At 48.0% G+C, this 108,458-nt stretch overlaps 33 protein-coding genes across 33 annotated transcripts; 14 read left to right on the forward strand and 19 right to left on the reverse strand.

The window, feature by feature from the left end:
- The first annotated feature begins 397 nt into the window (after window positions 1-397).
- On the forward strand, window positions 398-1,094 carry EV420DRAFT_642045 (uncharacterized protein). The gene is made up of 4 exons (XM_060482891.1): window positions 398-620; window positions 681-760; window positions 818-942; window positions 1,006-1,094. Exons 1-4 carry the CDS (start codon window positions 576-578, stop codon window positions 1,038-1,040), a joined length of 285 nt encoding a protein of 94 aa, XP_060337296.1. The 5' UTR covers window positions 398-575; the 3' UTR covers window positions 1,041-1,094.
- A 9,870-nt stretch (window positions 1,095-10,964) lies between these two features.
- Window positions 10,965-14,070, forward strand: EV420DRAFT_1635750 (P-loop containing nucleoside triphosphate hydrolase protein; the record flags this gene model as incomplete). The annotated part of the gene is made up of 20 exons (XM_060476487.1): window positions 10,965-11,030; window positions 11,094-11,169; window positions 11,226-11,274; window positions 11,332-11,353; window positions 11,427-11,595; window positions 11,656-11,696; window positions 11,753-11,808; window positions 11,875-11,979; window positions 12,040-12,165; window positions 12,224-12,237; window positions 12,293-12,338; window positions 12,390-12,467; window positions 12,540-12,587; window positions 12,654-12,851; window positions 12,920-13,241; window positions 13,293-13,418; window positions 13,484-13,531; window positions 13,595-13,618; window positions 13,675-13,698; window positions 13,759-14,070. 20 exons carry the CDS (start codon window positions 10,965-10,967, stop codon window positions 14,068-14,070), a joined length of 1,950 nt encoding a protein of 649 aa, XP_060337297.1.
- Window positions 14,071-14,408: 338 nt separating this feature from the next.
- Window positions 14,409-17,459, reverse strand: EV420DRAFT_642525 (Dynamin central region-domain-containing protein). The gene is made up of 11 exons (XM_060482892.1): window positions 17,331-17,459; window positions 17,249-17,280; window positions 17,155-17,195; window positions 16,795-17,104; window positions 16,665-16,744; window positions 16,272-16,614; window positions 16,096-16,221; window positions 15,677-16,039; window positions 15,412-15,624; window positions 14,848-15,354; window positions 14,409-14,794 (listed from the first exon to the last, which is right to left on the reverse strand). Exons 1-11 carry the CDS (start codon window positions 17,386-17,388, stop codon window positions 14,471-14,473), a joined length of 2,397 nt encoding a protein of 798 aa, XP_060337298.1. The 5' UTR covers window positions 17,389-17,459; the 3' UTR covers window positions 14,409-14,470.
- Window positions 17,460-18,242: 783 nt separating this feature from the next.
- On the reverse strand, window positions 18,243-19,523 carry EV420DRAFT_1758649 (uncharacterized protein). The gene is made up of 3 exons (XM_060480554.1): window positions 19,321-19,523; window positions 18,545-19,261; window positions 18,243-18,487 (listed from the first exon to the last, which is right to left on the reverse strand). Exons 2-3 carry the CDS (start codon window positions 19,251-19,253, stop codon window positions 18,294-18,296), a joined length of 903 nt encoding a protein of 300 aa, XP_060337299.1. The 5' UTR covers window positions 19,254-19,261; window positions 19,321-19,523; the 3' UTR covers window positions 18,243-18,293.
- Window positions 19,524-21,159: 1,636 nt separating this feature from the next.
- On the forward strand, window positions 21,160-21,686 carry EV420DRAFT_642706 (uncharacterized protein). Its single transcript, XM_060482893.1, has one exon. It carries the CDS (start codon window positions 21,253-21,255, stop codon window positions 21,619-21,621), a length of 369 nt encoding a protein of 122 aa, XP_060337300.1. The 5' UTR covers window positions 21,160-21,252; the 3' UTR covers window positions 21,622-21,686.
- A 2,064-nt stretch (window positions 21,687-23,750) lies between these two features.
- EV420DRAFT_642752 (uncharacterized protein) lies at window positions 23,751-25,169 on the reverse strand. Its single transcript, XM_060482894.1, has 10 exons — window positions 24,991-25,169; window positions 24,916-24,934; window positions 24,751-24,853; window positions 24,652-24,703; window positions 24,522-24,598; window positions 24,377-24,469; window positions 24,226-24,326; window positions 24,054-24,176; window positions 23,918-23,946; window positions 23,751-23,867 (listed from the first exon to the last, which is right to left on the reverse strand). The coding sequence occupies exons 1-10, from the start codon at window positions 25,126-25,128 to the stop codon at window positions 23,790-23,792; spliced, it is 813 nt and encodes a 270-aa protein (XP_060337301.1). The 5' UTR covers window positions 25,129-25,169; the 3' UTR covers window positions 23,751-23,789.
- A 1,108-nt stretch (window positions 25,170-26,277) lies between these two features.
- EV420DRAFT_1758651 (uncharacterized protein) lies at window positions 26,278-29,900 on the forward strand. The gene is made up of 15 exons (XM_060480555.1): window positions 26,278-26,571; window positions 26,629-26,761; window positions 26,814-26,953; window positions 27,005-27,146; window positions 27,200-27,442; window positions 27,498-27,683; window positions 27,737-27,774; window positions 27,830-27,897; window positions 27,951-28,027; window positions 28,086-28,100; window positions 28,151-28,222; window positions 28,278-28,720; window positions 28,776-28,981; window positions 29,032-29,445; window positions 29,499-29,900. The coding sequence occupies exons 2-15, from the start codon at window positions 26,630-26,632 to the stop codon at window positions 29,696-29,698; spliced, it is 2,376 nt and encodes a 791-aa protein (XP_060337302.1). The 5' UTR covers window positions 26,278-26,571; window position 26,629; the 3' UTR covers window positions 29,699-29,900.
- Window positions 29,901-30,120: 220 nt separating this feature from the next.
- Window positions 30,121-30,880, forward strand: EV420DRAFT_642986 (uncharacterized protein). Its single transcript, XM_060482895.1, has 4 exons — window positions 30,121-30,243; window positions 30,305-30,420; window positions 30,472-30,601; window positions 30,661-30,880. Exons 1-4 carry the CDS (start codon window positions 30,180-30,182, stop codon window positions 30,717-30,719), a joined length of 369 nt encoding a protein of 122 aa, XP_060337303.1. The 5' UTR covers window positions 30,121-30,179; the 3' UTR covers window positions 30,720-30,880.
- Window positions 30,881-30,924: 44 nt separating this feature from the next.
- On the reverse strand, window positions 30,925-32,684 carry EV420DRAFT_1617071 (aryl-alcohol dehydrogenase; the record flags this gene model as incomplete). Its single annotated transcript, XM_060475192.1, has 14 exons — window positions 30,925-31,010; window positions 31,068-31,124; window positions 31,179-31,252; window positions 31,303-31,353; window positions 31,407-31,507; window positions 31,554-31,654; window positions 31,768-31,843; window positions 31,899-31,936; window positions 31,984-32,050; window positions 32,107-32,205; window positions 32,259-32,348; window positions 32,394-32,430; window positions 32,476-32,599; window positions 32,651-32,684. The coding sequence occupies 14 exons, from the start codon at window positions 32,682-32,684 to the stop codon at window positions 30,925-30,927; spliced, it is 1,035 nt and encodes a 344-aa protein (XP_060337304.1).
- A 2,212-nt stretch (window positions 32,685-34,896) lies between these two features.
- EV420DRAFT_1698272 (uncharacterized protein) lies at window positions 34,897-36,972 on the reverse strand (the record flags this gene model as incomplete). The annotated part of the gene is made up of 13 exons (XM_060479450.1): window positions 36,420-36,972; window positions 36,321-36,371; window positions 36,172-36,270; window positions 36,096-36,118; window positions 35,996-36,058; window positions 35,923-35,945; window positions 35,728-35,870; window positions 35,636-35,681; window positions 35,557-35,583; window positions 35,439-35,508; window positions 35,323-35,388; window positions 35,030-35,276; window positions 34,897-34,980 (listed from the first exon to the last, which is right to left on the reverse strand). Exons 1-13 carry the CDS (start codon window positions 36,483-36,485, stop codon window positions 34,897-34,899), a joined length of 1,008 nt encoding a protein of 335 aa, XP_060337305.1. The 5' UTR covers window positions 36,486-36,972.
- Window positions 36,973-37,259: 287 nt separating this feature from the next.
- Window positions 37,260-39,653, reverse strand: EV420DRAFT_1504854 (endopolygalacturonase 2 precursor). The gene is made up of 16 exons (XM_060471266.1): window positions 39,045-39,653; window positions 38,974-38,990; window positions 38,854-38,911; window positions 38,723-38,790; window positions 38,603-38,673; window positions 38,516-38,549; window positions 38,392-38,460; window positions 38,294-38,341; window positions 38,149-38,243; window positions 37,967-38,089; window positions 37,854-37,910; window positions 37,707-37,799; window positions 37,614-37,649; window positions 37,512-37,562; window positions 37,382-37,451; window positions 37,260-37,328 (listed from the first exon to the last, which is right to left on the reverse strand). Exons 1-16 carry the CDS (start codon window positions 39,223-39,225, stop codon window positions 37,308-37,310), a joined length of 1,092 nt encoding a protein of 363 aa, XP_060337306.1. The 5' UTR covers window positions 39,226-39,653; the 3' UTR covers window positions 37,260-37,307.
- Window positions 39,654-42,170: 2,517 nt separating this feature from the next.
- On the forward strand, window positions 42,171-42,793 carry EV420DRAFT_643136 (uncharacterized protein). The gene has a single exon (XM_060482896.1). The coding sequence runs from the start codon at window positions 42,408-42,410 to the stop codon at window positions 42,642-42,644; it is 237 nt and encodes a 78-aa protein (XP_060337307.1). The 5' UTR covers window positions 42,171-42,407; the 3' UTR covers window positions 42,645-42,793.
- A 498-nt stretch (window positions 42,794-43,291) lies between these two features.
- Window positions 43,292-44,827, reverse strand: EV420DRAFT_1758656 (membrane bound O-acyl transferase family-domain-containing protein; the record flags this gene model as incomplete). The annotated part of the gene is made up of 5 exons (XM_060480556.1): window positions 43,292-43,930; window positions 43,984-44,011; window positions 44,065-44,399; window positions 44,458-44,714; window positions 44,761-44,827. 5 exons carry the CDS (start codon window positions 44,825-44,827, stop codon window positions 43,520-43,522), a joined length of 1,098 nt encoding a protein of 365 aa, XP_060337308.1. The 3' UTR covers window positions 43,292-43,519.
- Window positions 44,828-46,006: 1,179 nt separating this feature from the next.
- EV420DRAFT_1698298 (glycoside hydrolase family 28 protein) lies at window positions 46,007-48,388 on the reverse strand (the record flags this gene model as incomplete). Its single annotated transcript, XM_060479451.1, has 16 exons — window positions 46,007-46,512; window positions 46,566-46,635; window positions 46,692-46,742; window positions 46,797-46,832; window positions 46,884-46,976; window positions 47,029-47,085; window positions 47,142-47,264; window positions 47,321-47,415; window positions 47,472-47,519; window positions 47,570-47,638; window positions 47,691-47,724; window positions 47,775-47,845; window positions 47,929-47,963; window positions 48,019-48,076; window positions 48,132-48,148; window positions 48,208-48,388. The coding sequence occupies 16 exons, from the start codon at window positions 48,386-48,388 to the stop codon at window positions 46,492-46,494; spliced, it is 1,059 nt and encodes a 352-aa protein (XP_060337309.1). The 3' UTR covers window positions 46,007-46,491.
- A 2,700-nt stretch (window positions 48,389-51,088) lies between these two features.
- EV420DRAFT_1698300 (uncharacterized protein) lies at window positions 51,089-53,225 on the forward strand (the record flags this gene model as incomplete). Its single annotated transcript, XM_060479452.1, has 8 exons — window positions 51,089-51,387; window positions 51,440-51,654; window positions 51,699-52,015; window positions 52,069-52,272; window positions 52,364-52,414; window positions 52,473-52,532; window positions 52,582-52,642; window positions 52,700-53,225. The coding sequence occupies 8 exons, from the start codon at window positions 51,089-51,091 to the stop codon at window positions 52,723-52,725; spliced, it is 1,233 nt and encodes a 410-aa protein (XP_060337310.1). The 3' UTR covers window positions 52,726-53,225.
- Window positions 53,226-53,439: 214 nt separating this feature from the next.
- On the forward strand, window positions 53,440-55,631 carry EV420DRAFT_1260875 (uncharacterized protein; the record flags this gene model as incomplete). Its single annotated transcript, XM_060467032.1, has 10 exons — window positions 53,440-53,621; window positions 53,677-53,837; window positions 53,890-53,971; window positions 54,025-54,305; window positions 54,361-54,665; window positions 54,731-54,869; window positions 54,921-55,017; window positions 55,074-55,211; window positions 55,335-55,440; window positions 55,497-55,631. The coding sequence occupies 10 exons, from the start codon at window positions 53,440-53,442 to the stop codon at window positions 55,629-55,631; spliced, it is 1,626 nt and encodes a 541-aa protein (XP_060337311.1).
- Window positions 55,632-55,768: 137 nt separating this feature from the next.
- EV420DRAFT_1504900 (oxidoreductase) lies at window positions 55,769-57,292 on the reverse strand. The gene is made up of 4 exons (XM_060471267.1): window positions 56,783-57,292; window positions 56,680-56,733; window positions 56,544-56,628; window positions 55,769-56,496 (listed from the first exon to the last, which is right to left on the reverse strand). The coding sequence occupies exons 1-4, from the start codon at window positions 57,209-57,211 to the stop codon at window positions 55,961-55,963; spliced, it is 1,104 nt and encodes a 367-aa protein (XP_060337312.1). The 5' UTR covers window positions 57,212-57,292; the 3' UTR covers window positions 55,769-55,960.
- A 1,159-nt stretch (window positions 57,293-58,451) lies between these two features.
- On the forward strand, window positions 58,452-60,833 carry EV420DRAFT_1698330 (uncharacterized protein; the record flags this gene model as incomplete). The annotated part of the gene is made up of 11 exons (XM_060479453.1): window positions 58,452-58,894; window positions 58,945-59,105; window positions 59,156-59,234; window positions 59,293-59,573; window positions 59,627-59,911; window positions 59,961-60,028; window positions 60,094-60,133; window positions 60,189-60,285; window positions 60,334-60,472; window positions 60,546-60,653; window positions 60,711-60,833. The coding sequence occupies exons 1-11, from the start codon at window positions 58,713-58,715 to the stop codon at window positions 60,831-60,833; spliced, it is 1,563 nt and encodes a 520-aa protein (XP_060337313.1). The 5' UTR covers window positions 58,452-58,712.
- Window positions 60,834-62,657: 1,824 nt separating this feature from the next.
- On the forward strand, window positions 62,658-65,869 carry EV420DRAFT_1617074 (glycoside hydrolase superfamily; the record flags this gene model as incomplete). The annotated part of the gene is given in 10 exon segments (XM_060475193.1): window positions 62,658-62,772; window positions 62,826-63,194; window positions 63,251-63,370; window positions 63,420-63,563; window positions 63,611-64,341; window positions 64,361-64,517; window positions 64,552-64,839; window positions 64,862-64,872; window positions 64,925-65,222; window positions 65,850-65,869. The coding sequence occupies 10 exon segments, from the start codon at window positions 62,658-62,660 to the stop codon at window positions 65,867-65,869; spliced, it is 2,253 nt and encodes a 750-aa protein (XP_060337314.1).
- A 696-nt stretch (window positions 65,870-66,565) lies between these two features.
- Window positions 66,566-68,832, forward strand: EV420DRAFT_1698346 (endopolygalacturonase 2 precursor; the record flags this gene model as incomplete). Its single annotated transcript, XM_060479454.1, has 15 exons — window positions 66,566-67,062; window positions 67,113-67,129; window positions 67,181-67,238; window positions 67,296-67,363; window positions 67,426-67,496; window positions 67,550-67,584; window positions 67,642-67,712; window positions 67,765-67,812; window positions 67,862-67,956; window positions 68,015-68,137; window positions 68,202-68,258; window positions 68,314-68,406; window positions 68,458-68,493; window positions 68,551-68,601; window positions 68,661-68,832. The coding sequence occupies exons 1-15, from the start codon at window positions 66,882-66,884 to the stop codon at window positions 68,830-68,832; spliced, it is 1,176 nt and encodes a 391-aa protein (XP_060337315.1). The 5' UTR covers window positions 66,566-66,881.
- Window positions 68,833-69,420: 588 nt separating this feature from the next.
- Window positions 69,421-71,599, reverse strand: EV420DRAFT_643941 (MFS general substrate transporter). Its single transcript, XM_060482897.1, has 13 exons — window positions 71,387-71,599; window positions 71,288-71,332; window positions 71,220-71,235; window positions 71,117-71,169; window positions 70,999-71,061; window positions 70,842-70,942; window positions 70,600-70,783; window positions 70,409-70,551; window positions 70,289-70,358; window positions 70,157-70,236; window positions 69,993-70,100; window positions 69,809-69,941; window positions 69,421-69,754 (listed from the first exon to the last, which is right to left on the reverse strand). Exons 1-13 carry the CDS (start codon window positions 71,487-71,489, stop codon window positions 69,471-69,473), a joined length of 1,383 nt encoding a protein of 460 aa, XP_060337316.1. The 5' UTR covers window positions 71,490-71,599; the 3' UTR covers window positions 69,421-69,470.
- A 1,550-nt stretch (window positions 71,600-73,149) lies between these two features.
- EV420DRAFT_644118 (uncharacterized protein) lies at window positions 73,150-74,149 on the reverse strand. Its single transcript, XM_060482899.1, has 6 exons — window positions 73,953-74,149; window positions 73,838-73,900; window positions 73,608-73,778; window positions 73,469-73,544; window positions 73,304-73,413; window positions 73,150-73,245 (listed from the first exon to the last, which is right to left on the reverse strand). The coding sequence occupies exons 1-5, from the start codon at window positions 74,035-74,037 to the stop codon at window positions 73,344-73,346; spliced, it is 465 nt and encodes a 154-aa protein (XP_060337317.1). The 5' UTR covers window positions 74,038-74,149; the 3' UTR covers window positions 73,150-73,245; window positions 73,304-73,343.
- Window positions 74,150-74,557: 408 nt separating this feature from the next.
- EV420DRAFT_644063 (uncharacterized protein) lies at window positions 74,558-76,251 on the reverse strand. The gene is made up of 6 exons (XM_060482898.1): window positions 75,460-76,251; window positions 75,304-75,400; window positions 75,120-75,251; window positions 75,044-75,063; window positions 74,890-74,990; window positions 74,558-74,839 (listed from the first exon to the last, which is right to left on the reverse strand). Exons 1-6 carry the CDS (start codon window positions 76,025-76,027, stop codon window positions 74,717-74,719), a joined length of 1,041 nt encoding a protein of 346 aa, XP_060337318.1. The 5' UTR covers window positions 76,028-76,251; the 3' UTR covers window positions 74,558-74,716.
- A 74-nt stretch (window positions 76,252-76,325) lies between these two features.
- On the reverse strand, window positions 76,326-76,999 carry EV420DRAFT_644298 (uncharacterized protein). Its single transcript, XM_060482901.1, has one exon. It carries the CDS (start codon window positions 76,904-76,906, stop codon window positions 76,517-76,519), a length of 390 nt encoding a protein of 129 aa, XP_060337319.1. The 5' UTR covers window positions 76,907-76,999; the 3' UTR covers window positions 76,326-76,516.
- A 956-nt stretch (window positions 77,000-77,955) lies between these two features.
- EV420DRAFT_644207 (uncharacterized protein) lies at window positions 77,956-79,190 on the reverse strand. The gene is made up of 6 exons (XM_060482900.1): window positions 79,067-79,190; window positions 78,726-79,011; window positions 78,492-78,671; window positions 78,336-78,432; window positions 78,067-78,281; window positions 77,956-78,009 (listed from the first exon to the last, which is right to left on the reverse strand). Exons 2-5 carry the CDS (start codon window positions 78,940-78,942, stop codon window positions 78,164-78,166), a joined length of 612 nt encoding a protein of 203 aa, XP_060337320.1. The 5' UTR covers window positions 78,943-79,011; window positions 79,067-79,190; the 3' UTR covers window positions 77,956-78,009; window positions 78,067-78,163.
- Window positions 79,191-81,188: 1,998 nt separating this feature from the next.
- Window positions 81,189-84,124, reverse strand: EV420DRAFT_1743345 (uncharacterized protein; the record flags this gene model as incomplete). Its single annotated transcript, XM_060480071.1, has 2 exons — window positions 81,189-82,595; window positions 82,876-84,124. Coding segments are annotated over 2 exons (2,656 nt in total), but the record flags the coding sequence as incomplete, so codon positions are not given.
- Window positions 84,125-84,417: 293 nt separating this feature from the next.
- EV420DRAFT_1474171 (uncharacterized protein) lies at window positions 84,418-86,570 on the reverse strand (the record flags this gene model as incomplete). The annotated part of the gene is made up of 13 exons (XM_060469188.1): window positions 84,418-84,531; window positions 84,584-84,684; window positions 84,738-84,757; window positions 84,811-84,939; window positions 85,001-85,097; window positions 85,148-85,306; window positions 85,371-85,383; window positions 85,464-85,648; window positions 85,711-85,991; window positions 86,044-86,122; window positions 86,177-86,288; window positions 86,314-86,338; window positions 86,389-86,570. The coding sequence occupies 13 exons, from the start codon at window positions 86,568-86,570 to the stop codon at window positions 84,418-84,420; spliced, it is 1,497 nt and encodes a 498-aa protein (XP_060337322.1).
- A 2,592-nt stretch (window positions 86,571-89,162) lies between these two features.
- On the reverse strand, window positions 89,163-90,897 carry EV420DRAFT_1260937 (uncharacterized protein; the record flags this gene model as incomplete). Its single annotated transcript, XM_060467035.1, has 2 exons — window positions 89,163-90,375; window positions 90,713-90,897. 2 exons carry the CDS (start codon window positions 90,895-90,897, stop codon window positions 89,163-89,165), a joined length of 1,398 nt encoding a protein of 465 aa, XP_060337323.1.
- Window positions 90,898-91,319: 422 nt separating this feature from the next.
- On the forward strand, window positions 91,320-92,301 carry EV420DRAFT_1474173 (uncharacterized protein; the record flags this gene model as incomplete). The annotated part of the gene is made up of 7 exons (XM_060469189.1): window positions 91,320-91,337; window positions 91,391-91,431; window positions 91,488-91,527; window positions 91,596-91,666; window positions 91,725-91,869; window positions 91,941-91,975; window positions 92,208-92,301. 7 exons carry the CDS (start codon window positions 91,320-91,322, stop codon window positions 92,299-92,301), a joined length of 444 nt encoding a protein of 147 aa, XP_060337324.1.
- Window positions 92,302-94,215: 1,914 nt separating this feature from the next.
- On the forward strand, window positions 94,216-96,562 carry EV420DRAFT_1261044 (OPT oligopeptide transporter; the record flags this gene model as incomplete). Its single annotated transcript, XM_060467042.1, has 6 exons — window positions 94,216-94,309; window positions 94,364-95,004; window positions 95,058-95,127; window positions 95,180-95,395; window positions 95,447-96,077; window positions 96,133-96,562. 6 exons carry the CDS (start codon window positions 94,216-94,218, stop codon window positions 96,560-96,562), a joined length of 2,082 nt encoding a protein of 693 aa, XP_060337325.1.
- Window positions 96,563-96,792: 230 nt separating this feature from the next.
- Window positions 96,793-99,483, forward strand: EV420DRAFT_1505023 (uncharacterized protein). Its single transcript, XM_060471268.1, has 11 exons — window positions 96,793-97,325; window positions 97,376-97,536; window positions 97,596-97,674; window positions 97,725-98,005; window positions 98,062-98,346; window positions 98,395-98,568; window positions 98,621-98,717; window positions 98,776-98,904; window positions 98,959-98,978; window positions 99,036-99,136; window positions 99,200-99,483. The coding sequence occupies exons 1-11, from the start codon at window positions 97,081-97,083 to the stop codon at window positions 99,344-99,346; spliced, it is 1,719 nt and encodes a 572-aa protein (XP_060337326.1). The 5' UTR covers window positions 96,793-97,080; the 3' UTR covers window positions 99,347-99,483.
- Window positions 99,484-100,329: 846 nt separating this feature from the next.
- On the reverse strand, window positions 100,330-102,536 carry EV420DRAFT_1635777 (uncharacterized protein; the record flags this gene model as incomplete). Its single annotated transcript, XM_060476488.1, has 10 exons — window positions 100,330-100,458; window positions 100,513-100,613; window positions 100,666-100,685; window positions 100,738-100,875; window positions 100,939-101,269; window positions 101,329-101,613; window positions 101,670-101,950; window positions 102,000-102,081; window positions 102,133-102,293; window positions 102,352-102,536. The coding sequence occupies 10 exons, from the start codon at window positions 102,534-102,536 to the stop codon at window positions 100,330-100,332; spliced, it is 1,713 nt and encodes a 570-aa protein (XP_060337327.1).
- A 3,281-nt stretch (window positions 102,537-105,817) lies between these two features.
- Window positions 105,818-107,834, reverse strand: EV420DRAFT_645232 (uncharacterized protein). The gene is made up of 8 exons (XM_060482902.1): window positions 107,539-107,834; window positions 107,327-107,487; window positions 107,195-107,276; window positions 106,865-107,145; window positions 106,525-106,809; window positions 106,290-106,463; window positions 106,136-106,232; window positions 105,818-106,068 (listed from the first exon to the last, which is right to left on the reverse strand). The coding sequence occupies exons 1-8, from the start codon at window positions 107,721-107,723 to the stop codon at window positions 105,930-105,932; spliced, it is 1,404 nt and encodes a 467-aa protein (XP_060337328.1). The 5' UTR covers window positions 107,724-107,834; the 3' UTR covers window positions 105,818-105,929.
- Window positions 107,835-108,458: the final 624 nt, after the last annotated feature.

Raw genomic sequence — 108,458 nt, forward strand, 5'->3', positions numbered from 1 at the left:
ATATCAGCTTGTACGATATCCCAAACAACATATACCCTCGTCCCAAATCCAAGTCACGCTCCATACCTCAGGCGCTCATCATACTCACAAACTCTTTACTCGACAACGATTCACGGGCTCAAGCCCAGTCAAAAGTCTGGAGACGTCAGGCGATGGGTAGAGACGTGTGTCGACTTTTTATCTACCTATATATGTCCGTCGATGTTCATCGACAATGTACCATAAATAGAACGAGAAAGAAGCATACATACGTGAACCAACTCGCAGTAATCGTAACTCTGGTCTGTTTTCGATGTTCCTGGATATTTGGTTATGCAAGTTCACTACAGCTATGTCACAGCAGTCTGCATGGTGTTGCTGTTGGTAGCCGGGAGCGAAGTTTCCCAAGTCCAAGTCAGGATTCCCACGCCTCCTATCTTCCCTCTTGCCATCACTGCCGCTGCCGCTGTAGGCGTCGTATTGCCTCTTACTGTCTCTGTGCCCTCGTTTCACCTTCCATGTCAAGCGGTACTTGAGCATATGTGCGGTTTCTGCTATCATAGGCCAGCAAAAGCGCGCTGCCTTCATCACTGGGAATGGACGGAATGGTATGTCGCCCAATGCCCATTCTGTTTCTGTCGGTATTGTCCATCTTACCATCCATCTTAGAACGATTATCTACGTACTGAATTGTAGTTTAGGTCGCCACTTTCTCAGTTTGGGCGCATATATGGAGGGATATGAAGCAAGTAGCACACGAAACACTGCTGGTGCGTCCTAGGTGAGTCGCTGTCGTTCAATTCATGTATAAGCTGCCACATTTTCGCATTTTTTGCAGTACAGACGTGTTCCATTCCAAATGTCCCTCCCTTGGACTTGCCGCCGTCGCTACACGACTCAAACACGACTTTGGTACCCGCTCCTTGCGCCCGGCGGCTCCCTGCCTTAGCTTCAATGCTCCAGGTACGATATCGGCCGCTTCAGTGTCCCATATCATGATACTGATCTCTTTCTTTCATTTTTGAGGACGCACACAGTTGCGCTCATCACGAGCTGCATAAACCCTTTCCTACTCGCATTCTAAGCATGGTATGCCTCTGTTCAGTCTCTTTTTCTCATATTGACTATCTTCATTATCAGAACGACTCCTCAGTTCGAGGCCTTCGATCTATGTTCCGTTGAGCGTCGACGAATCACGCACACGAGTGGTGGATGGAACACTGCAGCGGCAATGTGGGGACAGGTGGTCGGGCAGGAAGTGTTGTATGCATGATGTATCACATGTATCGTAGTGCATGAAATGTATATATACGTATGTGGATGTCTGGAGAGGTACACAGATGAGCATCAGTACGGGTCCATGAACAACAATACACATCAATGCAAAGGCTACGAAAAGGCCCATTTTTGGACGTCTGTTGACGTCCATGGGTAAATCATTGGATACCAATGGCTGTCCACCCACGTCTATAGACTTTTGGCTGGGGCTCAAGCTCAAGCGCGGAAATTAAGTAAACGAGAACGTGGATACGTGGATGTGTGGATAGTGCGTGAGTTTACATCGATGTTCTGACCTCGAGCACTATATCAAGTTTCTCGGTGAGATGAACAGAGGAGGGTACATTTCAGTTCGACTGGAGACGTACCCTCCGCCAATTCAGAGTCTCTCCAACGCAGGTCTGGGAACGAGAGCCGTACCTCAAGCGCTATATATGATACTAACAAGCATGGAAGAATGTTTGTTTTCGAGGAGGATGAGGTGCTTTTGGAGGAGATTAATTCTTGCATACTCATGCTCATTATCTGACTTCATATACTAGATGACCGGGCTCAGACATGTACACCGTACCCTCCGCCGATAGGAACTGCATCTCGAGTTCCAGAACTAGTGTGCTCGTCACCGTGCCAAACACCGAACTCGCTACCTGTGGAGGGACGTCCAACTTCCTCAAGCGCAATATGGTCAACCGTCACATTAAACTGGATTTTCTTGCCTAGGGAGCCCACCAGCCCGTACAGATTCACATCCGTGTTCTGACCCTCATACACCACAAGACATTGTATAGGCTCTCGCGCCAAATCCACGTGCGTTTCCCGTACTCGCAAACCGGGGGGGGGGGGGGGGGTTCTCTTTCCTTGACTTGCTCCGGGGGGGAAGGGGGAGGGAGTGAGCACTGTATCAAATCCCGCAGGCGTTCTAGATCGAATGCAACCTCCAAGCTGGTTAGGGCGAAGGAAAGACCTTGCTCAAATCGGAAACCCCCACCGTGGACGTGGAGGACGAATTGCTTTCGGAGTCGGAGCTCAGGCGCGTTGTTTCCTGGCTTCAGACATGTACATACCATCCAAATTCCACACTCTGTACAACGTGAACTAGTGTGTCCCACACACTGAGCGATATCTAAGCGCGTACACATCAAATAGGATCTCGAGTACCTAGGCCCTACACGCTCATATACGCGTTCTCCATAGAGTGTAAAACTCCCCAGATACCACGATCATCGGATACTCTCGAGACTTTTTCCCGTACTCAACCGGGGGAATTCTTTCTTTGTTACAGAGATCTGAATGCTGGCTCACAAAACTCCGGGGGGTAGGCCGCTCAGAGTTTAGAGTTTTGAAAACCAGGGTTCTGTGCCGCCACGAAACGCATAGCAGCACCGTGCCGTTGTGATATTCACCAGTTGCGAGCTGGGAACGTCTCACGGGTTTGATACTGCCACAGGGAAGGGAAGAGTGTAAGGTTCAGAAAGTGCATTAGTCTACATTCCGTGTTTTGTGCTCGGAGGAAGGAAGGAAGACGCTGCTTCCTGGCTCAATCATCAGAGGAATGATCTATCGCAGTCCATTTCAAATCAAATCGGAAGGTGGGGAATTCGAATGTCTTGCTTTCACCGGGATGTAGGTAAGCGACTGTTTCAAACAGAACAAAATCCTGGAAAAATGGGTGAACAAGAGATCAAAAGGGCTGGCAAAATGACTCGGGATTCCCTTTAATGGTAAAGCCGACGCATTTTGTTGGGGTCACTAAAAGCTTGCAATTGGGTCGAAATGCTATCTGTGTTTCATTCGTTTCCCCAGCCGCCTGCCAGGAGTGAATTTGTATGCGACATTCAACTCTACCCGCGTGCAAGTATACGCATATGTATGTCCTCGGTGATCCTTGGAGGCCCAGTACGGAAGTGATCTTTCTTATTAAATCACTCTCTTCAAATTCCCATGTCACGGCCCCATCAGTATTTCAATTCCAGATCTGCCACTAATATGTGGTACCTCGCCCCATCAAATCCGGGGAAGTGATGCGATTTGACTTTTCCCCCATGTGGGTCCCACGCAATTATCTATCCCTTCCCATCCTCGGGTCCGGAATCAGCTTCCTTCAACTTGCAATACACCGCACTCCAACGGATTAGGCTCGCGTGGGTTTTTTTCGCGATTGGCGCGCACTTTCCTTCTTGCTTAGTGTCTTCTTCTCAACATCTGCGCAAACCTGCAAGCTCATTAAATTTCGGATCCCAGCTCATCTCGTCGAACGTCTTCTCACTCGCTTTTTTTCTTCTTCCAAAGTCTATCACGGCCATCCTTTCCTTCTTCTCAACTATTACACCACAAACCTGCAGGCTCGCATCACCTTTTTTTGTTCAACACCTCGCCGACCTTTCGGATCCCCAAATTATTCGTATACAAATTCCTCTCAACCGAATTCTTACTTGCTGGGGCAGTACCATACTAACGCAAACCCGCACCCTCTCGCCGACCTTTCGGATCCCCAAGCATTTTCGCTATACAAATATCTCTTAACCCAATCATTCTTACTGCATTATCCTAACGCGAACCCGCATCCTCACATTAATAACATCTCGCCGACCTTTCGGATCGCACGTATTCAAATTTCTTTTCCCTAATCATTCTTGCCCGCTGGCTACTAGCACCGACCTTTCGGATCGCGCGTATACAAATTCCTCTTCCCAAATCTTATCCGCTTTGCGATTAGCGCGCATTTTTCTCTGTCTCTCACCTCAAGCCACAAGCCACGATTTGGTTCCCATCAAACGATCCACGATGGTACTCTCGGCTCCCAACACGTGGTTCCACACCGTAAATCTCTTCTCCGTACGATATTCGGTCCCCGCGGTATACTTATGGCCCTCTGATGTTGGTAGACAGACTCACCCACCGACTTGTACTCGCCCAGCGACGATCTTTACTCTTTCGCCATAACAACGCTGTCAGTCTATTTCCCTGATGCCGTGGATTCATCTTCGAGGTTTAAGTGGAAGAATGTACGAAGCCACGTTCAGGCAAATGCAGCTTTTCTGATCCCCCCAGCTTCATTCCTCCCTTCCCCCTTCTCGCGAACCGTTGTTCATTCCCTCTTGCAACGCTCCACCGTGACAATAATCTTCTACTCGTTCTCGTCTGGGTTACCTAGTATTCCCAAATCGTCTCTTCTTCTACCCACCGGGTCGCGTGCGCTGTAACGCTCTGCTTGGAGGTATCCGGGCTGTTTAACCTAGACTGGGAGTTGCGACCCCGTAAGCTTTTTCATCCACGAGTTCTAAAGGCTTCGAGGATCTACCTTAGACGCCACGGCTTCTATGATGCACGCGTGTGGCTATTGATGATGAGTTCTTTCCTTTGTCGTTTCAGTTCCAAGTGAGTAATTCTTCCTCCATCCTATGGTTTCGAGGCGAATTCATTTGGGTAGGGGGGAAAGGGGGGTTCATTAACGCTGACACATGGACTAGACTGACTAGCCCACCTCTTTAATTGTAACCAGCAACGCCAACGATCACCTAGAGGCGCTCACTTTCGTCCAGTATGCGCCCGCGACGATTCATCAATTTCTCTTTTATTGTGGCGTTCCGGTTATCAATGATCATCTGAGTTTCATCACCGCTCCATGTCCCCCTTCCGACGAAGTGCATTTCCGTCGAAGAATATTGATAGGTAAGTAAAGCTGTACGACCTAGAGTCGAGGAAACATGAAATGTTCATTTCAAGAGTTTAGGATAAGAGTTTATATGGCTCGGGCGAAGCAGTCACGCCGGTTATATCAGATGATGTGTGTTTCCATCGAAGAATATCGATAGGTAAGTAGGGCTATACGACCTCCGAGTCGAGGAATCATGATAGGCGCCCTCTCATTCGTCAGATATTTACCTTCAAGCGCTACCCCAACACAGATCAGGCGCTTTATTGTGTTCTGTTCATCCTCTCTCCTCGCGGCATCGACCAGTGCGTTTTAGCTCATAGAAAACGAACCCCCAAAATGTTTTGTATTAACCAAATCTTTCGCGGTACTGAAGGGCCGTCAATAAAACGGTATGAACAACGGTTAACAAGGTACCCTTTTGTTTCACAAACCTTAAAACAAAGGCGTAAAGGCCGAAGCTAAAAACGGACTTAGGGTTATTGAAACCACACTAGCTCTCCTCATTTTGGGGCGCCGAATATGAATCCAACGCAGACGAGTATTCACCGTTGCCGGGCCGCCTCCCCACTATTCGCTCATTCCCCCTCCTCGCAGCGTCGGTCAGGGCGTTTTAATTCGTTGAAAGTGAAACCCCAAAAAGTTTTGTATTGACCAGTCTTTTCACGGTCCTGAAAAGACCGTCAATAAATAGGTATGAAAGGCTTTTCTTCCTATGGAATGATTATGATAAGGTACCTTTTTGTTTCACAGGGCTCGAAACGGGGGCGTAAAAACTGAGGCCAAAAACGCCCTCATTTAAGGTTATTGAAACCACACTAAGTCTCTGTAGTGCCTCTCATTCTGTGGCGTCAAATATGAATCCAGCGCACTGGTCGAATATTCACTGTCACCGGGACGCTTCCCGACTATTCATTGCTAGGCTTGCTAGCCCCCTCCGAAATGTGCGGCATTCATCTCTTCTTCATATTTTCCTATCCCTAGAATCTCAGCGGGTGTCGTTTCCCGCTCTGGGAATCAAAACGGTCATTCATTTCCTCCTACCCCCTCATTTTTTATTTGTTGGTGTCTGGACGCGACGCCTGTCCGAATGAAGCGGCCTATTACCTGCTCTCGTCCCAGCATGTTTACCCCACTAAGTATGCTTCCCAGCATTCTCGTACGGGACTCTCATCTCCGTGTCGTTAGGTTCGAGACGGGACGCGGCCCGACGTCATTTCACTTAATAGGTATTTCCTCGAAGTACGCGAATTTTCACAGCTGACACCTGAGACCTGCCTTTTACAGTAGCCCGGTTTCTCCAACCTTATGATGCCAAGCACACTTCAAGTTTCTGAAGTCTACGCGAGTACTCGTTGCAATTAACGTTATGCCTCGTCCGGTCCGTACTAGCCATTAATCTCTGGGTGCTTCATGTTCGCCAAGTCTGGGGTATTACTTACGCCGTCTTGAATTGCCGCTAAGTCGTCGGCAAGACGCTTTACTCGACTACCACACGGTGCCATCTCAACAGGCTGCGGACCATCATGACGTACCTCTCGTACCCATCCCTCTGAGCTAATAACCCTACACCCCAGCTCAACTGCGACCCTTATGAAGATAACGATTAACCCCGACTTCGTGGACTCTTTACTGCGATCTCCTCATAGTGACGTACCCATTACTTGCTCTCATCTCCGGCACAAGGAAATTATGGCCTAGACTTTCTCTTACTACCTCACTCGCTTTCTTTTCAGACACGTGAAAGTTTAGCCCCTGGATGCGTGCTGAATGGTTCTGCCTCCACTCTCACGATGTAAGGAATTGTTTGCGATCAGTTCTCGGAATCTTTCAAGTTGACAGCATCTACACTTTTCGGATCCCACATTGCAATCGAATGTTTTTTTGATGTTTTCCGTACCTTTCCTACTTCAACTCCCAAGGTCCCAGCTCAGGACCTACTTACATTTCCTCCTTAACAATATCGCGCCGACCATGTGCATGGGTTCGCATCAGGCTATCTGAATCAACTTGGAGAGCATGTAACAATTTATTATCTCCAAGTTCCCCACGCCCCAACAACGGACGTAAATCAGGAGTATGTCAACGAGCCGTTTCATCCCTATCTGTGGCGCATTCATTGCACGTTCGATTACCCTCCTGCGAGGATCGCCGCCCACTCGCATGACGTACGATTACCTGATCTCAAGTAAGAGATACCCCCAACTTCTTTTAAGTTCATTTGACGCTTTACCTACTACCTGACTCGATCATAACTTCAACCACATGGTACATACAACCCTTCCCTCTCGGGGTTGAAGCTTCTTGCAGTTCTCCCCGCTCATCTTACTGCGAACCCCCACTACCTTGCGCTACACTCGATCTTGGCAAACTCCGATTTTTCACATGAAGGTTCCTACCCACGTATTTCCCAGGACAGTTTCAAGTTTGGCTTTTCGCCCCGTGGCTGTGATGGTCGAAGGATTACCTTCGATCAGCACCTGCGACCCTACACGCAAAAACCGCCTGTCTCTTAAATTGCGTCATCTTCGTGTGATTTCTCGCTGTTCATTTGGTCGATACGATATGAACTTGGGCTATTACCTGGAGGTCGAGACTTGCTAGTCTCATTTCACAACTATAACAGCAATCTAAGGAAAATACCGTCTCGTTTCCCAAGCTCATGACTCAATCATGACACGGAGTCTCCCTATCCTGAAGCCCCAGGTTGTCTCGTTTCCCCTTGGCAATAGTTATATGAATATCATATTCCCTCAAGAACCGCGTCGCCCCCTCTGCTTTCATGCGACTAGACCTTTTCGTTTATAGCCGCGATCTGTGGAAGGCACTTATTTAGAGTCGATCTCCTGGAACGCGCATGACCGTCACCTTTAAAGTTTAATCATTCAACTATTGACACCTCTCTTGTCAGGCTTCAACAGACGGACTTTCATTTTTTGTCGAATACTCATTCCGGTCATTCTGTCCCAACTACATTGTAGCGGCAGGATCGAAAGATTATAGTTTCGATCTCCCGAGTCATGGGTACGCTTCATTATGTCGGACTGCCACATCTGTCCGACGTTGTTCCCAAGCCACCAAGGGTGCAAGGCTCGTATCAGGGGTACATTAAGCAGCTGCGATCTAGGTACTGAGATGCAACCTCGATCCACTTCAGTAGTCGTGGCGCCCGACATTCATAACCGACTCTTCTTCATTATACGCAATCCAATCTGCACGCGCGCGATTACTTCTGCCATCGCCAGCTACGTAGTGACGGTTTTCCTGCGATGATCGCAGATCATTTCCCCCCCCAAGAAGCAACTCCCCAGAGTAGTACGACTTTCCTCTCACGCGCTTTTGTTCCGACGCTGAGGATAAACATAAGTCGCACGGAAGAAAGAAGAGCGTACTTCCCTTCCCTTCGAATTCTTGTGGCGCCGAACATTCGTCGACACCGTGACAAGGATTCTCCCTCCCCACAGATGGGTACACGTAAAGGAGGATTGGTGGCGCTGCAGCACTTCCACCGATATGTTTATATATACTGCTTGGGCTTGTCATTCAAGGAGAAAATTCGGAGGAACCGGTAACGTTTACAGTCCGGGGACACATGGATTTTACTGTCATTGTCAAAGTTCTGAGTCATGGCTTCGGCACCTATGGACGGTGAAGTCGCACGGCGTACGAGGAATGTACGCTTGATGACCTTTACATGCCGGGGGCAGAATACTATAATATTATTACTGTCAAATGAAAGAGATTGAGTCTAAGTATATCAGATTTCGGGCGGGCTGATTCGGATGCGAGGGCACCAGACAAGATGGGAAAATACCCGGGAAAACTTATTTAAGAGTGCAGTACCGGTGCGGGGCGCTTCTAACCTTAGCTGCGGTTTCAGGAAATCAAAGGCGGGATTTCAATGTCAAGTACCTCCAACCTCCCGCCCTTCAATACAGGCGGACACAGCAATCCTGCGGAATCGGTCTTTAGCCTACCGGAAATACTCATTCCCGACCCCGCCCCTGTACCGGATTAGGGGAGAGATCGATAATCGATCAAGCTCGGATACACCCGCAGCTAGTATAAAACCCTCTGCACCACACTTTGCTCCTTGAATTTTTTTTTTACCTTCCACCAAATCTGATCCATTATCTCCCGGACTGTCCCCTTCCTACATCGACCCGCCAACATATGTTTTCCGAAAGGTTGATTGATTAACGATTTTTGGCCGTCCTTACCCTCCTTTGGCGCTGACCTACTCTCTTTGGTTGGTGGGATCGATTGAGGCGGAGCTCAAGTTATCGATGGGCCCATCGATGATCGTATTTCTGGTTGTTGGAGTGTGGTAGTGTTTCCGATTTGTGGTGGCTCTCCCCCCCCTCGGGTGAGTTAACTACACGCTCGTAAAGAGATTGATGACTGATTCCCCCTTGCGTTATCGAGATGAGCGGCTGGCACGGATGGTGCCGTATTCATATATGGGATTCGATGAAATTTCATGGCACGACTCTGGCGATTGCGTAAAAGCTGAGCGGTGGAGGGGGGCGGCTCCCTTATCCTCCAAACTGTCGGGTTTCTCGGACGACATGACCCGCCGCCGACATGTGCTTGATAACGGCCCGTCGCTCCTTTTCTTTCCTATGTCCGATGAATTTCAATCTTTGGCTTTATCCATATGCTCATGCTCTCCCCCGTGTTCATATCCGTATCCGCACTACGCACGCCACTGACGGACCTCTCTCTATAACACGTAACTGGGTATTTTTCTTGGATCAGCATCCTGGGCCGGTTGTTCTTCGTTGAGTCTCGGTATCGGTTGTACTTGAATGGGGGTTCGGTATCGGTGGGGTGGTAGGAGCTTACGTGGCTCAAAGCACCCGATTTGCTCGGGGCATGTCTTGAAGGACAATGGAATTCCTGGCACATGTTCACCTTTCGCTGGAAATAGACTCCTAGTAATGATATAGGAATGAGCTTTGTTTTCCAAATCAGTTCTGCCGGGGCGGATAAAGTTCCTTGGACATGAGCAAAGGGGAGTCATTTCGGTGCCGCCACTGCAATCGATCCATGTACGCCTATACTTGCCCAGGGCTCATGATAGACGCCTCCGATATGAGGGTCTGGCTACCGCCCTAACTCCGGGATAATCTTGCCGTACCCTTGATTCTGAATCACAGGGACTACGCTGATCTACGATTCATATACTACCATTCGTGGTTAATTTGTGTAGGCTACAGCAGATTATGCCTTGCCTCGCCCTCCACTTGCAAACATTCATATCCGGCGCGGGTAAGTAATGGTAAGCAAGCGCATGCTGTAACCGGAAAGGAGTAAAAAAGCCGCCACAGAGGCCCCTACTAGTCCCGAAAACCGAACGCTCGGATACTGATCGTAGGTCGAGTAAGAAGCCAGAATCAATCTTGCGGCGTGATTGGAACACGAGAGGATTGGGTTAATTGTCTGACCGGCAATCGCAATAATTAGCGCTTGGGCTGCGACATACACTCACATCTCTGAAATTCAGCGAAAGATTCGACAAAGAAAGACTATTTTCACATACGCTTAGAGGCCTGGCGATTGAAAATTGGCTGAGCCTGCAAGTATATCATACACGTGTAAAAGGATACATAATTGGATCGGCCGACAATTTACGCAGGCAATGTCGTGTTGTTTTCATGTCACTGCGGCAAAGAGTGTAAGTATCATTCAAAAAAAGTCACTGCATGGCGTGAGTCATTGTTACCTGCCATTCGCAGCCGCCCAAATTGCCGCCGCGGGGCTGTACCTCCCGAGAGCGAAAAATGAGCCTCGTTCAGTACTACTATTGCTGCTACTACTAAGTAATAATATCTCTTGAGCATGCCATCCAATTTGCGTGCCATTGGACGTAAAAGAAAAGGGGAATAAAAAGGCGAAAAAGGGCGCAGTCGGGGATTAGATTGGAATCTTACCCAGAAAGGCACTGCATCGACCCTGTTTTCTAACACGAGGCACCTCACCACAGCCCATATAAGACCGACGCGTCCCACTTCCATTTGTTTCCCCTCCATCCCCCTTCTTTTCACTGCCAATGGATGCCATAAAAAGCATTCTGTCGCCTTTGGGCATGAACACTGGCGCCATCCAGGACACACTTGTGCGTTCTAGTCTCTTCATACCTGCTTAGGGTCGTCGTCGCTGACCGCGCCACCAACAACAGAAACTTGTCGTCATCGGGGGAACCGTCGAGACAGCACGGAGAGCGTCGGTATCGGCTTGGAATGGCTTTGTGGATTGTATGTGACGGCCTCGGACCCTATATACTTGCTTTACTTATTTGAGTCCTCTACAGCTTTCTTCCTTACAGCGCACTTTAGCCAGGAAGATTACCCGTATGATTGGTATGACAACTTCTATTGAGCTATTAGCGAGTCTATTCTTACCTTGGTCGTTCCTAGGCTGATGCACTGGTTATCCAAGGTACGTTGCCGTCGGAAGGGAGGGGAAGGGGGAGTTGGGGTTGGGGCTAAGCGCTGACTCCTCTTTTTTACAGCAACCCGCTTGGGGCCGGAGCCGAGAGTTTGAAATCACGACACGTTCCTCGGGTCGGAATGGCCTCACGCAGTCTACGACTGGTGACCTTGACGAAGAAGATGAGGAAGAGGATGACGCGCTTGTTCATGGTCGACGGAAACGCAAGGTGGCTTTCATGCCAAGTATTGGTATGTATTCTTTTCGGCCCTTCCTTTCCTTGACTGATGTCGCCACGTACTCGACCCTAGACACGACACATACCATTTATTACCGTGGTCACTGGCTGAGGGTACGTTGTCCCTTAACTAATTTACGCGGCGGCTAATTTTCTACCCTACGGCTCAGATAACTAGAACCAAGCGCTATCCCGATTACGGCCACGGATCATCCCTCAAGATCAGGTAAATATTACTTGGTCTTGTCTCCGATCTTGTCGTTCCATCAAACTCAAACACTTCCTCCAACAGTGTCGTAGCACGAAATAACGACATTCTCAAGAAGCTAGTCCTCGAGGCAAAGCGGGAGTATGAAAAGGATGCCGAACACCGTGTCCATATATTCCTTGCTGATACGTAAGTCTATGTTTCCTCCCTCTTGGAGGTGACATTTCTGATGTCTGACTTCAATAACAGATCCTATCCTTGTTGGCGTTGGAACGGCGCTCGACAAAAGCGTCCAATGAGTTCCATCGTTCTCCAACCAGGTGTCAAAGATATGCTTCTCGCTGATTGCAAAGACTTTCTGTGTTCGGAAGAATGGTGTGTTCTCATATACCCCCAATGAATTCTACAGGTCTGAATACTTTTCTTTTCCCAGGTACGCCGAGAGAGGTAATATCAATTTGATGATGGGAGAAGGAATTCGATGACGCTAAACTTAGAATAGGAATCCCTTTTCGACGTGGGTACCTTCTTCATGGTGTACCGGGAAGGTGCGTTGCTTTCATATGCTACTGGTATTAATTAATGAATTCATCTTACAGCGGCAAAACCTCCCTTATCCACTCTCTCGCTGGAGAACTAGGGCTAGACATCTACGTCGTTTCGCTGTCATCAAAGGGGTACGTACCCTACATCCCGCCCTTTACAATGTGCCGTGTCATCATATATCATTTCTAACCCGTGCTTCTTAGAATGAGCGACAACACTTTAACGACACTGATGGGACACGTGCCATCAAGGTTTGTCGGTCTCCGAAAACATACCCCATTCCCATCTCTCTTCTGACATCAACCCCGATTGTATAGATGCATACTCCTCTTGGAAGATCTCGACGCGGCGTTCACCCGCTCCGTGAGCCGAGACTCAAATTCCACCGGAGCACCCACAACAACGACGACCACTTCCGGAACCTCCGACAGCAACAACACTAACAACGATGGGTCGACTCTCAGTCTTAGTGGGCTCTTGAACAGTCTCGACGGTGTCGCCGCCGCCGAGGGTCGGTGAGCTTGTACTTTTGCATCCCTAGATCCGGCTGTCCCGCTTATACAGTCCCTTTTTACCCTAACAGTCTATTGTTTGCAACGACAAACCACATCGAACGCCTCGACCCTGCCCTGAGCCGACCGGGCCGGATGGATGTGTGGGTCAACTTCACGCACGCCACTAAATGGCAGGCGGAGGGTATCTTCAAGTGTTTCTTCCCTTTCAAGCCTTCATCTGTCAACTCGTCCACGCCCCCGGCTGCAGCGACTACCGCGTCCGACTCTTCGCAGAAGAACCTTCCGGGTTCGAAGCGCAAGTTTACGCATCAGATCCCTCTGCTAAGCGAGGACGAGATTTCAGAGTTGGCTAAGCGGTTTGCCGAGGCTATTCCGGAGGATGAGATGAGTGTAAGTCTTCTTGTGTATCTGTACCGGACACTTGTGTTAACGTTTCCAAAGGTCGCGGCCCTACAAGGGTACTTGCTGAAGAACAAGACGCGTCCTCGCGAGTGTGTCGAAGAAGTCGCAGAATGGGTCATTCAAGAACGCGAGACACGTGAAAAGCTGAAGAAGGAGAAAGCCGAGGTTTTTTTCATTTCCCCTAGATCGAGTCATGGGATTTGGATTATTGACGTGGATTTTCATTATAGCGTGAGGCCAAGGAAAAGAAGGAGGCCGAAGAAAAGGCACAGAAAGAGGTACGCCTTTTTCGGACGTTCATCCCCGTTCAATGCTGATGAATGCATTTTTGTGTAATTTAGAAGGAGGAAAAGGAAGCAAAGGAGGTCGGTGTACATTTTCTTTGCTCTTGGTTTGATTCTTATAAAGATTCGTTATTCAGAAGGAAGAGAAGGAAACTAAAGAGGTGTGTTTTCTTCTATTTGCATCCGCTTCGTTCCATATGCTTACAACGCCCTTCTACTAGAAACTCGAAAGGAAAGAAGCGCGAGCAAAGGCCAAGAAAGCCCTGCGAGCAGAGGTAGTCGTGAAGAGTGAACCTACTGCAAGCACTGAGTCTACCGCGACCACTACCGAGTCCACCAGTGATTCCTCCTCATCATCGTCCGAGTCTGAGAACACTACAGGTGTGGACGCGGATACTGAAGAAAGTGTGACGTCTGAAGAGGAGGATGCATCCACGGAGAACGAGAAGAAGAAGGAAAAGTGGGTCGCGGTGAAGGGTCAGTCGACCACTGAGACTACTGATGTCGCCGCAGAGCCGGCAGCATCAACGTGATGCGGCCCATCTCATCTCACTTTATTTACAGCCTCCGTCTGATTGTCACTCTCTTGTCTTTGTTCCGGCCCGAAAGGTCTCCCTGCTCCAGCTCATGTCACTCACTGCTCACTGCTACGATCTCATTTCATTCCATATACACCTTAGTGGTCTCACGTTTGCTACCCTGTCCTCATGTTTTTGGCTTGCAATTAGAATTCATTCAAGAGGCGTCTTAAAAGCGTCTATTGGACTATTATGTCGGTTATTCACGGAAGGGACGAATATGGCGTTATGAGCCATCAACGCATCAACAGCATGAGACGTATGTATTATTTTATGCATAGCAGGACTATGTATAGTGTGTATGAATGGGACAACAAAGCACGATGTAACGTTAATAAGACCAAGTCATGTAGATTCATATCGATTTCATGTTAACATCCGAAAGTGTCTTAAACGCCTCCTTGTATGCATCCAACAGAGCCTTCACCCTCGTCCGCTCAGCAACGAGACTCTCGTCTTCATTAAGCATATCCGCAAACAGCTCCGGTTTGTACAGTGACGCAACGAGCCGGTTTTGCACCTGCTGCGATGTGTGATTCACAAGGAAATGCATGATTGCCTTAGGCACCAAGTCAAGGATGCTCTGTCTGACAATCTCAAAGTACGAGGTGATGAGAGACCGGATAAGCGAAGTTTCCATCTCTTCTCGTGCAGAAAGATGATTCGGTTCCGAAGAGATCTAGACATGTAAGGCGTTACCAACGGAAAAGGGCAGCACCTTGTTTCACTCACGGCTTCTATATGTTTCCCGAGACTCTTCATGTCGTACGCGGCATTGTTCCCATCCAGATTACGACGTCCAGCCATCAAACCAGATGAGATGGCAGGATCCGCACCCGATGTATCCCGTCCGACAGGGACAATGGTATTACTGCCTGGCCGTTCCTGTGGCCCCACTCCAGACACAGGCCCAGGTCCGTTTTGGCCAAAGAAATAATTGAGGAAGGTTTCCCTGGCTGAGGATGATGAGCCTGAGCCAGAGACGGAGTGCGGCCGATGAGGCTGGTTGCGCAAAATAGATGGGGTCTTTTTGTTGAGAGTGGGTGTGGAAGAGTTGGCAGTGGCGGTAGGTAATGTGGGAGTAGTTCGTGAGCGGTCATGGATGGTGTTTGACACGGAGCGACCATCACTGCGAGCACCATGGGTTCCACTAGTGGTGCTGTTTGTATCTTCAGATGAGGTCTCGTCTTCATCGTCTGCCGAAGAAGCGACACCATTTATAGGCTCGGCGGACGAGGGCTAATAGAGAACCTACATCAGAACGACGCGGCATGGCATCATTGTAATTGTACTTGCCCGTGGAGGAATTGATGGTCTCGGGTATTGTGTGGGTTGTGGGTTTGCGTATATCGTCCCATTAACGAATGCCGGGTGGTTCGTATTGATGTAGGCTGCTTGGATAGCAATGAGGCTTTGTGTATATTCTGATGTCGGACTCAGACGCTCTCTTAGCAGCTCCGATACCACCTCTATCAACTGCGCATGAAGACGCGGGAATCGTTGCAACTCCTGCGAGGGTAACGATAAGACCATGAATGATAAAACACGACTGATTGCATACCACGCTAGTACAATTATGACATATCTTCACCAGCTCCTCGTATACCAGCTCCACACACCGAAGACTAGGAGCTTCTAGTAGTTTGATTTGAGGTTTCACGAGAAGATCAAAAGCAACTTCGGGAACGAAGAGACTTGGCCGTGGACCAGTGGAGTTGCGGATAGCTGTTCGAATGTCTTGATCATCCAGGTTCTGTGTAGGTTCAATTGAGCTCAACGCATGGCCAAAGATGTCGTTGAAGATGTAATATATGCGTGCACCGCCGGATAATTCCTTTGTGGAGATGTCAATATTGGTGCCGTCAATCGATGAGACGAAGTCTCTCGCAAACTGGGTCATGAGTCGCAATATCAACGATCCTTGCTATGAACACAGGTGACGTTAATACTAATAATGAGCAGAGGGCGCAGTCAACGCACCTGATTCTTGTCCCCAAAAACGGCGGCATCGCCAAACGAGTTGAGTTCCTGCTGAGCTTGTCCCATGAGTGTGTTGAGCCTCGCCTTCATGTCAGGAAGCTTCTCCCTGATATGGTTCAACAGGACCTGTCTAGCCTTCAGCCTCGTTCCTTCCCACGTGTATAAAAAGCACGCACCTGATTCAGTGTTTTGGCTAGGTATTTGGTACCATTCTTGTGAGCAATATTGCGGTAGGCAGGATGGTTACGGAAATACTCTGTTTCGCTATCCAAAGCGTCCTTCATGGATTTCTCAGCGTTGATATCTTGCTGACTCCGATTCACAACACCGATGAAGCCAAGTTTGAGGGGATACACGCGGCCAGTGAGGATGTCGAGCGCGTTTGTTCCCGCATCCATGAGGTCGAGTTTCGTTAGAATGCCGATGGTGCGACGGCCTTGTGGGTCGACTGTCCGTGCAAGTTTGAGAGATTCTGAGTTAGCCAGATCGACATTGGCTGCTGACACCGACAGTATAACACTACCGGACGATGAGATGAAGCAATTTAAGTAGCATAAGCGATTACATACCTGTTCGGATTAGAGATATAATCCACAACGAGGTTACGGATTTGACGTTCAATATCGCTGGGCTGGTCCCCGACCGGAATCTGGGCATCCATTGAGACAGAGGAAGTAGAATGAAGTTCTCTTCACGCACCTTTGTCAACCCAGGCAAATCCACCAATGTCAAGTCGAGAACATCCGGACTGTAAATCCTCAGCGAGATGGGTAGTTTACTGACACCCTTGTTCTGACCAGCAACACGAAAGGTTTCCTGCTCAATCTCTTTTCGTATTTCGTTAAAGTCGGTGAATCGCTTATCGACGTGAAGGAATTGGGCCCATTCGGTATACGGCGGGTTGTTGGGTGACGGCTCGGACGGTATCGGGGTATGTATAAGTTGAAGGACGAGCGGTCGTCTTGTTACGATTCCCTGACCACGGGGAAGGAAATCACGACCGACAATGCTAAAAGAACCATGAGTTGGACAGTTGTAAAGAAACTGAGAACTTCGTACGTCTCCAGAACACTGGATTTGCCTGCCGACTGACTACCCACCTTTAAAAATATTTTCAGGAAAGCGAAAAGGAACAATGAAAATATATACGCACTACAACGAGCTGCGGCATATCCAGTTCCCCTCCTAAGGATCATTTCAATTTTTGAAGATCTCCAGAATGTGAAAGAACTGACCAAGATTACTGAAGGTATCCTGGAGCTTGTTAACCAACTTTATGAGGTCGGAATCCATGATGGGATGGCGCGGATGGACGGAGACAGAGAGTCAGTGTGGGAGGAAAGGCAAGATTTTTTGCGCGCGTCGCGTCGCTACGGCTGCATCCTTTGCGCATGTTTGATTCAAATCATCGATTACGTAATCATACTATTTTTAGGTGCCTTCTCAACACGCGTCCTCGGCGTATTTATTCTTTCTCTTAGCGGCAGATGGATGCATTTGTTTCCAAGTATGTCTTACGCACATGAATAGACAATGATAAGCCTGAAAGAGAGCAAATGTTACGCTTTCCTCTGGGTGGGTAAAATTTGATTATCCAGCACCGAGAGGAATGGATGAAACATCGACCATCTGTACCTCCCCAGTTGCAGCATCAGAGGGTGTTCGAGAGGTACATGTTACAGGGGAAAACCTGCTCTCCCTCTTTCATGTTAGGGAAGGGGGATTGACATAGACCAAGAAGGAGAACACCAACGATTTCAACGCCACAATTTTTCCTTGCTGCAGTGCTGGATGCACTGGTCTTGCGGCCATTCAGAAGTACTGCTCAAATATTTACCTGCGCCTCCTTCATACCTTAATTAGAATTGAGTTAAATAACCTCCCATGAACGGTAGCTCTATAGTATCCTCATGATGCTAAGCGTCGGCAGATTTTTTTCGGCGCGGAAATGACAAATAATGGATAGGAAGAGTTCAGCCCATTTACGCGTTACTTCCAGATGTTTGGATGGAGATATCGTCAGGATCAGGTGGCAATGGGGCGAGATATAGAGAAATAGCTGTCCATCGGTTCTTGGTTTGCCTCCTAGTCCCTGTCTTTGGATATGCGGGCCTGAAACAGCAACCAGAGTGAGCATTTTTGATAATGAACGAGACCGGGCTCATGGCTCAAATCCTGATCTTTCAACTGGCAAAATTCTAATTTTCAGGTATTTCGTATATATTTGGAAACCAAGACTGGAGAGCGGAACGACCCTTCACTGCCTTGCACTCGATTAGCGGGAACTCCCTGTCAACCTGGACACCCCGTAAAAGGACATTCGAAATGCGAAGACCCAACGCGAGACGGTTGCCCTTAGGGCGTATAACCTCAAGACGGGCATGAGCATAGACTTACACGGTAAAAAAGAATCAATATAATATCATTATATCATAACAAGAATACTGACCTTGTTGTCCAGGCTTGACAAGTTCCTGAAATTCGACCATAGGTTTGAAGAAGAAAGCCACCTTTTGAGCTTGGTGATCTTCGGATAATAGATGCAGGTGTAACGAGTCTTGGGGAAGGCTTATGGGAAATGATTCTTCCGGAGACCGCAGAAGTGTCGAATCCTTCTTCAAGCGTAGCTCCACAAACACACGTATATATTCCGAGCTGATTAAACTTTGGTCAACGAGCTTGTCTTTTAAAAGCAGTCGCAGCATGTTCCCTTTCCACACTACTAATTGGTGTAGGGGAATCGACCATGGCATACCGTTGGGCAGGAGTAGGTCTTTCCCCGCACTAAATAAGGACGGATCGCCCTCGGGAATGATACGGAAGCGAATACTGCCAAGAGCAACAGGAAGATCGGGATGTGTCCAATAGTAGAGAAACCCTTTACAGGATTTAGGAAAGGGAAGATTAGTTGCGCCAACCCGCAAATACCTGAGCTGTCTTGGAGAAGAGAGCTCTTCCGGGGTGCTGACTGAAATCATATTTGAGAAATCGCAAAGGTCATTCCGTGACAAATTAGCGGCGTTCAGTGTCGAGATATCTGGGCATGTTCGAAAGTCACGTCTGAGCGAAAGGGGGGTGGCGAATGTACGACGGAATGTCACTGGGTATCCAGGACTGAGGCTAGTTCTCAACGACAAAGAAGATATCCGTAAAATCATTCCGTACGCTGAAATGGAACTGCACAGTCAGTATCATGGGCACTTCAAAACGCGACCGAAAACGAACAGATGATCCTCCAACCAACACGATTTGTGGTTCTCTTGCAAAGGTTACAATCCAGCAACACGTAGTTTGGGGTCTGCTATAAGAATGTTTCTTTGGCGCCTGAAGCAAACGAGCCAAAAGAGAGCACTCTGGTTCACCGTGGTTGATGCTGGCGTTGGTACCGTGGTCGAGAGAAAAAGAAATGCACGATGCTGACTAAGCTGAGAAATGCTTCCGTTGATAGGGGCTCTACTTTCCCTTTGGCTAGTGTATGACAGCATATGACTGCGAAGCTGAATGCAGCGTCCGAGCTTTTATTCACTGAATGGGCTCTCTGACGGTCAGAGAATCACTCTGAAAGCTGTCATCTCGTCTTTATCTTCCGGTCTCAGTCCTCGTTAGCAACTGTAGGGCCTGGTTTCTGGACATATCCTGCTTCATGCATGGCAAACGCTTGAACCTATCGGGAGTCTTTTTCTATGTGAAATTGTACGAGATGACAACTCACATGTGAAGAATTTCTGACATACTACTCTATCGATCGTCTATACAAAGTCAAACTGTTGGACGATGATAATTCACGATGCGTTTATCTGCTAGTATTCCGAGCGAGCAGTTTTCTCTGGCATTTTCTTCACATCACGGCCGGTGCCTAGCCATCTATTTTCACATGTCAACGCTCTCTACTGCACACGGCGTGTCAAACGTCTGCTTATCTCGACCCTTAGGCTTCTAACGAATAACGTTCATTCAAAACTATGGTTCGAAAAATCTTTTCTCGGCGCTTTCTTGATCATTTGGTAACCATGTGCTATTGTAGGTGGGCTTGACGCTCACGTGTTCTCATCATATCTTTCATATTGATTGATAGTATATTCGCATCAAAATCTCCTCAATCTTGCCGAAGAACATTCGCGCGCCCGAGCTTCCATCGACAATGCCGATGCCCTATCCGTTAACGAAACGCTGCGAACCGCCCATTAATGCCATACACTTTCTTGTACAGCAGAAGAGAACAAGATATGCTCCGTTACAGAATGAATATCAATGATAGGTCAAAAGGGGAAGGACAACGGACGTGGGGTAATGCCATAACTGCGAACTCATCATAATTATGTCCGGATCCAAACGAGAAGAATAACTACCATAGTTATCCAGAGCTCCTTCACGTTAAATCTCGATACCCGTTGTATCCCAAGTAGGGCAGCACTCACGAGGAGATTGGAATGTCAGTGGCGTGGAATACATGAATTGAGAAACCGGAGAAATGCATCGATCCGGAACAAAGAATGCATGGAGAAGAGATCAGGTTCGCGTGCGAACCAGCACACCGTCGGCTGCGGGGTATGTTGTGGGGGTGGCGAAACACGAAGAATCTAGTCCGTGGGATGACGAGAGATGAGATGGGAGATCCGGTTAGACCGGGAAAGCGCCGGTGTCGGGAAATGTGCAGAAACAGAGGCCGACACGTAAGTATTCACTATAAGCGGACGCTTCTATGAGGTAGATTCACGACATTCGGAGATGACCACTTGACAACGATGGAATGAAACGGTGAGAGTTTCGATGGCCGTTTTATAGGCCACATAAAGAAGTTCATCTCGACAAGAAGATGCAGCAAAAAGGGGGAAATCAGCTCTAAAGAATGCGAGAGCATCGCTGATGCACGTCCAGCACTCATGTCCGGACTTATCCATGCGAACTGAGATCCGGAGCATCACAAGAAAGGGAAGAGCAGGCCAGTTTCTCACTTCTACAGATGGCATACTCCGGTGGTATTGATGGTGTTCCTAAAACATTAGGCGAAATTCGTGGAACACGGCATTGCTTGTTCTCGAAGCATGAGCGAATGAAGTCCAAAAGGGTTTTGTTAGGTAGGCGGCTGTTGTTAGTATATACTTCCGGGTCCAATGTCACGGTATTGGAGGGACTAGCCGCGGATCAGATTAGCATATGCAACTATTTGGCTATAGACAGAGTCTCATAAACCTACACCATGCCATAACCTTGTTGTTTTCATTGTGCATCTGTGTCTTCTGCCGTTGTCAATGGCTCTGCTACATTTTTCAATCTCCGGCTGAGGACGATATCACAGCCACGGTCACCCAAAGCGCTAGAATCGTATCAGAACAAATCTACCGCGGCATGAAGATTGGGTCCACCTTCGACTCCCATCCCCACTATAAATTTTGCGTACGGCAACTCAAATACATCTTCCTGAGTGTACTCCATATAAATGCAACGGATACCGGGAGCAGACGTTTACCAGTAGCTTCCCGTGACCATGGCCAATCCCCGTACTGTCGGTATGGATGTAGGTAGAGTGCGGTACCCACCTCCACTCATACAGTTTTTTAAAACGACTGTATGGAGGTAACCAAGTTCCGTAGTTCCAGATAGGCACTGTTACAGGCCCGCTTCCCAATGATTGCAAAAGCCGGGGGCTGGGGGCTCATAGTCTTTGCCTCGTGTGGCAGGAGCTCACAATTTGAGAGCCGAAGCCGATAACGTAGAGAGAATTGATAGGACGGGAAGTGACCGATAGATTGGTCAGTGGTAATTCCCATATGGACAGCGCTCACGCAATGACCAAAATCCTTCCTGGAGATAATGAATTGAGGGCAAGGGGGCTTATCCCGTGGACAGGGTTGGTGGCAATGGTGCGGAGGGAGTGTCGTAGAAGCTGAAGGTGGCGATTGTTGGGCATCAATGAGTGGATTCAAGGACATACGATGATGTAGATTCTATGGGGCCATATGAGGGAAGGCAGCAGTAACTGTCGACCAACGAAGAGCGTTTGAGTGTTCACGTTGAGCACTATTCATGGCTGTATCCTTCCTGAGGATAGCAATTGGGGTTTGGCTCATTTTCATGGCGATAAAAGGACGCACTGAAACGGCTCCCCAAACACCAGCACACAACTAGCACATAGGCCACCGCCGACAAAGGCTACGTCGACAGAAAAGTGAACAGCACTCTGCCCACATATCCCTCTCGAGCCTTCGCTTTCTTATTGCCGCTAGATCGAAATATTCTCCAGTTGAGTGAAGGAAACCTCAAGCTGTGGGAAGACGGTATGCAACACCGGGGTCTAGCGGCCATCTCGCTGGCAGAAATACAAATGCCGAAGAAATATCTTCAGAAGAAACGGTCAGTTTCACGGTATCACGTCCTACTAACTTGATGCCCAAAAACCAAACAACTGTTTTGCAGTTCTTCCGCTTCCCAAGACCAGAGAGACTGGTCTGGGTGATAGATATGGATGATGAATAGTAATACTAGTTAAATATCAAAAGAAGGAATAGATGAGGACTAATACCGTAGAAAACGGGAGGAGGTCACGGCCATGATGATAGTAGGAAAGAGCCAACAGTCTGCGGGTGATCGGGCCGAGGTGACTCTCTTCAACCGCACACAACTTTTCATATCACATTATAATAGTCTACTGGTCCCCTGGTCTGGTCGACAATAATGATTTTTTATCAGCTGAGATGGCTTGGACATCATGTCTTTCGCACCACATCTCCTGAATAACACTCGTGAGAAAGAGGCGTCAACCACAGACTCGCCAGAATCGGGTATCTCTGGCAAGACAATTGGCCATATCGATAAATACAGCGTCCGATTGACACAAATTCATACTATGACCCAGAACGAGTCATGTCTCCCGGCTCCTCACGGTGCTAGACTCGTCTGTGACTACTCAACTATAAGAGTCTTCCAGAACCTTACTGAATAGGTTGGGTTCCCCCGTGTACAAAAAATTTGGTGTGCAAGGCACCGCTACGAAAGTAACACTCCACTATACTCTTCCCCTTTCTCATGATGTCTCTACTGGCGCCTTCATCTCGGAGTCAGCAGCCATCGTCCGGTATCTCAACAGAACCTGCTCCGAAACACCCACTGTCATCCTGGCTGGCACCGATGCGCCACACTCCCACTTCGATGTTCCATAGCAGTTTGCCCTCATCAAGAGCAACTTAATTTTGGATCCGGTCAGCAAGGACTCACCTCGCGATCGTCAAGTCCGTAGCAGATAACAGGCCCCATGCTAGCTCTTATCAGCTATGGCTCTGAGGTCAATGAAGATAATTCCACATCGTAAGTGGACTACTATCGGCAAATTCGGTCGAATGAGTGAAGAAATCATGTATGAACTCAGGGAGCAGAAGCGTCTAGGTTTCCGTCAGGTATCGAGAACACGAAACGTACTTTGCGCTGTAATAACGATCCATCCCGTTATGAAAATCTGGTATTCCTGCACTCACAAGTGGTACGGGTTTCCAGATGGTCCGCGGCTCCGAAAGTGTATTAACGGCAGCCGGATATTCACGCCAAATAATTATGTATGTAGAAGTTATGTGAGGCGTAAACTATGCAGTGTACGATGGGATATAGGCGTGGAACACTGAACATCGTATGGTGGTTCAGTATGATGGTGTGGATACTCAATGCGGTCCTTTCTGACCGGTGAGCTGATATAAGTAACATTAAACTGTAGAATTTTGATCGTTCGCTAAAGTCCTCGATTGAAGATGCGTTGGGTAGTGATGGCTAGTTTCACTAGGCTAACAAAATCAAGTCAGATTCAATCATAAACAAAAGGGTTGTGCCATACCGTTAACTGTGTATTGCTCGTCTCAGTACCTGACGTATTCGTAAGCACTACAACAGTCAATTCCATCAGTCCCTCCCTGAAAACCACATAGCGATAGACTCACAAATCGAATCCAGGACTGCAGGTCCATTGATACCGGTGTTCCCGTCTATCCACATTGTGCACGGATCATTACGATGCATACCTTTCAACACAATGAGATGTAACAAAACACTGAGGCTGTAAATGCGTCCGAGTGTAACGAGGAGGGAATAGTGTGCTATTTCATGACAATTAACAATGAAGACTAAGCGGTGAAGCATACGCACCATCCAAGACAGTGAGAAGAAGAAAGATAGTCAGGAGTGTTGTTGAAATGGCCGTTGTGAAGCCGCAAGCCAAGGCTTGTACCATGACACGACGTAATATTCTATAACCATTACTTTCAAAAACAGACTCTTCGGGACTCAAAACGCCCACTTTCTTGTAGTTGCGTACGGTGACTCTATGTGCCAACATATCCAAACTAAGGAGCCCGTGATAATCATGTCTGTTGCTGCACGTGTTGCGGAGCTTGTATTGTGTTAGTTTTTGGCAGGAATGAACCAAGAGTGTACAAACTTGCATCGTCAACGGTAATGCCAGCGTCAGTTCCTTCGGATAGAGGGAAATATAGATTTCAAAAAACAAAGTGAAAAGCATCTACATCCACTGTTTGCAAAGCATATGTCGTGTAAGCTAAGAGAAGGACTCACGTTTATTGTAATGATAGACATGATGCATCCAACAATCCATTTATTCCTGGAGCTAGGCGAACCTAAGAATGAGATGAAAGAGACCCGGGAGGGACGCACATTGTCCAACACCGATAACAGAAAAATGCTTGTGTAATTGAGGCGGAGGCGTATGTGAGCAAGACTATAATCGGTATAGTCCATGCGGCTACGTCGTCTATACCTGGATATCCGATATTGATCGAGCGGTGGGTGTGTGAAAGCGAAGGTATTACAAGGACGAACCAGCAGTGTTAACCAGATACTGGAAATTATATTAGAATTTAGCGCGGGATATATCAAGGGCATGAGAGGATGCACTTCGTAGGTGTGGACGAGAACCGCAATCGAACAAGCTCCGTCAATGGCTAACGATGCCAGTATCCAGTAGCGCAGCCACTTTGTCATCGTGAAGCGACATAAGTAGTAGATACTCAAAGCGACCTGCGATGTGTACATCAACGTGTTCAACCACGAAATGACCAGAAGGACTCTTCATATTCCTGTCAAGCAATCCCAATTCGAGCGCAAAGACCTAAAAGACATACCCCGAAGACAAGTTAAAATGCAGCAACTCCGATCTCATAGCTTTAAGGAAGAGGCTGGTCGTAGTGTTTCTTGAGTCGTAGATGGAAAACCGGATTTATATATCGGATCCGGAAAAATACCTCGGGTCGGACATTACGTGTGTGTCTTTGAAACTCGAAAGCCTTGTCGATGTTCCCAGGAAGAGCATAGCCAAACAAGAAAAGAATTCTAAGGTTGCGGTGATCAGGAGGGGAAGCCGTATCGAGGGAACCACTGTCCCGGCGCGTCACATGTGATGGCTAGTTACGACTTGACCCAGACACATGCTGTTAGTCGTCATATCGCATGGTCAGAATGTTAGCCGGTACCACCAAGTGTAGAAGGGGAAAGACTTCAAAAAGCAGGCTTGCATAACCAATGACTAGTAAGTAGTTGACGACGCCTGTAAATCCGGGGTACTCCGCTCGGTGGACAGTCGGGTTGTTCAAGGCAAGAAGCTCCCTTTGCCGGTACGGAGTTCACGTTGAGCATTATTCATGATCGTATCCTTCCTAAGGAAAGCAATCAGGGCTTAGCTCATTTTCATGGCGATAAAAAGACGCACTGAAACGGCTCCCCAAACACCAGCACACAACTAGCACACAGACCACCGCCGACAAAGGCTACATTGAAGAAAATTGAACAGCACCCTGCCCACATATCCCTCTCGAGACTTCGCTTTCGTATTGCCGCTGGATCGAAACATTCTCCAATTGAGCCTGAGCGAAGGGAACCTCAAGCTGTAGGAAGACGGTATTCAATATCGGGAGTCTAGTAGCCACCTCATTGACAGAAATCTAGATGCAAAAGAAATATCTTCGGAAGAAACGGTCAGCTTTACGGTATGAACATCCTACTAAGAACGCGCCTGAATCTGATGCCCAAAAACCAAGCCATTGTTTTGCGCTTCTTCCGCTTCCCAAGAACAGTGACACCGGTCTGGGTGATATGAATAGATGATGAAGAGAAGAGGCGAGGACTAATACCCTAGAAAACGGGAGGAGGTCGCGTCCATGATGATAGTAGGAAATCAGTGGCAGTCCGCCGGTGATCGGGCCGACGTGACTTCTCTTCAACCACCTCAACTCTTCACAACACATCACAATAGTCTACTGGTACCCTGGTCAGGACGATTATGGCGATGGAAACGACGTTCTGGGAGCCGACACGGTTTGGACATCAATGCTATGCGTGCCGCTGTAAAATGCTGTATGGAATGCAGAAATAGCTACCCGTGGAAAGGATATTTTATTACCCTTTTCGGTGCTTGCCTCTCAACACCGTCGCCCTGTAATACTGCCCACCTACCTGCTATTCTACCCTCCTCCTAAGAAGGTGATCTTCTCTATTGCTTTTGCTTTGAGATCAACTTGATAATGAACGCTCATCTAGCATGACTCGCTCGTCTAGTCTGGAGACTCGGGTTGATATCGCTAAGGTTGCCGCGACCGCCGGGGAAATGGCACCATTTCTGTACATCAAAGGTCTTTGTGGGTGTGTTGTACTCATACTGGAAACTATCCAGGTATGTGGCAAACTCACGCACGGCGTTTCATCGTCTTAAACAAGAATTGCAGAAAGCCGATAAGAATGATAAAGATCTACGAGTTTTAGCAGAGAGTATAGGGAAGACTATAGAGACGGTTCAGAATACCGTTAAGGAACACGGCGAAAGTAGCGCTCTTCGTTTCCATGATGTTTGTGCAGAGCTTCAAGTGTAAGTGCGGAAACGAATCATGAAGCCCCCCCTTGATGAGAAATATTTTAGATACTTGACGAACTTGCTTGTCGATTTGAGCAGCACTCGGCACAAGTCCTGTGGGTTCAAGCGTTTCTTGAAGACAAATAAAGTATCCGACACTGTCAGTGGTTATCAGGAACGCGTGCGCGCGATCAGGGAAGACTTTCTGGTGCGTCTTGGCTTGGACCTTAACTATATATGCTTATCTTAATTGGTTGATAGATTCGAACAGCCATCGACTCGCGTATCGTTATTTCAGATATCAAAGATGGATTAAAGGCCAGTACAGATGCTCTTACTAGTGTCATCGAGATGTCGCAAAGGCATACCATGTCTGATATCGACAAGCACGCAGACAGTATATACGGAGAGATACACACATGGGGTGTTTTACAAAGCAAGAAAACCGACAAGCTTAGTGCTGACGTCCAGATGTTGAAGGAACGGGGCTCGTATAAAGGATTTGTACTTGATTCTTCTTATGTGGGGGATCTATTGATTGATCGTTGCATGATCGCAGATTCGAGATGTCCTTCCAGGGGACATCTATTTGAGAGATCTCCTTATTCCTTCAGGCTGGCACCCATACCTATCCAACAAGATGGTTGCGTTTTCTGATTATAGCGCTGACGTTGATAACAGTAACGTGCCTAAAATTGTCCGTGTATATACATGCACACACAACAACGAACAAGATGTCATGAGAGTGAGTTATGACCGCCCTGTCTGATCTCCTAGCAGTGCTGACACGTCTTCCAGCAATTCCATATAGACTTGGATAGGCTGATAAAACTTAAGTACGCTAGCAATATCTTGTGACGGCGTTCATGCAGTACTGATCTTATGGTCCAGACACCAAAATATTGCCCAGGTCTTTGGTGTATGCAGGTCTCCGGACTTTACTGCGATTATATTTCACGGTAATGATAACCATTAATTTATTCTGAATTTCTAAGCTTATGCCTGTCTGGAGGTACCACACGAAAGTCGATGCGCAACTACGTTGCATCCTTGACTGCGACTCAGTCGTTGTACTTCCATTTTCAATTGGTGCGTTTCTCCGAAATATACTGCTGTAATGCTACTCAAATTAAGTGCCTTTCTATAGTTCAATGACCTGGAGGTGCCGCATTTCTCGACTCTCTACATATCAATCTTGAATAGTTGAATTAGTCGACCTCAGCTTACCTCAGTAAGTTTTACCGCAGTGGTACATCTCCCGTGGGCTGGACCAACGATGTGGTTGTGAGCGATTGCCTTGACAAAATGCATGCACCAACTAACAGCCAATGCTTCAAAGGATACTGACCCTCGCGATATGTATATCAATGAAAGAGGCCGAATCGTGTTGACAGAGCTCTCGTATTCCTATTTTCTTAATGCCTTTAGTGTGAATATAGCTCAACACCTCGAAGCGCAGTCTGCAGTGACATTGCGCCCACGCCAGATAACTCCAGACGCATCACACACTAATTCGATCAGAGATTGGAACTCGCTGATGCGCCGTACAAGTTTGGATAAAAGCTATCTCATAGAGATTTACGATGCTTTTTATCATCTCATAGGCGTTGAGTATACGTTTTCACACCCGCCTGGAATTCGATATCCCTGCAGCCGAGGACTTGTACTACAGGCAGAGTCCGAAATGATCTTTCCCTGTATGGCGGTCGGCAAGATACTAGTTGAGCCGACTGAATGGGCAGTAGCATGGAATGGTCATTCAATGCCCTTCTCTACGTGCAGGTGCGATTGACATGAATATTCATTTGTACTCTCTGTTGACCCCTTCACCCGTCAGTGGATCATTTACCATTCATAACTTGTCTGTCAACCAAAAGCATTCTCTTCACATAACCCCCCGGGACTTCCGGACCCCCGAATATTATACGAAAACACAGCAGATGATGTCCTCATGGCTTGCACAAGCTTCGCGACTGTCATTGTCCTTTTCTCAGAACATAAGGGGCATTGATTGTAGGATGCATGACATAAAATGCGTCGAAGGTTGGTATAGCATAATAGAGAAACTGGGCAATATACTGACCAATGTCCAGTGTGTCTAGCTGTGTACTTTGACCTTCAGATAACGCCATGTTACGATCCCTTCCAGTTACAGGACACGTTTATGGCAGACAGCGAATATACATTTGCTCTCTCGTTAACAATCTGTGAACCCCGTCTTGATTCACAATCCAACGTAATCTCCTGGCCTGTCATTCATTGGTTTTGTCACTCGAGTGTATCTAATGAGATATCGGTCGAGGAGGTGGAAGCTCTTTTCGGAATTCAAGTCAGCTTCGGGGCTAATCCACGTATGTACTCCATACCGGAAAAGGTATTTTCGACAATCGTTGAAATAAACACCATGTGCGGATTCGATCCCGCCCTCGAGGGTGCAGATGTATGTGAATATTTTGATCTTCCTCGTCTGGAGATCTTCGAGGATTCAAATATTGAACACTTTCCTGGTAAGTTGAAGAATTAGCATTCTGAGTTCGCGCTCTGCTAAAAAAGCGCACAGGCTACGAGATTGACGAAACTGAATTGCCAGTTACCGTTCGTGATCGCAAGGATGCTGTGGACGTTACCCCAGTTACTCATATACGAGCGGAGAAAGAGCCGTCGGCCTCTCGCATGAGTCAGAATCGGCTCATTCTAGTACTCATTGCACTTATTATTGTTACTCTGTCCTTGGTCATGCATCTGTTTATGAAAGTATAGAGGAAACATGTTATATACCACAACAGCAGCCAGACGCGACTATATCAGTGAGGCCCGACATTTGTCTGGTACCGTAGCGTAGTGGATGGTGTACTAGGTAGGTAATGCACACGTAGTGCGGGCTATGGTCAGTTTCCTTCTCACCGCACCTCACTTTTAACGATAAGCGCTGCCAGTGAATAGCATGGCTCGAACTCAGAAGCAAATATCATAGTACTATATATATTTGATATCAATTTAGTTCGCCATCTATCCAGTGCTTCAAGGTAGCAGTTTCTTCCCGCCAAAATGTATTCATCTTGATGTCCCGAAAAATTTGATCGTCCTAGCTGGTTACTGGGGCTGTTTCCCTTGATGTGACGGCCGTCATACCCAGTGCTTACCGTAAGCCTTCCGTTATACGCGCATAGCCTTAGCCTTACATTCAAAACATACATAAGGTAGTGGTATTTGCCCTATTATTCTGTATCACTCGCCCACAATGTTCGCCACTGGCAGTCGTTCCCTTCTGTGTGCATTCTCGGTTCTCTTGATGGTTCACGGAGGTGAGTCTCTTCTGAAGTCCCCAAAATGCTATCATCTCAAGTTAAGTCGTATGATGTTTAGGCCTCTCCTCTATTGTACCTCCGATTCGACGTGCCCTTCAGCTTCCACTTGACGGCGAAGACTCATCTGAGTTGACAATATGCCAGGATCAGTGCACGATAGTGGATACACTTGGTGTTCGTACTGTCATGATTCCTCCCTTCTCTCCTTCTGATGGTTGTTGCCAGGCCTGTACTCTTTCCGACGTGAACTGTTTGTGTTCCAACGATAGCGGAAAGGCGTATGCTAAATGCTTGATCTGTCTTGTCGGGGCATCCCAAAAGGATATCAAGGAACCCGCACAAACCGCTGCAGATTGTGAGCACTGGTTTTACGTTCACCTAGCGCCTCTTTGTCTGATCAAGTGAAACGCCTAGTGTATGTAATCTCATGCATGCTGATGGGAGTGTCCGTGGAAAAACAGACGGTCGGTTAGATGGACTCTTCCATCGCTCAGTTGTATGCCCGATCCTTGATAATTTGCGTAGGAAAATTCAAAGAGCTAGTTTGTTGTTTACTTCAGAGTACTTGCTTGAACACAATGTGAATGCAGCGGCTACAATGTATATTTGTTTATCCAATCGATCAAGTAACAATTTTACAACGATACCTTTCTGCTCGACAGATTTTCGTAATCCCCACTAAGAATGACCCGAAATCACCACCGGTTTGTACTCTTCCTCCAAAAACTTGACATCCTCCGCTGTAAGCTCAACGTTCGTCGCGGCTAATAAGATGTTATTACGCTGGTACTCGTTTCAAGAATCATGCAAGCGAATCTCACCAATGAGCTCCTTCAAATTATCAAGCGAAGTCGTCCCAACAATCGGTGCGGTGACACCTGAAAAGGATATGGTCCACGGGGCGCAACAGTGAAAACAGGGAGCGAGCTCACCTTCCTTGCTGAGGATCCACGCGATCGACAGCTGGGCCATGGTCAGTCCTTTCTTCTTTGCGAGCTCTTCGACTCTACGACAATCAATGATTTGAGTATTCTTCCGCCCCGACATTAGCCATACCTATTAATAATGGCTTCAGCAGCCTGGTTTCCTTTGTATCGTGAGAGGAGTCTGCATTCGATGGGTAAGTGAAGGTCCACGATGATAAGAAATAAAGGCTCAACGGATCAGTCTCTCCCCGTACTGTATCGCTTTCCTTGGTGAACGGCCTTCCTAATTTTCCTCGGCCGAGGGGGGACCATGGGATGGCACCCACGCCGAACATCTAAAACGCGTTGGGAGAAAATCAAACGGGATTGGTGAATCAGTACCTTCAAGGTGGGGAACATCTCCCTTTCTTCCTCTCGGTAGATGAGATTGTAGTGGTTCTGCATGGAGATGAAGGGCGTCAGGTTATTTTGGATTGCATAGTCTTCGTCGTGTATTGGTTAGTTGTGAAGCGACACTTGACGATGGTCTTACTTTGCATGGCGTGGACTAGGTCGGAGTTAGTCAACTCTTTAGATAAACGGGAGGAGTGCGTACATTGATAGGCATAGCATGATGACATTCCGATGTAACGAACATAGCCCGCCTGGACGACATCGTGTAAGGCTCTCATCTAAGAAAGTGAATTCACATTCCTATTCACGAATGAGACAAAGAAAGAATATTACCGTCTCAGAGATGGGAGTATTGTAGTCAAATCTATGACCTGCCAACAAAATGAGTGAACGAACATAAAAACCGCGTTGAACATACACTGAAGGACATCGATATAGTCGAGCTGTAGTCTTTTTAGACTATGCTTAACGGAATCGAAGATGTGCTAGCGATACGATAGAGTGAGAAGCAGATCAACGGTGAAGAAAACTGATAACGAACCTTGCGGCTTAGCCCACGCTGGTTAACATAACCTAAAGAGTCGGATATGGGATCCCCAAAGAGATGAGTGGAAGGTTCATTGCCGACGACGCCGAACACCTGAATATAGTGCGATGAATGTCTTATCATGGAGTAGAATCCAGGATGCATACCTTGGTCAAGACGACGATCTTGTCGCGAGGGAAGTTGTATTTCTTGATAGCCTCTCCCAGAATGATTTCAGATAACCCGTTGGAATACACCTGCAGTATTGGTCAGCCGGTTCCAACAGAGGAGAATAAACTCACGTTCGCAGTATCGAAAGCATTGATTCCAGCGTCGTACCTAAGCTATATTAGAGAGGCGCGCCTGGATCGAGAGACGACTTACGCAGCCTTGATATGCGTAATACCTTCCTCCTTTCCCAGAACCCACTTTTGCCATTCAGGACTGCCGTAGGTCATGCATCCTAAGATGATCTTGGACACTTTCAAACCAGACTGTCCGAGGCGCACTAGTCACAAAGTAAGACGTGTGCTGCAGGACAAGGCAAGATGGTGCTTACCGTATTGCATACTAGTAGCAGAAGCCTGAGACATGGCGGTGGTCAACGGTGAGAACTGAGAAGTAGTTGGCTTACACATTCACGCAGAATCCAACTTAAATATTATCCATCCGCCGACGGGCCGATGCTCGGTTGTATTGCGAAAACCGCACCGAGAAGATAGAAGAAACAGACAAGAATAGCGCCTCGTTCTGCTGGTTGATGCTTCGTACATTGCGTTTCGTAGTGCAGTTATGCAGAAGTTTCCTTCCTGTGAAGGATATAGCGCCAAGAGTACAGTATCGCTTTTGATGTAAAACACTCAGGGCCTGGCAAAGGATTGAGATCGAGAGATTGGAGAGATAAGTATCAAGTACGCGTGGCAACCGTGTGACCGGATGCGGCAGGTGACGAGTATTATCCCGGCAACAGGGGCGCGCAATTTAATTTCAAAGCCTCGGAACACGACACGCGTCACGGCAAGGACGAGATAATCTAGATACCGTTGGCGACGGTAATGTCAGGCGCTCTCTTACATCATATTTTCAGTTTCTTTCGATTTTCAGCACTTCAGTTTAATCTGAATACTAAGTATTCTGGATCTACTGGTGTTTGACGTTGATTGGACCGTGTATATGCCACTGTATAAATTATCTAGACGTACTTCTTGAACTAGCGTCCGTATACTTACAACTATGAATGGATAGCGATTATCGGTCTGACAGTGACACAAGGACCCTCTCACTCGCCGGCCTTTATATGTTACTACAGTATTCAAAGGTTGACGTTCATTGCCTAATCAGGATTAGGCACAACCCACCTTCCTACCCTCATCAGAGTCGCACCCAGAAGCTATGCTTGACGACCAAACTCTCTTTCTTACTCTGAGGAGTCATGAAATTTGCTTCGTTTATCTTTATGACTGTTGTTATGGCTAGCGCAAGCCAGAACCTGGATTTCACCAACCCTTCTGAGGGCATTTACGGGCCTCAACAATGGCCTTGCACAGCTGGTTGACCACCTCGAATCTAATCCAGCAATCCACGTCTCTCGACTTTTGATTTCCGATTCTTCTGCACACGAAGTCAAGATAAATCATTACATGGACGTATACTACGACGAGATGATGTATGGCCGGGGTTGTCGTCAAGAAGGCAAAGTGCAGCTAGGTGAAGATGAGGAACTGGAGAAGGAAGATGAAGAGCGTTTGTCAAGGTTGGCTGATGAGGAGCAGAGACACGAAAGGGCGAGAAGAGAAATCAAGCTGGAGCACGCGATTTACCGTCAGCAAGCGTTGCTGGGGCGGATTCTGGGGAGAGTGGCGCCTGACTTAGAGGCATTTTCATATCTGGAATACAAGGAGCCGCCATGGGACGACCTTGACTGGTCCGTGCGCCGCGATGATGTGCGCCTCGACATCGTCCTACAACAAGCCTTCCCCAAACTGAAGGAGCTCACCGTCTATACCCTCCGTGGAATGGCAGAGACGTTTCCTCGAACGCTACCTTTCGATTCATCCAAGTTCCCGTCGGTCACTCATCTGCATCTTCATATGTCATCACCGCCGTCGCTCGATGATTTTTCACGAAGTTTTCCCGATCTCACACATGTCTGGCTCACGGGGTTCAGTAGCATGTCCGGGCTTCCCAGGGAGCTTCAACCCGAATATGTTCCTTAAGGCGTTGTAGATACGCTCAGAGAACGGATGTTTGGCTATGACCCTGAGCGTGCAATCACTCGGTCAATTTCTTTTTTGTATGTAGGGTTCGTTGGCTGATGTTTCAATAGGATGTCTATACCCTCGAATCTTACAATCATCCTCCAACCGTCGTATCCAGTGAGAAGCAGGGGTTTCTGTGCCACACCAAGTGTCGAGTACGACAGTATTTTCCCGGAAATGGAGAGGATTATGCGTCTTCATCCGAATGTCCGTCTCATATGGCCTTCAAAAGCGAACTATGATGCCAGGAAGCCTCTGTTACCGGTTGAGAGAGCAGTCGAAGTGTTTGAAACAAGAAGGGAATGGGATAGCGATGACCGATCTGAGAAGGATATGTGGTGGCGGTAACTCTTCTTTACAATGAGGAATGACACATTCTCATGTTACTTTAGACGTCAAACCAGAAAGCCATCAAATGAAGAGCTTTGACGGAGACGTCGACATTGACACCACCTCAATTCTGCACTAGCTATCTATACATTACTGCAAGCGACTCCTACACGTCCTGATTTTCATGATACACTTCAGAAACTGAAAATTTAGGCAATTACTGCTTTCGAATGTACGATTCTTCGTCATCAATTTCGCCTTTTCCCGTAGTTACCTCTGTCCTTGTATCCGCATCTGATATCTGGTCAACGTCAACAATCATTCCCCAGCGACCGGCAGGAACAACTCACCTGGAGGATCTCCGTACGAGTGGTAACCTGAATCGAATAATTACCCGTACCCGTGACAGTAGGTCTCCGGGCCCGCGAATCCGTCCCGGACATCGAGTCGCCGTAATAGAAGACACGAATTTCCCTCCGGGCGTTAAGGGTCCACATCATACTGATGGCGTACAGCTTGGGCAGAGCCTGATTGAAGGTGTTCGCGACTCTGGGTTTATCCGTCGGAAGGTAGACGCAGATCAATGTGAGAAGGGCACTATTGAATCGGCGTGAGTGGGCCTAGGCGAGGCAACCTTACTCACCATATGACGGCAGGCATTGCTGTTTGAAATGTGAGTCGTACCAAAGCGTTGATCATGCCTACAGTTCTAATGCGTGCATCAGATGTATCAGATGCGACTTCAACAAGAAGACTGACTGTGGCATAACATTTCTCCGGGTTTTCAGGAGAAAAAATGCTGTTGTCGCTGTCAGCAGCACATCTGTGACTACGACAGAGTTGAGTTGGGGCTCAATATAAAAAGAACCACACTCACCGAAAACGGCTGCGAAGTGAGCAGACACTAACAGAAAGAGTGATTAGCTGATACAATGATAATGTGAAGAAGCACCTACTCCAGTAAGGCAAGGTGGTGGGGTCGAAATGAACAATTCTTTCGACCTGAAACAGTGAGAATTGAATCCTCCTGGAATACTCGCGTACTTACGATCAATATGGCAGCGATAATAGCAAATATGGATACCAGGACTATGGGCAGGACGACCCACCACTTCTCTGATACAACCCATAATCTATAGCAAAAATAGCATTGAACGTAAAGGCTGATGAGAGCGACCATCAGCGGGTTTCCTGCTCGTCGGATTATTATTACGAGAAGTAACTGGAGCGGTACACAACCAACCGGCTTCGTACCACGCCCCAGATCTGATATAGGATGGTCAAGCATGAGTAGTATTGTGGGGGCTGGGGCGTACAAATTTCGACTGGCGCCTTGAATATCTGCAAAGTTTTCGATCTGCCCGACCCAGACGATGGCGCTACAAGTCGCGTTCCGGATTAGCCTCTCGCGTAAACCTTGACGACGACACGTACAAGCTCTAGATGTTGATGTCAGGCTAAAGGAAGAAGCTCTCAGAAAGAGGCAGCAGACCTGAATTGACTTGAGCGTCGTTATCAAAGCAAGGAACACAACAGAAGCTCGAACTGTTGCTCTGTCGTTCTTTCCGTACCACGAAAAGTAATTCAACATCTGCTTGGATTGATTAGTCGCAGTAATATGACAATGACACCCGTTCGAACTTGAGCAGACAAGATCCCCTGGAGGTACAACTCGAGGCAAAGACCGACAAGCTGCGGTTCTCAGTGCCAGATGGAGCGATAACAGGTGAAAACCCTTACCCACGGACCGAGAAGAAACCCCGCGTTGAGGTTGTTACCTGGTGGTGCTGGAGGTCCCGAGTCCATGATGGGGGGCTAGGAGAAAGATACAAACTTTCCCATTCTTCCGCAGGTTTCTTATATGTATATGCTGTAAGGCTTGCAGTAAAGTCGCGCAGTTCTCAGCAATAGCAACCGGTTTGACAAGCCAATGATAACACTCGTAATGCCCGATGCTATATTCTCACGAAGCCACGAGACATTCGAGCCTCGCGACGGGTTTTATCCCATGGGTGAAAATTTCGTGTTCAGGTGACAATCGTGGGTGCGGTGGGGTCCGGACGGACAATTCCAGTTCCGAACATCAGCCACGAAAAAATAAGAAGGAATGTAGAAAAGGAAGTCAAAAGCTTTTCGCGGCACCGAAGAAGCCAAGTACATTGTGCGCCAAGACTGTAACTATCGTTTACCGGATTCCCGTCTACTCGAATATCTCACACCAAGTATCATTTTAATACAATAAAACCCAATGATATTTGACCGAAAATCTTCCAATCTCCACATTATTATGCGTTAAATGTTCTATTGTAGAGTTCCGAGTTCTGAAGCTCTGATTTACGTCCAGATTATCTCCTGTTGGACTGAATCACCATAAAACCGGCCCCGTGATTGAGAATGAGTAAAGAATCTTCATGAAAGCGGGCCGATCTCAAGCAGTACATTAACTCGGCTCAGTAAAGGCTGGATGGATGTAGCATCTTCATATAGCAGCCTTGCTTATTTTTTATACACAAATCTAGTTTGGAAGACGAACATTCCATTATCAATATATATCATACAATAAAATATGAAGATATCAATATCTCCTTACGCTCCACCCGGACACGACTTGGATGAATGGACGCAAACCTAATACGATCCACCGGAGATCTAAGACCGACATCAGCATGGTCTTCTTGTAGCACAAGAAGGAAAACACGTACAGTAGCATCATCACTAGAGACAGTTCCAGCTGATCCACCAGCGACCGTCAACTTGGAGAAGTCCCATGTTCTGTCACAAAATGCGTTCAACATCAAGAGCCATGTAGCAATGATAAACCGCTGAATTTACCCTGAGCAGTTGCCGCAGTCAACAGTGAGTCGCTTCGCCTTGTCTCCGACCCTACACGTGTATGAGTACAGCGCCCAGAAGTCAGTGCGAGGCACAACTTACTTGACTGTAGTAGCGCTGCCAGTGAAGCTCACACCACTGTAAAAGGAATGGATCAGGCAATTGGCTCATTTCAGTTACACAAAGGGGACTGACGAGATGGGACCGCCAGTTCCAGGAGTACCAGCATCGTCGGGGTATGACTGTGAGATCAGGACGCCATATTTGGTGATACCGCTAATGGTGTTGCTGTAAGAAATTCGTTAGTAGGCCATCGTAAAAGGGAGATCAAGTAGCATTCACCCAGAGTACGTGATGCCTGACACCTTAGCGCTTGTGGCTTCTGCTTTGACCTTGATTCTGCAAGTCGAACGATGTTAAGACACTCAGCGACGAAACAAGATGCGCAGTCATACCTGAGTCCATACATAGAGTCCGTAACGGTGTTGCCAGAGATAGTCACGTCGGTGACTGTTTTGCCTGTGGAAATCGAACCAACGGAGATACCGTGACCGCCAGAGCACTGGTTGTTTTTGAAACTAGAAAAGGTACTTGAGTGACACCTCTCGCTAACTAGAAGGCCGTTGGAAACACGTACACAATGTTGGAGCCAGAGTTGATGGCGATACAATCGTCCTGGTTCTTGACGACAGAGTTTTGGATCGTGACATAGTCAGCAGAAACGTCGAAACCCTGCAGATCAATTAGTCCTCTTCATTCATTAGATGAAGATTCACACTGACGTCGGTATTGTGACCCAGACTGCTGGTGTCGCCAGCACTGTTGTCGACCTGTGGGAAAGGTGAGCCCAGCAAGACACGATTAGGTCAGGTCGACGTACGGTGATGCTATCAAACGTAAGTCCGTCGCTGTTGCCGATAGAGATTGCCTGTGCGGGACTGTTCAAGACCTAAATATTGCGCGAGATCAGTCTCGTTCAAAAAAGCAAAGGAAAGTAGACAGACCGTAAACGAAGAGTAGGTGCCAGAGCCCTTGAACCTAAGTCAAGTTTTAGAATGTTGTATACCATGTCGTGTAATAGAAGAACCCACTTCAAGAATGGATGAGGCTTATCAACACCACCGTTCGTGCCTTCGCCGTCCCAGTATGAGGCACCGTTTCCCTGTGAAACATTGCAAAGGTGAAGACCCTGAGAAAGTGGTTCGACTTACGTTGAACTTGTATCCAGCGCCCTTGAATGTTATGTTGTCACCGTCAATGGTGAACAATGGACCCGAGCCTGAGAAGGAAAAAAGTCATTGTGATCTCGGCTGGCTTTATTAACATCATGAGTGAAACCCACTGGTTGTCTTAGCGAACGTAATGTCACCAGCCATGGTAACAGTCGCGCCAGATGCGGGCTTTTATCATGTAAAGATACGTGAACCTTGCATGTCTGACGAAAAAAGGTACGAGATCTTACGGAGAGCGTCAATGTGCCTATAAAGCATGCCTGTCAACACTACGAGGACGAGAAGATGCCGTTTGACTTACTTCCACTTGGAACGGTGAACGCCTTGATAGTGACTGACGAGCAGCTGGATATCGAGGAGGCAGCGGAAACGGAGTCAACGGTGCAGCTCGCACGCGCTTCAAGGTCCTCCGTTGGCACGGCAGACACGAGCGCGAGCACAGCGGCAGCGAAGACAGTCTGGTAGAGAGCGTGTTTGAACATTGGGGCAAGAGACCAGGAGCTGAGAGCAAAGGAAACTGTCAATCCAGCCTTCGGCGACCTGCTCTATATACCATGACACTGGATGAACCGCGGAGGATTATGAGCTATTCGGAATACCCCAGACCTACAGAGAACAGTAGGGTAGACTCGGTTGAGCAAGGACAGTGATCCGCAATTAGGTGCCAAGAGATTGCTTGTACCATGTGGGATTGTCGTTCCTGGATACCGATAATTGAAGCCTGAATTATGAGTGGAACACATATGATTCCATTTCAAAGTAAATCATAGCGGCCCGCTCGCTGCCTTTACTTTGAGTATTCACACGTTAATAGATGTACCATTCGACCAAGTACTCGCAGTATCCTTTGGGTCCAGAATGGTCATGCACACCCGCACCTAGGTGGCTGAGATTTTTGATCCAGTATGTTTTCCATGGAAACTTGCGAGCATTGTAAGCGAACCAATTATCAGGTCTGGTGCAAGGGTTCAACGGCGCACATCCTTAGATAGATAAGTTTTAGAGCAAGGATTTAGAGTATCAGACTCACAGACTTCAGGGCTCTAGAATCGCTCCAACGCGTCTGAGATTGCTAATGATACCACGAAAGCGCTCTGCTTTCAGCATGAATGTCATTTACGCGCGGTCCCTGACCTTTCCTCCATCCAGAATCATCGAGATCATTGCTATGACAAAACACCGTGACAAATAACTCCGCTGGAAAACGTTCATTACTATTCACAGGCAGCTTTCACGTCCAAATGAACGGACAGGAAGTTTTGGCTGTTGTTTTTATGTCGAAAAGATACATGATATGAGTGCCACCCGGTTCCCTCTCTCCCGACAAACTGCCGATTGTTAGATACCGGGGGTATGACCCACGTAGATCATCTTGACGTATCATTTTGGTAGTGTGGTCTTCAACCTCCAGCCGCCTCGAAGGAGACGATTGAGAGAGATTAATGACGGGAGAGCGTGGAATCGCTGTCTGAGAATGTTTGGCAATACTTGGAATCCGTTTGAGCATGTTTACAACGGCTGAAACCGAGCCTACTCACGATAAGTGATCTAAGATATTGACTCCATGATAATCACTGGTCTGTTCTCCCTGTGACAATGTCAGTTAGATTCGGCGCCATCAGACGTGGACAGCGCCCGAAAGAACGGTCAGTTGACAAAAAATCAACCCACACTGCACTAGGAACATATATCGCACTCTAGAAATGTCATCGGCAATCTTGCAGCTCATATCGCCGTCTTCTCGCTACGAACAAAGGCCATCGTACTGTCGGAGATTTAGACGGGCGGAGGGTGTTCACAGCCGATGTGGACCGGATAATCTATTCAAGTTTTGTGAATACTTGGTCTGTCCGCGATATTAATGGCCGAAGCAACGCATCTATCCTTTCTGATGAGAGCGATGCCCGAACTGACACTCACCTCAAAATTGCATCATCGTGCTGCACGGTGAATATTACCAGCGACCTCGCCCAGTCTCATTATCCTGGAGATCTTCGTCACCTAATTTCCATCTCAGCTGTCTTCGTCAATGACCGAGGCATCAATTAGTGTCTTGAGCAAAGCAGAACAACACTAAGCTCTCAGATGGTGGCAAGTCGAGTGTCCGTCGGAGCTATCAGTGTAAGAAATTTCCTGTACAAAATGGTCAAGGTAGACCTTGGGCGCTTGAATAGTTCGTTCGATTCGGAGTTGAGATTTCCGACATAAGTGATGTACCCAACGACCTATGGCATCGCTTCGACAGGTCAAGGAAAACCGAGATGCGAAATTATCTAACCTTTGTGAATCAACAAAGATAGCATGATTACTGGTCAAGCACTTACAAGACAAATGGGCTCGGATGGTTAGACAGAAATTCTTATTTCACATCAGCCCATACTGCAGAAGTAATTCTCTATGCCAGTCAAATGCCAGTAAGAGTGTCATCTCATCATAATAAGGAGGCACCTGCTAGTCATCATCTCCAAAACTAGCTGGTATTAAAAAAAATGGCAGTATATATAGATATTGGCCCAAATTTTTCACTTGAACCAATGATAGTGGTCGGAAGGAATTGACAAGATTGTGGAAGTTGAAAGAGCGGGGTTTACACTGGGGAATGTCGTTGTGCCGTCGGCAGGTACCTTGCTTGTCGGAGTTCCAAATTAACTTGCACAGCTACTGAGTCACCGTCGTTCCACCTCTGGCTAGCCTTCCTAGCCTTCCTAGCCTTTGCTGGCTATCGGTCGTTATGGAACCTCTCCGGCTCTTTCCATTGTGGTATCGTTCGGCCTTTAACACTGGGTAGAATCTGGGATAGGGAAACTCTCGAAGGTGCGATAGCTCTACTTGTCAACACCCTTCAACACTCTTACCACCTTGTTCCAGTGGCCAGGTTATTATAGAATTACATATCTCAACTGCATAACATTTTCGCAAGTTATGTCAAGCCCTGACTCGGACATCCTTCGTACACCTTACAATTGAAGAGATTTTGTCACATTTGCGTCTTCTACACATCGTCCCCGGCAAGATTCGACACCTCAAAGGACCGCTGATTGAATACGTGATAACACATTCTCCTTCTGAGGTACTTGATGCATTGTGCCGGGCAGGCGTTGAGAAGGAGCGTAGCAAGATCACTGCTAGTGCGTCTAAGAAGCGTAAAAGGGAAGACACTCGCAATATGCGCAAAGCCGCTCCCCCGCATTGAAGGGAATGGAGACACCCTACATAGCTGACATATCCCAATATCTACGCCTGCCTTCAGACGCAGAGGTCAAGGCTTCCTATCGAGAATTCTACAACGCAACATTCAACAAGATGGTAAAAGCAGAAGTCTCTGGGATCTGCGGAAATATCTCGTGACAGTGTGCTCGAGGTGTCTCCCTGACCTTTGTAAGACCTCGGATAAGCCACCTACCCTTTTCCTAGCCAACAACCTTTGGATTGGGAGAATCCGTGGGGGGTCGATGCACTCAGTGTCGCAGATAGATGTTGGTATCTTTGCGGGTCTACGTGTTCAAACATCTTCCCAAGACGTTCCGGGGTGTGCGAAATGCACCTACGGAATAATATGGATGGCTTTTGGAGGTCAATGCATAGCACATACGAGCTTGACATGCGGGTATCACATCAATGCTTGAAGGTAATTTGATGCCTCGACCTCCAGCTGTAGTATCCAATGACAACTATCTACGGCTTTACAGATTACCGGTCGCAAGGTCAATCACTCATCTGTGTCATAGTTGACATTGCAAAGCCACCTACAGGCAAGATGAACCTTTTCAGCTTTTATGTTGTGCTGTCAAGAAGATCTGGGCGCGAGACTATACGGCTTCCGAGAGGTTTTGACGATGAAATGTTCAGAAAAGGGCATGATCCAGAGTTTCCGGCAGAGGACGACCTACTGGAGGGTTGAGCAGAAAGACAAAGAAATAGTGGCAGCAGATAAGAGGAAAGAAATTGAATTGAGGTCGTGAAATGCGATATGGTACACCCGAGTTCTAGTTTACTGAAATTAACACTGTGTAAGAAATTTAGCCAAAATAACAGAGTAGTTTAAAACGCACCAAAAAGATACATATCCATATATCCAGATCCTCGACCTCCTCCTCCACCTGGCAGTACTGAGAGAAACATGCGACGCGCAGTGAAGATGAGAAGAGAAGATCAGATTGTTTGTTTAGTCGATCGATGACGCCACTTGTCTTCCTCTCGACGCTCCAGATCATTGCCATTAATCTCTCTGCCGTTGCACGCTCGATTATGCCTGTAGACTTTGACTTGAAGCGTTTCGTGATGCCTGCAACATGTCCTATGGCGAGTGGATTGGTTCAGGGCGGCTGCAACGCTACCTCAGCAGCTGTCTCCACAAAGAACAGTACCCGCTTGCTCCTTGCGTTTCGAAGTTTTCATCCCATCGGTACATACATAAATCAGTTCCAGGGATTCCTATGACTGTCTCAGGAAAGCCTTATTGCGACTATGTGTCCGCCATTTTGCGCATACATGAATAAGTTTTCTTCTCGGGCCTCAAGAAGGAGCGGAACTTATCAGTCGATTATATACTGTGATTTAAATCGACCTCCTGGACGTGAATAGCTTTGAGCGCGCTCACATAAGGAGTTAAGGATGTCAAACGAATTGCCGCGGGAGCCTGTAGCACCTGTCTTACTTAAATCCCCTGGAATCGAAGTGCCTGGATGACGTTCGTTGATTTCGTCTCGTAGACCGGCCAATCCTTCATGTAAATAGCAGTTTGCAGTTTAATAAGTACATGTTTGGCTTCCCAGATTATCCAACTTGAACCACCAATTTGTAGAAGATATCGGTGGGGGAAAAAGCCCATTTAGTCGCCCAACCCCAGCCTGCCCGAATGGCCAGATCTCGATACATAGAAAAACTGTACACTCCCCATGCAAACACCCAGGCATATCCCAATAACTGAGTCGTAAAGGAGCGCTTGCGAAAGCCGATTCTATTACAAAGCGCGATAGTGACATCTTCAGCTGTTATTGCTACAGCTTGCATAAGGAAGAAGGGCATTGAGGTACCAGCCCAATGCCACCCCACCATTCCATCCGCGACACTGTGAATGAATCCTGAAAGGAAGAAGGCTACATATAGCTGAGTATACGAGGAGGCTTTAGTCCCTCGATTGAACGCAAGCTTGCGCGCGATAAAGATGCCAAATGCTGCAAAAAGCTAGTCGCAAAAGTTGTCACACCTATGTAGACACCTGAATGAAACAGACGTACTCGCCTCAAATTTTGATGCCAAAATCTCCTTTTCACCTTACTGTCAGATTCCCATTACGACACGAAGGCATGTAGACCTACCCCCAGAAACATCGAAGCGTGTACGCGTCCGCCAACTCTCCAAAGACATTATGCCAATCACCGGGAATCGATGTGTCAAAGGCAACGCTAAAGGCGGCTAGCACAGAGTACTGGACATTCGAGATGCCGTAGGTTACGTACACCCAGGCCACTATAGTTGAGCAATGCAGTGAATACATTGCTAGTGATGACGCCGGGCTTAGAGTAGTTTCCGCGACTGTTATTATATATGTATTGGCCGTATCAACCAAAAAAAAGTTCCATGTTGCAAAAATAAGACGAGAGCGCACGAAAGTCCAACGCATCTCCTGGGGACGAGGAGGACCATACACAACCTGTGCAAGATGGATTTAATATATCGGAATATCACCAACTTGAATGCTGTAAACTGACCTGGTGGCTCCACCCTATCGCACGAACATTATGATCCAAACAAAAGGCCCAATGCAAGCGCTTCAAAAGAGGCATTTCGCGGGGATGGACTGTGTCTCGTTCGTGGCGAACATCATCCAAGGGCACAATTATCCATACAAGCCAAAACGCTAGGAGGAACTGTGAAGATGAAACGAAGCCAATGAAGTAGTCATGGGTCGGGTTGCCAGCAGTATAGGCCAGGGACGAAAAAGTGAGATAAGAAAAGATGCCGAAGCCTAGGAGGCGAAGTATAAGAGGAGGATGTGTAGCGACCAGGCATACTAAGATGATGTCGGGAAATATGATATGACCAATAACTGGCAGACTGCAGTGAAGGTCGAGTATCCATTGAGTGCATAGCTGGCAGGACAAACGAAGCGATAGAATACATGGAATCCTTAGGACTTCCCTCTCTGAACCCTCGGTGAAGCAGAGAATGATAGAATCCACAAGCTCGATTTTCGGTGCTGAAGTGGGGCTCCGTGGTCCTTCACATCACCGAATCTCCCATCACGGACCGACTTCTTTCTGCATGTGTCAAGCCTTGGCTGGGGACCGAAACCATGATGCAGCGCTTGTTGCTAATGTTGAATAGAAACGAAAGCGCGGCGGAGTTTGAAGCAGTCCCGGAGCCGTACCAGTTGACCTGGCCTGAGGACTCCTGCCACCCTTCCATCCACATCAGGTTCGCGTTGGGTTCGCGCTGTTTTGATGATTCATGCACATGTTCGGCTGCTCACTGGACCGTGCATGTGCCTACCGGCTCATAATATAACGAACTACTAGCAACATAATTCCTCCCAGACGATCTTCTGGGCATATCCCAACCGGCCTAAGCTCGAGTGTAGCACTGCAATAGCTTGGAAGATCAGCCGTGCGGTGTTATGGACAAGGGTATGCTCTCGTCGGTCTGCATTGCTTGTGGGACTAGTATACTTCTACTATGTGCTGTTCGCTGGTATAACAACTGTGGTCCAAATGTTGGTATCACCTTCCGATGTCCTGCAAAAGCTGAGGAAATATTCTTCTTGCAGCTCAGTAATATACCTACCGTTGGATATCGCGGGATTCTATAATGGATCACTGCCTTGCAATTCGTCTCAGAGAGCCAACACATAATCGAACGCGGCTATCGCAAGGTAACGAACGTCCTTGGCCGCTTGTCCGAGCGCGATGTTGATTTTTTATTGCAGCACAAAGGCGGCTTGTTCAAACTTCCAATGCTGGATCATTGGTTAGTTGTCGTCACGGACCCTCAGGCTGTTGAAGATATATGAAAAGCTCCGGATGATGTGCTGTCCTTTGACCATGCTCTCTTTCTAGTACGGTTGGCTTTCCTCTTCCTTCCTTTGCTTATTTCATCTACAACAGTTTCTCCAAACTGACTATACTGCGGGTCCCCAAATACGCTCTGATGCTTATCACGCGGCCTTGATACGCACGACCTTGTCACGGTATCATGTCACGCGAACTCCATTTCAGCATAGGAATATCACCAACAAAGCGATACACATGTATCAGTCAGCTTAACTGTACACAAAATTCCCATGAATTGAGCATCGTTTACCGTCAGCTGCCTCCAGCTAGTGCAGAAGCAGAACTGCGGTCCAAACCACGTTACGTTTGTATAGCGAGCTGAGTTTTTGACCTCATTTTCGCTGACGATCATATTGGAAATGATAGAGTTCTCGACGTGACGATCTTATCGCTTGGATATATGCATCCACTAGTCACTGTGGCTTGGAAACTCTGGAGGAAGATGCAATCAAGTGTAATGAAATGTACATAGACAGAGAGGTGCGAACGACACGTAACAGAACAGTAAAATTAGGCCATTATCTTCATTTCTTCCTTCAATCCTCCTTGAGTCTCTCAGCTACCTCATATGAAGGACCTTACAAAAAGATGACCACTCCGGTAACGTATATTTTTATTACTAAATTATACCTAGAAGAATGCTGTAATAGGATATAGAACTGTTGTTTCTGTACCTCACTTGAATCCAAGCTCGGCCTAGTACGATCCACCAGAGATCTGTAATGGATGTCAGGTAATTATTTCCAGATGAACAATGGAAAAAGACATACGGTAGCCGAATTACTAGCGATCGTTCCGGCTGAGCCACCAGTAACTGTAAGCTTGGAGAAATCCCATTTCCTGCGAATCGGCGCGTTTAGCACTATTCCAAATACTTTTGCAGAAAATGGACTTACCCTGAGCAGTTGCCGCAGTCAACGGTGAGTCGCTTCGCCTTGTCTCCAACCCTGCAAGTGCATTAGTATACTGTCAACGAGCAGAGGTTAGTGAGAGGCACGAACTTGACTGTAGTAGCACTGCCAGTGAAGCTCACGCCCCTGTAAAAGATTGGATCAGATGACCGACTCATTGCATGCAAAGCGACTCACGAAATGGGACCACCAGTTCCGGGAGTACCAGCATCGTCGGGATACGACTGCGAGATCAAGACGCCGTATTTGGTGATACCGCTGATAGTGTTACTGCACGAATGGATTAGTATACTGTCTTAGAAAAAGACAGGGTAGTATTCACCCAGAGTACGTGACTCCCGACACTGAGGCGCTTGTGGCATCTGCTTTGACCTTGATCCTGCAAGTCGCGGGACATCAGCACATCAAGCTAAGGGAAAAGGCGTTTTATCATACCTGAGCCCATACATAGAGTTCGTCACAGTGTTTCCAGAGACAGTCACGCCGGTTACCGTTTTGCCTGTGGAAATTGAACCAACGGAAATACCATGACCGCCAGAGCACTGGTTGTTTTGGAAACTAGAAGACTGAGTTGAGTGACATATGCTAACGGTAGGACTGTTGAAAACACATACACGATGTTGGAGCCGGAGTTGATGGCGATACAGTCATCCTGGTTCTTGACGACAGAGTTTTTGATTGTGACATCGTCGGCAGAGACATCAAAGCCCTACACGTCCGACGAACGCTCAGCTTTTCACTCAGTAAACAATGGCTCACACTCACGTCGGTATTGTGGCCCAGGCTGCTGGTATCACCAGCGCTGTTGTCGACCTAAAGTTGGCTCATAAGCCCAAGAAGACATGAATAAGTCTTTCACGTACGGTGATGCTGTCGAAGGTGAGACCGTCGCTGTTACCGATAGAGATGGCTTGCGCAGGGCTGTTCAAGACCTAAATATCGTTCGTGGCCACATTCAAAGTGAGCAAACTCGGATAGACAGACCGTGAACGAAGAGTAGGTACCGGAGCCCTTGAACCTAAATCAAGATTAGAACGTTTGAATATGATATGTAATGAAAGAGCCCACTTCAAGAACGGGTGAGGCTTGGTAACACCGCCGTTCGTTCCTTGACCATCCCAGTATGAGGCGCCGTTTCCCTGTGCAACAAATTATAAAGGAGAAGGTGCGACAAAGTGGCTCGACTTGCGTTAAACTTGTGCCCTGCACCCTTGAACGTGACGTTGTCTCCGTCGATGGTGAACAAAGGACCGGAGCCTATAAAGGAAAGACGCATTGAGCGTTCGACTGACTGCTCATGAACCATACGCACTCGAGGTCTTGGCGAACGTAATATCGCCAGCCATAGTGACAGTCGCGCCGGCCTTGGGCTGTTTAGGATACATGAGCAAGCGCGTCAAACTCCAAAAAAGTACGGGATCTTACGGAGAGCGTCAAGGTGCCTGTAAAGTACATATATCAGCAAGAAGACACTAGGAAGAGAACATGTCCTCCAGCTTACTTCCACTCGGGACCGTGAACGCGTTGATAGTGACCGCCGAACAGCTGGATATCGAGGAAGCAGCAGAGACGGAGTCAACAACACAGCTCGCGCGCGCTTCAAGGTCCTCTGCTGGCAGAGCCGACACGAGAGCGAGCACGGCGGCGGTGAAGATGAACTGGTAGAAAGCGTGTCCGAACATTTGACCGAGATGTGAAGGGAAGCAAGGGATGCTGGTTATGTTGCCACTAGGGTATGGTTTAAATATCACAGTACTGGATGAACTACGGAGGTTTACCAGTACAAAATTGGCAAGCAGGAGGACGGCAGGGTCGTCGAGCCGTTGATTTGTGCCAAGATAATGCGATGGAGAATTTCCGGTTGTTGTCCTCTTGAATTCGCACAAACCAGGTACTTCGGCCACGCTCTATTTAGGTCATGGCGATTCCTTGCCATACTAACGTTCACAGATAAATCAGAAAAACTACCACAGTCTCAGGAGATAATATTACGCTTACCAACAATTCAAGCTCTGTTAAGGACCGGGATCCTCATAGATCTGAATCATGAGCATTGCTTTATTCCCTGCCTAGAATTTGTCACACGTGTTTCCTGGAAGGGTAAACTTTTTTTTGGCGCATTTCACATTGATTCGCGTGCACCACAAGCATCAATTAGGCGTTAACTTCATGTGTCAGGGTCTTCCCTGCAGTTTAACTGTGCCTATCTTCGGAGATGAGATTTCGAACGAATCTCACAGTAATAAGACTGACCCCAGTTGTCCCAAAATCCTAGTATCACTTCGACGTATCTGTACTTGTGACAATGAATGCTGCATAACCTCTCCACGTCAGAAATAGATAGCACCTTATTTCATGGTTCCACCTTTCCTCTTCCAGAATTGTCCAGACCATCCCTATAGCAAAGCGAACGGGAAAGATTGTTCCTCTGGAAAAATTTTGCTACTATTCATAGGCGAGAATTTTCACCTCCGACCAAAATACGGGCAGTCTTGACCGTAATTTTGTCTTCAAAAATGAAGGGATGACGCGCGGCCCGTTCCGCCTACCCGACAAATTGCCGATTGTCAGGGATAAGTGCCCTTTTGATTGACAGTCTTCTTCATCTTACAAACAAGGACGCTTAGAAGAGTCACCAGCAAAATAAATGAAGCTGGTCCCATATGACATCGTGTGTGTACCTCGTTGCTGATAAAGTATTAGGAGCTTTGTATGTGAGAATAAGAAGCCAGTGAGCGTGCTCACCATGTGTTAACGCTCCGGCGCCAGAAATTCATCTAGTATCACGGTTTTCTGGTCATAAGTATACATGGACGGTGCTGGTGTTGGTATTGGCGTTGGCATCGGCATAAGTTCTCGTCTATTCCTGTTGCTTGCCAACCTGGAGCGATGCCGACATCAGCCTCGTCATCGAAATAGGCCTCTGTTTCCGAAGCGATGTCAGAGGCTAGCAAAAGATACGCCGACAGAAAACCAGCTCACACAGACGACACATGCCACACTATTGTCAGTTTTTCCGAGCTGCTATCGCCGCATACTTGCAAGCCAGTAATGGGCAAGAACAGTACTCGAAGGACCGCATGAGCTGCCATGAGATGTTTCCGACCGGGTCGATTTCATTCAAAGCGGCCCGGGCAACCCCACTGCTCCTACTCTCGAGCCACGATCCGTCTGTAAATGGCATTGACAGCGCGGAAACGTCTTTTTTTGCTGAGGCTGAGGACCGCGGTTTTTTCAGCAGGTCAAGATTTAGCAACCCTCGTGCCAGAACCCCATGATACTTGGGGCTAAGCGCTAAGCAATGGCTCTCGCTAGATGTCTCATTGTGCGACTGAAACGTCTGTTATTGCATGCATGCATTCGATGAGCTTTGCCGTCTGGGTCATATACACCAGAAGACCACCCCTCGCGGCATGAATCCACGCGTCTAGATTCTACGACGTGAGTTGATACAGTGGAATATCGATCTGATGGACTTGAAAGGGCTCACCATCACGTCCGAAACAAAAGAAGAAACATTTCTGCCAGTGACTCGGATATAGTCCTTCCAAGCCACTGTTTCTAACTTTCTACAAAAGCTCAGGGTTACCCCAAGAGGAAAGATTTTCAATGGCAGAGTGACAAACCGTGTAGTACTATTTGACTGGAAGACGATAGCTGTGACTTACACGAATGGAAATCTCAGCTAGAGACCGCTCGGAGTACTATCGTAGAGAAATAGGGCAGTCATTATCAGTCAAGTCGTCGGAAGAACTGAATTGAACGACCGCTCACCGCGTTATCGAATAGTACTTAAGTAGCAGAAATGCTGCAATCTTGACTTAGTACCGCCTTTAGATTGAAGGTATGTAACGGGTGGCCATTACATGCAAAATCCCTCAAGCGAGAGGAAACTGAGGTAGGTAAAATCCGAATATCCAAGGAGCGGGCGTTGTAGAATATGGAAGAAACTTGATAACGTACTTTCAGTTCAGGTTGAATAAGTAAAAATTGACGAGCAGGAATAAATTGGCAGATTACGACGCGTCGAGAAGGAACAGCGCTGCGCCACGGGATCAACTCAGCGCGTAAAGTGGACAAGAGCGCACGGCATTTTCCGGGCTTCGGATTATGACCACCAACACTACCACCACCTCGAATGTTATTGCCCTCCTTACCTGCTTGGGCTCCCTTGCTTTATGTAACGGAGACAGCAGCTGAAAGGCAATATGTGGTGCAATCAGCATCCAATCATCACAGCATTCTCATCAGGTTACCTCAATGAACCGCCTGCACAGCCGCGAATGAAGTGAACTAGGACGCTCTCTCACCTTCTGTAATGAAGTTGTCGCAGTCAAAGTCATCTCGCGAAATATATACCCGGCTGCTACTACAGAAGGAACATGGATATCCTCTGTGGATCCCAGAACCCGATGGACGTTTACCGAAGGCGTATCGATGCAAAGGCGTCGGGATTGGCGATGTTGGTATTCTGCGGAACGACTGGAGGCTTTGATTATTTGTTCAATGTCTGCAAACCAGCGGATGACCCCATCAATCAAGGTCGCGTTCCCGACGGATTTGAACCCATTATCTGTGGCGATATACGGGAGATCGAGACGATGCATAAACGGGGCTGTGATATCTGTAGCGCCAGCGTGTCCAAGATAGAGATAAGTATGGGTGGCGCGGCAGAATACCCGTACGTCTCTTTGCCTTGCATCCGACCTCAGAAATTAATCTTTTTCTCCCAGATTCCTTCTTGGTGGCGGTGGAGGATTCGAGTTCAAATGTTCACGAGAAAAAGGCGCCATTCTCGTACTTCCCGACGGTGGAGCAAGCTACGGTGCCCTCGATATATCCCAGTGCCGTAGCTATGCTGCTCAACATGCCCATGCATGGTACCAGTTTGCGAACATCACTTGCGGTAGAGAAGCTCTCAATGGATCACTGTATCTCGTTACGGGCTGTGACAAAGCATGCTCATGGGGGCGGCCTCGTTCTTCAACCCAGCTGGCACATGTTCGTTCTCGCTCAAATTCCTTGTCGGCGGGGTAGCGGAGGGAAACATCAAACTGGGATATTCGTGGAAGAGTACTTCGTCAGCGGACGTCAGGGCATATCCCGATGGTGAATTCGCGTATCTCGTCGACTCACTTCGCCCCAATCAATGCGTTTTTCTGCGCGGATTTGGCATCTCAATCCGTACAAGCGCATTTGCCCGGTGGGTGTTCGGACCTACAGAGGTATCGCAAATCTCCGAGTCATCCAAAGATCAAATGCCATATTTCGATAATGGCATGCCGTACTCCGGTTCGCGTAGAAAAAGAGTGAGTCTCCGCCCATTTATAACAAAGGGTTTTATCTTAGTCCACTTATTCAGACAAGAAGCGGTTCTTTGTCTATGTACTCCGGAATCCCATTCCACAGTTCTCGCAAGCGCTTCAAGAAGGAGGATCTGCTCAGCGAACCTGTGCCGGTGTCACCTCCGCCTATGACACGTGTCCTTCCGCCAAATCATTATGCTAGCAGTCCCCCGATTTTTCCTGGATGGGGTGCAGATTATCATGACGAACCCTCGCTCAAAGTTCTTCGGACCTTGCGGATCTCATGGAGAAAGCTGGATTCTTCCGGCCGCAGGTAGCTTCTCTCTGGGTACTCATCGTTAATGACTGCAGACCGAACTTCTCAACCCGTGCGCAAAGATCAACGAGTTTATCCTAGAGACGGTTCGCATTGACCCTACTTGCACGTAGTACACATCTCGTGCTCACATCTCACCTACAGCATCTGCATGTTAATGTGGCAATTACGCATTCCGGTGAATGGTTGTCGGCCTTGAGCCAGGTGAGTGTCCTGGCCCGAACTCTTCAGAGTAAAAGTTCATTCAAGGCAGGGTGATGACTCCGATGTCATCGTGCGGGTTTTATCTGATTATAAGGTTATCATCCACGATGGTGCGTATCTTGTCTATCTCTGTTGCGATATGGAAAACTGAAGGGAGGGCATCACAGGAGTAGCTATGCTTGAAGCGCAGTAGATAGGCTGACAAGTGATATGCCCGACGTAGACCATCAACACTAGTATCTTTCTCTTATTCCGATATCTATTTGTTATTATTGATTTTGTTCATTCGTTAACTGCTCCCACGGAGTGTCATCAGATGGCTGGAGTATTCATGCATGCTGATGGAAAGATCGCTGCTGTCAAACGGTCTAGGATAGATTGCCGATCGAGCGCCGATACTTGTATGGATGGTGAAGCGCACACGCCGAAGGAATGACAGTTGCTTCAGTTCTGTCAGATACGAACATGTCGGTGCCTGCAGTACGTGCTTAAGCAAGCCCTCGACCATCTCTCTTCACGCGAGTGATATCTGACCCTTATTATAGCTTATAAGTCGCTAACATCAGATCTTGGGAAGCCCTGGAAAAGTATCTCAGCATCACTCAATTAAGTACGCGGTACTTTCCAGAAGTAACCTACTGCAGTGTCTCCTTCGCTGGTTGAATGTCCGATGATCACGTTGGGTATGTAACTTGATGCACTTTCAGAAATCAATCAAAGGCAGCATCTTCCATAAGGTCACCAATCTTCAGCTCTATTCAAAATCAAGCGCTGGACGTAGGAGGGACTCTGCTCAGTCTCTAGATTATCAAAGGTCAGGAAAGGTACGCGTGCAAACCGGGATCCAGAATTAGACTACTATATAGTGCCGAAATCGATGAGTTCCCCTTCCTCTCTCGTAGTCATCATGACTTTACTAGCCATCTTAGCTGCAGTCTCAACTGTTTACTGCGCTGGATTGTTATTCTGGCAGATTCTCAGACATAGCCTACTACGAAAGCAGACATGTGTACTGGACCTCCAACACCTAGGATCATCCAGAAACGGAGACCAGAAGATCCATGGCACAGCGGTCATCTGTGGCGGCAGGTGAGTCTGGCTCTCACCATCACTACCTACGCAATACTGACGAATGGTATGAAAGTCTTGCCGGTCTGTTCACAGCCAGGATATGCCACGATCACTTCGACGAGGTCGTTATCGTAGAACCAGAAGCGTGGGCGGACGATTCAGATGCTAAGCGTCAGGATGCATGGAACCAAGCGAAGCCTCGTTCTCGTGTCATGCAGTACAAGTCCTTACAAGGTTATCTCGGATTTTCTTGAACCGCTTCGAGAGGCTGACCAGCTAGGAGCAGGTCCCATTCAACCATTTGCCTTCATGGCTTTATGTAACCTTTTCCCCGGCCTTGCAAAGGAATGCGAAGTTTCGGATGTAACGTATGTTTGAACGGTTTGGTTTCTTGCTTGATATTGAGCAATCGGTTTGCCAGCGTTGGATCTTCTGATTTCCGGAGTTCGACGTGGGGAAGATGGCAAAAGAAGCCGTGTAACCAGTATACTGGGACGCTCCCCGACACGATGACTGCCGGTCGCCCTGGGTTGGAGACTCTTATGCGTCGTCTGGTCCTCGGGAGTCGTTATAAGAACATTCAACAAATGATTGGTACCGTAGCTGGTATCTCTCGCGATGCTTCCAGCCCTGGGCGTCTCGACCGTGTGACGATCCGAACTGTGGGAGGCACCCAGGAAATCAAAGCGTCAATGGTCGTAGGTAGGTGAACGAAATCGTGCTGTTCCGGGAACCGGAACTAATTACGAAAGCCCAGATTGCACCGGTCCAGCGTCTGCAGGCTTAAAATGGTTGAAGCGTGAAGGATACGGTCGGTCAGATATGTATCCTCGCGGTAAAGTTCCACTAGAAAAAATCAAAGTCGCATACGACCAGAAGATCACCTATTCGACTTCCAGTTTTCATGTCCCACTTGAACTCGGTAATAGGCTCCCTGGCCTTCCTGCATCATACGAAAAATGTGGTGTCATCTATATCTGCGTCACTGATCCAACTTTAGACTGTCGTGGGATGCATATTCAGCGCTCCGAAGGAAATTTTAGAAAGCCTCTTCCCCCGTATGTGACTAACATGCTGACGTCTTCCTTGTAGTACATATCTGCTGTGGCGTTTTTGGCCAGAACGAGCTTCCTCGAACTCTCGAAGAGATCAAAAGGTATGCGCAAACAATGGTCACTTGGGAACCTATACCCCCATCAGTATTCGAGCTGCTCGATATGCTGGAGGAAGTCGAAGACACCATGACTTGTAGTCATCTTCCTTTTTGTACGAGAACTTCTATTAAAATCTTGTTATGTACTGACGGGTCCTTTGAAGCTGGGGCGAGCTATATAAGATATGACAAAGCTGTTAACCTCCCCACAAATTGGATAGCTATCGGAGACAGTGTCATGAAAGTCAATCCACTTTTCGGGTACGTTTTTCCGCCGACCTTATAGAGCCGCGTTTCGACTGTACACCACATTTCAGGCAAGGAGTCGCAAAGGCGCTCTTGGGTGCGATTTGCCTCAATACGCTTCTACAGAAATGTGCCGCGACCGGTGCCATCCCGAAAGACTTTTCAACTAAATTCTTTGAGATGCAGAAGAACAAGATTTCGCATCTCTGGTGAGTTGCTGCTCGTAGAATATCCTTGCCTGTTACGTTGAACCTTGTCATCAGGGATGCAGACAAGAGCTGGGGTATAGAGCGTCCTATTTTCAATTCCGGAATCAAGACTAATTTTGCGAGTCCAGATTATGGGTACCATACCACTGTTCCTATACCCGGGGAGACATTATCTGATGGCTGGCTTTTGCGATGGTATACGAGACAACTTATCATCCTTTCGTTCGATGTAAGCTCATACAAGTCATACTATACCCTGGCCAGAAAATTCTGATTCCTTCTTAGGACTTGCGAGCAGGATCTGCATTGTGGCACATCAATATGATGCTTGCGCCACCAATCGACGCTATGGAACCGGGACTTGTCTTGAAGGTTGTCTGGCATGCCTTCAAGAGGTTCGCAGTAAAGTTCTTATCATAAACATAGTCCAGTATAGAATACAGAGATATCATTGATATACCACGTGGTATCCATCTCAATATTTCTGCAATGAAGCATGTTTGTGGGGTGTAGAGTCATCCGGTACCACTTTTTCTTAGCCTTCAGAGAATCTATTCGTACGGCGCGAAGTTCTCCGGGTACCTTACCCATTTCCCGCTATTCCAGCCAACAAATCATTTTGGATCAATATTCCGAATGGGGATTTCATCATACTTGTTATGGAACGCGAGGAGGACGGATGATGGGTTACATTCAAGGGAAAGATCAAATGCTACAAGAACACCGCTGACAGGTAAATGCCCGATATCTCAAAGCGTCACTCTCCTGCCTTCCTTAGCGCTAAGGGTTATGGCGTCTATCACCCGATGGATTTTCACAGCATCGTCAATCGTCGCATGCGTACCCTCCTTTCCTTTGGCAAACTCAGCCCATCCAGCAGCCAAGTTTCCCATAAGCCCAGTACTTTCCACTTCTACAAGCTCTCCATTCAAAAAGAGTTTCGGATCCCGAATGTGCACGAAAGCGGCGCTCATCTGATCGTCTGTCAGCCGGATAGATCCTTCCTCTCCATCGATCTCCCACAGAAGTTGTTGCCGACCTGGAGTGGCGGCAACGCCTCCACGCCAGCTCTCGCTGACGAGAACACCAGATTTGAACTTCCCAGTGAAAGAGATGTGGTCGGCGGAAGTATTGGTGGTAGTTTCGAGGACGTGGCCTTCGGTATCTACTACCTCTGCTGTAGGATAAAGGATCGCAGTAGTTGCGTCAAGAGAGCTGAGATCACCGAGTATGTAAGTTAAGACGTCAAGATGATGGCCAATAGCGATGTCCAGCATAGATGACCCTGTGGGATGATGAGAGCTGCTGTAGAGCAAGCAGTCTCGAACTTACCAGCCGCGGGGTCAAACGTAGTCGCTGCATTTGCTTTATTAATTCGCGGGCCCCAGTATCCTAGCTCTCTGGGTGCTAGGCCAACCTGATTGACGGTCAGCAGGCACTTGACGGAACCTTGAGCAGGTCTACACACCAGAGACGTAGACAGAACCTTTCCTATTTTTCCTGAATCAATTATTTCTTTGACCTAGGCTCGGAGTAAGCGTTGTACGAATACATGAGCGTCAAATTCAAACCTTTTTCACAACAGCCGAGTGCCGCCCTTGGAGCCCGACCATTGATTGCAGACCCTTCGCGTGAGCTTTCTCTGCAAACTCCAAGGTTTCCTTGGTGTTTCTTCCAGCAGGCCATTCAATGAAGAAATCCTTGCCTGCATCAAGAACCGGGGTGAGCGCGTCGTAATGATTAGGCGACCTGACGGAAACTGCAACGAAATCGACATTGGGATCGGCAGCGATCTCGGCCGTCGAGCCATAGTACGCTGTCACAGGACGGCCCGTCGCCTGGCTCTGCTTCTCCGCCGATGCCTGAGACGACTCTGGAGACGATGTAGACACGGCCGTAAGGCTATACTTTTCATTTTTGAGCAGTGTCGGGGCAAGCAGAATCGACGCCCAGCCTTGCTTGGAAAGACCGACGAATCCAACTTTTATCGGAGCAGTCATTGAAAGAGTTCAATGTAAAAGTGCAGTGATGATGATGCCTTTTAAACTTCAAGGCGTTACTCATCATTGTTTCCCGCGAGTTGCTTATGTCTCGGCTTTTGCGAACCGGCTCCTCTTATAGCCGGTATCGACTGCCGGCGGCAGAAAAATATTTTACCGCCGGCTGCACCTTGCAACTTTGCAGCCAAGTTCCAATTTTTCTCTACGTCAAACTCCTTAACATCCCACAGTACTACAGCGCCTGTGAATTGTTCTCGTGTTTCATCAGAGTCACTGATTACGCTGCCAGGCTGATTTACGCTAGAATCATTATCGCTCCACGATGTCGCATCTGTTGCTCAGAATGGCTTAAATGCTCTTAAAATGCCTAGGCATCTTCAGCTGACTTCCGCCTAAGCTTCTCAAGGCGTAGTGAATGCCGGCATCCCGTCTTCCAACATGGTTACTTGGGTATGACAGGTAAGTGCCTTCCGTAGGACTCACTGTCATCGGTATGCCTTTGCTAAGTTCGCCGTGAAGTTTATCATATTGCGACACCGTGCTGTAACACCATCCGTGGCATAGGGACATTTTCTAGTCGAAGAACCTGAACGCCGCCATTTGTTCTACCAAAATTTGCTCATTGATCTTCTACGTCATCCGGGTAACGAGTCTCTACGGTGTTCTTTGAAGCGGAAAGGATGCAACTTCTCGTAGATCATTTGCCCGAAGTTTCATTATTCCAGTCCACGTGCGCTGAAGAAGACGCTGAAGGAATGAGATGCCATGGAATTGGTATCTTCTAACAGCTATGTATCCAGGGCAATGTGTCGCTGATCTGCGCCTTCTTCAGGGAACCCATGACGATTTGAAGGTGCCTTGGGGATACGGGGACTTAATGTGGTCGTTTCCTCTGGCGATACTAATATTTTCCTCGAGAAGCGTCAAGCTGTTTGGAGGGGTTGGTAGAATTACTATCCTCCGCTGTATTGCCGTCTGATTAATTTACCTTAGATGAGAGCTTCTCTCACCGTTATCAATTTTCCGTGGAAATCTCTTCTTGGCGCGTCGCATTCACTTAACGTGCCCTGGCAGTTCTGCAACGGACCCGTCCAGGTAACTTAGTTCAATCATCTGGTTAACTCTTCGGAACCTATGAATGGCATCTAGGTCATAATCTGCCCACTAGGACCAAGTTGTACAACACGGTTTGTCTTAAGAGTAGACAGTGGTCGCCTGTCTTCCAAGACTGTAGGGGCCCAGAACACTTCCTACTCAGGCACTAAGCGAAGTCAAGTTTTTGATCACCTGGAAGCGGCCGGATGACAATCTCTTAGATCGTTGATCGAAGATTGACCCTTCCTTAATCCTGCTTGCATCGAACCATCCTCGCCACGCATTATTCTCGTACCTCATATATGATAAGGAACTTTAGCCCCGACGGCAATGTTTAACCATCGCCGTGCCACCAGTAGCGTCTCTCGCATTTCGCCTTCAAAGTCGTACCGATCTTTCAACGCTGATGGACTTGCTTTGGGTACCTGCTCTGATTCTAATCATCTATTATGCTTGTCTGCTACTTGGACGCGCTCTTAGACAAAGACTGCTACGGAAACAGACATGTGTCGACGACATACACATTTTGGGATCTTCCCGTGCTTCGGCCGACAAGATCAAGGGTATAGCTGTTGTTTGTGGTGGAAGGTAACTAACCAGTGGTTCTGTATTTCCTCGTGTTCTGATATTCTACGAAGCATATCTGGTCTGCTAACAGCCCGCGTATGCCATGATCACTTTGAAAATGTCCTCATCGTCGAGCCGGAGGGATGGTTAGACAGTGACGATGCGAAGCGCGTCGATTCCTGGAACCAGGAGAATATTCGATCACGCGTTATGCAGTACGACTCCTTGCAAGGTCTGCAAAGTGTGATCTTCGAAATAACATTCTCTGAATTACTGTCCTAGGTGTTCAGGTGTTCGCTTACAGAGGCTTTTGCAAACTGTTCCCCGGATTTGAGAGCGAATGTAAAGCCTCGGATATAAAGTCAGTCAGCTTCATTTAGGACTTTAATTGTAGGTGTACTGACGACCTGTACGTATAGTGTTTGTCCAGGTGATTTTCGCACATCTACGTGGGGGACGTGGACCATGACACCCTACTCGGAATACGACGGATACCTTCCGAAAACGATGTTTGCCAGCCGTCGCGGGCTTGAGACTCTGATTCGCCGTCTTGTACTCGGTAGTCGGTATGAGAATATCCAGCAAATGACCGGAACTGTGACTGGAGTATCCCGCAGCACCTCTAATCCTCAATACCTCGATCAAATTACGATCCGAACAGCCAACGGCATCCGCACTATTCAAGCCTCTATGGTCGCAGGTAAGTAAATCCTAGGCAAAATTCCATGAGCACCTAACTAAGATCGGTCGCAGATTGCACAGGCCCTGCATGTGCTGGTATTAAATGGCTAAGACGGGAAGGATTCGGGATAGCAGCCGAGTACCCCAGAGGAAAGCTTCCCCTCGACGACCTCAAAATCGCATACGACCAGAAGACTCATTATTCAACGCTTCATTTCCACGTTCCGAAGGAAGTCGGGAGTCGCTTCCCGGGACTCCCGACTGATTATGATGACTGTGGACCGATTTACAATTGCACTACGGATTATACTGTCGACCATCGAAGCATATACGCTCAACACGTCGAGGGTAACTTTGGTAAGTATATCCTACTTCTATGACTTGACGATTGACTGACGCTGTGCAGTCCAAGTATGTTGTGGTGCATGGGGCGATGTGGACCTCCCTCAAACTCTTGATGAAGTCAAGCACTATGTACGAACGATGACCACCAAGAACCTATTCCCGATTGGTTCTTCTCCTTTCTCGACATCTTAGAGGAGGTGCAGGATTCTATGACTTGCAGTCGCGTCCGCGTTCGTGAGTCTTGCATCGTTCTTGGGAAACACAATACTAATCTAACTCAAACATACAGCTCCAACAACTTATGTGCGTTTCGAGGACGCGGTCAACTTGCCATCTAATTGGGTTGCCATTGGTGACAGCGTGATGAGGGTGAATCCTGTCTTTGGGTATGTTCCGCATTACCAAGTGCACAGTTTATTCATTTCTCGTCATAGACAAGGTTGTACGAAAGCCCTTATAGGTGCGGTATGTCTGAACACGATACTTGTAGGCGTTCAGACGACTGTCGCGCTTCCTCGAAAATTCTCTCAGATGTTCTTCGAAACGCAAGGCGCTAAAATCGCTACCTCTCTGGTAAGCCTGCCGCGTATTATGCGACCTGAGGTCTTTGAAGTAATATTTTTACCTTGTCAGGACGGGCGTGAAGGCCGGAGACTACGGATACGAGACAACCATTCCTGTTCCTGGAGAACACCTGTCGAAGGGGCGGTTCCTCCGGTGGTATATGAGGAAACTTCATATCCTTGCGTTCACTGTACGACGATTGTTGCTTCTGCTACAAATTGTGATACGAGTGCTTATCTGGCTGTAGGACAAACAGGCTGGTTCGTCCCTGTGGCATGTAAAGATGTTTTTGGCGCCTCCGATCGATAACATGCAGTTAGGACTGGTGTTAAAAATTGCATGGAATTTCATTAGAGATCCTTGGGCTTGACAGAAGCGAAGGACCTGTGATATCGGTCGCGGAGGATTGGGTTAAATAATTTATTGTGTGAAGGGTATCTGATTGAACTTAATACAGCTTCAGAAGCTCGATTTATCGTCTAGATCCAAAATACACCTCGAAAACACCTCTCATGTGAGATAGAGGGGATAATTCTTTACTTTTGTTGACGGGTTGACCATAGCATTCATATAGGGCCAACGAAACTGTTGCAAGAATTCTGCGAGTAACAATTATGTTTCTACTTTGCATTGAAGATTAAGAAGCCGGCACTCACAAAACAGGGACCCGACATGAGTGAACCGCTCCAGCCATCGAGGCTTTTCCTGAAATTCGTACTCCTTCATGATCGCCATGACCCATTTCTTTGTGGGAACCCCCCATCCTTGGTTAGGATCTTTGCTCGCGATCGCCAGTACCCACATGCATTCATAAGCCGGCGAGTTCGTCGACTGGCGCCTCACGGCGATGATCTCGGCCCTGATACCCACCTCTACGAGTGGTTGCACGTAGATGTGCTCCGCGGCAGTGACGAGATCGCATACTTGGCGTACTTCTGTGCGGTACTTCCGTGGCTTGAAAGACTTTTTTACACGTTTGAGGTCGATAGGGAAACCGAGAACGAACTCTTCTTTGCCGAGCGACTTGGGTCTGATAGGACCGGAGGGGGAAGAGAGCCTGAAGTGAAGTGGCATGTGTTAGCATGATGTTTTCGGTGGAGCGAGCAGTACGGTCGTACGTCGTTGACATGATCGATATCGCGGCGAGCGATGATTCTCAGTGGAAAGAGGGTAGAAATCCAGTCACCAACGATGAGATATTTCAAGAGCGTGCAAGCCCAGTCGAGACCCAGCATCTCTCTATTTGTGTAACAATGCAAAGGCGGATCGGTGTCCTTGCACGTGGGGTTCATGTTGCCGAGGGGCGAGTACGTTGTCTATGCCGTGCCCTTGGTGAGCACGAATGAAGGCTCGATCAATGATAACAGATTGACGTATGACAAGGCGATAGTAAAGAGAAAGATAGCAAATCGCAGGTGGTGATTATGTGGCTATCGCGAACGAGTAATGCACTCACTGTCTCGAGCATACTCAATTGTCTCCGCCAAATTTGGTAGAGTAATATTGCGTGTTGCTGCACAAGTCAGAAAGAGTAGAGGTTCTCATGGGCTTCTGTACAACAAAAGGTCGACTTGTTTCATCTGCAGGCTGCAGCAACGACTTGCGCCTCACACCAAGTCAAAAGCCCGGACCATATGCTTGTAACATCTGAGTCTTGCTGAGACGTTGGAATAGGTGGAAACCTGTAGGAGCGAACGAACATCGTCTGATCCGTAGCCTATTATACATAATTAGCATTGAGATATTCTCTCCAATAATCGATCCTGTGACTGGGCCTGAGGAAATGCGCCTTTGCAGCGCACTAGATGATGTAAAAGGCCAGAAACCCAACGTCACTGCCAGAATAAAAGAGAAACAGAGCGAACAGAAGTAAAGGAGAAATCCAGTGAAATGGATCGACAACGAATGGAAAATTTCCCACGGAAAGCTCAGGTAGGGAATTCGGCAAATGCCGTGATGGGGGTATCAATGAACCAAAATTTCCCACGAGTTCTTCAGGACAGCATAATAACCGAGATACCTATATACGTAGGACTCGGAATGTATGTTCAAATAGAAATAGTCGTCATGTACGCTATTTTATCTCTGCCTCCCCCTTGCATTGCTGCCCTCGCCCTCGTCACTCCGACGACATTCGTGCTACTAGGTGGTGACTCCTTTGGTAACCCTGGCTGTGAATGCTATAGCAACCAAGATGTCTATCACTTTTACGGCGGCAGCCCTGCTCCTAGTAACGACAGCAAGAGCCGCATTTCCCGACTGCACCAATGGAGTTTTGAAGAATAATAATGTTTGCAATACATCAGCATGTGAGTATTGCAGGACCTCACCATCCATGACCACTGCTCTAACGCGCTATCAGCACCCCTCGACAGAGCAACCGCGTTAATATCACTCTTCACCATCGCAGAAAAACTCAACAACACCGGCAACAGCAGCCCCGGCGTCCCCCGTATTGGTCTCCCGCCATACCAATGGTGGAGCGAGGCCTTGCACGGTGTTGCCAATTCTCCAGGAGTACAGTTCGCTAGCTCCGGGGACTACAGTTATGCTACTTCGTTTCCGCAGCCCATCACCATGGGTGCGGCGTTCGATGATCAGCTGATCAGAGATGTTGGTACTGTTGTCAGTACGGAAGCTAGGGTGTTTAACAATGCTGGTAGGGCTGGATTGGATTTTTGGACGCCGAATATCAATCCTTTCAAGGACCCACGATGGGGACGGGGACAGGGTGAGTCTTGATATTGTTCCAGCTTGTAGATCTGTGGATGTCTGACGAAGAAGTAGAAACACCGGGTGAAGACCCTTATCGTCTTTCTTCGTACGTGCATGCTTTGATAGACGGCTTGCAAGGGGGCTACGATCCCAAGTACAAACGTGTTGTGGCCACCTGCAAACATTTCGCAGGTCAGCTATATTTTTCACTTTTCAAAGTGTCAGACTGACCGTAATGCAGGCTACGACATCGAAAATTGGAATGGGAACTTCAGATACCAATTCGACGCCCAAATCTCATCCCAAGATCTGGCCGAATACTATATGCCGCCTTTCCAGAGCTGCGCCCGAGACTCCAATGTCGGTTCCTTCATGTGCTCATACAGTCAGTGAACCTTTTGTTATATCACTATCTTGCGCTGACATCCTCAGATGCCGTGAACGGCGTACCAACTTGCGCAGATTCATACTTGCTCCAAACAATTCTTCGGGAGCATTGGGGCTGGACCAACGAGCAGCAATACGTGACCAGCGATTGCGACGCTGTGCAAAACATCTACCAACCACATGAGTATACCGCGACCAGAGAAGAAGCCGTGGCAGCCGCATTAATAGCCGGTACAGATCTGGACTGCGGTACTTATTACCCGAATTACCTCCCAGCGGCATTCGAGCAAGGTCTGTTTAACGAGTCAACGCTTGATCAAGCATTGATACGACAGTACTCCGCACTTGTTCGTCTTGGTTATTTCGATCCTCCAGAGGAGCAACCATATCGACAGCTAAGCTTCAACGATGTTTCAACGCCCGAGGCGCAAAAACTGGCCTACAAAGCGGCAGTTGAAGGCATTGTTTTACTCAAGAACGACGGCCTGCTTCCGCTGTCTCTCCAAAATAACTCTTCCATCGCGCTCATCGGGAGCTGGGCCAACGCAACCCAGCAGATGCAGGGAAACTACTTTGGCCAAGCTCCATACCTTCATAGCCCTCTGTACGCCGCTCAGCAGCTCGGCATAACCATCAGTTACGCCCAGGGCGTTAGCGGTCAAAGAGACCCAACAACCGACAACTGGCTTCCCGTCTGGACCGCCGCCAGCAAGTCCGACATCATAATCTTCGCAGACGGCATCGATGACTCCGTAGAGTCAGAGGGCATGGATCGCGTCTCCATCTCCTGGACAGGCTGCCCAACTCGACATGATCGGACAGCTAGCGAGTTACGGCAAACCAATGATCGTACTGCAGATGGGCGGTGGTCAAATCGACTCGTCGCCGATAAAAAACAACCCAAACATCTCAGCACTCATATGGGGAGGCTACCCCGGCCAGGACTGGTGGTGTCGCTCTCATAGACATCATCACCGGCAAAGCAGCACCAGCAGGCCGGCTCCCAACCACACAATACCCCGCCTCCTACGTCAACGAGGTCCCAATGACCGACATGTCTCTCCACCCAGGGCCGCACAGTCCAGGAAGAACATACAAGTGGTACAACGGCACCCCGATCTACGATTTCGGCACCGGACTCCACTACACCAACTTCAGCGCCTCGATCACCTCCCCCGTGATGCAGAGCTACGAAATCGCGGCTCTGACATCCAACTGCACGGAGAAATACCTCGACCGCTGCTTCCTTCCTCTCCTCGCCCCTCTCCGTCACAGTTAACAATACAGGCACTACAGCTTCCGACTACGTAACCCTCGCCTTCCTAACTGGCTCTTTCGGTCCCGACACCATACCCTAAGAAATCCCTCGTCGCGTACCAGCGTCTGTTCGATATAGCTGGCGGCGCGGCGGATACTGCTCGGTTGAACCTGACGCTTGGGTCTCTGGCACGGTATGATGAGCAGGGGAACAGAGTGTTGTATCCGGGGGATTATGCAGTGGTGATTGATACGGCCCCGCTGGCGATGGTTAACTTTACGTTGACGGGGGAGCAGAGGGTGTTGGAGGAGTGGCCGCAGCCGCCGGGGAGGAGAGGGGGGAGTGGAGTTGAGGGGCTGGAGGGGTATTTTGTTGGGGGGTATGGAAGTGGGCAGGGAGGTGAGGAACAGCCTTTGGAATAGGTGTGGTGTTGAAGGAGGTGGAAGGTTGGTTTGTATTTTGGGGTATGAAATATATGCCTCATTGTAGTGCTTCTTCTATTTCTCATCATTTTAAATTGTTGCCACTAAGGGTGGCCGAGTCGTTTGAAACTGGATGTACTTACCATTGCTTCTATCAACCAGAACTTTCTCAAGTAGGACATGTCGCTACAGCACCACAAACACTTAGTGTGATTGTTCTCAGCCTGATGGCAGAATATGTACGAACGGGCTTGGAGGGGATTGCTCTCGTACAAATGTGTAATAAAATATGCAGCCTTCGAAGATGGTTCTTCATTTAAAACACGCTTCAGCGCATCAGTTGTGAAATAAAAGGAAAGACAGAGTGACTGGGCAGAGCGGCGGAGGAATGAAATTCAATTTGAATTATGATAGCGCTGTTTCGATCACGGGACCGATTTCCGGCACCCGATTCCGAGCCGCGACCGGAGCTTTTCCCCCCGAGTTGATGTTGGGACTTGTCAAAGCTAAGGCATACCGGTGAGAACTTCCCTATGCTATCATGCTATCCAGGCACTTACTTCCGTATGCTCATAGGAGGCCTAAAGAAAGGACGAACACTGAGTAACACCCTCTACGTACTAGACGGTGCTCCGGAAAATGACAGTAACAAAGACACTGGCTCAAGGTGGTCGTAAAGTTTTCGTTGCTTGTTGACCATTTTATATGATTGCATAGTCCTAAACGTAATGCGCTTTCCAAAGAAATTGTTTATTGTCTCGCTAGTGGGTGGCCCGGGTCACCAGCTCAGACGCGTCGGGACAATACAAGCTTTCGCGAGTACGTCCAAAGTGTCGAAACCTTGAATATCGAAGGCCTATCACTCGCAACTCAAAAATATAGGAAAACGCATAGTAATAAGCTGCACAAGTAAAGATGCTGGTAAAATTTAGTTCGGCGGCATCTACATACAAAGCCTCCAGTGAATGCTAGTCCCGGACATTTACGTATACAACAAGGGAAGTAAGTAGGCACTAAATACGCAAGGAAGACGGGACAAAGGCGTGGTGTCACTACACAAGGCAATGTCGAGTTGGATGTAATCACCGCCGTTGATGACCTTCTGACAGAAATTCTTTTACCGCATCGACAGCATCTACAGGCCGGTCTCGACGAGCATGCTATAAGCTGAAACAATATCTATGGCCCAGGTTCAACAAGCTCGGTGAAATTGTCATATTCGCTGACCACCTTTGTTTTGAGAGCGCAATACAGGTGAGTTTTGTAGAGTCATATTTTGCGCAAAGGCACTTATCGCTCTCCTCCAAGATAAAAGATTCAGAGGAAGCTCCGTCTGAGTTCGCACCGGTCCTGTACGTCTGGCTCGTCAATATATAAAGCTGCAAACGCAAAGTCGAGTCCAGAAAGGTAGACCTGGTTCTACCTAATTCGAAACACAAACAGCGTTATTCGTAATTCGGGCGATCAGTGAAGATCATTGCGTAGATCACTCAAGTGTTCTACATAAGACCTAAAGGACCTAGAGTCTTGCCGTTTACTTCCATGGTTCTTCCAGCACAGTCTCCTGAATCGGTATATAAGGTAGGACCTGCAGAGGGTATCAGTCATTCTTCCCAATCTTTCCCTTTGACTGATAATGTTCAACTCTGCTTTCTACCGGTTTTTGTTCACGTCCAGCGTCCTAGCGCTTGTGTCAGCTAGTCCAGACGCAGAGCTTGTAACCCGTGCCGATTGCGTCGTCGACTCTGTCTCTTCTGCGTCGTCGATTTCCAGCTGCTCTGCGGTTACTATCAATGCCTTCACTGTTGCAAACGGAAGTGAGTCTACAACTTTTGCCCGCGATCCCTCGCTAAAGAGTGTTGTCAAGGCACATTGACGCTTTCTGTACGTATCTGTGTAGATTACGAGGCTTGACATTTTTGACTCTGGAGATAGCCCAAGTCGGGTGCGACAATCACCATGGCTGGTGATGTCACGTTTGCCCAAACCTCCAGTGTGTATCATCACTGACGAGGTACATTGTCAGGAGCTTACTGAACACTCACCTTAGGCACTGGACCTCTGTTCACCATTGACGGCGAAAGTATTACATTCAAAGGCGCTGGATTTAAGTTCGACGTGAGTAAGATACTTATATTTTCGTTCTCGGTAGCACGCTTCAGTGTTCAACGGATCATTAGGGAAATGGAGCTAAGTACTGGGACGGTAATGGTACGAACGGCGGTGTTGATAAGCCCCACCCGTTCTTGAAGTAGGTTTATCCGTCGCCTATCACGACAGCGGACTTTCTTAATTTCAGTCTAGGTTCAAGGGCTCCTGGAACTTACTCTCAATTCACGGTAGACCCTACTCTCTTCTCCTTCTGGATAATACTTAATGCGACTCACGAGCGATAGGTCTTGAACAGCCCCTGCCCAAGCTAGTCTCTATTGGTAACAGTAACGGGCTCACCTTTGACAGCATCACTGTACACGGAATCATTTTTGCTCGCACTTTGTGATAGGCTTACTTGTTTCTAGGTCGACAACAGCGCCGGCGATACCAATAGCCTGGGTCACAATACTGACGTAAGGATGAACCCGCATTTTACGATTGAGAGGCTAAAGAGTCATATAGGGTTTTGATGTTTCCGCTGACAACGTGACCATCCAAAATTCGATTGTCAAGAATCAGGATGATTGTATTGCTATCAACTCTGGCTCCACGATTATGTGTGTATTTCAGCCTATCCACTCATCGGCATATAGTATCGCTCATTTCATTTGTTAGCTTCAAGAATAATCAGTGCTCTGGAGGCCACGGTATTTCTATTGGGTCCATCGCCACAGGCAAAACAGTGTCCGGGGTTACTATCTCCGGAAACACTGTTACCAACTCTATGTATGGTCTCAGGTACGGCTGCATGATCTCTTCTCCTTCCCTCTTTGTTTCTGGAATGTGGAACCGCGGTCTACAGAATCAAAGTACAAAAGTCGGCCACGAACGCTAAAGTGTCTGGCATCACATACTCCGGGTAGGTATTTACGCGCCTTTCTCTCTAAAAATAAATGACTGACGCATCATTCTAGCAACACCATCAGCGGCATTACAAAATATGGTGTTTTGATCTCTCAGTCTTATCCTGCCGATGATGGCACTCCTGGAACTGGTGGTCCCATTTCGTAAGTTTCCCCGGTGAATGAATCGACCTCCTGTGTGATACGTTTTGACAGGGACGTTAATTTCACCGGAAATGCGACCACCGTCCAGTAAGTAGCGCACCATACACGATGCATTGTCTCTCTTCCAGTCTCATGTATTCTCAGGGTCGGCACTAAGGCCAAACGAATGACCATTAACTGTGGAGCTTGTTCAGGGTAAGTATTCGATGTTTAATGGTTTCTCGACCGAGTTTGAACTGTGTCCTTACTCATAGAACATGGGACTTTTCCAAGTTGACGATTACTGGTGGATCGGCCGGTAGGACAAACACTACTGACAATGCTACTGTCGGTCTTCTTTCTCCTGTGTTTATAGAGATCACTAATGTCGAGGTTAGATTGTCGGTGGATCGTTTTAGAATGCCGACGAACGCGCTCCGTTTTTAATCAACCGACGCCTGAAGGATCAGTAATGAGCGTCATTTTTCCTTTTGTTTCATCCAAATACATCTGTTCGATCCTGTTTTTCTGGAATTCCTCTTATAATAATCGCCGAATGCTTCAAGAATTTCTTGTCTAGCATCTACCCACTCAAGAGTGAAGTCATTAGCAGTGTTCAAGAATTCAGGGACGACCCCTAAAGGATGCCGGCGTTCATGGCCAAATTAGGATGCTCCTAAAGTTGCCGTGGAGCATCCTAACGGGATACATGTGGCATAAAAATACGGTAATATCAGTAGAAGGGACAACAGAAGAAGTCCTGCCATGTCTCTAATTTTTCATTCGTGTTTCGAATTGTCATCCTTTACTACTACGGCATGAGACCCTTTCGTTTCCCTTCAAGATCGTGGCTATATTTAGTCCCTTTATTACAGAAACACAAGAAGAGGGTCCGTGTATATGTGTGTCGCAAGCAACGAATTATTTGGTACTTTTCAGTATCCATCGAGATGTTATTTTCTGTCATCGTAAAGAAACCGTACTAACTATAGCTAGTCCCCCCACTTGTGTATCTAATAGCCTCTGTATTGTATAATGTAAACCCTTAGTGTAATCGTGATTCGTGAGATGAAAAAGTAATCTATCTACTCTAAAGCGTCGGCAGATAATTTCGTATCCGTATCATAAGTGGCTTGCTCGGCCAAACGAGCCTCCCTCTCCAGTCTACCTTCCAAATTAACTCCAATCTGTCGAATAACAAGCCAAGCAGGGACAAGACTGACGCCCCACAATCCAAAGTTTATGGAGCTCGTCGGCAACGTTGCCAACGACGAGATAGAGTTGAGACCGTAGCTGACACACTGCGAAGCAGATTCGGTAGCGCGCAGGAGCCCGGCAATGCGTGAAGCACCTTCGACATCTTCAGCAACTGAACGCAGGAATGTCAGTCGGTTCGACGTTGAAAAAAGAACGGTAGACTTACTGTGTCCCACGATCCAGAAGAGAAGCATGTAGTTCAGTTGGAAACCTCCGACAAGGAATAGATACAAGGCAAATCCCCTTCCGAATCCAGGGCTTGACCAATCGAGAACCACGCCAGTCCTTTGATATTCGTGCTAGATATTCATGAGTCTAAATAATATGATTTGGTGCAGTCCACAACGCACCTGTATAATCGTCGACCAGATCCACCAACATCCTTGAAGACCCAGAACCACGATAAATGCAGTTCGAGCACGGAATTTCAGGGGCAATGTTGTGCGATCCAGGAAGCGCTTGTAGATAGAAGGTCTGTCAGACGATTGCGGAAACGAGAGTAGATTTTCCTTACACCAAGAATGTTCCCAAAAATGATGGCCACGACTGCGGAAAGGAAAGAACCTAAAGCACGCGCGCGGACGCTGAAATGCACTGATTTTCTCCATCAGGTCTAGCTGACGTGATATAGTAGAATCGAGCCTACGAGTGAGATATGTGCCGTTGAACGCTTCGCTAAATACGGCTTGTGTGATGAGAGGGATGACGAGAAGGAACTAAAAAATCGTGATCAACAACAATACCATGAGGCGAAGCAGAGTCATACATTCTTGGAGAAGAACAGCCGCAAGCTGTCTTTCGCTTCGCGCTTTAAATTGCTGTTTTTGATCAGATGTACTGGTGTTCCGTCTGTCCGTTGGACCTTATCCGGAGGGGAGATTAACAAAGCAGTGAAAGGAGCAAGCGCCTCTGCAGAAAGTCAGTAAAGGGGAAAAAATGATAGTATTGATAACTCACGAAGTGTGATGAAAATGATATATACTTTCGGCGACACTGAACCAGCTTGCGAGCGATTCGCGTTAAGTCCAAGATTGATTGCACCACCAACAATCTGACCACCAACACGGTAGGATAGCCAATACCCGATGAACTTGCCAAGGTTATGGGCCTCAGGATAATTCAGAGCCACAGCACCTTCGGCCTGTCACCGAATCGGTCAACTGACCTGCGGGGACTCTGATGGAAGCTAACGAACGCACCATCCAAAATGTGCCCGCACTAATACCACACAATGCCGCTCCGACCAGGACGAACCATTGAGTTCCGTATACGTTGTTGCAGTAGAGCCCAGCCGCATAGGCTGAAGAGACGTAAATGTCAGAGAGCGAGAATAGATGAAATGAAGGATGGACATACGCGCATAGCCAGCAGCACCGAAGGACAAAGTAGCCCTGATACCGAATCTGTTCACCATCGAGCCTGATTTAGGCCTAGTAAGTATCTCAATCGGAGTATGGAGCGAATATATACGTACTGCCGAGGAATGCCGTTATGACCATGAGGGCAAAGGTCAAAGCATTAGAAGCGCTGGCAGCTGGTCAGCATTCTCCAGTAGACCCAGTATTGACGAGACGTACTTGACGAGATACGGTTCTGTGGTAGAAAAGTTAGCTACAAAGATCACGAAGAAAAGGCATAAGCTCACTTTGTAAACCTCCAGCACCCAAAGAGTTCATAGCACCCCAGATCCCTGCGTAAACTCGGCTAAGCGCTCACGCAGAAGTGTAGAAGAGAATGTACATACCAGGTGCAAGGAAATTGGTAATTCCAAGAACCGTGGCATTGAAAAACGTCGATCGATACCAGTGAGCTTTGACTGGGCTTGTATAGGGCAGCGTTCCAGACATGATGGTATGCTGATCCAAGGTCCCGAAGAAGTGGGCGTCGGCTGATGAAGGGTTTGGAGGGTGAATAAAGCCTTGCCACCGCGCTTCTTATACATAACTGGATACAAAGTACCGGTTATCAAATTGGCGGATAACGACAAGCTTCTGGCATCGACCTGCAGGTTAGCGTCATGGGTATGCGAGAAGAACGCAGATTGCGTCACCAGGGACGTTTTGGCGTGCTAATGGCGCTGAATGAGGCTTGGGTGACTTCGCCGTGCGCGATACTTCAGACTATGAAGTAGAGCGGCTCTAAGAAAGTCCAAGCTGGTGCTGAGAAAAGTCTTCGGCGGGAACGACGGCATGGAGGATTTGCAGGGCGACGTCAAGATATGGTTGGCGGAGAATTCCCACAAGAGTCGGGATCCCGTTGATCTGCTGATATACATATTTGACGACCTCTTATTGGAGGATAAACATTGAATCCTGAGTGAAAAAGCTCCTGATTATTGACTGAAGTTAATAAAACGTTGGCCGTCAGGAGTAAGGCGGACCTCGTAAGTCGCAGCTGCTACAAATTCGAGCCGTCTCCCACGCCAGCGGCTAATGGACTCTCCTACAGAGGATATTCTAATAAGGAGAATATTTCATGTTTTTAGAGCGAGACGAGTCTGGTTCATCATGTGCGCGTGTAGACGTAGTTTTTTGATGGACTAACTCGGTGAATTTGAGAAGCTTTCCGAGCAGACAGAACCTGATAGACAGAAAGTATCTAGACGACTGTTTCAGCAAACAGAAAAAAAAGGAAATCTACGAGTCACTATGCGTCCTGCCTTTGCTTCATTATTGGCGTTGGCGGTGCCAGTTCGAACTAAGTTGCATCGGCAACTCCCGGCCCGGCCTTACCGCGGCACAGCCACTCTTATCATGCCCAAGTTTCCGTACAAAGGAAACATACAGTGGCACTGAAAACGTTTCCATATTCGGTTTCCGTCAAGCCAGGAACAGGATTCTCCCTGCTAAACACTGATTTCCGGCAGACAGAAATCTATCTAAATCTATCTGAGGAAATTTTTTCAGCTTGGCGAACCACTTCGGTCCGATTTCCTGCTTGTGGAAACAATTTGGGGACCATAGTGAGCTCAGCAGACGCGTCAAGTCTAGAGGCCGCAGCTTCAGGAATCATCATTGAAAAACATTCTCTTTCTTGTCTCCGTGCGCGCCTCCGCTCCCTCTGCCTGCCAGTGGGTGCATAGTAATTCAAACCTATCCTACGCAATCCTGGCACCTTGTGAGCAAAGAGCGGCAACCGGAAGAAATCTCTTGCTTCATCGCGGATGTCCAAATATATATTATTTTCATATGGTGCAGGCGATCGTCGGGCAGGAGGGGTTGCGGAAGCAAAGTCAAGGTCAGGGTAATCGCATTGAAACCCAAAGAAGGTGGAGCTGCTGTGAATCGTAATCGTTGGCTCCAGACTTCTCATCTTGAATGGATAAGGGTGGCTATCTCCTCCATTCCGTTACAAAGCTCGAAGATAAAGTGATTACTATATTGTGACTGATTGATAACGAACCCAGAACCAATCATGCTAGGACCAAAACTGGTTCTTCCATTATCTGAACCTAGTTATGGTTAATTATCCCGCCTCTGACTCTAACATAAGTTACCATGCCGAGTCAGTGTTCAGTTAGCCGGTTGGAGCTTCCACAAGAGGTCACCATTGCAATGGCCGTCAGTGCCTGGTTTGTACCCTTTAACTTTTTCAACTTCTCCGCTAGAAAAAATTCTGAAGTAAGTAGCACGAATACTTGCAGGGAGAAACTTATGCCCACTCATTGCTAGTGCCAAGACATACTGGTCGGAGGGTAGATGTTAGCTGCAGAAAATACCACTACAAATAGAGGAAGATTTACAGCCACTGCTATCGTTTGAGCTTCGGAGACTGGGTCGTGTAATCAGGTCAACAATGGAGTATATCAAAAGCGCTGCCGACATACCGCCAGGTGTTGTTGCCATGAGGAAAAACGTTCCAGCAAAACTTGCGAGTAGAGCTTAACACAGGGTTATTGCCACCTAGAACACAAGCCAAATCGACTTGAGTCGACACACACCGTCTACTTGGGAGTTCAGGCTCACCTTGAGGAAGTATTAACCAGCGGCCCGGCCTGGGGATTGGAGATGGAATTGGGCCTGTGGATGAAACTGGCGAAGACTTGATAGTAGACAGATACGTGTTATTACCCATATCGCATGGCTGGATGTTCCACTGGGCCAACGGGGTCTGCTCCGAAAAGTGCACGACACGTACTATTGGGCGTATGGAAATGAACAAATTCCGACAAGAATTCACATCAAGCAGAACTTACCTTCCTCGTAGAGCGGGATATCGACCATCCCTGAGTTCTCCTCGTTGATTGGGATCAGGGCATCTACAAGACGACAATTGATGCGCGGAAGATATTCAGGAACAAAAGAACTTACAGCGACCCGGAACTACCGGTGGATCGCTGGCTGATGCCAAAGCAACGCTGAAGGAGACGATGAGTAAGAGGCTCTTGAATACCATGATCTTGGTGGCTTTCCAGTGGTAGATACACTCCCGGGGGGTTGACCTATATACCCTTCGTGAGCACTGCCGAAATCGTCAATGATTGCTGAAACGTACCAGGTTGCGGGTTAGCGAGAAGGGATACACGACTGCTGACAGCCTAGGTGAGAGAACGACAGCTCGGAAGCAATCATCTGCGCTAAGAAAACTAGTGTGAAGGGCCAGCAGGTGAAATGTAAGAGAATGGACGCAATCTTGGAGCCAGAAGTATGTATGAACTCGAATAGTAGTAGTCCTTGTGGGCCGTTATTGCCTGGAACATTGGTAGACCTCGGTGGAGCGCACGTTTGCCATAGAGCTGATAGTCAAGCAGACGCCTCGACTGGCATTGCTGAATAAGATATAGGCTGGAAAACGGGACGTTCATCTCTCGGTGTATCGAACAGTTGCATCCAAGAGCAACAGGAGACGGTAGCAGACCAGAAGCATAGTAGCTCACATAGTAACTCCCAATTTCGTCGAAATTTGTATCTGTCAATGCATGATCGATCAATGAGAGTGAGATTGGAGGTCGAAAAGTCATCGAGTCACCATAGCTACGGGAAAAACATGTGTATTTGATGAGCAGTGCATACTAGACTGTATTTCGCAAAGCCTACGAGGTTCCAGCACAATAGTCTACTGATAGCCCTACACATCACGCTAACGGGTGTTTGATAAAGTTCCAAATAACCTTGAGCAGAAGGCGCGATTGCAATAAATCGATAGACGGAGCTAGAAGCACTCGAAAGTGCCATATTGCCGAGCCAGCTTGGGCATCCTGTCAAAAGGATTAAACTCTGTACAAAGCATAGAAAGGCGCGAAAATACCGTGAGGGAGAGTGTCATCAACCTCTTCATATACCAGCGAAGCCATGAGCCTTGTGAGAGTGTCTCACCCCGAACGGGGACTGTCGAAGGGAATGCGTAGTCTGCACATAGGACGGATTAGTAGACAACCACTGTTCCATCCAATGGTACGTACCGGCGACTTTCGTCGTATCCCTAAGATTACATCTCGTAAGTAGCAGTCATGTTGAGAGAAAATGACAGGTACATACCAAAGTGGCTCAATCTTAGCCGCGTGCATACGGAAGTACCTTTGAGAGAAATCCTCAGGTATCGACGACTGTACGTCTTGCAGTAACCGATTAAGGCATATAGCACCGTACATAGCTTTCGAGCATCCGTGCCTGCGACACAGAATATCATAAACCCCACGGGAGCAGAAGGAGTTAATCGTACCCATGGAGAGGGTTGACCCTCATGACACTGTCCCCGGCAGCAATCCAATTCGACGGCAGATTGACAGCTTTCTCATATCGAATCCACGTCGAGGGTGCTATGAATGGTCACCTGCTTCAGTGCTTCCCCATGTAGCTTAAAGAAAATTAGGCGTACCAAAACGGACTTGGCTGCCAGTCATACTATCCTCCACCTCCTCTAACATATCCAGCATAGCGAACCATCCCTCGGGAATCGGTACCTCAGTGATCAGACTTCGGCACCATACTTTTCCCTCCTCGAGATTCTTCGGTAGTTCTGCACCTATCTCCACCAGCGATACCGAAACAAATTTGCACTCCAAGTAGGGGATCAGCAACTTAAGCCCCGCAAAGAAAAACCACCTACTAAAGTCCCCGTCGATCCGCTGAGAATACACACCTCGATTCTCCTTTTCAGGGTCCGCAAGTAGGCAGTAAATTACACCGCATTCATCGTAGGGTACAGGGAGTCCGGGGAGCTTCCTGCCTAGCTCGGGAGGGACGCGGAATTGGAGCGTCGAGTAACGAAGCTTTTGGTCATAGGCGATCTTGAGCCCGTCGAGGGGCAGCTGGTTCTTCGCATACGTATCCGCGAACCCGTAGCCTTCCCTTTGGAGCCACTTCAAGCCAGCTGTAGTGGATCCTGTACAATCTAAGGCATCTCCATTTAGAAAGGATAGGTACGGAGAAAGGAGAGGGGTCATACCGATAACGAGTGCAGCTGGAATGTTGACGATATTTCCGTCTACGGTTCGGACTGACACGCGGTCGATAGAGTTGGCATTGGACGCATTTCGCGAAACACCGGTTGCGGTCCCAGTGACCTGCCGGATGTTTTTATAATTGCCACCAAGGACGAGCCGACGGAGCAATGTTTCAAGTCCAATGCGACCAGCGTAGATCGTCTTGGGAAGTGTGCCACCATATTCATCGTAAGGTTTCTTAGGGTCGTGCCCCCACAAGTGCACACGTGTGTCATTAGGACCTGTCCTATGGATAATTTAGTCGCGGAATTTAAAAACTATGGCTGAACATCATAGCTCACCAGTATTGCTGAAGATTCACACTCTTCTACGAAATCTGGGAAGAGCTTCTTCATTGTAGTGTAGCCAATGGTCATTAATGCTAGAGGTCAAAGGGTCACTGATTGCCAGACGAAATCCCTAGGCGACTCAACAGGACCGTGAAACGATTCATATTGCATTATTCGGGAGCGCTTGTTCTGCTGATTCCACGAATGGGGACGTTTTGCATCCGCAGAAGTTCAACCATGCCTCTGGTTCGATAATGACCACATCTTCAAAGTGATCATGGCACACTCGGGCTGCAGTGAGACCTGCAATGCTGAAAATCCGAATCAGAACGAGAACGAGAGCTTCGCGGAGTTGGGGATAAGTATTCACCTTCCCCCACAGATGACAGCGGTGCCCTTGATTTTCTGGCGAGGAGCTCGGTGACCCAAGCTGTCGACATCCAAGACGCACGTCTGGGTCTGAAGAAAGTCGTCTTCGAAGAGCACGCTCTAGGGATAGAAAGACATAGTATACGCTTAACGCTGCTATGAGAGCCCACAAAAAGTTCATGGTAGTTCAGAAAGACTCTGACGTCTATTATGGAGTGATATGCTCCCCGTGGATGTCGATGGATGGGGGTACCGAATTGACTCCGAAGGGGTTTCGGGTTAGACGGAAGCGTTGGCGTTGGCGTTGGTACCAGAAGTGACGAGGTCGAATTCATGAGTTCCCATTCGACCGGCCATATCTAAACGAATGGCTGCCCTGTGCACATTCTCCGTGAGAAACGCTCTTATTAGGAAAGAGGACCGCTCTGATTCAGCTTGCGATTTTCTGGGAAAAAAAAAGGTGTGGACCAGCGTTCCGTGCGGCGTAGTCAAAAAGGACATCGATAACGTACTAGCCTTCGCTTACGTAGCCTCGTATAGTACCTGTGAGTTCCTGAATAGACCTTCCTGATAAAAGATAATGTGTTTTAAAGCAGGCGATTCGAAGTGTAGCGAACGATGTATCCTTACCTAGCTTTCTTTTTGATGTTCATGATAAATCTGAACCAGGGTCTGTGAAAAACGGTTGCAGGGCGGCTGACTCGTAGGGGGTTCGAGTCGTTTAGGGAAGAGAGAAGCTGGCCGCGGATGATGTAACCTGAGTGATTGATGGTAAGTCTCCGTTTCTACTCTTCTGTCAGTCGCAAATCTTTCCCTCGGTTTACGAAAAGAAGGTACACATTTTCTCATATGTAACCAAGGCAATCCCTGCTTAGTTTCTACACAGCGAAAAGGTTGTGTCCACGGACCGGTTCCAGCTGAACTTCCCCTATTATATAGCAGTCCGATACGTTCTTTGTATTATGCCCGCGCAGAAGATTCTTCATCAAGGAAGACTCAGTCCCTAGATATTAGGTACGTGGGTACCTAATCAGGTTTCGTATTACTTTGAACACAAGGGACAGTTGCAAGAGATCGATTGGCGGCGCGAGAAGCACTCGAAAATGCCATAATGCTGAGCCTGCTTGGGCATCCTATCCAATACGTCAATTGCGCTACCATGCTATCGTTTATTCGAACTTACAGTGAAGGAGAGGTCGGTCAGCTTCTTGATATACCAGCGAAGCCAGGTACCTTCAGGGAGTGTCTCTCCTGGGACCGGCACAGTAGTCGCAAACGCGTAATCTAGAATCAAAAGCGGACGTTCAGTTGGATCAACCATGCAGATGCAGAGATGCATACCAATGACTTTTGTCGTACTCCTGAAGGTATCGCCGTGCATGAGTCGCCGAATTTGAACCTTAGGAGAATAACCGGTACCCACCAAAGCGGTTCAATCTTATCCGCGTGCATCCCGAAGTACTTCTTGGAAAAATCCTTGGGTATCGATACTAGGGACGGTTTGCAGTAGCTTATTCAGACAAATAGCACCGTAGATCACTTTGGAGCACCCATGTCTATAAAGTACTGCGTTTATAAGTCTGACCTGAGGAAGAGCCGAAAATACGCACCCAAAAATAGGATTGACCCTCATTACGCTGTCTCCAGCAGCGATCCAATTCGACGGTAGATTTACTCCCTTCTCATACCGAATCCAAGTTGATGGCGCTATCAGGGACGGACTATTTAGGATATTACCCTTGAAAGAAAAGAAGAAACAGGCTTACCAAAACGGACTTGGCTGCATGTCATGGAATCCTGCACCTCCTTCAGCATATCCACCATAGCAAACCACCCCTCGGGAATCGGAACCTCCGTAATGAGGCTTCGAGCCCAGGCTTTTGCTTCTTCCAAAGTCTTTGGTAGCTCGCCACTTTCCGAACTGGAGGCGCCGAAACAAAGTTGTACTTGGGGAGAATTTATTAGCTTAGTCTGTAGTCGCGTAGTGGGAAATGACTTACTAAAATCCCCGTCAATCCTTTGGGAGTATATGCATCGGTTCTCCTTGTTTGGATCTGGAATAAATACGTATATCATCCCGCATTCATCATACGGTACCGGGAGTCCCGGAAGCTTCCTCCCTAGCTCGGGGGGAGCACGGAGTTGGAGGGTAGAGTAATGAAGCTTCTGTTCGTAGGAGATCTTCAGTTTGTCGAGGGGTAACTGATTTTTTTTCATATGTATCACTGACGCCGTAACCTTACCTTCGAAGCCACTTTAGACCGGCGGCGGCAGATCCAGTACAATCTGCAGTAGACTGTATTAGCAAGGAAGTAGATATAAAAACAGAGGGGGGTCATACCAACGACAAGTGCGGCAGATATGTCGGTCATGGCTCCTTTTGGAGTATGGACCGTCACCCGGTCGATAAAATGGGGATCGGATACATCTCGTGAAATACCGACGACTGTTCCAAGGACTTGGCGGACGTTATTATATCTCCCACCGAGGACGAGACGACGAAGAAACGTTTCAAGACCCGTACGGCTAGTGTAGAGTGTTTTGGGTAGAGAACCACCGTATTGTTCGTAGGGTGATATAATCTCGCTTCCCCACATGTGAAGGTGCAGGCCATTAGGTCCTATTCTATATATAAAATTTTATAATGACTTCGGATACGACGAAATTATATAAAGCAAATCTCACCTTATGGACGAGGATTTACATTCTTCTCCAAGGTTAGGGAACAGCCTTGCCAAGGCAATATGCCCGATGGACCATGAACGCTACAGGCAAAGCGTCTCTTCTGGAGCCAAAAGATAGGACAGTAGAGACGGGACTCACAATGAAACGATCCATACCGCATAATTCTAGTGCGCTTGTTTTCCTGATTCCATGCGTCCGCACGTTTAGCATCCAACGAGCCCAACCACGTCTCTGGCTCGACAATGATGACTTCTTCAAAATGATCATGGCACACACGGGCTGTAACCAGACCTGCGATACTAAAAATCCACCCGTGAATGGAGGAATTACGGGATAAGCTGGAAGGACTGCTTACCTTCCGCCACAGATAACGGCTGTGCCTTTGATCTTTTGGCTAGGGAGTCGACGTCCGAGCGTATTGACATCCAAGACACAAGTCTGCTTCAGGAGATGGCGTCGTCGTAAAGCACGTTCGAGAGATACCACAATGTAGTAGATGCCTAGTACGATAGCAGCAGCCTGAACCCATACGACGTTTATGGTCACTCCAGGGAACCAGACCCTGCCTACGATATTTATATAATACCGTGTACCAAAACTGATGCCAGGTGTATCGATCTGGCTTAGGTACTACCAAAATCTTTGGCGTCTATGGAGTGTGTAGTATCGGGATTGTGAACTCTCCGTGTATGCTCCGAGCCGTTGCAAAATTAGGCTTGTTGCGACGTACCACCAGGGACACAAAGATCATCAACCCTGGAGTATTCCGTCTGAGGCGCCAGCTCAGTATATTGTAACGCCCAGGCACCTTCAGCCTACCAGGGTAGTATGGGTAAATCGGTGATCAGTATCTCTGAAACCTGACCGAGAGTGTTTTTTTTTTGCATACTCCCAAGAAGTACCAGTAAGGCAGGACCCCGCAGCTGAGGAATGGCGAAATCGCTGTGCTCATTTTCCGTTTTCCAAATCCTAATCCATCACAGTTAGTCTGATGCTAGTGGAATTACGCCTGTAGGTACTCACTGCATGTCAGACGTCCTTTGAGAAAGTTTGGCTTGCTAGCTCTTTCTCCGAGCCCTCAACATGGCTAGCCTGAGAACAGCAGAACCTGAAGCTCCGAGAGCAATACTTAATTGTCGGTTTCACCGGCCCGATGAGCCACTCACCTCATTTCGATTCTCACCATGGCTTAGACAGCGAAAATTTTTCATGGTCTTGCCACTCTAACGGGCCTGATCTCTAAATTTGCCTCTCCGTATGTTCTGGTCCCATATGTAAACGACCTAATACCTATGTTCCTGTGTTGGCTCTGCGCGTGAAGCCTTGGTGCCAAGTTGGTTTTTCGTCGGGACTAGAGAACTGAGACCAGAGAGGACACTTCTAGATTATTAGAGATGGATTATGTCAGAATATTTTCCGAGTCGAAAGGAGAGAAGAACCGGCGTTTAGCATGGTCAACATAACAAACTGCCCTAAACTGCCTCCTCCGGAATTAGCACCTCAGTAATGGGTCTTCAATCCAAGGAGCTTGCGTCTTATGACGTTGGTAGCATGTTGTACTCTAAACTAGTGACGCGGAAACAACAAATATTAGCCTTGTAGCCGTTTAGAAATGGTATATGAGCTGAGGACGGTCCGCAAGCGGAATCGACGTGCGGAACAGGTCGAGGCCAGAGGAAAGGTCGGGCAAGTGACGAGATTGTGTAGGGACAAGGCGGGACAAGGCGACGGCGAAATCGCTGAGTATATAGACAAAGAGAGACTGTACAGGTCACATTCTACTCGATAAGGGGTGTTTCCTCTTCCAAGGACTTGTCTCGCGCAACCCAGCTAATGTCCAAGCCTTGACGCTTGAAAGATTCAAATCTCTCGACCACAGAGGAACCGAAACCATGCTTATAACCCCCAACGCGCACATGCTTAAGTTTCACCCTCTGTGAAGAGCTCTCCCACCTCAAGGCAATCATGTCCGCGAAAATACTGCCAATCAACTCATGATAAACATCATCCTCTGGATCGAAGGTAACATAAAGGTCGAGACTGCGAAGATGGGGTAAGAAACCACCATACATACAAAGAGTACGAGCAAGAAGCTCGCCAAAGGGGAGTGAACCATGGCCATGATTAGTTTGAGAGATGATGAGCTCTTTCACAGTGGGGACAGCTGCGAGTAGACGAATGATATTAAGGGTTGGCATGATGCCGCGGATAGAGAGTTTGCGGAGCGGCGGCAAACTTGCAGCAAAGAAGTCGGACAGCAGGCGGATAGTGTCTCGATCCTCAATCTCGGAAAAGTCCTCTAACATGAACGAATCGAGATTTGGAAAAATGAATGAGGCAAATAACCAGCCAACCTGGTAGATGCGGTGGGTTTCAATTTCGCGTAAGGAGTTGTGGACAACCGGGGATTGAGTACGTGGTATGCGTTCGTCCTGGATGTAATTTTGAGCACGGGTCGCCACTATTTTAGTCAGATACGGCGCTTCACTGATGATCTCAAAGATCTTTTCGATGGTGGCAAATTGTGTGAGATACACGGAATGAAGATTGCTCGCAGGAAATAGTATGCCGTGCCGAATGTTAGCGATAACGAGATGAGTCAACTGCGGGGCGACAGCGAAACAATTAGATGAAACCGGTGGGGAATCTTCAAGAAAATCTGTAGCGTAGATCATCTCAAGATGCATCTTTTGGAGGATGGGAAAGGGGCCGGGAAAGTCATCGAGGAAGTGGAAAAGGTTAGGGGAGAGCCGAAGGGAGACATCACTCCAGCGTTGCGAGTGAGAAAAGAGGATCTCGAGGATTTTGTACAACGACGGCGAAGCTTTGCCAAACGCCATCATCCGAGGCTGGTGGAAATGCACTGCGTGGGCTGGTACCGGAACAACGTAGGACGGATCATCTTCGATGGTGGCGCGAATAGTGAGCGGGCAGGGGTGCGACCGCTCAAGGATGGCGGCAAGGCCTTTTCCTGATTTTCGTACGGTTACATGATTCCAGAGATGGGGAGATGCCAAGGCCACGGCTCTCCAATAGCTGCAAACGCCAGCAAATCCAGCATTGGAGATGTCCCGGTCGTCGTAAGCAAGGCCAAAAATTTTGGAGAGCAGCTCGAATGGTATCGACGCGGCCGACATCGGGAGAGAGGCGGCTGTCACTGTCACCGCTGAGCGCGTCACAGCGCACTGTGACGACGTCCACGTGATCGGCAGCGGGTCCCGGGCTTCCCAGGGGCGGGATCAGTGAGACCTCGACGAGTTTGTGGCAGACACAGGTATAGTAAAGAGGGACAACAAATATTTGTATAGGACATAGTATTCTGTCTTACATCTATAAAAGGGGAGTTTCTTCTTTGTACGACGTTCTTCGTGCAATCCAACTAATATCCAAGCCTTCGCCCTTGAACGATTCAAATCGTCTGACGACATCGGATCCAAAACCACTCCAGTAACCCCCAACGCGTACATGCTCAAGCTTCACCACCTGCGAGGAGCTCTCCCACCTCGAAGCAACCATGTCTGCAAAGATGTCGCCGGTGCAGCGACAGTGGCCAACGCCATGAGGATATGCGGAGGCGTAAAGGTCGAGACTGCGAAGATGAGGCAAGAAACCATTATTCGCGCAAAGCGTTTTGGCAACAAGCTCACCAAAGCGGAGGTCGGCCCGACGCTCATCCGCAAGCATGGTTTGAGAAATGACGAGCTCTTCGACAGTGGGGACTGCTCCGAGCAGAGGAGTAATGAATTCGTTTGGCATTATGCCACGGATAGACAGTTCGCGGAGTGGTGGCGAACTTGCAGCAAAGAAATGGGACAGTAGGGGGATAGTATTGTGATCCTCGACCTTGGAAAAGTCCTCTAAAGTAAACGACTCGAGATTTGGAAAGATAAATGATGCGAATAGCCAGCCAACACTGTGGATACGGTGAATTTCAATTTCGCGCAAATAGTTGTGGACGATGGAGTGTCCAATATGTGGCATAGAGTCGTGTTTGATGGGGTTTTCGGAGCGACTCGCGACAAGTTTAGTCAGACAGGGCGCGTCTCTGACCACTTCATAGATCATTTGAAGGGAGGCAAATTGTGTGAGATGAACGGAGCGAAGATTACTCGCAGGAAATGATACGCCACATAGGATGTTCACGATAACAAGGTGAGTTAACTGCGGGGCGACTGTGAATGCTTTGAACGACACTATATGAGCCTTTGAAGGAGAACACGATGTATAGATCATCTCAAGATGCAATTTTCGGAGGATGGGCAGGGGGCCTTTGAAGTCGTTGAGAAAGTGGAAAAGGTTAGGCGAGAGTCGAAGAGAAACGTCACTCCAGCGGTGCGAGTGTGAGAAGAGGATCTTGAGTATCTCGTACAAGGACGGCGAAGCTTGCCACACTTGCCCCGGCTTGAGAATCCTGGACGAGGCGGTAGTTGCGATAGGCTGCTTTTCCAGTGGCACGGCATAGGAAGGTTGATCTTTGAGGGTGGCGCGAATGGTGAGTGGGCAAGACTGAGATCGCTTGAGGATGGCGGCTAGACCTTCTCTTGATTTGCGTACAGTTATACAGCTCCAGAGATGGGGAGATGCTAGAGCTACGGCTCTCCAATAGCTGCAGACGTTGACAAAGCCGACGTTGACAATATCGTAGTCTCCATCGTAAGCGAGGTCGAATATTTCGGAAAGCAATTCGAATGGGAGCTCAGACGCGGCAGACATCAAGGGGGAGAGAGAGAGAGAGAAAGATTTAGGCGTTCGTAAGGCTGTTGACTCTGCACGTGATCGATAGACCGGCGCTTGAATTTATAACTTTTTATAACTTTAGGACTCAGGAGCGAACATGCGTGTCAGAAAAGCGAACTTATCGGCTAAACTCATTGCGTTCGTCTTATCAAGTCGTGGAGAATGTCTAATCGCATTCCAGAAACACCTACCGTATATTTGTAGTTGCTAGCTTCTCGGAATATTGTTTCATTGACATGAACGGCATAATTACATTTGTTTATACGTTCTTCACCCTTTGACGAGGCTCCAAGCCACTTTGAGTATAAGCCCAAACTGTAACACATCAATAGGTGGAGCGAGGAGCATTCTGACATGCCACATCGCCGAGCCCGCTTGCTCATCCTGATGGGAGATGTGAGCGCAGGTCGGCCGATCATACCCGACTGACACTTACAGTGAACGATAGAATGGTTAGCTTCTTAGCGTACCACCGGGCCCATGAGCCCTCAGATAAAGTCTCCCCCGGGACTGGAATTGTCGTTTTATAAGCGTAATCTGAAAGTCCATTCAGTCCCATGACTATGTAGAAATGTCATATGGGTACGTACCACCGGCTTTGAGTGACGCCCTGACAACCGGTCGTTTGTAAAATATGCAAAGGAGATTATGAAAATGCCTCACCAAATCGGTTTGATCTTTTCTGCGTGACTGCTAAAGTACTTCTTCGAAAAGTCTTTCGGTATAGACGTCGAGTTACACAGCAGCTTATTTAGACAAAGGGCGCCATAGAAAGCCTTGGAACATCCTTGTCTAGACCAATTGTTAGACCAATTGTTAGCACCCAAGAGCGAAGGCAGTTCGAAAAGCATACCCATAAACCGGGTTCACCCTCATGACACTGTCGCCCAGCGCTACCCAATTAGATGGTAAGTTGACGGCCCTCTCATATCTGATGTGGCTGGAACCAGCTGGTAGAATCCTCAGCTCCTTCTCATCATAACCATCAAAAAGCACGTACGGAACCGAACTCGACTGCAAGTCATAGTATCCTTCACTTCGTCCAGCATGTCCAACATCGCGAAAAACGTCTCAGGAATAGGCTTCTCAGTGACGAGACTTCGCGATGAAAGCCTTGCCTTCCTCAAGAGTCTCCGGGAGGCTGCTGTCACCCAAAGAACTGAAACAAAGTTGTACTGGGGGAACATTAATCCAAAGTTCGTCCAAACGAAATATATACTCACTGATGTCTCCATCCTACACGCTGGGAGTATACATTTCTAAAATCTTGGTCCGGGTCCGTTGAGAGGCAGTAAATCCATCCGCACTCATCCCACGAAGTCGGGAGGCCAGGGAGCCTTCCTCCCTAGTTCAGGCGTGACATGGAATTGGAGCGTGGAATAATGAAGTTTCTGGTCATAAGCAATCTTCAGTTCGTCGAGAGGAAGCTGATTCCTTGTATATTTATCAGCAAATCCATATCCTTCTCGCCGAAGCCATTTCAGACTAGCAGCTGCAGGACCTGTACAATCTGATGATAAAATTTAGTACGCGCATACATACACACTGTTCGCGAGATCGTACCAACGACAAGAGCTGCGCGGATGTTCTGTGTGCCTTCAGAAGTACGGACCGTGACCTCCTCTAGATATCCAGGATTATGAGGACTTCGAGAAACACCAGTAACCGTGCCAATAATCTGACGGATGTTCTTATACTCCCCACCCAGAACCAAACGGCGCATAAGTGTCTCAATACCAGCACGGCCGGCGCACATAGTCTTTGGGAGACTGCCGCCATATTCGGCATACGGAGACCGAGTCACGTTTCCCCACATATGAACATAAAAGTCGGAGGGAATGATCCTGTACTACATGTTAATAGAATGGAAACGGAATGGCTGATAACATAGCTTACTTGATGCCAGACGCATGACTCTTTTCTTCGATATCAGGGAAGAGCTTGGTCAAGATGTTGTATCCCATCGCTAGAGTGCCTACATTAATCATGCGTATTAGGATCCCAGAGCAAGAGGACAAAAGATAAGTACCATGCAGAGATTCGTACTGCATCACTCGCGAGCGCTTGCTCCCTTGATTCCAGGGATCAGTGCGCGCCGCGTCGGGAGTGTTCATCCATGCTTCCGGTTCAACGATAACGACCTCGTTCAAAGTGGTCATGGCACACCCGAGCCGCTAAAAGACCCCCGACACTAAAAGCCAATTAGCCGGCGACGCGTCAAATACAGCTGTAAATGCGCACCTTCCACCACAAATGACCGCTGTTCCCTTAATCTTTTCGTGAGGAAGCCTTCGTCCCAGCGTGTCGAGCTCCAAGGCACATGTGTACTGCGACACATGCTTGCGTCGAATCACACGACCGACATATAAAGCGGCGCAGTATGCGAGGAGAGCTACACCCACTGATGCCCAAAGAAGATTCATGGTTGGATATCAAGAGACAGCGAAAAAGAAATATAAGTACTACGAGGTGGCCCGCGACGGCTCCGTTGACTAAGAGGTGATTTTGCACATATGGACTTCTTCGTTACTCCCAAGTTTTTCCAGGTTGGCCGGCGGCCCGGAGAGCGGCATCTGTACAGACGCGGATAAATATAGAACTTTCCAGTGGTTCACATTTCAGAACTGAGTGTCGTCATAAAAGCCTTGTAGCAGTGGATTGAGGCAGAGGGTTTTCGTCTGGAGAGATGTCAAGAATCAGCCCACCGCCTTTTTCACGAAACTGTGGACTCGCTTATGGATCGGAGTCATTATGATGACGGAGTCGCAGATGGGTGTCCGATTCAACTGACTGACGCGCCTGTCATATCGGATATAACTCGACGGTGCTACTAAGAGGCCGTTTAAGCATTTGCTGCGTTTAAACACAAGAAGAAGACTTACGGAGATGAACTTCATCGCACGTCATAGGATCCAGAACATTCAGCACGCCTCGGGAATCGGGAATCGGCACCTCAGTGACAAATGTCCAGCCTTTGGGGTCTTCGATAGGGCTGGAGGACCCTTGAGCTAAACAACATGTTCTTCAGCACTTGACCAACAAAACCAACAATAATCCACGGCGATCTCACGCTTTTATCTATCAATCCACCCACCGATCCTTCTTCTCGGGGTCTGTAATCGAACCGTAAATCAGCCCACTCTCATCTCACGGTACTGGCCAAGTTCCCGTCTTCCCCAAGCTCGGACGGAGCTCGGAAGTGGAGCGTCGAATAATGAAGCTTCTGGTTAAACTCGTTCTGCTCACCGAGGAGCACCTGATCGTTCGTGGCGAAACCGTATTTCACCGTTCTGGGTTCTCACCTGAAGCAGGTAAAGGGCCTAGTACAATCTTCGAGATCTCTCTCGTAAAGATTCGCAAGATAATGATAATAATAGCAAGGGGTAAGACAACAACAGATAACGAAGGCGGCAGCGAAGCTAGAGGAGGTGCCTTCCTTGCGTGGTTCGGACCCACACGAAATTTGAGGAAGTCGAGGGTTAGATACGTCTCAAGTGGGAGACGCGTCAATAAGTTGTCGGACATTCTTGTATAAGTTCTCGGAGCATAAGTTCCGTACGGTCCATGTACATCGATTTGAGAAGCACATTCCTGTATTCTTCTTTGGCTTGGACTTGGACTTCTTGGGATTGTGGGTATCTCATCCTGCATGAAGAATTAAAATAGGAACATGACCGAAGACCGAACCAACCTTATGGGAAGATACCTCGCATTCTTCTATATATGAGGTTGAACTCGGAGAAAGGGCTTCTCCAGCGCAATATAACCCCCATTGCCAGTAAGGCTGTACGCTTCGTCAAAAAATAAATCATTTCTTGGAACAAACGACGCACATGAAACATAAAAACATTCTGGTTCGCGAATGTCACGGCAAGGGTCCGAAATGAACCATACCTCTAACCACGTACTTGGCCAAGTACACATACGCCAAAGAAGACGTGTGTTCTGAACTTGGGACACAAGGGCACGAAGGGCTTCTTTCGCACCGATACTTCCGAAAGAAAATCCTCGTTTTATCTGGTTCTCAAGCGTCGCAGATCTTCTCCGAGGGGAAGACGCCCAGCACGCCGTTCCGGGAAGACAGAGACCGTTCATATCATGATGGTACGAGGAGGAAAATAACCCAAAGGAGAGCGTGATGTTTTACATAAGAAGGGTCGCGGCACCGACTTGGGTGCTCCTCATCCGCCACAGTCAGGACCACCAGATATGATGGACGTATGAATCTGATCGTTGCGATGCTGTAACTTGAAGGAAGGGCCCGACAAGGCCCATTTTTCAATCGCCATAAGGAAACTCCAACGTGTAATGCCACAATAAACGTATCCGGATCCGAGTCATAATGATACGACGTCACCCTGTTGAAGATATCATTAACAGTACATACATTCCAGGGATAACCTCACCCTGCGGCGTAGTAACTAATTTTCCGGACAGACACTCCATTCACCGGGTCACTGTTCAGCCTACTTACTTACGGGCTGGTGGCAGCCGCCCCACTACATGATCCCCGTACCAATTCGGATACGGATACGATGTACTCGTTTGCGGGGAAACGTGTGGTATCAATGGTCGGATCTTGCTTGCAGTCCACCGTGATACACGATCAGCTGTGGAGAACGGGATTTACACGTTCGAGGCGGTGATATATCTGTCGAAACTTGACAGTGCAGCGACTCGGTAACGATCTATACCCCGTCGTCGACACTTTGGGGCTATTAGAGAGTATGACGATGTATTTGAGGGATGTAGACAGTTTGGGAGACACTGAATGTTATGGAAGGTCGGCTTAGAGAGGAGTAGCGCGGCACTACTCCGATTTCAGCCTCGGTATACCGGCACAAGTAAAAATATACCCAATGCCGAGATGCCTCCTTAAAATCTATGAAGGTAAATTATAGCTGCCGGTTCCGGCACAGTTTCATTCAAACAGCAAATTATATGCCATCTAGATAACTGTAGGTACAGCGTCGTGAAGTAAAGCAGTGAACATAGCGAGAGACATAACTTATTAACTAGACAGTCACCTCCCTCAAAGAAGGAACACATCTGCTCCAAAGGTTACTAAAACCGTCCTCATACCGCCTCCTCCACGGTACCGCATTCCTCGTAACCTCCAAATACCTAACGTCCCAGCCCTCGTACCTCCTCTCATCCATCTCCTGAAAAAACTTGCACACCTGACTCTCTTCCTGTTCCCTATCCTCGTATATCGGCTCCTCCCCATCACGGGGTACAACATCACTAGCAACCAACTCCAATCTCTGTACCGCCACACGCGCAGCTAAATAGTCCATCAGCTGCGGGCTGAGTGTAACAGGTCCCATACGGAGGCGGCGCAATCGAGGTATTCGCAACCCTCGTACCTCCTCCATAGAGAGATGCCGTCCTGTGATCACGAGATTGGCAAGGGTCCGGGGGAACCGGCTTATGCAGAGTTGCGCACTCTCATAGGGTATGCTACCCATCCCTAGCTCGAGCGAACAAAGTGAGGAGAGGTTCACAGCATAGAAGGCACGCTGCATCCATTGAGAGAGAGAATCGTCAACGATTGGGATGGGGGAACTCAAATCGGTTGCACGCAGGGAAAGGTTGCGAAGGGTGCGACTATGCATGTTGAGGAATGCGGCGACACTATCTGGGTTGCCTAAGTGAGGAGCGGTGAGGGGTATGCTTAAGGAGAGGGTATGGAGATTGGTTTGAGGGTATAAGGCAGAGAAGAAGGGCGACATATCGATAGGTTCCCATAGACGAAGGGAGAGCATCTGTAGGGAGAGGCTGTTGATCATCGGTGCTAGCGTACGCGACAAGATCAGGTCGTATCCGGCCACGTCGAGTGCATGGTCCGTGCGCAAAAAGAGATCCAATCCACGTAGGGTGCCAAAAAATGAGGGTTGTGACTTGAGCAAGGTCTGCAGGTTTTCCAGGGTGATTTCGAGGGTAAGCCTCGTTAGCGGCGAAGAACCGAATGGGGTGCATAGAAACGGTGCTGGGGCACTCTGTAGCCCCACCCATGCGATGTGATACTCTGTCAGATTTGGCAGACTGCTCAGAACGTCACCCATGATTGATATCAAATCATCGAGATTCTTGATACGTGGTGGTCGCGACTTGCGTCCAAAAAACTTCCTGAACGAGAAGAGCGAGGAGGCCGGCGTGTCAAAATCTTCGTTGACGAAATGGGGATGTATGTGGAGTATCCGGACGCGTTTGGCGACGGCTGGATCTCTGTCATGTCGTCAGATTCAATGTAAAGGACAAAAATAATGAAGCGGGCGATAGGAGAAAGCGGAAACATGTAATGCCTGTGACACTCCACGCGTCCCACGATGTCGAAATAATCGGGATATATGCGCCAGAAAGGGGGTATTAAAGGTATAGCCGCGGGCGCAAGAGGTCGGCACCGTCACGTAACTCAGCTCCACGGCTGCCAAATGCCTGAGGCAAAAGGGTCAGCTCATGATGCATGATGAGTAACGCGCCGGATACCGCCAAACTGCGCGCCGGGAGGCAAAAGGATGGCGAGGAAGGTGATGATACAGACGAAATACAGCAGAACACTTACTTGAGTCGTTCCAGTAACCTCAACATCTTCCTGCTCAGATACGCAAAACTGATCTGCCTGTATCTCTGCTCCATCGCCAGGTGAAATAACGCGCTGTTGACACTGAAGAGGTCCTCAAGGACGAGCGGTGGGATGAAGTGAGCGATATTCAACCATATCTCGTAGGGAAAGGTTGACTTGGACATGATGAAGGAGGAGACGGGAATTGGGGCGACAGTTGTGCATGGCTCGGGTATAAGAACATGACTAGAACTAGGCAAGCCTGTCAATTACGTGATACGTCATGTTGGTATTGGGCTTCCGGCGGCCATTGCCATTTTAGTTCTTCTCCCTCTTGCATCCGTCCCTCCTTCTGTCAAGGCCTGTTCCTTGTATGCCTGCCCTTCAATCACACCACCATTATCTATATTGAATCCCCTCTTCCGCACTTAGCAAGGTTTGGTGAGCACGTTTACTGCATCCGGCATGTTGCCAGATATCAATTGACATCAGCCTTGTCAAAAAAGTGATCAATAGATTACGATTACAATTAACTCTTAACCGACGTCGACAGCTCCTCCATTTATCACCGTGTGAACCCTGTTCTCATTCCATCTTTCATCAACTCATGGAACCACCACGCAAGGTAGCTGGCCATCCTCCTGTTTCGTATTTGTCGCCGTTTTACTGGTTTCCCAGGCTCAAAGTAAACCCCAAACAAGTACACGGTATAAGGAAAAGTATGCATATGCCTATTAAGCTTAACCATGTCGGCCTGAAATTTCATTGACCCGAGGTTCAATACCCTCCGAGAAACCTACACGCGAGCGACCGCCGTAAGTACTGCCTTCCTTCTCGCTCCCCGCCCAGCTGTATTACAATTTCTTACTCCACTGCTTTCTAGACCCGCGCAAACCACGAGAAAAATCTGCAAAGCGCAGGAGTGATCATGAAGAGGCTGCAGGACGAGATCGAGTTAGTTCTTCTACTTCTTTTCCCTTCCAGCCTTCTCTTGTTGACGCACGGCGAGTAGTATGCTTCTTGAAGCTCTCATGGACGCAGCGGCTCAGGAGGAGATTCAGATGCAGATGCAGATGCCAGTGACACCCCCGCCGGCAATGAATGGCCATGGCCATGGGAATTCGCATTCGGCGCCCCCACCAGCTCGCCATGAAGACGTACGCAGCAGCTGCCAACTTTTCTCTCCAAGTTCTTGGCATCTGACCAAATCTTATCACAGCTCTCATAGCCACGCCTCTCCGCACGCCGTAATCAAATAATGTTGTGCGTTCTCTTCTCGGTGCCTTCATTGCCACCCTTCCCCTTGACAGATTACTCTTACCATCCCATCTCCCTCTCAATGTAGCATATACAGTAATCGTGTACCTTCGGAATACATATAGCATCCTCCAACCCCGAGGCTACAATGCCCCTCCCTGCCAACCATCAACATTAATGGACGTCAGTCGGAGTGGGACATTTGACTTGACAAGTACCGCCATGCACCCGCTTTTAGATCATTCCGTATGGCGAACGTAGGGGAGTTTGATAACCGGATGCTGGGCCGGTGGTGCATCTGGTCGATGTCTGGTTACCAGATCATCACCTGAAATATGTCAGGCAGGATCAATCAACCTGCTGTTCCGCGCCACGCACCTGCGACGAGCGGTACACTCGAGTCCATCCGCGGGTGAGAATAAAGAATAACCAAGTACGACCTAGACACTGCACGTGGATCATCATCTGCGTTCATTCTATACATACTCTTGATTCTCACTCTGATCCTAACATTTTTCCCTCGGAGCGCGGTACAGTTTGACAAGCGTAGAGCCCTTCAAGTTCAATTGTCAATTGTCAACGGCGTTTCGGCTTTAGTATCCGAGAATCACGTGTACAACACGTGTTTGCAGAAATCCACGGGACAGTCAGCTCGAATAGTAACCCGCAAATAGCACGCCACAGCGCGTTCTTGAATCTTATGCGCCTTCCATTACGCTATCCTTCTATCCATCCATCGTTCTGGTAGCGCAACAGATTGCATTCTGCCTTTCTCTCCACGAACGGTGCTTTTTGCGGCTGACTTCGGTTCAACATGGCGAGAATCATCCCGTATCAGACTTCATTGGACCTAATGAGGAGCCGGGGAAATGATGCATCAAGGATAACGGCATCTAAGGCTGCGGCAAAGATGGGAACGGTGCGTTGGGCTTTTCTGCTTGGGAGCTTTTTATCTCAGGCGGTGGTAGCTGCGTTGCAGGGCTTTTTATCGGTGAGGTGTTGCGGCCCGGGTGATGCCATCACACTCAAACGGCGATCCTCCTGGATCAAACTGGCCTCGGTGCCCGCCGGGAATGACGACTATTCTAGCGTTCTGCATGACATATAAACAGGGAGGCCAACGGTGGCGATGCACTAACGCGGAGGGACGTGCATAATCTGCAAGCACTTGAACACTGAGAAAGAGATCTGGACGAAAAGAGTCCGAGATTTTTTAGGGTTCTCTCCGTTCTCACCTGCAAGCGGCTTTTGTTTTCGAGGTGCCAACTCTTGATTAACGTTACTCGTGGCTTTAGGTTCATGCGAACGGTACTATTGCTCGTATTTATATGACTGCTCGTACTTTTTACCATGTACCAGAGGCTACAAAGAGCCCGGACCGCTTTACCGTCCAATACGACATCTCCAATCAAGTTGCTTCCGAACTTCGGTGTCGTTTCGTACAATGGCAGTAGTGCTCCTTTCGACGATTTCATAACGATCTTGTCCATAGAACGTTCTCCCATCACGCGCTAGGTCGTGCAGGCCGGAGGGCCGTAGCCACGAACAAATAAGGTGGAACAACCCAACATCTCTTGGGAAAATCTCTGCAGAAAACGCTTTGTCGCCACCATCCCCGCGCCAAATGCTGCCCGCGACCTTCTGCAGGAACAAGTAAAGCCCCAACCCCGACTGTTTCACCGAGGAATTACTCCGCGTTCGCTTTTTGGGGCGCCGCAGCTGTCGATCTTTTTTTTTTTCTTGCTTTTTTCACGCAACCTGGGACGACGCCACAATCATGCATAAACGGTCATCTTTCATGGCGATGTCGAATGCTAGCCAGGCTACGGCTGTCGATGCACCGTACTCTGACGAGCCTGGCTACTTCATCAAACATCTGAACGATCCGAACTTGGTCTTGGAAGATATCAAGTTGGAGCCTCTGAGGCCCCGGCTCGAGCTCGATAAGCTTGGATACAAGCATTCCACCACCTATACCGCCTCTGAGGTCGATACGGAGTCACATGTAAACACTCCTCAGAGATATTCGGATTTGGATATATCCCCGCATTCGAGCGAAGAGAACTTCAACGAGTGAGTCTTGCGCAGGTCGTACCTTGGTCTATTTTCCTCCTAACATTCTCCTTTTGTTCTATTTAGCCAGTCTTTGTATCCCGAGGTCCGCGCAGCTGTATCAAGCGTCGATGATCCCAATATGCCTGTAAACACATTCAGAATGTGCGTTGTGCTGTGTGTTCTGCGCTGAAATGATCTCACCACAAAATACTATTTTTAGGTGGTTCATCGGTCTTCTTTTTACTTTGATTCTTCCATGCATAAACTCAGCGATGGAATTGCGATGTGTGTTCTCCTTCTGTCTCGAGCGTTGGCATTCTTGTTAATGTACTATATCAGATCCCTCGCTTTACATATCAAGTTTAATCATCCAGCTGATTACCTTGCCTTTTGGTAAGGCACTGGAAAGAATCCTCCCCCAGACAAGATTCAACACATTCGGGTTCGTCTGGTCGTTGAATCCGGGACCGTTCAACATCAAGGAACATGTTTGTATCACGGTGATGACCAGCGTCGCAACTCCGGGGTATGCGACAGACGTCATACTAGCTCAGCGGTTCTTCTATCATCAAACATTATCATTTGGATACCAACTGCTTCTTGTTCTCGGCGTTCAGGCCTATGGGTTCTCATTGGCCGGTATTCTTCGCCAGTATGTCGTCTGGCCGCCTAGCATGATCTGGCCCGGGGCGATCGTTAATTGCGCTCTGTTCAATACTCTCCACAAGACTTATGGACATCACGAGCGAGGAGGGATGACCCGCGAGAGATTCTTCTTGCTCTTCTTCATCGGCAGTCTTGTCTACTATTTCCTCCCCGGCTACCTCTTCACCGCCCTGAGTGTTTTCAACTGGGTATGTTGGATTGTACCGAATAACGTCACGGTGAATTCGTTGTTCGGTGCATATGGGCTAGGCATGAGTGTCTTGACGTTTGATTGGACGATGATATCATATCTGGGCAGCCCGTTGGTAACTCCCGTACGCCATCATCCGGTTTTCTATACTCTATTGTTTACTGATGGCGTTGACAGTGGTGGTCTGAAGCAAATGTTATGGTTTCATTTGTGCTGTTTTTCTGGTTCATAGCCCCCATCATGTATTGTGCGTATGAATGATCTCTGGGCTGTTGCGATACTAACGAAGTATCCACCAGTCAGCAACGCCCTGAATACAGCGTACATGCCGATATCATCATACTACTCGTATGACAATACGGGGTCGACTTACAACGTCAGTCTCGTTATCACCGATGGCATCCTCGATTACGACAAATACCAGTCTTACTCTCCCATTTTCCTTCCTGCGACCCTGTGTCTCGCCTACGGGCTGAGCTTCGCCATGTTCCCTGCTGTCGTCGTCCACACGTTTTGTCAGTTCAGTCCCCATGTTATGGTTACCATGCTGACATTTCTTCTTTCAGTGTGGTTCCGCCAAGATATTGTTCGTCGATTCCGATCATCTCTGAAGGATGAACGTGATGTTCATTCGCGGCTGATGCAGGCGTACCCTGAAGTCCCTCGTTGGTGGTATGCGGTCGTCGGCGTATTCGGCATCGTCTTTCTGTTTGTGGCCATTGAGATATTCCCCACTCAGCTCCCCATATGGGCTGCTCTCATTGCGATCCTGTTTTCAGCGGTGACTGCACTTCCGTTGGCTATGATTCATGCCGTCTCGAATATGTCCATCACATTCAATGTTATGTGCGAGCTCATCGCAGGATACATGCTCCCCGGAAAGGCCATCGCCAATGTTATCTTTAAGTCGGTGGGAGTGATGGGCTCAACCCAGGCTGCTACCTTTTCTGGGGATCTGAAGCTAGGCCATTATATGAAGATCCCTCCGCGGACGATGTTTTCGATTCAGGTGGTTTCAGTGATCATAGCGGCTTTTGTGTCGGTGGGCACCCAGAATTGGTTGTTTGCGAATATCGAAGATCTATGCTCGTCCACGCAGAAAGATGGATTTGTCTGTCCTTCCTCGAATACATTTGCTACGGCGTCTTTCATCTGGGGCGGTATCGGACCTTCTCGGGTCTTTTCGCCTGGCGCATCGTACGTTTTATTGATCAGTTCATCTTATTAAACATACTAAGTCATAATAATATAGATATAATTCGCTCTTATGGTTTTTCCTTCTCGGCGCCCTTCTTCCCATCCCCTGCTACTACCTCGCACGTCGCTTCCCACGTTCAAGTTGGCGATATGTCAACATCCCTGTTTTCTTTGCCGGAGCGTTAGCCATTCCGCCGGCATCAGGGATGAACTACGCTTCGTGGGCGCTCGTTGGATTTATATTCAACTTCTATATTCGCCGCCGGTACTTCCGTTGGTGGATGCGATACAACTACGTTCTCTCAGCGGCCCTTGACGCCGGCACTGCCGTCGCTATCGTTCTTTTGTTCCTCTGTTTACAACTCCCGAAGGGTGGGATTGAATTAAAGTGGTGGGGCAATACAGTTTGGCAACATACAGCGGACAATCTGGGTACACCCCTGAAATCTCTAAATCCAGGAGAGACTTTTGGACCATCAACTTAGTTGTAGAGTTTCCTCATTACATACCCGTTTGCTAATGAGATACCATTGATATTAACCATTGTCTTATAGCTAGCATGTATTTTCTAAGCCTGTATGTAGCCATGCCCTTCTGAAATAACGAGATACGAGAAATAACCTGAGACTCCCGCTGAGAGATGGGTCGGAGATGCCGGAAAGGAAGCGAGAAGGGCGTCAACCCCAGGTGATTTTTCAAATTCGCCTTTTTTAGACTTCATCTTCAACCTTGTCTTTTCCTTTCGCGTCTAAAGTCTTGCCGTCTCTGCTGAATTCATGTCGAAAGTCGTACTTTGACATTAGAATGATACGATATGGCTATCTGCCGTAAGGATCTAATTTTCTCATATGCGTCGACAGACTTGGAATTCAATTGAGCCTGGCCCTCTCTGGCGACCCGTCCTGTTGTATATTGTACTTTAAAACCCTGGATTCTATGTCAGCCTACGTCAGTCTGTCAAATACCCGACCCGGAATCAGAGTAAAAAGGCGGACCCGCGTTCATGGCGACCCTACAAATGATTTTGTCGGCCATCCCTCTGGGGTACATTAGCTTTGTATCGTTTTGCATGGATTTCATCTGGATCTCTGCAATAACTCTGTGTGTATACCTTGTCGCTCTGTCTCTTGGACGTGCCCTTCGACGCAAGCATCTACAGAAAGAAACTTGCGTGCTTGATTTAGAAAGACTTGGATTCAGACTTGCCAGCAAGAAAATCAAGGGGACAGCTGTCATTTGTGGTGGAAGGTACTGTCGCTCTATTTGATCACGACGCGCTCATCTCGATTACCTTGTAGTGTGGGGGGCCTCCTCGCAGCTCGTGTATGCCATGATCATTTTGAAGACGTCGTCATCGTTGAGCCAGAGTCGTGGCTGAATTCCGAGGATGCACGGCGTACAGATTCATGGAATCAAGAAAATCGACGTTCCCGTGTCATGCAGAATGACTCGTTCCAAGGTGTGTTTAGCTCTTCTCCCACGTCGTTACCAGGCCCGGGTGACAAACCGCTGCTATAGTAATAATGGTAATGGGCTACTTGATTTTGTCCAAGTTATTCCCCAACTTCGAAGAGGAATGTAAAGTCTCTGGTATCAAGTAGGTCCGGGCTTTTATGGTCGTAGTAACTTTCAATAATCAATGAACAGAATAGGACCCCACGAGACACGTACGTATGTGTCAGGGAACGCACCTAAGAGACCCCACGCAGAGTATGGGGGTTCCCTTCCCTCGACGATTTACGCTAGTCGCATTGGACTGGAAACCTGCCTTCGACGCCTAGTTCTTGGTGGAAGATATAAGAACATTCGTCAAATTATTGGCACTGTCACTGGTGTGTCTCGGAGCACATCTAATTCGAACCTCCTCGACGCAGTTACCGTGCGCACTCCTGAAGGACCTAGTAGTATCGAGACCGCTCTTGTTATAGGTGAGGTCTGTTGTGCGAATGATCATGTGTTTTTTTTCTCAGATAAAGCTGTTTAGACTGCACAGGACCTGCATCTGCGGGACTTAAATGGCTTCGAAGGGAAGGTTTCGGTTTCATGGACTCATACAACCAGGACCAACTACCATTAGATGACCTGAAAGTAGCTTATGACCAGAAGCTTCAGTACACAACACTCCAATTCCATATTACGCCAGAGGTTGCGACAAGACTTCCTGGCCTCCCAGCTCCCTTCGATGAGTGTGGCATAATTTATTGCCTAGCAACGGATCCCGAAAAAGAGAGTCGATGCATGTATACAAATCGCGTTGATAGAAATATCAGTTAGGTGTCGTTGCTTCCATGGCCCCCACTACGCTAATGTCTTTCAGTTCAAATTTGTTTCAGTACGATGGGAGAATGCGAACTTCCAACTAATCTCGATACTGCAAAAGCATGTGCTCGAAGCCTTGTCACCGAGAAACCGATTCCTCAGTCATTCTTTGCACTTCTCGATGCTCTAGACGAAGTCCGGGACAACATGACGTGTAGCAAAGTCCGTTTCAGTAAGCGCTTTATATTTTCATATTGGCGCCACTATGTAACAGGTCGCACAAGTCGGATCAACCCACATTCGGTATGAGAAGGGTGTCAACTTGCCATCGAACTGGGTTGCCCTTGGCGACAGTGTCATGACCGTCAATCCGGTCTATGGGTACGTCCACTTCTATTTGTTTCATAATCAGTCATACAAAGGGTTGTTACGAACGCAGACATGGAATCACAAAAGCCTTCTTCGGCGCTGTTTGTCTCAACGTCTTGCTGCAGAATTTGACCGAAATACATGAGGAGTTTTCTAGTCTTTTCTTCCGCATGCAGGCCGATAAGATCATACCGCTTTGGTGAGTCTTTTTATAATGTGCGAATGTGCTTTTGAATTGAATGTGAGTCGTTAGGAATGGCACGAAAGTAGGAGGCGCGTATAGGAACTAAAAACGTTGCCATAATCACGCTGAGCATTATTTGAACATAGATTACTGGTATCGCACCACAGTCCCGATTCCTGGAGAAACTTTATCTCAGGGCTCCTGGCTTCGGTGGTACATGAAACAATTAACCATTCTGTCCTTTACGGTGAGACTGTCATTATACTCATGGTTCCAAACGTTTTAAATAAGTATAACAATATGATGACAGGACGATCAAGCGGGTTCTGCGTTGTGGCACGTCAGAGCTCTTCTTGCACCGTCGATAGATGCCTTGCAACCGGGGTTGATATTCAAAGTGCTGTGGAATTTCTTCAAGGACTCAGTTTCATACAGGCGATACAAGCTCGATGAGTAATGTGTTTAGACATATGCTTGACACTCAAAATCTGTAATACTACCTCCTACCTAGGACTCTAACACCTGATTTCAAATTGGCGCAAAACAGACATGAAACGAGTCTCTTCAGGGAAGCGACTGCTGGTTGAAGACGAGATATTGATGTACGAACAGTTAGTTACGTATGAAGAAGCGGGTCCGAACTTATCAAAGAAGTCACCGGCACTTTCCATATGCGAGAATATACAATCCTCTTCTTCGGTTGAAGGTTATTCCATAACGACGGCGAACAAGTACGGCGTTCTAAGGCATGGAATCGCTTGTATTTCTGTCATGCTCGAAGAACGGGGGTGGATCGTTATAAATACTTGCTGAAGTCTCATTATTATATTTCGGATGCTTTAGTTGGTGTCAATTGCATGTCAAAAGCTGACCGTGAAGGACCTCTAAATTTTGGAAACTTCAGACATGCTCAAATAATGCTGATATGTGTTCGTCTTTGCCTTCTTTCGGGGTATGGGGTAGAAAGACGGGCATTGCAATAGTTAGATTCTCTCATTTCCATATCATTCGGGCCTTCGAGAGAGTTTACAAGCTCAGCGACTACGTCAGACATTGAAAGTAGGTAATCATAAATATGGTGTTAAAGGAGAGTCAAGGCCAGGGTAGGATAAAGCATAGACTCAGTACACAGTTAGAAATATACAAGGTCCAGAGAGCACCAGCGCAGGCCAAAGGCTACTTCACTTGACGTATCGGCTTTTTCTTTCACCGGCTACCGGAGCCAAGATGATCATGTGACCGCGAATTTACTTTTTCGGCGTATGCCAACATGTTATCGAATTCTAAGGTTATAGCATCGAACCATCAGTATGGGTAATTGCTTAGACATGCTTACGATTAGTGTTTGGACGAGTATTCCTTAGAAAAAAGAGTGCTCGAGGCACAGACACAAAAATTCGTTGATTTATACCAACTGTGTCGTGAAATCTATACTTAGTTCTATTCAGCCGTAAAGAAACCTTTGAAGGTAGCCCAGAGGATCTTCAGGACAATTATTGGGTGCATCGCGTCTATCTGAGGCGTGAGCTGCATATTAGCATGCCATAAAACGGATCCTGCTTGCTCATCCTACGGGAAAAGGGGTGTTAGTTTTCCGCCGACAGTGTTAGGATACAACCTCACATCAAACGAAAGCATGATGAGCTTCCTGGTGTACCACCGTAAGAACCAACTGTCGGCCAACTTCTCTCCAGCAATCGGAACAGTGGTGTGATATCCGTAATCTACAAGCACCCGATTAATTTGCGTGCCCAGCGAAGATGAAATCGTGCATACCCCAAACCTTGTCCGCATCCCTGAGGATGGCGTTCAACTTAACACCCATACAATAGGAGACCGGAGACCTACCAGAAAGGCGAGATCTTGTTCCCCTGCATCTCGAAAAACTCGGCCGAAAACTCCTTCGGGGTTTTAACAGTGGCGTTGCGCTTTTGCAACATCGTGTTGAGGCATATCGCACCCATCAGTGCCTTTACGATTCCTTGACTACGATACAACAAAAGGTTTAGAACTCCGGACTCGTGGAAATTTGAAAAGGAATAGACTTACCCAAAGAGAGGGTTGACTTTCATGACACTGTCGCCGATGGCTATCCAATTTGGTGGTAGATTGACGGCCTTGTCGAACCTTGTGTAACTTGCCCCAGCTAGACGCCGGTGATCCATTAGCTCAGTAATAGATGTCTGGATTTTCCGGAAGATCTTACGGAATGGAACTTGACTGCAAGTCAGGGTATCCTCAACCTCTTCAAGCATATCGAGTATCTGTAAAAACCACTCTGGCATAGGATCACGAAGGACAATCGATCGCGTATACTTTTTGATCTCCTCGAGTGTCCGGGGAAGCTCGCCTGAACCAAAAACGGCACAGCAAATTTGAACTGGAATGATTAACGTTAGCCGCTCCGTATAAATGAAATATTTGAGAGAAAGAACATACCAAAGTTTCCTTCAATACGCTGGAGCGATATACCGCGGCAGTCCAACACAGGGTCGGCTAAGCAAACATAGATAAGCCCACACTTGTCGAATGATGCCGGAAGACCGGGGAGCCTCTTGCCCAGTTCAGGTGGGACATGGAGTTTGAGAGTCGAATAGACGATCTTTTGGTCGTATGTGATTTTCAGCTCGTCCAAAGGGAGTTTTCTACTAGGGTGTGTCTCTGCCTGCCCATACCCTTCGCGTCGTAGCCATTTCATACCCGCAGATGCCGCGCCGGTACAATCTAATCTCTGCGCAATTAGTCATGTGTCCACAAGGGACGAGTTTGTTTGAACAAACCGATAACCAAAGCGGCGTTGATTTCTTGAGCGCCTGCGGTCGTACGAATTGTCACGCGATCTAGATATTCAGGGTTGGATGCGCTGCGAGAGACGCCGGTAACCGTTCCAATTACTTGTCGAATGTTCTTGTGACGGCCCCCGAGGACTAAGCGGCGCAATAGAGTTTCAAGACCACGACGGCTAGCAGTCAATGTGTCAGGGAGGACACCGTTATACTGTCCATAAGGTTTCTTTGACCAGCGTCCCCATGTCGAGACCGGATAATCAGCGGGACCAACGCTAGAAGGCAAGTTGTTGAACTGCAAAAGTCAATACATTAAAGACGTACAGTATATCTGATGCTTCACATTCTTTTCTAAAGTCTGTAAAAAGATTGCACAGCGCCATGAAGGCGAGCCGTTGTATGGGACCTGGTAAGCTATTCAGTAAGTATGCATAAACTGGAATATTTGGAGACAAACCGTGTAGAGATTCGTATTGCATGATGCGGGAACGAGTGTTCTCCTGGTTCCACGCATCCTGGCGCTTCGCATCTGGCCGGTCCGCCCATACTTCCGGTTCGACGATGACGACCTCGTTGAAGTGATCATGGCAAACACGAGCTGCAAAGAGACCTGCAAGACTGAATAATCGTCGTCAATATTGCACCAAGGGTAAAGTATACACCTGGCTCGGCTCACCTTCCACCACAAATGACCGCTGTACCGTGGATCTTCTGATCCGCGCTCCTAGAAAGTCCCAGCTGTTCGAGATCGAGTACGCATGTCTGCTTTCTGAGGAGCCTGTATCTAAGATATCGCCAGAGGAATGACCCAGTCCAGTATACGGCAAAAGCTACAGCGCTGGTAATCAAGAGTGAAGGCATGACAAAGAGGGCTGGATGTCAAAAAAAGACACCAATCTCGCTTCGATCATGCGTGACCCTTTTATGATGTGATTTGATTTAGGAAACTGAAGCAAAATCGTTCCCCGAATGGCAATCATAGACCACAAATAATTAATAAGGTGCGAAGGAACCACACTGCTCCGCGCGTTGAGGTACAAGTCTCTCCAAAGACCCTCAAGAGGGCGAACGCCGCTATGAAGAGTGTAGCCACGTTCAAGATTATTCCTCTTCGTATGGACAAGGTACGTTGACAGAGCTAATGATAGTCCAACTGCCTTCCCAAGCCGGACTGTCTCGCGCGCCGACGCATACTGCGACATACTGTAAAAGGGTGAGAAACCACAAGCGGAAAGAGAACCATCTAGTTACATACTAGACGGAACGGGATTGTACCGATAGTGGATACATGGGTTTGCGAATTCTTCATCGTAAACTTATTCGGTCTTGGTCCAATGGCTCTAAAAAACCAGCGCGGAAATCAATGCGATTCACCAATGACGTTGTAGTTCAGATTAGTTTCGTAAGCGACCGTGCAAGGCGTGTTCGGACAGATATTTTTTGTGTAATGCCGAGGAAAAATTGGACCGAGTCGTAAACTCAATCGTCAAATGGTGGCCATACTTTGCCGTGATACATCTAGGTAGGCCCGATGTCACGAAAGAACGAGAACTAGTCTAAGTCTAAATAGGCAGCCGGCCGATATCGCCGAGGAGACCGTACTTTAAGACGGTAGTGCTTGATTAAACGGTTTGGGTGGCAAGGGAACATACAAAGAAGCGTTAGACTTCCCTCGGCAGGAGCCTGAATTGAGTATGGCTACTCCTAGCTGGATTCTACGTTGGTATCGTCCTTCCTTCTTGATTTCTTCCGACTGACGGGGACTGGTAGGCGACAGCACGCTGCACCTGAACCCGAGATAAAAAGAGCGGCATTTCCCAACAGCGATTTGCCTCTTCCTCTAGCGGTTGAGGTCAAGGCAGCTTTGAAGAGCTGCGAACAAGGCTCAAGGGGCGTTACATGTCTGTAACCAGGTAAAAAAGCGGCTCAACAGATGCATTAATCCACGTACTGGTCCCGCCGTTCCTTAGATATGCCGGCCTTTTTGTTCTTTATGCGCTTGCCCGCTAGCTTGACGACGGTCGAGCCTGACTGGTCGGTTGAGAATTAGGGAAGGCGACGAGCGAGTCGTCGACATATTGATACGGCTAACGAGAATGTCACGCTAGTTTTGCCTCGCCGCTTGTACCACCGGATGTCTGACGACATGCACTTCTCTGTCACCTTCAAGAGCAAATCTGGAATAAAGTCGCATCGTGAGTTGGGTAGTCTAGAAGAAAAGACAACGAGCGTACGCCCATGGGTGCAACCAGCCAAGGCCCTGTCTCCGGTCTCCTAGAAATGAACTCCCCTGCCTCGACCTTCTATCCAATACACCTCCCATCCTTCATCTGGTTAGTGGGCGTCAGGACGCAGTATATGGCGACCTCGTCGTTGCTGAGGTGCACAGTCTGGGAGGAACCAAGAAATCTGCCCTTCTGAAAATGGATAAATATTCCAGGCGCCCAATTGAAAACATTGAATGGCATGATGAGAATCAGATACTCGCAAAATTCGTTTACGAACCTAAGGCGTGATCGTCTAGGAAAACGATGCGTGGGAACTTACGCAGCTGGCCGGGCCGGGACCTTCGCCGCTGTCCACATGGATTGTCGCGACAGGCTTTTCCAAGTCCCACCAACACCAGTACCAAGTGTATCTACCTGGCCTTTCTTTCGCATCCCGTTACCCAAGATGCGAATTTGAAGAGATGCGCTGACATGGTACCTGAAGAGTCGAAGGGTTCTTAAATGCGACTGGGTTCAATGCTTGACGGTATCCGTTCCTACTCCAAGAAATGTTACTCTCCGCCAAAAATCCTCAGTGTTAGAGGCTAGTACTACCCCCAGCCTCTCTGAATTGCGTACAGGGCTAGCTTTTCCTTATTCGTTGGACCGCAGCGCTACAGCCCTGTCTTCTTTCGTCGCCAAAAGCCAGAACCGAGTGCTCTGTGGACATGAAGAACTTCACCGCAGATTATGAACAGCTGAACATCGGAACACGCGTTTCCTTCTAATATAATGTATGTTTGATTCTTCGACTTTTATTGGCCGCCTTGCCTCACGCGTTTTTCGCTAATAAATCTATTCCAAGCACCATTCAAAGGCATGTATATATTGTGATAGACTGTGTACTTTATGCATGGAATTACTTATATTTCTGTCATGCTCGAAGAACGGCTGTGAATCAATATAAGTACTTGCTGAAGCCTCGCTATTATAGCTCGGCTGCTTTGGCTGATGTCAATTACATGTCAAAAGCTGACCACTAACGAGGACTAAATGTTGTATACTTCAATCATGCCCAAATAATGCTGATACGTACGCCTTTGCCTTCTTTCAGGGTGTGGGGCAGAAAGACAAGTATTGTGATAGTTAGACTGTTTTCCTTTGATATAACTCGGGTCTTTGAGAGGGTCTAAAACCTTAATTCCGACAATGAAGGGTAGGTAAGAAGTAATAGATGTGATACTGAACGACAGTCAAGGCCAACGTAGCCTAAAAATAAATTCAGCACACAAATAGAAACTTCGAAAAGCCCAATAGTACACCACCGCAAGCCGAGGGCTATTTTACTTGACGCGCTCGCTTTTTCTTGAGCCAAGATGATCATGTGACCGCGATTTTTTGTGTACATATGTGACATGTCGCCTGCCGGTGTATTCTAGATTCTAAGGTTACGCCTGTATAGCTAGAACGGCACACCGTGATGCGTGCAGTTCAGGTTGCTTGATCACGTCGAGTAATTGATTAAAGCGCAGTTAACCCCTACGACTATAGAGTTTGGACAACGGGAAGCCGGTGCCTGAGGCATAGACACAAAAGTTCCTTAATTCATATCAATCGTGTCGTAGGGTGCGGTCTAGTTCTATTCGGCCGCAAAGAAGCCTTTAAAGGTAGCCCAGAGGATCTTCAAGACGATTCTTGGGTGCATCGCATCGATCGGAGGCGCAAGCTGCATATTAGTGTGCCATAACATAGATCCGGCTTGTTCATCCTACGGGAAAAGGGGTGTTAGCTTTTTCCCCCGACAGCAACAGGACGCGACCTCACATCAAACGAAAGCTTGATCAGCTGCCTAGTGTACCATCGTAAGAACCAACTGTCAGCCAATTTCTCTCCCGCGATCGGGACAGTGGTATGGTATCCATAATCTAGAAGCACCCGATTAAATTTGCGTTCCAGGCAGTTAAAACAATACCTACCCCAAACCTTGTCTGCATCCCTGATGATGACGTTTAAATGAACGAGCATAAAATAGGAGATCAGAGACTTATCAGATAGGCGAGATCTTATTGCCCTGCATTTCGAAAAAATTAGCCGAGAAGTTCTGAGGGATTTCAGCGGTGACGTCGCGCTTTTGCAACAGCGTGTTAAGGCATATCGCGCCCATCAGTGCCTTTAGGATTCCTTGCCTACAATACAACAATACAAAAAAATGTTTGAACTTCCGGTCTGAAAATATGGAAGCAATAGACTTGCCCAAACAAAGGGTTGGTTTTCATGACACTATCGCCGATAGCTATCCAATTTGGTGGTAGATTGACGGCCTTGTCGAACCTTATGTAACTTGCCCCAGCTGAGCGGCGATCCATTAGTTCTTGAAGGATGTCTAGATTGTCGGGAAAGACCTTACGAAATGTAACCTGACTGCAAGTCAGGGTGTCTTTGGCCTCTTCTAGCATATCAAGTATCTGAAAAATCCACCGGGGTATGGGGTCTCGAGTAACGATTGACTGTGCGCATTTCTTGATCTCCTCAAGTGTTTGGGGAAGCTCATCTGCGCTGAAAACGGTACAGGCAACTTGAACTGTGATGGTAAGGTTAACCGTTCGGTGTGATAGAATACATAATTAAAAGAAAACCCATACCAAAGTCGCCTTCAATACGCTGAAGCGCTATAGTACGGCAGTCCAGCATAGGGTCGGTTATGCAAGCATAAATGAGCCCACATTTATCGAATGATGCCGGAAGACCGGGGAGCCTGTTGCCCAGTTCAGGCGGGACATGGAGTTTGAGAGTCGAATAGACGACCTTTTGGTCGTATGTGATTTTCAGGTCGTCCAAAGGGAGCTTTCCACTGGGATACGTTTCTGCCTGCCCATATCCTTCGCGTCGCAGCCATTTCATACCCACAGATGCCGCACCGGTGCAATCTAATCTCTGAGCAATTAATCGTATGTCGACAAGGAACGAAGTTGTTTGACACACCGATAACCAAAGCGGCGTTGATTTCTTGTGCGCCTGCGGTCGTACGAATTGTCACACGATCTAGATATTCAGGGTTGGGTGTGCTGCGAGAGACGCCGGTAACCGTTCCAATTACTTGTCGAATATTCTTGTGACGACCGCCAAGGACCAAGCGGCGCAGTAGGGTTTCAAAACCACGACGGCTAGCAGACATTGTGTCAGGGAGGACACCATTATACTGTTTATAAGGTTTCTTCGACCATCGTCCCCATGTCGAGATCGGATAATCAGCAGGGCCAACGCTAGAAGACAAGTTATTGGACTGCAAGAGTCAATACATTAAAGACGTACAGTATACCTGATGCCTGACAATCTTTTGTTAAGTCTGTAAAAAGTTTGCATAGTGCCATGAAGGTGAACCGTTGCATGGTAGCTGGTAGCTATTCGGTAAGTATGCATATACTGGAATGACCGGAGACGCACCATGAAAGGACTCGTATTGCATAATGCGGGAACGGGTATTTTCCTGATTCCACACATCCTGGCGCTGAGCATCCGGCCGGTTCGCCCATACTTCCGGTTCGACAATGACGACCTCATCGAAGTGATCATGGCAAATACGAGCAGTCAAGAGACCTGCGAGACTGAATAACCATTGTTAATACTGCACCCAGGTGAAATTATGCCTGGCTCACCTTCCACCACAGATGACCGCTGTACCATGGATCTTCTGGTCCGCGCTCCTAGACAATCCCAGTTGTTCGAGATCAAGTATGCAAGTATGCTTTCTAAGGTGCTTGAACCTGAGATATCGCCATAGGAGTGACCCAGCCCAGTATACAACGAATGCTACAGCGCTGGCAATCGAGAGTGAAAGCATGCTGGCAGGCACAAAGAAGAACAAAAATGCTCGATGTCAAAAGAACGATACCGGTCAAACATATACGCATTGCCTGACCCTTTATGGTTTGGTTTGATTTAGGAACGAAGCCGACCGAAGTAGACACGTTCCCGAAATAGCAACCATAAACCGCAAATACAGTATGTAAAAACTGCACTGTTCCGGGCACTGAGGTACATATCTCTCTGACTCTAGGCGGTTCTAGTTCTGGAAAGTCTGCTGAGCACGACCATTGAACGAGCATACTTTAGCAGAGTATCCACGTCCAAGGATGTTGCTCAGACAAGGTGCGTCAACAGAGTGAATTATAACACAACTGCCTTCCCAAGTCCGGACGATGTTGTGTGCCGACGCAAGCTGAGAAACCACAAGCGGAAAGAGAACTGCCGAGTTACGTGCTAGATGGAACAAGATTAATTCGATGTGGGATTCGTGCATTTGAATGTTCTTCATCCTGAACAGATTCGGTCTCGGTCTAAATGCTTTGAAACCCGTCAGGGAATCAATGCAACTCGACAGAGGACAATGAAGTCCAGACTAGGTGCATATATGCGGCAGTCCAAGGCGTGCTCACCAACGCCTAGTCGATAAGTTTGTGTAATGCCGAGGAGCTACTTCATGAAGCCGCGAACCCGAGTTGATATATTCTTATATGACATCCATATTTATGGCGTATCTCGTTATACTTCCAGGTAGACCGGATGGCATGGAAGA

This window comes from Desarmillaria tabescens (assembly GCF_030435595.1).
Source record: "Desarmillaria tabescens strain CCBAS 213 chromosome Unknown EV420scaffold_3, whole genome shotgun sequence".
NCBI lineage: Eukaryota > Fungi > Basidiomycota > Agaricomycetes > Agaricales > Physalacriaceae > Desarmillaria > Desarmillaria tabescens.

What these genes read in the sequence shown, in the direction of transcription:
- EV420DRAFT_642525 (XM_060482892.1), bottom strand. Translation starts at nt 17,388, where the DNA reads ATGGATTCCGACCTCATAAAGTTGGTTAACAAGCTCCAGGATACCTTC. An exon ending in TATATCTCTAATCCGAACAG is followed by an intron (nt 16,615 to 16,664) that starts GTATGTAATCGC and finishes ATCGTCCGGTAG; the next exon opens with TGTTATACTGTCGGTGTCAG. An exon ending in TCGGGAAACATATAGAAGCC is followed by an intron (nt 14,795 to 14,847) that starts GTGAGTGAAACA and finishes TTACATGTCTAG; the next exon opens with ATCTCTTCGGAACCGAATCA.
- EV420DRAFT_642706 (XM_060482893.1), top strand. Translation starts at nt 21,253, where the DNA reads ATGCAACTATTTGGCTATAGACAGAGTCTCATAAACCTACACCATGCC.
- EV420DRAFT_643136 (XM_060482896.1), top strand. Translation starts at nt 42,408, where the DNA reads ATGACAACTATCTACGGCTTTACAGATTACCGGTCGCAAGGTCAATCA.
- EV420DRAFT_642986 (XM_060482895.1), top strand. Translation starts at nt 30,180, where the DNA reads ATGTTCGCCACTGGCAGTCGTTCCCTTCTGTGTGCATTCTCGGTTCTC. An exon ending in CGATAGTGGATACACTTGGT is followed by an intron (nt 30,421 to 30,471) that starts GTTCGTACTGTC and finishes GGTTGTTGCCAG; the next exon opens with GCCTGTACTCTTTCCGACGT. An exon ending in CGCACAAACCGCTGCAGATT is followed by an intron (nt 30,602 to 30,660) that starts GTGAGCACTGGT and finishes TGAAACGCCTAG; the next exon opens with TGTATGTAATCTCATGCATG.
- EV420DRAFT_645232 (XM_060482902.1), bottom strand. Translation starts at nt 107,723, where the DNA reads ATGCTTTCACTCTCGATTGCCAGCGCTGTAGCATTCGTTGTATACTGG. An exon ending in TTGCAGTCAGGTTACATTTC is followed by an intron (nt 106,233 to 106,289) that starts GTAAGGTCTTTC and finishes ATCGCCGCTCAG; the next exon opens with CTGGGGCAAGTTACATAAGG. An exon ending in AAAACCAACCCTTTGTTTGG is followed by an intron (nt 106,069 to 106,135) that starts GCAAGTCTATTG and finishes GTTGTATTGTAG; the next exon opens with GCAAGGAATCCTAAAGGCAC.
- EV420DRAFT_1758651 (XM_060480555.1), top strand. Translation starts at nt 26,630, where the DNA reads ATGACTCGCTCGTCTAGTCTGGAGACTCGGGTTGATATCGCTAAGGTT. An exon ending in GTTTGTGCAGAGCTTCAAGT is followed by an intron (nt 26,954 to 27,004) that starts GTAAGTGCGGAA and finishes GAAATATTTTAG; the next exon opens with ATACTTGACGAACTTGCTTG. An exon ending in GATAGGCTGATAAAACTTAA is followed by an intron (nt 27,775 to 27,829) that starts GTACGCTAGCAA and finishes CTTATGGTCCAG; the next exon opens with ACACCAAAATATTGCCCAGG.
- EV420DRAFT_644207 (XM_060482900.1), bottom strand. Translation starts at nt 78,942, where the DNA reads ATGAAAAAAAATCAGTTACCCCTCGACAAACTGAAGATCTCCTACGAA. An exon ending in AAGGATTGACGGGGATTTTA is followed by an intron (nt 78,672 to 78,725) that starts GTAAGTCATTTC and finishes ATTCTCCCCAAG; the next exon opens with TACAACTTTGTTTCGGCGCC. An exon ending in AGGGTCAATCCTATTTTTGG is followed by an intron (nt 78,282 to 78,335) that starts GTGCGTATTTTC and finishes AGTACTTTATAG; the next exon opens with ACATGGGTGCTCCAAAGTGA.
- EV420DRAFT_1504900 (XM_060471267.1), bottom strand. Translation starts at nt 57,211, where the DNA reads ATGACTGCTCCGATAAAAGTTGGATTCGTCGGTCTTTCCAAGCAAGGC. An exon ending in ACTCGGCTGTTGTGAAAAAG is followed by an intron (nt 56,734 to 56,782) that starts GTTTGAATTTGA and finishes CTCCGAGCCTAG; the next exon opens with GTCAAAGAAATAATTGATTC. An exon ending in AGGTTCTGTCTACGTCTCTG is followed by an intron (nt 56,629 to 56,679) that starts GTGTGTAGACCT and finishes ACCGTCAATCAG; the next exon opens with GTTGGCCTAGCACCCAGAGA.
- EV420DRAFT_643941 (XM_060482897.1), bottom strand. Translation starts at nt 71,489, where the DNA reads ATGTCTGGAACGCTGCCCTATACAAGCCCAGTCAAAGCTCACTGGTAT. An exon ending in GTGCGGGCACATTTTGGATG is followed by an intron (nt 70,784 to 70,841) that starts GTGCGTTCGTTA and finishes ATTCGGTGACAG; the next exon opens with GCCGAAGGTGCTGTGGCTCT. An exon ending in TCTGGTCGACGATTATACAG is followed by an intron (nt 69,942 to 69,992) that starts GTGCGTTGTGGA and finishes ATGAATATCTAG; the next exon opens with CACGAATATCAAAGGACTGG.
- EV420DRAFT_644118 (XM_060482899.1), bottom strand. Translation starts at nt 74,037, where the DNA reads ATGGTATTCAAGAGCCTCTTACTCATCGTCTCCTTCAGCGTTGCTTTG. An exon ending in TATCCCGCTCTACGAGGAAG is followed by an intron (nt 73,779 to 73,837) that starts GTAAGTTCTGCT and finishes TACGCCCAATAG; the next exon opens with TACGTGTCGTGCACTTTTCG. An exon ending in CATGGCAACAACACCTGGCG is followed by an intron (nt 73,414 to 73,468) that starts GTATGTCGGCAG and finishes TACACGACCCAG; the next exon opens with TCTCCGAAGCTCAAACGATA.
- EV420DRAFT_642045 (XM_060482891.1), top strand. Translation starts at nt 576, where the DNA reads ATGGACGGAATGGTATGTCGCCCAATGCCCATTCTGTTTCTGTCG. An exon ending in TGCCCATTCTGTTTCTGTCG is followed by an intron (nt 621 to 680) that starts GTATTGTCCATC and finishes ATTGTAGTTTAG; the next exon opens with GTCGCCACTTTCTCAGTTTG. An exon ending in ACACTGCTGGTGCGTCCTAG is followed by an intron (nt 761 to 817) that starts GTGAGTCGCTGT and finishes CATTTTTTGCAG; the next exon opens with TACAGACGTGTTCCATTCCA.
- EV420DRAFT_642752 (XM_060482894.1), bottom strand. Translation starts at nt 25,128, where the DNA reads ATGTACACATCGCAGGTCGCTTTGAGTATCTACTACTTATGTCGCTTC. An exon ending in TCTTCTCACTGTCTTGGATG is followed by an intron (nt 24,177 to 24,225) that starts GTGCGTATGCTT and finishes GTCATGAAATAG; the next exon opens with CACACTATTCCCTCCTCGTT. An exon ending in GTGGATAGACGGGAACACCG is followed by an intron (nt 23,947 to 24,053) that starts GTATCAATGGAC and finishes CGAATACGTCAG; the next exon opens with GTACTGAGACGAGCAATACA.
- EV420DRAFT_1504854 (XM_060471266.1), bottom strand. Translation starts at nt 39,225, where the DNA reads ATGTTCAAACACGCTCTCTACCAGACTGTCTTCGCTGCCGCTGTGCTC. An exon ending in GCACCTACTCTTCGTTTACG is followed by an intron (nt 38,461 to 38,515) that starts GTCTGTCTACTT and finishes CGCAATATTTAG; the next exon opens with GTCTTGAACAGTCCCGCACA. An exon ending in GACTGCGGCAACTGCTCAGG is followed by an intron (nt 37,452 to 37,511) that starts GTAAATTCAGCG and finishes ATTTTGTGACAG; the next exon opens with AACATGGGACTTCTCCAAGT.
- EV420DRAFT_1758649 (XM_060480554.1), bottom strand. Translation starts at nt 19,253, where the DNA reads ATGATTTTACGGATATCTTCTTTGTCGTTGAGAACTAGCCTCAGTCCT. An exon ending in TGTCAAGCCTGGACAACAAG is followed by an intron (nt 18,488 to 18,544) that starts GTCAGTATTCTT and finishes TTACCGTGTAAG; the next exon opens with TCTATGCTCATGCCCGTCTT.
- EV420DRAFT_644063 (XM_060482898.1), bottom strand. Translation starts at nt 76,027, where the DNA reads ATGACCCCTCTCCTTTCTCCGTACCTATCCTTTCTAAATGGAGATGCC. An exon ending in AGGGTCAACCCTCTCCATGG is followed by an intron (nt 75,252 to 75,303) that starts GTACGATTAACT and finishes TCTGTGTCGCAG; the next exon opens with GCACGGATGCTCGAAAGCTA. An exon ending in TGATGACACTCTCCCTCACG is followed by an intron (nt 74,840 to 74,889) that starts GTATTTTCGCGC and finishes TCCTTTTGACAG; the next exon opens with GATGCCCAAGCTGGCTCGGC.
- EV420DRAFT_1505023 (XM_060471268.1), top strand. Translation starts at nt 97,081, where the DNA reads ATGGCGACCCTACAAATGATTTTGTCGGCCATCCCTCTGGGGTACATT. An exon ending in GCAGAATGACTCGTTCCAAG is followed by an intron (nt 97,537 to 97,595) that starts GTGTGTTTAGCT and finishes CCGCTGCTATAG; the next exon opens with TAATAATGGTAATGGGCTAC. An exon ending in ACCGTCAATCCGGTCTATGG is followed by an intron (nt 98,718 to 98,775) that starts GTACGTCCACTT and finishes TTACGAACGCAG; the next exon opens with ACATGGAATCACAAAAGCCT.
- EV420DRAFT_644298 (XM_060482901.1), bottom strand. Translation starts at nt 76,906, where the DNA reads ATGAACTTTTTGTGGGCTCTCATAGCAGCGTTAAGCGTATACTATGTC.